The sequence below is a fragment of the Catharus ustulatus genome, chromosome 26 (assembly GCF_009819885.2).
Source record: "Catharus ustulatus isolate bCatUst1 chromosome 26, bCatUst1.pri.v2, whole genome shotgun sequence".
NCBI lineage: Eukaryota > Metazoa > Chordata > Aves > Passeriformes > Turdidae > Catharus > Catharus ustulatus.
The window spans coordinates 4,994,551-5,137,435 of NC_046246.1; the positions used below are offsets into that span (position 1 = coordinate 4,994,551).

Genomic DNA, 142,885 nt, shown 5'->3' on the forward strand with positions numbered 1-142,885 from the left:
AAGCCAACGTGTTTGAGCAGACAGGATTAATGCAGATTTTAAGGGCTATATTTAGAAGTAATTTAGCTATCATCAGTCAGAAGGGTGGGGAGAGATCTGATGGTTATTCATACTGATTGAATATTCTATTGATAGAGATACTTATTAACCCTAACCATGTCTTTCCAGCGTGTTTTCAGGTCTTGCACAAGGAAAAAAAATTGATTTTTTTTTCAGTTGGAGAGAGAGGCAGATTTCAAGTGTTGGCATGGGCTTGGAGGGAAGCAGCAGGATGGTTGGTGGGACCTTGAATGGGTTGGTGGTGGCAGTGGGACAGTGCTGGGTGAGGTGACAGCAGTGCTGGAGCAGGGAGGGGGTGCTGGTGGCTTTGGTGGCATCAGGTGTTCAGGGGGTTTAGAATTTGGGGAGGTGTTTGAACTTTTGGTGCTGATTGAACAGTGAATGGACAAGCTCAGAGCAAACCTTGTCTCCTTTTATTTTCCCCCAGAGATATGAGAGGGAGGGAAAAGAGTCTCTTAGGGAGAGATTCCTGCTTAAAATACAGCTGAGGAGCAATTCCAGGGATGTGGAGCCAGATCAGCTCCTGTGGAAACACAGAGCAGCTTCAGGGGAAACACTGGGCTCATGCTGGGCAAAAAAACCACAACAAAACCCCAGCCCAGGCACACCCAGAGCTCAGCTCCCACTCCTGCTCTTGCTCAGGGATTTGCTGCCTGGCACAGGCTCCAGGAGCCACCACAAGTGCCCTGCAGAGCTGCACCTTGGCTGTCCCTGGATAAACTGCAGGGAGTGCATTTCCTGCACAGCTGCACCTTGGCTGTCCCTGGATAAACTGCAGGGAGTGCATTTCCTGCACAGCTGCTCTGGGCTGCCAGGGAATTGCAGGATAATCCCATTCCATGGAATTCCATAGGCAGGGACACCTTGCACTGCTCCAGCCTGGCCTTGGACACTCCCAGGGATCCAGGGGCAGCCACAGCTCCTCTGGGAAATCCATTCCACCCCTTCCCATCCTCACAGGGAAGATTTTCTTCCCAAATTCCCCTCTCACCCTGCCACCCTTCAGCTAAGGCCCATTCCCCTCTCCCACCACTCCATGCCCTCATTCCAGCCTGGCACACAAACAGCTTCTCCTGCCTGCATTTACTGTGGGACAGCTGAACCCAAAACAGGGAGCCAGGAAAGAATCCCAAGTCCTAAGATAATTCTCTTCTGGCCAGAGAGTGCTACCTGTGCAACCACAGCTTCAGGGAGGCTCTGCTGTATTGGCAAAAGGAGAAATTACAATCACAACCCACAGGCTGGGGACGGCAGCCTGCAAAGATTTGGGGCTGCACTTCATGGGCATCAATTTTTGGGGTGGCACTTCATGGGCATCAATCAGTGGTCTGTCAGGAAATTCCAGTATAATCCCATTCCATGGGATTCCAGGGCAGGGAATGGAGCTGGAAGGGGCTGGAGAATTCCTGAGGGGAATGGGAAAGGGCTGGAGAATTCCTGAGGGGAATGGGAAGGGAATGGAGAATTCCTGAGGGGAATGGGAAAGGGCTGGAGAATTCCTGAGGGGAATGGGAAGTGCTGGAGAATTCCTGAGGGAGCTGAGGGGCCCAGCCTGGAGAAAAGGGGGATCAGGGGGAATTTCTGGCTCTGCACAATCCCTGCCAGGAGGGGACACCGGGGGGATTTGGGATCTGCTCCAGGAACAGGGACAGGACACAGGGAACGGCCTCAGCTGGGCCAGGGCAGTTTGGGGTTGGAGTTTTGGGGAAATTTCTGCATGGGGAGGGCGGTGAGGCCTTGGGCTGCCCAGGGAGGTCTGGATGCCCATCCCAAGGAATTCCTGGAGGTGGCACCGAGTGCCCTGGGCTGGGGACAGGCTGGGGATGGGGCCACAGCTGGGATTTGGGGACCTTTGGGGCTTTTCCAGGAGTCCAGTGAAGAAACAAGTGCTGGGCACTCCCTGCAATTCCCTCTCAGTCCCCAAAACCTCTCTGCCCTGCACTTCCCTGAGCAGAGATTTCATTTCAGATAGTGCAGCCACTGCTCTGCGCTTCCAGGAGCATTTATAAAATGGAATTACCAGAAATAATCACGGTGATTAACATACAGAGTTAGGGGGGGGAAAAAAAAAGGGAAGATTAATTACAAAGCTGTAATTCATCTGCAAATACGAACAGTGAGGAAAGTTGGAGTTCAGCAGAGCTGAGGTGCCCTCAGGGTGTGCATCCATGGAATTTGGATGTGCTCAGCTCCCTGGGGAGAAGGGAAACTGAGGCACTGAGATGGAAAATCACTGTTTGTTATCCAGAAAATCAGGTGGGAAATGGGATGTGAAAGCCCTGACTGTGCCCTCGCCTGACCAGGGGGACAAAATCCCTTTTCATTATGAATGTTTTCTGCATCAGAAGTTGTAGAAGTTGCCCAGGAAATCGGTGGCACTGCTGAGAAATGTCTCTGAGAGATCTGCTGAGCAGCTCTGGGTGCTTTTCTGGAGGGAGCAGGGGCTGCAGGTGATGGGAAGCTGCACAAATGTTCCTCCCAGGGCGGGGGTTTCAGCTTTTTTACCACCAGTGGAGGGAGGGCTCATTCCTACAACTATTGCCTTTTTTTTCCTGAAGATGCAAGCAGTTGATAATGGCAGTAATTAACACCGTAGAAACAAGGTCAAACCCAAGAACATTACCCACTAAAAGTCACTTTCCCGAAAGTCATGGCAAATTCATTGCCTTGGAGTAGCTTTAAAAAAAAACGAAAAAAAAAAAAAAAAAAGGAGGCAACTGATGATGAGCTGTTTGAATTATGTAAATGCTCAGGTATCCATGGGGTTTGACCTTTTTGCAGATGTAATTTAGCATTCAAGACACTGTCATCTTGCTGCCAAAGTCAAATTAGATGCTTGCTACTGCAATTGATAGCTGATAGCAGATCTCCTTGCAGAACAGGCAGTCCGGAGAGGCAGGGAAGGCAGGGATGTGTTTGCTGCAGGGCTGGGGAGCTGCATTCTGAAATACAAAGTGGTGAAAGGGCTCTGGATGCAGTTCAGGTGAGCAGTGTGCTCTTAGATAAATGTACACCTCGTTCCTGAGGTCAGGACACCCTACTGGCAGTGTCCCCAGGAGCTCTCCAGGATTGTTTTGGGGTTGCTGTCCCAGTGGGATGGCTCGTGGTGTGCTCCTGGACACAGGAGTGGTGGCTTGTACAAGATTTTGGTGCCCAGAGCTGCTGAGTTTCCACACGAGGATTAAAAGACTCCTAAGCAAAATGAGGGATTTTAGGGAATGATTTTGCCCATGAAGTGCAACCCCAGAGTTAGATACCATGAAATAAAACCCTAAAGATTGATACCCATGAAGTGAAACCCTAAGATTGATGCCCATGAAGTGAAACCCCAGAGATTGGTACCCATGAAATAAAACCCTAAAGGTTGATGCCCATGAAGTGCAAACCTAAAGATTGATGCCCATGAAGTGAAACCCCAGAGATTGGTACCCGTGAAATAAAACTCTGAAGATTGATACCCATGAAATGAAACCCTAAAGATTGATGCCCATGAAGTGCAAACCTAAAGATTGATACTCAAGAAGTACAACCCCGAAAACTGATGCCCATGAAGTACAACCCCAAAAATTGATACCCATGAAGTACAACCCCAGAGTTTGATATCCATGAAGTACAACCCCAAAGATTGATGCCCATGAAGTGCAACCCCAGAGTTTGATACCCATTAAATGAAACCCTAATGATTGATACCCATGAAATACAACCCCAAAGATTGATACCCATTAGGTACAACCCCAGAGTTTGGTACCCATGAAGTGAAACCCCAAAAATTGATACCCATGAAGTACAACCCCAAAAATTGATGCCCACGAAGTGCAGCCCCAAATCTTTGCAGGCTGCTGCTGTCCCCAGCCTGTGGGTTGTGATTGTAATTTCTCTTTTTGCCAATACAACAGAGCCTCCCTGAAGCTGTGGTTGCACAGGTAGCACTCCCTGGCCAGAAGAGAATTATTTTAGGACTTGTGATTCTTTCCTGGCTCCCTGTTTTGGGTTCAGCTGTCCCACAGTAAATGCAGGCAGGAGAAGCTGTTTGTGTGCCAGGCTGGAATGAGGGCATGGAGTGGTGGGAGAGGGGAATGGCCTTTAGCTGAAGGGTGGCAGGGTGAGAGAGGAATTTGGGAAGAAAATCTTCCCTGTGAGGATGGGGAAAAGGGGTGGAATGGATTTCCCAGAGGAGCTGTGGCTGCCCCATGGATCCCTGGGAGTGTCCAAGGCCAGGCTGGAGCAAGTGCAAGGTGTCCTGCCCATGGGAATGCATGGAATGGGAGTATCCTGCAATTCCCTGGCAGCCCAGTGGCAGCTGTGCAGGAAATGCATTCCTGCCTGTGACTTCGTTTTTGGTCCCTGGTGGTTGTTTTACCAGGATCTGAGAGTGCTGATATCCATCAGCCATCTCTCAGGAGCCCACATCAGCCAGCAGAGAAAGACCTGAGCCTTGACTATGTTCCACAAGAATCTTTATTTCATGCCAAGGGTGGTCAAGCAGGATTCTCTCAGAGACAAAGGGCAGACAGTCATATTTATAGGTTCAGGGGCATTCAAACTACAGCCAATAAAAGTTTATACAAAGAACAGCATCCAATCTAAGTCAAAAGTTCTAAAGGTGAACTGACCAATTACACAAACTAATTTCTAACCAATTATCTTCCAAAGTTAGAGAGTGACCAAATTCTTAAGAAATTTGGCTCAACCTTGGTATCTAGGATACCTTATCTATTACAGCAAGTTCCAGGGGCCAGGGGAAGATGGCTTTGGAGGGATTGTATCATCCACACCTGCAGTTTGTCCCAGGGACACGAGGGCCAGCCAAGGTGCAGCTGTGCAGGGCATTTGTGGTGGCTCCTGGAGCCTGTGCCAGGCAGCAAATCCCTGAGCAAGAGCAGGAGTGGGAGCTGAAGCTCTGGGTGTGCCTGAGCTGGGTTTTTGTTGCGGTTTTTTTGCCCAGCATGAGCCCAGTGTTTCCCCTGAAGCTGCTCTGTGTTTCCACAGGAGCTGATCTGGCTCCACATCCCTGGAATTGCTCCTCAGCTGCTGCCAGGGGTTAACTTGGGCTCTGCTGCAGGTTGTGACTGTTCCAGTGCTTCCCACCCTTGTCCCTTCAGCTTTTACTGCTGAAAACAGAATTTGGTGGGTGGGATTTACCCCACCAACTCCTTTTCCCTTTCTGAAGGGTTTTTTTGGGGAGAGGCCCCAGTTTTTCCCATTTGTGTGGCTCTGGGTGCCCTGGCTGCAGCTGTGCTGCTCCTGCTGTTTCATGGTTCACTTCCAATGCAAGGTTTGCATTTCATGCTTCATTATTTTTTTCCTCCTCCTCGTGTGGCCGTTTGTAAACTGAAGGTGAACTGCACGAAATGTTCCTGCCAGGCATGCAGAGAGCAGGGACACTGAGGAGAATCTGCAAATCTTTGCCCTCTTGGATGTGGGGGTGATGTTTTTATGTGGCTCCAGGATTTCTGGGTGGATGTTTTAATGGATTTTCTCCCAAGGAAAGGATTCTGCACAGCCCTGCTGTCCTGGCTCATGCTAACCCTGGTGTGGCTCTGCAGATATTTTATGGGAATATTTGATGGAATATTTTATGGAATTCTGGAATGGTTTGGGTGGAAAAGACCTTAAAACTCATCCAGTTTCCATGGGCAGGGACACTTCCACTATCCCAGGTTGTTCCAAGCCCCATCCAGCCTGGCCTTGGACATTTCCAGCCACAGCTTCTCTGGAAATCCATTCCAGCCCTCCCCACCTTCCCAGGGAAGAATTCTTTCCCAATATCCAATCTAAACTCACTCTTAGTTGGAAAATCTGCCTGCTTTTTATAGTAAATGTTTTCATTTTTATCTCAGTAACATTTGAGGCCCCACACGCCTTTCCAGCTGACTCTAAGCAGGATCCTACAATAATCATCAATATTTAACTAATAAAAAAGGGACTTTATGCTGGGGAAGTTTAAACCAACCAGGTTTTAATGTGTGAGCTGTTTTCACTTTTCACACGTTCTGATGAGTGTTTCCCATCCATTATGGATTTAAAGACTTGTGTTCCAGCCTCTCCCTCCCTCAGAGATTTATTGCAAAGTGAGCTGGATCTCAAACACTCCTTCAAGTTAAACTGAAGTGGTGCCTCCACTTTTAAAAAGGAAAATGTAGAGGGAGGGGATTCAGTTGTGTGCAGAGAAGAGTTTGCTGATTCAGTATTTTCCCCTTCATATTTTGGAGGCTGAAATCAAAAACCATTCACTGACATGGAGTAACAATAGAGGGGAAATATATAAATTCCAAAAGATATTTTATCCAAAATGCAAACCCATGGAGCCTGGACAAAGCCAGGAAGGTAAGAGGAAAAAAAAAGGATTATTGTTTTTTGAGAAAATGTTTGCATTTTTCTCTCAGTAGCAGCTGCTGAGGCCCAGTGCACCATTCCAGCTGACTCTTAAGCAGGATCCTACAATAATCATCAATATTTAACTGATAAAAAAGGGACTTTCATGACTTTTCATGTTAGTTCTTTCTGCAATGGATTCCTTGTTCGTGTCACTGATGTTATCTGGGGAATGGATGGTCCTTGTGAGCACACAGTAATGGATGGAAACAGGCTCCAAAAAGGAGATTATTGCATCCAGAACTCCATGTGTGGATGGGATTGAACTTGGCAAGGAAAACTGCCCAGAGCTGGGCAGTGGGAGCTGGAATAGTGCTCTGTGTGTGGGAAACTGGGAGGTGTTGAACAACTGGAACTGGGATCACAAGGTGTTTCCAGTGAAACATTTGATTTCCAGGCTGGAAATGCTGCAGGAGGAGCTGGGCTGGGTCAGGGTAACTCAGCTTTAAACCCACTTTTTGCACTGCCTCAGATCTGGGCAGTGGGAGCTGGGACAGTGCTGTCCCAAGGATTCCAGTTCTTGGGAGGTTTTCCAGTGAAACCAGTCCAGTTTCCAGGCTGGAAATGGTGACTGAAGAGCTGATGGAGCTCGGTTGGGTCAGGATAACTCAAATTTAAACCCACTTTATGCAGTGGTCCAGATCTGACCAGTGCTGCCAACACCAGCCTGGGCAGTGGGAGCTGGAATAGTGCTCTGTGTGTGGGAACTGGGAGGTGTTGAACAACTGGACTGGGATCCCAGTTCCCGGGTGTTTCCAGTGAAACCATTTGGTTTCCAGACTGGAAATGCTGCAGGAGGAGCTGGGCTGGGTCCAGGGTAACTCAGCTTTACCCCATTTTGTGCTCCAGAGTCTGAGCTCTCTGTTTGAGCATCCCAAGGATGAGCTCCCCAGGTGCTGAGCTAAAGCAGATTCCTTGGGCAGGATTGACTTGTCCTGACAAAAAGCCATTCCCAGCCAGCCAGGGCTGCCTTCTCCCCTGGAGCTGTGCCTGCAGAGCAGAGGCAGAATAATTTTTGCTCATTAAAACCAAGCATTTGATAGCAAAGCTGCCTCCCCACCCTCAGCTGGGCTGCCCAGCACAGACCAAAGCATTAACTGGAGGGAAACCCAACTGCACAGGAGCTTGTTCTCCCTGCCAGATCCACACAATTAAGGATGCTCCTATCTTGGCATCTGTGCTATTATCTCCTCGTGTTTCTGTGTTTGGTGTTATCTCCTCATGTTCCTGATGGTTGGAGCCTTATTTATGGATATAAAAATTCCGTTTATATTGAATTTTGCTGCTGTTTTCTGTCTGTGGGATCTGTGAGAAGGAGAATAAGGGAACAAAAAAGGTTTCATGAATATATGGGGAGGTGCAGAGTCCAAAATTGCCACCACATGAGTTGATTTACATTATAACACCCCCAGTTTTTCCCTGTTGTCCTCCTGGCTTTGTCCAGGAGTATCAGGCTCCAGGAGCTGTACTTTGGATAAAAGATCTCTTGCAATTGATATCTTTCCTCCCCCCTTTTTACAAGATGCTTCTTTCTGGGTGAATGGTTGGGCTTCAGCTTAGAAAATATGGAGGAGAAAATACCAAAGTCAATAAACTCTTCATTTGCACACAATTTAATCCTCAGTTGATAAGTGGCATCTTCAGAGAGCAACACAAGGAATGGCAGCAGCAGCAAGGAGTCATTTGAAAAAAAAAAAGCTCTCAGAAATGAGCTGCTGTTCACAGAGCTCAGTGCAGTGGTTAATAGTCATTCATGAAATCACACAATAAAACCCAAGTGCACTGTCAGCTCTGTCACAGTGACATTGAGCTGTACAGGTGATGTACAGCAGCTTCAGTTACACCCCGTGACTTCATATTTTAGCTAAAATTAGGCTTTGTTTTCTCCTTTTAAACAGGAGAGGAAATGCAGGCTGGAGAAGAGGAGAGAGGGGAGCAGGATTTCTTGAGCTGGAGAAATGGAATTAAAACTCTTTAACTGTTCTGTTGCTCCAGCAGAAGCTTCTAGCCCAGTTTTGTGGTGTTTTGGACTGGTCTAAGCCATGTCCCTGTCAGTTTTTTCAGTAAACTCCACCAAAGCTACCTCAAACCTGGAATTCAGATGAGTCCATCAAGTGTAGGAAAAGCTCAGAGGTGTGTAGTTTTGGTTTTTTTTATTTTTTGTGGGGTTATATAAGTGCCAGCCAGAGGCTGAATCCATTGTCATCCCTTGGCCCTGACCCCTGAAATGTTCATTTAATAAATGAATAAAATATAAAATATAAATTATAAAATACAAATTTTATAATCAGCCGCACGTGATTATAAGCCGCACATTACACACATTACAATACAGAGTGTGATCAAAGGTTTCTGTTCTGTCACCATCTGCTGAGGGTGGGGCAGTGATCCTGATCTCTGTGGGAGATATTCTGCTAATGGGCATCCATTGAAACCAGCTGGGGCAGTGTTCTTTATCTCATGGGATATCTCCTGTTCATGGCCATGGTTTATAAACCAGCTGGGGCAGTGTTCTTTATCCCATGGGATATGTCCTGTTCATGGCCATGGTTTATAAACCAGCTGGGGCAGTGTTCTTTATCTTTTCACAACCCATCCTTCCTCCAGCCAGTCATTTTCTGCTCATGACCATTGAGTCCCACTGTGGCACTGATAAAATTACTGCATCCCATTGGGAGTTGCTCCAGCCAGGGGGAAGAGCCCAACATTTCTTACCAAGATAAAAACAGAGGTTTTGGGACACTAAGGGAGCCCCTTTCTCCACTGGACTCCAGAGGGAAATGGGATTGCTCCACATCACCACTGGAGCTTGGGAGGAAACTGCACCTTGTACAGGAGCACTGCTCCAACTGAGCCACATCTGTCACTGCAGGAGGATGCAGCCACCATGGGATGGGACTGCTGCCAACACCCTGCCTGACTGACGGCTGTCAGCTTGGATTCTGACTCTGGCAGGGCTTGGGTTTGTTCTTTGTAGTGCTGTATTTCTATTTTAATTTCCCTAGAAAAGAACTGTTATTCCTATTCCCATATCTTTGCCTGAGAGCCCCTTGATTTCAAAATTATAATAATTTGGAGGGAGGGGGTTTACATTCACCATTTCAAAGAGAGGCTCCTGCCTTTCTCAGCAGACACCTGTCCTCCAAACTAAAACAGCAACTTTTCCTTCTTTGTCCATATATAAGCCACACCTGATTAGAAGCCGCACTTCGGGTTTGGACCAAGATTTTAGTCAAAATGGTGTGGCCTACAAGCATGAAATTCCTGTAAGTGCTGAGGATGCTGAGAGCAAAAAATGGCTCTGTCAGGCTGTGCTGGGCTCACTTGTCCCAGGTTTTGGGCAAACAGCACTGTCAGGAAGTTGGAACCATGGAAAAATCTTGGAAGGGATCCACACAGATCATCAAAACCCAGCTCCACAATTGAGCCAAAAATGAACTGATTGGTGTCAGTGCAGGAATCTGGATCCCAAACCCTCCTGCCTTCATGGGTGGATGACTTCTCCCACTTGGTGGTGTTCCTGGAATTCTCAGTCCACTGTGGTTTGTGAAGGCTATCACAGTTTGTTCTTGCCATAATGTGTTTATTTTCTCTTCCTTCCAGCAGATGTTAAGCAATTAGAGAACATGGCAGAGCAGCATATTTATACAAATGAAAGGAAGTGAGGAATAAATGCTGGGAATGTTGTGCTTCCTAATCAGATTAATTCAGGAGTGCACAAATGGGGAAGGAGAGCCCCAGCAGCACGTGGGCATTTGTCAGGTAACTGCAAGATAGCTCATTAACAGGGGGAAATAATTACAGGCACAGCCCAGGGCTCCAGTTCTGAGTCTACTGGAGAAGAATGAATGGATGCCAAGTTGTACAGAATGTTTAGAGTCAGGTGGGGAGAGGGGTGGAATGTTTCCAGATCTTTTAGGGAATTCTTAGCAGGTGGATCCTGTTTCTGAGCAGGATGTGGGATGAGCCCTTCAGCCTCCTGCTCAGGGAAAAAATTGGGAAAATGGCAGGAAATCCCTGAGCTGTGCCAGTGCCTGAAGATGTGCAGAGAGCTGCAATGGCCAGGATTGAAAGTGCTCCTTCCCTTCTTTTTTGGAATCCCTGTCAAATCTTTCAGAACCACAGGCAGCCAGCTTGGAGCAGTTTCTCATGGATGCAAGGAGCTGCTCTCAAAATCTCGTGTTATGAGCCAGGAGGTTGGAATTGGAGCTGGGAGTGAGCTTTTAACTAATGTTCATCTGCTTCAGCGTGAACAAATGAACTGGAGAAAATAAGAATTTGCTCTGATAGCACCAAATTCTGCGTGAAAATGGGGTTTGAATTAGAACTCCAGGAGCAGTGGTAGGTGGGCAAACCACTGAACTCTTAATCCCTGGCTGATTTGACTGTAAGAAAATACAGTCTTGTTTAAATTAAAAAAACAACAACAAAAAAACAAACAAAACAGCCATGACACCCAAACCAACCATACCAAGGCAGTGTTGGCTAATTAATTAGAATTTTGGTCAATGTTTTTGTGAGAGAATGTCTGGTTGAGGGAGTGCTGCATGAACAGGAGCTGTGGGGAAAATGCAAAAATAAGGCAGGGAGCTGGGTTAAGTCGGGTTTAAGGACCCCAGTGCAGGGACAGGATTTGCTGGCAGTGAACATTGGGAAGGGGATGCCTGGATCTCCTTTTGCTCAGCCATGCCTGCACCCAGGAATCACTGAATGTGCACGAAAGCATCCAGGGAGTCTTTGCCCAGGGCGGGCTCAGCTCCACCTCTGCCAGCTGTGTGCCAGCTGGCCCAGATGTTCCTGCAGCTGCCTTGGGCTGGGGAATGGCCTGGGTGACCTTTGGAGCTTCCTTCCCTCCCTGCATCCTGCCAGGAGAGCGCAGTGGGAAGGGTTGGGATGGGTTTGGATTTGGGATGGGTTGGGATTTGGGATGGATTGGAATTTGGGATGGATTGGAATTTGGGATGATTTGGGATTTGGGATGGACTGAGGATTTGGATGGACCTGAGATTTGGGATGGACTGGGATTTGGGATGGGTTGGATTTGGGATGGATTGGGGTTTGGGATGGGTTAGGATTTTGGGATGGGTTTGCATTTGGGATGGGTTGGGATTTGGGATGGATTAGGATTTGGGATGGATTGGAATTTGGGATGGATTGGGATGGGTTGGGATTTGGGATGGATTGGGATGGATTGGCATTTGGGATGGGTGGGGATTTGGTATGGACTGGGATTTGGGATGGGTGAGGATTTGGGATGGGTTTGGGATTTGGGATGGATTAGGATTTGGGATGGATTGGGATGGATTGGGATTTGGGATTGATTGGGATTTGGGATGGATTGGGATTTGGGATGGGTTGGGATTTGGGATGGACTGGGATTTGGGATGGACTGGGATTTGGGATGGATTAGAATTTGGGATGGATTTTGGCATTTGGGATGGACTGGGATTTGGGATGGACTGGGATTTGGGATGAACTGGGATTTGGGATGGACTGGGATTTGGGATGGATTAGGATTTGGGATGGATTTTGGGATTTGGGATGGACTGGGATTTGGGATGGATTTTGGGATTTGAGATGGATTTTGGGATTTGGGATGGATTGGAATTTGGGATGGATTGGGATTTGGGATGGATTTTGAAGAGCCTCCTGCTCTTCACCCCTCAGCTGGATGCTTCCCCACCCCATGAGATGCTGTGTTCCATAAAACATCCTGCCCAGCTCTGCTGCTGCAGCAACACCTGTGAAAAATGAGCAGGGGCAGGTTTCAGAAGAGGAGATAAAACTCCCAAACCTGAGCTGTGCAGTGAGTGTGCTGCTCCAGGTTGTGTCAGATGGATTTCCCTGCAAGGCAGCGCTGACACTGCCTCTGCAGCTGGATTGATAATTCCAGGCTCCATGGAAGCTGCTCCCTGCACGAGATCCTGTAGTACAAGGTTCTTCCCCTGCACGCTGCTCTGGGGAGGGCAATGTTGAAAGCTCAGCTGAGAGGCTGCAGGAGTTTAAGATGCAGGAACTGGCTCCTGGCTCATCAACACAAATGAGGCATCTCCAACGTGTGAGCCTGGCTGCTCAGAGCAGTTGGAAGTGTCAATCCTGAAGGGTCTGGGTTCACAATTTCGTGTTTGCTTGCTATGCCAGACACAGCACGTCCTGAATCACAGCACAGCAGCCCCTGGGAGCGTTCCTGGGTGTCTGCTCCCAGGGGAAAGGATTCCAGTTCAGCAGCACTGTTTGGGTGGTTTCTCCCAAAGGCTTCCCATGCAGATGATGTGACTCAGTGTGCAGGCAGCAGGAGCTGGGATGGGTGTTCGTGAATCACAGAAAGATGGAGAGGAAGGAGGGAGAATAATAAAAAATGGGAGAATGTTGGGTTTGGGTGGGACTGGGGCTGTAGGGAGGGATAATTTGTAAAATTGGGATGGTTTGAGTTGGAAGGGACACAAAGATCATCTAGTGCCAGCCCTGCCATGGGCAGGGACACTTCCCCTGCCCCAGGCTGCTCCAAGCCCTGCCCAACCTGGCCTTGAGCCCTTCCAGGGATGGGGCAGCCACAGCTGCTCTGGGCAGAGCCTCCCCACTCTGACAGGGAATTCCTTCCTCTGTCTCATCTAAACACTCTGTCTGATCAGAGCTGGTCCCCACAGTCCCAAACACATCTCCTGCTTCTCACATCTTGCTGGAGAGCAGCTTTTGGGCCACTTCCCTCCTCTCCTTTCCACCTCTCTGACTGTGCCCTGCTCCCTGGGCATCATCCTCCACCCTTGGGTACCACGGTGCTTCAGCATCCTCAGAGCTTTCCCCTCAAAACCACACCTCGTGTGTCTGCTGTTCTTCCTCAGCTTTTAAACTCAGGGACCCGTTTTCCTCATGGAACTCCTCTCTCTCCTCTCCTCTCCTCTCCTCTCCTCTCCTCTCCTCTCCTCTCCTCTCCTCTCCTCTCCTCTCCTCTCCTCTCCTCTCCTCTCCTCTCCTCTCCTCTCCTCTCCTCTCCTCTCCTCTCCTCTCCTCTCCTCTCCTCTCCTCTCCTCTCCTCTCCTCTCCTCTCTCCTCTCCTCTCCTCTCCTCTCCTCTCCTCTCCTCTCCTCTCCTCTCCTCTCCTCTCCTCTCCTCTCCTCTCCTCTCCTCTCCTCTCCTCTCCTCTCCTCTCCTCTCCTCTCCTCTCCTCTCCTCTCCTCTCCTCTCCTCTCCTCTCATAAACTTTTTATTCTGGAATAATTGTATTCTTTATCAGTGACAGAATCAATTTGAGTTTTTTTCCCCCTCCTTTAAGTGGCAATTTTACATGAGAGAAAACTTTTTAATTCTCTCCTGCAAGCTACATATAAAATACACAGATAGGCAAAATGCATTATTAAAGCTATCTGTTTTTCTTGGCATTCCTGTAATTTAATAAACTGTTTGAGTTCTACTTCTGCAGTTCATTACATCACCAGAATAAACCCCATCCTTTGATTAATAGCTGTTCAATCAATCCCCCTCCCCACATTTTCTCCAGTTTAATGGAAAAGTTTGGGCTGGGGAGCTGGACTAAACAACTTTGGGGAAACTGCAGTGGTGGCAACAGCAGCTGGGGGAGATTTGGAGAGGAAAGGGAGATAAAGGCTGTTAAATGCCTGGGGGGAAGGTGTGTTGGAGGGAGGGAGAAATTCAGCTCCCCTGAAATTCAGAAATTTAGGTGTTGACAAGGAGGTGGCCCCAAGGTGTCCCAGGAGAGGTTTTGGCTGGATTTTGGGGAAAATTCCTGCATGGAAAGAGTGGTCAGGTGTTGAAAGGGGCTGCCCAGGGAGGTGTTGGAGCCCCAGCCCTGGAAGTGTCCAGGAATTCCTAGAGGTGAACACCTGGAGGTGAACATCTGGATGTGAACACCTGGATGTGAGCACCTGGAGGTGACACTTAGAGCTCTGAGCTGGTGACAAGGTGGGGATCAGGCCCAGGCTGCACTCGATGGCCTTGGAGCTCTTTTGCAGCCTCAGTGATGCTGGGATTGTATTCCATGATTTGATGTTACTCCATGATTTGATGTTGCTCCATGATTTGATGTTGCTCCATGATTTGATGTTGGGATTCTATTCCATGATTTGATGTTACTCCATGATTTGATGCTGGGATTGTATTCCATTATTTGATGTTGCTCCATGATTTGATGCTGATGAAATTCCATGATTTGATGTTGCTCCATGATTTGATGCTGGGATTCCATTCCATGATTTGATGTTACTCCATGATTTGATGATGATGAAATTCCATGATTTGATGTTACTCCATGATTTGATGCTGGGATTGTATTCCATGATTTGAGGTTACTCCATGATTTGATGTTACTCCATGATTTGATGCTGGGATTCTGTTCCATGATTTGACGTTACTCCATGATTTGATGCTGGGATTCCATTCCAAGATTTGATGTTACTCCATGATTTGATGCTGGGATTCTGTTCCATGATTTGATGTTGCTCCATGATTTGATGCCGGGATTCTATTCCCTGATTTGATGTTACTCCATGATTGATGCTGGGATTCTGCTCTATGATTTGATGTTGCTCCATGATTTGATGCTGGATTCTGTTCATGATTTGATGTTACTCCATGATTTGATGCTGGGATTCCATTCCATGATTTGATGTTATTCCATGATTTGATGCTGGGATTCTGCTCTATGATTTGATGTTGCTCCATGATTTCATGCTGGGATTCCATTCCCTGATTTGATGTTACTCCATGATTTGATGATGATATGAAATTCCATGATTTGTTGAAGCATCTCCAGATCTGTCCCACCCTCAGCCCTGTGATCCTTTTCCTGGTGAAAGGAGCTGCTGGCAGCACAAAAACCAGGGAGAAATTGGGCAAAGTCTCAGCTCCAGTCCTGCCCAGCAAAATCCCAGAAACTTTGCTGCCATTCCAAATCCTTGTTTGCTCGTGTCCCACTCTTCCTCCTTGCACACATTGACCCTTGGCTCTGGAGTGCTCCAGAAAATAACCAGCTGTTCCCTTAAGTGGATTTGGTCAATCCCTCAAGCTGACAGATGATTTTTATTATGTACTATTACTTAATGAACTCTTTTGTGGCAAATGTAATTCAATACAGATCCTGATTCCCAGTTTGTCATCAGTCCTTTTACAAAGGAAGAAAAATGGGGAAGGACTTGATGATTCCTTTATCTTGTTATGCTAATTGGGTTAGGAATATTGGAGGAAAACAGGCAGTGCATTGAACAGGAGAAAAATCCAAGCTTCTACTCCACTTAAAGAAAATGGGAATTTACTGGGGCAGAACAGACCTGGCTTGAGCCAGAGGAAATTCTGATCCAAGTTTTGGATTGGAAAACCATAAGAAAATAATTGTTTTGCTCTGTAAAATTATTTTTCAAAGGAACCCTGCAGCAACCACAGTGGAAAGAATGCATCCTGCAAGAGAATCTTGGGGAAAATTCAGCAATGAGTTAGGAAAGAAATCAGGATTTGCCCAGGGAGCTTCATGTGACATCCAGTAGTGATGGAATGCACTGGAAGGGAGTTTGGGAATTGGTCAAGGTAGAGGAAAAGTTTTATGACTTTTGTGCCCTCCAGATCCTGGTTTGTGTCCCTGAGAATTTATTTTCCTGTGGTTTGTGCCCTTAAACTGGATGGATGAAGCCTTGGTGTTCTGGCTTCCCAGAATTCAGCTTTTTATTTGTAAAATGGGGGTGATTGCTCTTTCCTGTCTCTTGCAGAGGTTTGGGAGAAATGTGTTGGGAAAGGCTGGAGCTGCAGATTTCCAGGTATGAACTGGAACACTCCTGTAGGTCCCTGTGGGAGCACAGCCATGAGGTTGGTAATGGGAAAAAAGGAAAAAAAAAAATGAGAATCTTTATTGGTGTGTTTAATCTCATGCTGGAAACAGGGCAGGAATCCTGGGGAGAGAACCTGTGTAATCCTGTAAAACAAAGAAGGAATTCTGGAAAGAGAACCCCTGTAATCCTGGTGAAATAAGGCAGGAATTCTGTGTGGAAAAGCCCCTGGCCTTTTCCAATTTTGCCAGGTTTTGATTTGGGGGTGTTTCTGGGTTTAAGGCAGGAATTGTGGGTGGAGAATCTGTGTAATCCTGTAAAACAAAGAAGGAATTCTGGAAAGAAAACCTGTGTGATCCTGCTGAAATAAGGCTGGAATTCTGCCTGGAGAAGCCATGTAATCCTGGTGAAATAAAGCAGGAATTGTGTGTGGAGAAGCCCCTGGCCTTTTCCAATTTTGCCAAGTTCTGATTTGGGGGTGGTTTTGGGTTTAAGGCAGGAATTGTGGTGGAGAAGCTGTGTGATCCTGGTGAAATAAAGCAGGAATTGTGGGAATAGAATCCCTATAATCATGGTGAAACAAGGCAGGAATTGTGGGGAGAGAACCCCTGTAATCCTGCTGAATTAAAGCAGGAATTCTGGGAATATAACCCCTGTAATCCTGGTGAAATAAAGCAAGAATTGAGGATGGAGAACCCCTGTAATCCTGGTGAAACAAAGCAGGAATTCTGGGAATATAACCCATGTAATCCTGGTACAACAAGGCAGGAATTGTGAGTGGAGAACCCCTGCAATCCTGGTGAAATAAAACAGGAATTCTGAGAATAGAACCTCTGTAATCTTGCTGAAATAAAGCAGGAATTCTGGGAATATAACCCGTGTAATCCTGGTACAACAAGGCAGGAATTGTGGATGGAGAACCCCTGTAATCCTGGTGAAATAAGACAGGAATTCTGTGTGGAGAAGCCCCTGGCCTTTTCCAATTTTGACAAGTTCTGGTTTGGGGGTGTTTCTGGGTTTAAGGCAGGAATTGTGGGTAGAGAATCCGTGTAATCCTGTAAAACAAACAAGGAATTCTGGTAAGAGAAGCTGTGTAATCCTGCCAAAACAAGGCTGGAATTCTGCCTGGAGAACCCCTGTAATCCTGGTGAAATAAAGCAGGAATTCTGTGTGGAGAAGCCCCTGGCCTTTTCCAGTTTTGCCAAGTTCTGGTTTGGGGGTGTTTCTGGGTTTAAGGCAGGAATTGTGGGTGGAGAATCTGTGTAATCCTGTAAAACAAAGAAGGAATTCTGGAAAGAAAACCTGTGTGATCCTGCTGAAATAAGGCTGGAATTCTGCCTGGAGAAGCCATGTAATCCTGGTGAAATAAAGCAGGAATTGTGTGTGGAGAAGCCCCTGGCCTTTTCCAATTTTGCCAAGTTCTGATTTGGGGGTGGCTTTGGGTTTAAGGCAGGAATTGTGGTGGAGGATCTGTGTAATCCTGTAAAACAAAGAATGAATTCTGGGAAGAGAACCCCTGTAATCCTGCTGAAATAAAGCAAGAATTCTGGGAATACAACCCATATAATCCTGGTGAAATAAAGCAGGAATTGAGGATGGGGAACCCCTGTAATCCTGGTGAAATAAAGCAGGAATTGTGGGTGGGAAAACCATGTAATCCTGGTGAAACAAAGCAGGAATTCTGGGAATAGAATCCCTGTAATCATGGCGAAACAAGGCAGGAATTGTGGGGAGACAAACCCTGTAATCCTGGTGAAATAAAGCAGGAATTGAGGATGGAGAACCCCTGTAATCCTGGTGAAATAAAGCAGGAATTGTGGGTGGGAAAACCATGTAATCCTGGTGACATAAGGCAGGAATTCTGGGAATAGAATCCCTGTAATCCTGGTGCAACAAGGCAGGAATTGTGGTTATTAAATCCACACAGCCCTGCCTTGCTGTGCCAATGCTCCTGCCTGAGGCAGAGCTGTGGTTCCCATCCCTTGTGATGCTCCAGCCTCGTTCCTTTGGGGGCCTGCAGGGAGTTTGGCTCATCCCCAGCTCCCTGATTTCCAGCTGAGCATATCCCAGGGGTAGCTCCTGTGCAGGTCCCTAAGAAGTTAAATGTGGAAATCATGGAATGGTTTGGGTTGGAAAGGTCCTTAAAGCCCATCCAGTGCCATGAGCATCCCACTTTCACCATCCCACGTCACCAATCCCTGTCCAGCCTGGCCTGGGACACTTCCAGGGATGGGATGTGACAAGTGGAATCTTTATTGGTGTCCCCTCTCTCATCCTCCCACATTTGGGGTGCGCTGGGGCTCTGAGTTCGTTGGTGCTGGTGCGAGTTTGGGAGTGATGGATGGAATTTGGGATTTCTCCTTGGTGTTCCTTGCACAGCCCCTCACTTTGGCTGATGTCCCCCCCTGTCCCCTTCCCCACAAGGCCAGCAGAGTGGGGAATGTTGTGGAAACACTGGAGGTTCCCAATTGCTTCTCTCATTTATCTGAGTTGAAATTTTGGCTCACAGGAAAAAAAGGCCAGTGGGCACATCTTGCCAAGGCATGAATTCCTCCTTATAAATTGTCCTGGAGCACCTCAGCCATCTGGGTAACCCAAAATAGATGTTGATGCGGTGTGGAAAGAGGAGCAGTGAGGACTGAAGTAGTTCTGATGTGCAGAATGTCACCTGGAGGATCGCTGTGAGATTGTTTATCAAGCCCACAAGAATAAACAGACTCGGAATTTTATCCTGGTGCCAGCTCAGGCTGCACCACCACCTTGTTGTGTTTACAGAAATGGGATTAAAAGGGAAGGGAGAGCTGAATTTTGTAAACACAGCAGGAGAGAACCAATCTGGTGTTGGTGTGTCAGGGACTAAATCTAAAGCTCAGTGAATCAGAGTGGTTTGGGTTGGGTTGGGAGGGACATTAAAGCTCAGCTTATTGCCCCCCCTGCTTGGGCTGGGCTTATTGCTTAGCTCCCTCTCCCAGGCTGCTCCAAACCAGGAGGATGCTCCAGATTTCACTGAATTCTGACCCACACTGAAGCCTGCACCCCTGAAGAGGTGAAGCACGTTTCATGGAGGCTCTCACCTTTTGTAGGGCCTGTAACTCCTCACAGAACACCCAGAGCAGCTGGCTTCTCCAACTGTGCAGAGATCATTCCCATTTTGAGCTCCACTTAAGCCAAGCCTCAGTGTGGATTTTGGAGCAGGCTGACTCAGGTAAAACACTCAGATCTTTGCAGAGTTAATTCCCATTTTGAGCTGTTCAGTCGGAATAGCTTCTTAAGCCAAGCCTAAATGTGAATTTGGGAGCTGACTCAGTGGTGCTGGATGAAACACACACTCAGATATTTGCAGAGTGAATTCCCATTTTGAGTTGTACAGGTGCAATAGCCTCTTAAGCCAAGCCTAATGTGAATTTTGGAGCAGGCTGACTCAGTGGTGCTGGGTGAAACACACACTCAGATCTTTGTAGAGTAAATTCCAATTTTGAGTTGTACAGGTGGAACAGTTTCTTAAGCCAAGCCTAAATGTGAATTTGGGAGCTGACTCGGTGCTGGGTGAAACAGTCAGGTCTTTGCAGAGTGAATTCCCATTTTGACCCTACAGGTGCAATAGCCTCTTAAGCCAAGCCTAAATGTGAACTTTGGAGCTGACTCAGTGGTGCTGGATGAAACACACACTCAGATCTTTGTAGAATGAATTCCCATTTTGAGTTGCACAGGTGTAATATTCTCTTAAGCCAAGCCTAAATGTGAATTTGGGAGCTGACTCGGTGGTGCTGGGTGAAACAGTCAGGTCTTGGCAGAGTTAATTCCCATTTTGACCCTACAGGTGCAATATCCTGTTAAGCCAAGCCTAATGTGAATTTGGGAGTTGACTCAATGGTGCTGGGTGAAACAGTCAGATCTTTGTAGAATGAATTCCCGTTTTGAGTTGTACAGGTGGAACAGTTTCTTAAGTCAAGCCTAAATGTGAATTTGGGATCTGACTCAGTGGTGCTGGGTGAAACACTCGCTCAGATCTTTGCAGAGTTAAATTCTATTTTGAGCTGTTCAGGTGTAATATCCTCTTAAGCCAAGCCTAAATGTGAATTTAGAAGCAGGCTGACTCAGATGCTGGGTAAAACACTCAGATCTTTGCAGAGTAAATTCCCATTTTGACCCTACATGTGCAATATCCTCTTAAGGCAAGCTTAAATGTGAACTTTGGAGCTGACTCAGTGGTGCTGGGTGAAACACTCAGATCTCTGTCACTGCCCTGAGTCACTGGTGCTGAGGCTGGCCCAGAGCTTGGTGCTGATTTGTTGTGATGGGGCTCCCAGGCGCTGTAAAATCTCATTTAATGACCCTGGTCTCTCTGACCCAGCCCAGCAGAGCAGCCCCAGCTGCAGGGGAGGGAGCAGAGCTGCTCTGCAGGGCTCTTGTCCAGCTCAGAGCTTTGAAATTCCCAAGTGGAACACCCCAAGGGGATATAATTAAGCAGGATTCCATATTCAAACTTTATGGCTTGACTGTTAAAACTCAGGTTTAAAATTCTGGATTAACTCTGGGATATAATTAAACAGGATTCCACATCCAAACTTTATGGCTTGGTTTTGACTGTTAAAACTCAGGTTTAAAACTCTGGATTAACTCTGAGATATTATTTAGCAGGATTCCACATTCAAACTTTATGGCTGGACTGTTAAAACTCAGGTTTAAAACTCTGGATTAACTCTGAGCTATAATTAAGCAGGATTCCACATCCAAACTTTATGGCTTGACTGTTAAAACTCAGGTTTAAAATTCTGGATCAACTCTGGGATATGATTAAGCATGATTCCACATCCAAACTTTATGGCTTGACTATTAAAACTCAGGTTTAAAACTCTGGATTAACTCTTGAGCTATAATTAAGCAGGATTCCACATCCAAACTTTATGGCTTGACTGTTAAAACTCAGGTTTAAAACTCTGGATTAACTCTGAGCTATAATTAAGCAGGATTCCACATCCAAACTTTATGGCTGGACTGTTAAAACTCAGATTTTAAACTCTGGATTAACTCTGAGATATAATTAAGCAGGATTCCACATCCAAACTTTATGGCTTGACTATTAAATTCAGGTTTAAAATTCTGGATTAACTCTAAGATATAATTAAGCAGGATTCCACATCCAAACTTTATGGCTTGACTGTTAAAACTCAGGTTTAAAACTCTGGATTAACAGGAGTTGGAGGGAATGAGGTAGGAGTGAGTGGTGCACCACCCAGGCATTGAGTGTTTTGTGTTAATCTCCCTCTGAACACACAAATAAAGTCCCTATCTCTGAAATTCTCAGCCAGGAGAGCTTCTATCAACCATCTTTATTGCAGCAGCACTCAATTCTGAGCAGCTCGGGCATTTTTCATAAATAAAACATTTTTATTATTTGTCTCCATATTCCCATAAAAAAAAAAAAAAAAAAAAAAAAAAGGAAAAAAGGAAAAAAAAAAAGAAAAAAGCACCCTTCTTATTCTGTCATCCTTAAAAAATTGATTTCAGCTGGATTGTCACCCAGCTGTTTCTCACCCTATAAATCATGGGGGATTATTCGAGATGGAAATGTTCACTTTGGGGAAAACATGAAGTCCTTATAGGGCTCTGGGACTTTGATAAATAGCAGCTTTTCCTCACAATACCAGGACAGGAAACCTGAATTCCCTTCAAATTGTGCATGGCTCTCACTGGCAGAGCAGTTGAGATTTGTCCCTGTAGCTTCTCCAGGAATTGAACCCAGGAATTCAGTCAGGGGATTACATCAAACTTCCAAATTATTTCCTTCTCTTCCTCATAATGGAGCTCTTAGGAGCCTTTACCCATTTCTGGGTGGGTTTTTATTTTACATTTTATTTTCTGGGAAGGTGATCCAGAGGGAAGGATGAGCTTTTCCTCTCTATCCCAAAATAGCCATAACTCGTGGGACAGCAATCCTCAATTTGTGTTTTTTACAAATCACAACACAGCTCTCAGTGTTGTGCCCCAGGTCTGTGAGTTGTTCTGCCCTCTCCTCACAAAATTTGGGTGGGAAAGAGTGGAAAGTTTGAATGGTTGGGAAAACTGGAAGATGGAGGGAAGGAGGGAAGCTCAGCCTTGGCCACTGCTGTGAATAAATTTAAGTAGAAAATCTGAAGTGCTTGAATTAATGTTTTTTTTTAATGTTGAATTAATGTTTTTAATGGCAGGAGCTCCTGTAAAACAACACAAGGTTAAAGGTGTCAATAAAGATGCAATTTCTTCATGAATCTCTGGGGTATTTGCAGTTAGAAGTCTGGTTCAGGGAAGTTTCTCTGCCCCCAAAACTTGGGAATGAGCAGTGAAATCCCCTTGGAGGGCCCTGAAACCCTGACCTGGAATTTCCTGAGTCAAAGGAGGGTGTAGGAACAGAACCAAAGCTCAGAACTCTCTGCAGCAAAGGAGAATCACTTGGTTGTGTCTCACACCTCCAGAATGATGAATTCAGTGCAGAGACCTGCACAGGAGGTCTGGACACGCTGCAGAGGTTTTGTCCATCCTGAGATGCTCCAAGGAATGTGTCAGACACAGAATCCCAGACTGGGTTGGGTTGGGAGGGACCTAAAACCCATCCAGTGCCATCCTGGCAGGGACAAAACCCATCCAGTGCCATCCTGGCAGGGACATTTCACTGTCCCAGGGAACTCCAAACCTGCCCAGCCTGGCCTTGGGCACTGCCAGGGATCCAGGGGCAGCCAGAGCTGCTCTGGGAATTCCATCCAGCTGTGCACAGTTAATTCCCATTAATTCCCAGAGTTAATTCCCATTAATTCCCAGAGTTAATTTCCCATTCCTCCTCACCTTCACATCCAGGAATTCCTCCCCAATATCCCACCCAGATCTCCACTTATCCAGTCTGAAGCCATTCCCTGTGTCCTGTCCCTTGTGAATGGTCCCTCTCCATCATTCCCCTCAGGTCCTGGAAGGTCACAGGTCCCCCCCAGAGCTGCTGGACAATCCCAGCTCTCCATGTGTCTGCTCCATTTCAGCAGGATTGAAGTGGGACACAACAATTCCAGAGTGGAAAAGGCAATTCCAGCACTTCCCAGATCAGGACTGGGCATCCCCACAGAGCAAACATTGCAGTGATGCCTCTCCAAACCCCCCAGATTCCTCAGTGGGATTGAAGCTTTGTGTTCCTGTGATGGTCACCTGCTCCAAATCCCAATTCTTGTGCTTCCCTCCTCCAAGCACCCATTTAAATTCCAGTTTGCTCCTGCCATGTTCAATAATTTAATGTGTTATCAATTTACTCCTCATAGCTGGAGGGAATGACTGATGCTCTGTGCACACACTATGGGCACATCTATGGTTCATAAACAGCTAAAGTTAGGAAATTCTAAATTGTAAATGTATCTAATTATCTCTAATCATAGGCTCACTGTAATTAGTGGGATGCTGGTTCCCCTCTATTTTTAAAGAACAGAGATACTCTCTGTAATAAAAACCTCAACAGATTTGTGCCGTGGCTATGAAAATAGAACATTGTTCGACTATTTCTGAGCACAGAAACAACTTTCTGCCCCATTTTCTCAAAGGAATTCCTGTCTGGTGGTTTCACAGGCTGCAGCCTTCCCCTTCTGTTCCTCCATGGCTTCATCTGGAAAATTCTCTGTTTCCTCATCTGTGAAGTGATTTTTTGGAAGATGAAAATATCAGTTAACATTTCCACGTCCCAAGCAGGATGGCCCAGGTTTGCAGGATGGTTTTTTTTCTTTGACCACGTGTTAATGCTTGTTGATTGTGAGCTGGATTTGTGAATTTTACTTTTTCTATTTTGGGAGCACCCAGTAAATATTTTCCAATTAATGCCAAGAGCATCCTTCCCTCTCTCCCCATTATTTGTCCTGCGAAACATGATTTGGCATAATTTTTTCTGTGCTAAATTCAGCTTTTCTTTGTGAAGATCAGCTGTTTACAGTAGCTTCCCTATAACACTTTAATTTTCCATTTTGCTCCTTTGAATGCTGCTTTCGCTTCTTCCTGTAAATATTTTGATGTGTCTGTGGTTGTTTTCCTTTAAATGTTGTGGGGAAGGGAAGGCAGCAGCTGCTTTGGGTGCTTCAGAATCTGAAGTAGTCGGGTTTCATGGGACAAAGAAAATTGGTGGTGGTGGGGAAAAAAGCAGGAATGGTTTGTGTCCTTAGGGGGAGGATGTGCCTGTGCCTCAGGGTTTGTGTCAGTAGGTGACACCTGGAGGAAGGTGTGGGATTGGGGAATGGTTTGGGTGGGAAAGGATTTTAAATCAGCTCATCCCATCCCATGGCAGGGACACCTTTCCCTGTCCCAGGCTGCTCCAAACCCTGTCCAGCCTGGCCTTGGGCACCTCATAGGATGGGTTCCCTGTGCCAGGGCCTCGCAATTCCTTCCCAAAAAATTCCCAAAATTCCTTCCCCAAATCCCACCTAAACCTCTCTGTGGCAGTGGAAATCCATTCCCTGTGTCCTGTCACTCCAAGCCCTTGTGAATTGTCTCTCTCCATGTATTTATTGGCTCCTTCAGGTCCTGGAAGTCACAATTAGATCACCCTGGAACGTTCTTTTCTCCAGGAGCATTCCAACCCTGCCAGCCCTTCCTCAGGGCAGAGCTGCTCCATCCCTGGGATCCCTTTAGTGTCCCCCAGGGATGCTGGGCTGGGTGCAGGGACACCTTTCTCTGTCCCAGGCTGCTCCAAGCCCTGTCCAGCCTGGCTTTGGACACTCCAGCCTGGCTTTGGACACTCCAGCCTGGCTTTGGACACTTCCAAGGATGGGTTCTCTGTGCCAGGGCCTCCCCACCCTCCCAGGGAACAATTCCTTCCCCAAATCCCACCTAAACCTCTCTGTGGCAGTGGAATTCCATTCCCTGTGTTCTGTCACTCCAATCCCTTCTGAATTGTCTCTCTCCATGTATTTATTGGCTCCTTCAGGTCCTGGAAGTCACAATAAAGTCACCCAGGAGCGTTCCAACCCTGCCAGCCTTTCCTCATGGCACAGCTGCTCCATCCCTGGTGTCCCCCAGGGATGCTGGGCTGTCACCCTACCATGGCAGGGACACCTTTCCCTGCCCCAGGCTGCTCCAGCCTGTCCTGGGACACTTTTAGGGATCCAGAAACAGCCACACATCCCTGCACCAGGACGAGGATTTCCTCCCAAACCCCACCTGGCATTTGGGGACGCTCCTCGTTGGGAGTAATCCGAATTTGGGCAGAGTTTTGGCTCGGGGGACATGAGCAGCAGGATGAGAGCTGCAGGGGATGTGTGACAGCCGGGTGGCAGTGCAGAGCAGGAGCTGTCCCGGTGGGATCAGGGATTCTGTGTTTTGGGGAGAGGTGATTGCGCAAGGTGAGACGCGCAGGGAGCGCTCGGTGACATCGGGGCTGGATGTGTCGCATCCCTCCCTGGGGATGTGCTGGCACCACTTTGGGGGTGGCAAGGATGGCTCACCACCATTATCCATCCCCTCAATAAACGCTGCTTTTTTATTAATTATTTTGGAGACGGTTCAACCCTAAACCTCCGAATTTTTGGGGTTTTTTTGTTCTGATTTTTTTTTTTTTTTTTACAACGCAAAAGAAACCCCTGGATTTGAAACAGGGAATAAAGTGGGATATACAATAAATATATAATAAAGGCTCCTCGATGCTTTTTTGATGCATGCAGCGCTTTTTTTGGCTCTGCCCCTGCCCTGCAGCAGCCCCATGGCATCTTCAGCCGGGTGCAATATTGGGCTGGGGGACATCCCCGGCTGGGGAGGGGACACCTCAGCTGTGCTGTCCCCTGCCGCCCGTGCACAATCGGGGCTGTTTGAATTGATGCTGCAGCTTAAACAGACATAAAGCAACTCTTTCATGTGCCAGCCCCGGTTGCCTTGGCTCTTGGCAGCGGCTCCCGGTGTGGGCAGGGCGAGGATTGAAATGCAGAGGGCACGGAGGGAGAGGGAGAGAGAAGGAGGATTGATCCCAGGGCTGGGGGGACAGATCTGCGAGCCCTCCATATGTAATTTGGTGGGTTTTTTTTTTTTTTTAGCTGTCAAATAAGCTCATTCAAGGTAGCCGGAACGCGGCCGAAGAAGGGGGTTTGTGCAGCAAAGAAATTGCAGTAAATGCAAAAAAAGGGCGAGCAGGGGGATGGGGGTGGCCAGGACAGCCCCCGAGGTGGCCACAGGGTTTGGGGACCTGGGGGTGATGGGGATAAATTGGGAAAAAAGGGGATTACAGGGCTGGGGAGGGGGTGTGGGGCTAGAAAACCCCCCTGGTCCATGGGGCTATGGGAGAGGGGCAGCTCCGAGCAGGGCGAGGATGCTCCAGCGTTCCACAGCGCCTTTTCCTTCGTTATTTATTTATTTCCTTAAGCTCTGGTGTCATGTTCGAGTTGTTTTCCTTGTCCCTGGATCTGAGCATCATTAGCAAGATAATGAAGTTCCCGAATGTGGCGTTAAGTGGCTGCATTCCCATCCCTCCCTCCCTCCCTTTTCCCCATCTTGCCTGCAGCTCCGGGAGATGTTAAAACAAAAAAAAAAAACGAGGGGAGGTGCTGCTGGGGATGGGGGTTCAGGGGAGGGGGTTCAGCCTTTCCTGGAGCTGTCCCACCTGCATCCCAGCCGGGTCTGCACAGGGATGGAGGGAGGGATGTCGTGATCCACAAAATCTGCCTCATCACCAGAATTGTGTCAACAGCATCAGGTTGTTTGTGGGGGGCTGGATGTGTGTGTGTGAGAGAGAGAGGAAAACCTGGAGTATCCAAAATAAACGCGCTGCTGGAGTCTGGGGGTGCTGGTGGGAGGCTGGTGCTGGGTTTGGGGGTTTAGCACAGCATCCCCCCCAAATCCACAACACCCGCCAGCAAAGCTCCGGCAACGATTAATCAAGCAGCTTAATAAAAAATAACTAAAAAAATAAATTTAAAAAATTAAAAAAAATAATAAAATAAAAAATAATGAAATAAAAAATAATAAAATAAAAAAGTATAAATCCCCGAGGGCTGCGTGGTGCTGGCGGTGCCGAGGAGCTGGCTCTGAGACAGCCACCGGGAGGGACGCGCCAGCCCTCCCCTGCTCGCCTCCCTTCTCCTCTTCCTCTCCTCGCCTTCCCTCCTCTCCTCTCCCCGAGCTGCTGCCACACTTGGTTCATTCCAGCTGCAGAAGCTCACAGCCTTTCCATGCGGTGGGGTTTTTTTATTTTTTCCCTCCTCCTGGGCTGAAAAAAAAAATTAAAGGGGGGAAAAAAAAAAATTTAAGGAAAAAAAAAAATAAATCACAAGCCTGACCCGCTCCCCCCCCCTCCCTCCACCTCCCCCCTCCTCCTTCCTTTCTCCTCTCCATCCAGCCGAGCTGAGGACTATCCCAATCGCCGAGAGGAAGGAAAAAAAAGGGGAAAAACCCACCAGCGGCAAGCAGCAGAGCCCCAGCACTCCCCATCGCTGCTGCTGCCCTTTGACATGCACGCTGCCTTGGGATGGGAGCAGCCGGGATGCAGCTGCAGCTTCGGGAGGCACTGCTGGAAATTGGGGCTCGTGGCTCTGATGAGGGCGGAGGGCAGCGCCTGGAGCCGGGCGCTGCTGCTGGCGCTGGGGCTGCTGGCTGGATCGGCCGTGGGTGAGTGCCGGGGACACCGGGGGACACCGGGGGACACCGGGGAGCGGGGGCTGGGGGACAGGAGGGGAGCGGGGAGGGGAGAGGGGCTGCAGCCCCCCGGGGGAACGGGGTGTGGGGCTGGGGGTGGCACTGGGGTGATGGCACTGGGGTGATGGCAGTGGGATGTGTGTCACTGGAGTGGTGGCATTGGGATGATGGCAGTGGGGTGATGACACAGGTGCTGGCACTGGGATGGTGGCACTGGGGTGATGGCACAGGTGATGGCACTGGGATGGTGGCACTGGGGTAATGGCACTGGGGTGCCGACACAGGTGATGGCACAGGTGATGGCACTGAGCTGTGTGCCACTGGGGTGATGGCACTGGGGTGCTGGCACTGAGGTGGTGGCACTGAGCGACAGTACTGGGGTGATGGCACTGGGCTGTGTGGCACTGGGGTGCTGGCACTGAGGTGGTGGCACTGAGTGACAGTACTGGGGTGATGGCACTGGGGTGACGATGAGCTGTGTGGTACTGGGGTGCTGGCACTGAGCTGTGTGGCACTGGGGTGGTGGCACTGAGGTGCTGGTGAACTGTGTGGCACTGGGGTGCTGGCACTGAGTGATGGCACTGGGGTGATGGCACTGAGGTGATGGCACTGGGCTGTGTGTCACTGGAGTGGTAGCACTGGGGTGGTGGCACAGGGGTGATGGCACTGGGGTGATGATGAGCTGTGTGGCACTGGGGTGCTGGCACTGAGTGACAGTACTGGGGTGATGGCACTGGGGTGATGGCAGTGGGGTGACAATGAGCTGTGTGGCTCTGGGGTGACAGCACTGAGGTGGTGGCATTGGGGTGGCACTGGGGTGATGGCACTGGTGTCATGGCAGTGAGCTGTGTGTCACTGTGCTCTGTGGTACTGGGGTGCTGGCACTGTGCTGTGTGTCACTGAGGTGCTGGCACTGTGCTGTGTGTCACTGGGGTGCTGGCACTGAGCTGCTGGCACTGGGGTGCTGGCACTGTGCTGTGTGTCACTGGGGTGCTGGCACTGTGCTGTGTGTCACTGGGGTGCTGGCACTGTGCTGTGTGTCACTGGGGTGCTGTCACTGGGCTGCTGGCACTGGGGTGCTGTCCTGGGCACGGCACTGAGGGTGTTTGATTCAGACTTTGGAGCTGCATCCTTCGGGAGCAGCAGTTTTTGGAGCGCTGGGCTGTGATTTAGGGTGGCTCTCTATGATCTCATTCCCCTTCCCCGTGGGTCAGGTTTGGGCACAGGCTGGTGATGTGCAGGATGACTGTGAAAAATGCCAGCACTGCTTCCCACTCTGTCTTTCCTGGCATCTTGATTCAGGATTTCAGTGCCCTGCTGCTTGCCCACAGCTGATAAAACACATTTCTGGATGCCTTGCATGAAGATGGAAGCACTTTCCTCCTCTCCCTCCTGCCTTCCCAGTTGAATATCTCTTATATATGAGCTGGTTGGCCTCAGCATGCTGATTTTTATGAAACATGCATGTTTGGGCTTGAAAGCAGAAGCAGACTTGAATTTGGGGGCAGTTTGCTTGTGTCTCCTGCCTCATTTCCGCAGCTGCCCTTGCAGCCAAAGCAGATCCAGGGACTGAAGTTTATTTCTGGTGTAAACAGCAAATATTTAGGGACTGTCCTTCTGTGTGTGTAGGAGGGGGAAGAGTGGGAGAGCCGAGTGCTTGGCACTGGCTGCTCTCCACACTGTGCAGTGCCCCGATTTCCAAGAGTTTCCAAGTGCTGTTGTCTTGTCTGCTGTATCCTAGGCTGGAGGAATGTGTGTTTGGGTGTTGATGTGTATGAAAGCTCCTCGGGTTTGGGCTGGGGGGGTGGGTTTTGAGGAAAAAAACTTTATCTGGAATGGAAGACTGGTTTTATTATGTAAGGCAGGTTTCTTTTTCAGGGGCTGGGGATGAGGATTAACTGCTGCTCCTGAGTGCTCTTGCAGTGGAGCTGAACAGTTCTGCTGACTGTGAGGAAAGGCTGGAAACCCACCCAAACAACGTACAGGTCCCTAACAAAGGCTGAATGTTTATTTGGGTGGCTATTTTTCATCTCTTCAGCGTGAGCATTCAGCCTGTGCACAGAGGAAAACCATTCCAGCAGCTTCTGCTGAGCTTTCCTCGTGGCAGCAGACTGATGGAGAGATACCCAAATCTCACATTTACTCTACCAGGGGCTTACAGCTTTTTCTCTTCTTCTGAGCTGTCTGTGCCTTATTCATACTGGATCTTCCAGGCTTCACTCTGTACCTCACTGAGCATTTAATCCTTTCTTCTCAGGCCCCTGGTCCCTGCTGTCTGCATTTTGAGCTCTCTGTTCTGGATCCTTCAGCCAGAGGTTGATGCTCCGGGTTTTGCTTCGTGAGCACAAGACCTGAGAAAGCTTTTTAGACCTCAGATGTTTTTTATCTGCATCAGAGCCAGAGGCATTGATCAATAAGTCCTCTCTTTAGATTCTGAAAGCCCAGCAGCGATGTTTTTGTGGGAGCAGGGTGTCAGTGCCTGGTGCTGGATCTGCAGGGATGCTCACACAGGGAGGGGAGGCACCCAAAGGGTGAAATCCCAGGAAATCAGCTCAGTGCTGAATCCTGAACCCCTTGTGGAACAAAGTTCAGAGAGCTCCGAGCTCTCCCGTTCTGGGGCTGTGCAGGGAGCAGTAGCCAGCAGCTCCCATGGTGTGGCAGCAGAGCCGTGCGTGTGCAGCACCCAGCGAGGAGCTGGACGGAAAAAAGGGGAGAAACCCTGCTCCCATCTCCTCAGCTGGGCCCTGCCCGCAGCCCTGCAGCCCAGGAATGGCTCTGAAAGCAGCACAGGTGCCCTGAGGTGCTGCCCTGTCCCTGGAGCTTCCCTTGGGGAAAGGATGGAGGTGGTGGGAACTTCATGGTGGGTATGGAAGGAGCAGGGAAATAAATGATTTGGGAGGTTCCCCCTGTCAGGCTGAAGGCTGCAGTGATGGTTTCACAGGGATAAAGTGGGCAGAGGGCACTGGCTGTGCCTGAGCCCTGCCTGGCCTCCAGAGTGTGATGATTCTGGAATTCTGTGTGTTGATTGTCAGTCAGGTGGGCACAGCAGTGCTGCTCACTCCTTCCTGGGCCATCAGCTCTGCAAGGGGCATGTGCAGGCCCCGTGTGTGTGGATAAACACAGATAAAATACATTTTAATGGCCTGTTCTAAAAGGGTCTTGACACCATTATTTACACATTGTGCTTTATTAGTCAGCACCTCGCTTGGTGCTGGGTTAAGGGAGGATGCACCAGCCTGAAACATCAGCTCACTAATTTTAAACCCCTGTAATTCTGTTTTTTCTCGATGGAAAACAGTTTTTTCTTCTGGAAAGTGGAGGAGCAGGAAGCTGTTTATGAATTTAAATGTATGGATTTAAGGAACAGAGGGCAGAGGAGGTTGCATTGCAGAGATCTCCACCTGCACTGAGGGACCACAAGGGGTTAAAGAACATTCCCAGTTGTCCAAGTTTTTAATTAGGTGTGGACCAGTGCTAGAAAGGTGAGAAGGTTCAGGAGAGGAGCAGTCAGTAAATCTGGTGCTTCTGGGTCCAGCCTGAATGAAAAACTCGAGCTGGAGACTGAGGCACCCTGAGAACACAGAATGGGATGGAGGAAAAACAAAGCAGATTTGAACAGCAGATTTACAGCCCTGTGCAAGGTGGGGTCAGACCCTCTGTGTGCTCCTCATTTCAGCATCCTGTGGAAATGCTGCCCTTCAGTTCCTGTGCAGATGGTTTGGGTGCATCCTGAGCCATCCTTGCTTGTGGAGGCTGATGCTGGGTCCTGCTGGGGGCAAACAGAGCTCAGAGAGCATCCCAGGTGGGTTTGGGGAATTCTCTCAGAAACTCCAGCAGCGACAGTGGGATTGCACTGCTGGTGCTCAGACAGAGTCAGAGCTGGTGAGGAAGGAGCAGCCTGTGAGATTCCAGGAGCACAGAGGGGTCTCATGAGCCTGCCCAGCTCCCATTAATCAGCACCCAGGCCTAACGAGCTTTCCTGGCTCCAGACGAGCTCAGGGACAGGGCTGCACCACCACAGTGCTGGAAATCATCCCTTTATTCTGTTCTCTTGTCTTCAGTCCCCACTTGGAGTTGCTGGTGAGGAGCACCCACATGCAGCAGGTTTCCCCATGGAAGTGTGTGCAGAATGAGGGAGGGAGAAGATCTCTGGCTGAGCTGTGGCTGCAGGCTCTGGGATGTTTGATTCAGGGAATCACAGAACCATGCTGACTGGAAAAGACCTTTAAGGTCACAGAATCCATCAGCAGCCCAGCACTGCCTGCCCATTCCTTGTACTGACCCCATCGTTTGGGGCAGACACTTCCTGTGCTGGGAGTTGTTCCCTGCCTGTAACTCTGAATTTTTTTATTTGTTGTGGCTGTTGAAGAACATCTGAGCCCCAGCTTTCCTCCCCACTGAGCTGTGCCCATCCCTGGGATTCCTTCAGGGAAATGCAGGATCCTGTGAGCTGTGCCCATCCCTGGGATCCCTTCAGGGCAGTGCTGGATCCTGTGAGCTGTGCCCATCCCTGGAATTCCTTCAGAGAAATGCAGGATCCTGTGAGCTGTGCCCATCCCTGGGATTCCTTCAGAGAAATGCAGGATCCTGTGAGCTGTGCCCATCCCTGGGATTCCTTCAGGGCAATGCAGGGAGCAGAGCTGGGTGTTTGCTCCTCTGCCCTGCCAGCCCCTGCCAGGAGCTCCTGTCAGACACCAGGATGGCTCTGGGCAGTGGGATCCAGGCAGGATCCAGGGATCCAGGCAGGATGGGATCCCATGGATGGATCCCATGGATGGATTTGTGTCCAGGTGTGTCTGGGTTGATCAGGTGGAGATTAGCAGGATGGGATCCCCATGGATGGATCCCATGGATGGATTTGTGTCCAGGTGTGCCTGAGCTGTTGTTGATCAGGTGGGGAGTGGGATCCAGGCAGGATGGGATCCCATGGATGGGTTTGTGTCCAGGTGTGCCTGAGCTGTTGTTGATCAGGTGGGGACTGGGATCCAGGCAGGATGGGATCCCCATGGATGGATTTGTGTCCCAGGTGTGCCTGAGCTGATCAGGTAGGGAATGGCAGGATGGGATCCCATGGATGGATTTGTGTCCAGATTTGACTGAGCTGTTGTTGATCAGCTGAGGAGTGGGATCCAGGCAGTCCCATGGATGGATTTGTGTCCCAAGTGTACCTGAGCTGTTGTTGATCAGGTGGGGAGTGGGATCCAGGCAGAATGGGATCCTATGGATGGATTTGTGTCCAGTGTGCCTGAGTTGATCAGGTGGGGAGTGCCAGGATGGGATCCCATGGATGGATTTGTGTCCCAGGTGTGCCTGAATTGATCAGGTGGGGAGTGGGATACAGGCAGGATCCAGGGATCCAGGCAGGATGGGATCCCCATGGATGGATCCCATGGATGGATTTGTGCCCCAGGTGTGCCTGAGCTGATCAGGTAGGGAATGGCAGGATGGGATCCCCATGGATGGATCCCATGGATGGATTTGTGTCCAGGTGTCTCTGGGTTGACCAGGTGTTGATGCCAGTGCTGTAGGGGAAGTGTCCCTGTGCAGAACTGAGATCCTGCACCCAGGGAACGGTTCCTGCTCTCACTGCAGGGATCTCCAGCCCTGGAATTGCTGCGTGGTGCTCGCTGCCCTTCTCCGGTTTCCGAGAGCCCAGCTGGGTGGGAAGTGCCAAATTTCACAGCTGTGCTTCTGTTCCTGCTGCTGCCCCCCAGCCCCTGCCAGAATTTGGCCTGGATCTTGACCAGAGGAAATTGTTATGATAATGTTGAGGGTTAGCTGGGGGCAAGGTCAGGCAGCCTTAACTGGTTTTGAGCCCATAGCATTGCAAGAAAAGTCTTTTTAACTCTGTTTTTATCAGGAGTATCCTGAGACACAGGGCTGGAGTAATTTTTCACAGGCTTTAGTGAAATTATAACAAAGCTCTGTTTAGCTGAGTGGATTTTAAATAATACTTCTTTACTCTCCTCCATGTTTCTAGGCATTGGGAGGTTCAGAAACACCATGAATAGGCCTAAATTTAAATTAGGTTTTTTTTTTTTTCCCAACAGAAAATAGAGCAAATTCAAATAGAAGGGGAGAGATAAGACTTTAAGAGCTACAAAAAAAGGGAAATGATGAAGTAGTAAAGATTCTGTGCTGCTGGAATTGTTGAGAGCAGCATTGAGCTGTCTGTCTGACATCCTCAGCAGCCAGAAATGTCAGAGGTTGGTGGAATCCCAGTGATTGGCTCTGGTATCCAGTGAGGAATGAAGGGAAGGGAAAGGGAATCAGGCTTGAAGGGGACTTCAGGCTTTTAGGGAACCATCCCATTGATGGCCCAGCTCAGTGTTTCAGCTCTCACTGCTGGTTGAGATGTTTCCCTGCAGTGAGTTTGAGAGAGCTCCAGCCTTGTCCTGCAAGGCTCTGATCCCACCCAGTGTCTCTGCAGCCCCTGAGAGCAGAGAGACAAATCCCCAACAAATCTCCAGAGGTTTCATCCATCCCAGAGCACTCCATGCAATAATTCTGCACCGTGGAGTGACCTGCACGAGGTCTGGGGCAGCTCAGCCTCGACCACAGCATCGCTTCTGCTGCTCTGCTCTCAGTTCTGCACCGAGGAACACGAGGCTGAGGTGATTTCAGTGCAACCCCAAGGTTATTTCCTGCTCTGAGAAGGCACCCCCGTGGTTTTCTGTGGAATTGGGGTGTGGAAATGAGCCCAGTGACAGCAGCAAACACAGTTGTGTGTTCACACGGCAGTTATAAAATAAAATAAAATGCAGTTATGAAAAATGATGTTCTGTGCTTGCCATGAACAGGATGCAGTGCAGGAATCTGCAAAATCTCCGTGCTCTGCAGTGGCAGCCAGGGCTGGTGGTGGTTAATGTGTAATTGGGACAATCCCATTGATTAAAGGAATCAAATTAACTCTGTTTCAGTGTCTTGGCTCCATGGACACAGCCAGAATGGAGACTGCAGGGAGCTTGGATGAAATGATTTTACACCTCCCTTGCATGAAAGTAAAAGAGAGTTTTTTGGGTAGCTTTCCCTCTCTTTTTAATGGGATTTCACAGTGGGTTGTGTGGAGTTTGTTCTTTCTTCCCAGTGTCAGGTGCATTCCCTGATTCAGCTCTTTGCAGTAATTTCCTGGCTTTTCAAGGCACAAGGCATCACCTGTAGGAATAAATTCTTGTCTTGAGTGCCCAGCTGGGTTTGGTGGATGGAAAGAGAACTGGGGGCTGTGTCAGAGTCCTGCTGGGGCTGGTGGTTCCCAAGGGGCAGAAAAATCGTGAAGTGAGGAGATGTGATGCTGTGATTTCACTGGAAGAGAATCTTGTAACCTCAGGGCTGGAGCAGCTGTGGCTGCCAAGGAGGTGTGGGATAAGGGAGTACAGGAATTTCACCATTATAAACCGCACCATTCTGACTAAAATTTTGGTCCAAACCCGAAGTGCGGCTTATAATCAGGTGTGGCTGATATATGGACAAGGAATGAAAAGTTGCTGTTTTAGTTTGGAGGACAGGTGTCTGCTGAGAAAGGCAGGAGCCTCTCTTGGAAATGGAGAATGTAAACCCCCTCCCTCCAAATTATTATAATTTTGAAATCAAGGAGCTCTCAGGCAAAGATATGGGAATTAGGAATAACAGTTCATTACTAGGGAAATTAAAATAGAAATACAGCACTACAAAGAACAAACCCAAGCCCTGCCAGAGTCAGAATCCAAGCTGACAGCCGTCAGTCAGGCAGGGTGTTGGCAGCAGTCCCATCCCATGGTGGCTGCATCCTCCTGCAGTGACAGATGTGGCTCAGCTGGAGCAGTGCTCCTGCACAAGGTGCAGTTTCCTCCCAAGCTCCAGTGGTGATGTGGAGCAATCCCGTTTCCCTCTGGAGTCCAGTGGAGAAAGGGCTCCCTTAGTGTCCCAAAACCTCTGTTTTTATCTTGGTAAGAAATGTTGGGCTCTTCCCCCTGGCTGGAGCAACTCCCAATGGGATGCAGTAATTTTATCAGTGCCACAGTGGGACTCAATGGCCATGAGCAGAAAATGACTCCTGGAGGAAGGATGGGCTGTGAAAAGATAAAGAACACTGCCCCAGCTGGTTTATAAACCATGGCCATGAACAGGAGATATCCCATGGGATAAAGAACACTGCCCCAGCTGGTTTCAATGGATGCCCATTAGCAGAATATCTCCCACAGAGATCAGGATCACTGCCCCACCCTCAACAGATGGTGACAGAACAGACACCTTTGATCACATCCTGTGTTGTAACCCCAGACAATTGACGACACCCAGATGTGTGGATTATAATAATGAAATTACTGTAATTAAAAAAATCAAATCCTGCCCCATTTCTGACTGCAAAAATCTGCTGGGAAATGAATCCCTGGGCTGTATTTGGGGGGGTGAAGGTTTGCAGCAGTGGGATGGTGCAGCAGCAGCATTCCTCCTGGAATCACCTGGAATTGACCCTTGTGTGAAGAGGGAACATTCTAAACCATCAGCAAGGATTGTGTGGAATTTTGGAGTGCTGGGATGAGGTGGAAATCACAGCCCAGCTTTCTTCCCCTGGTGCTGGAATTCTGCTTGTCAAGCAAGGATTGCCTTAGGGGAACACAGGAAAAAGGACACCAGTGTCACCAGAGCCAGCCTGGTTTGTCTGGGCACCACCTGGGCAGGACTGGAGCTGCAGCCAAGTCCTCAAAAAAAAAAAAAAATTCTCAACCCTTGCTGTCATTTCAGTTTCTTCCTTTTTTAAAATCCTGGGTGTCTTTGGAAGGCAGCTCCTCTTTCTGACCTGCAGGAGATCTCTCCTGTTGGTGAATGTTTTCCCTCCTGGTAAAATTCTGCATTTCCCCTCGTGTTTCATTGCTGGGCAGAGCACTGGGTGGCCCAGGGAAGGTGGCAGGAGGAGGAAGGCCTGGCCAAGGTCACCCAGCAGGGATGTCACAGGATGTCACTCCTGCGTCATCCCACGCCCAGCACCAGCACAGCAATGTGATGCTGCAGCTCCTGAGGTGCTTTTTGAGAAGCCTCCCTGCTGCAGATGAGCTTGGAGCTGTGTCTGTGCAAAGGCATTTCACAGTGGTTACCCTGGAACAGAACAATTCCTGCATCCATTCATCAAAATGTCTGCAAGTCCCATTTCCAGACTGGTACAACAACGGTGAATCCCAAATAGAGGTGTCTTTGTCCAGACCACTTTAAAACAAAAGGAAGGGAAGATTTGTTCTCTGACCTCTGGAATGGGAAGTTTGTTGTGTCCTGGTGAGATGGCTTTATTTGGGTTTCACCCACATTTCTCTCAGAGCAGATTTTTACCTGTTCCTGTCGCTTCAGCACGCTCCCAGCCCGATAATCCCAGCGCCATGGGAAGGTGCAGGAAGGGCTGGAATGGCCAAAAAGATGAGTTAATCACAGGCAGAGAATTAACCACGACTGGGGATTTGCTGCTTCAGTGCTCTGCTGTTATTTGCACACTCCCCTGACTTGCAGGAGTTGTTTGAGCCCAGTCCCTGCTGCCTCCCTTGGCTCTGGGGAATCCACCAGGGTGTGAGCCTCGCTCACTGCTTCCCTTCCCCATCCCCAAAACAGGCACAAACAGAACTGGAAAAACGATTTGCAGGGATAAATAGAATTTGCAAAATGATTTCCAGATGTATTCTGCAGAGAGAGGTCTCGGGGTGTCTGTGAGGAGCTTTCAGCAGGTACAAATTGCACCAGGTTGATTACCTGCACAACTCTGATGTGCTCCTGCTTCTCTCCCTTGATTGCGTGGAGTGAATTCAACCATTTCATGTCCAATTTGGGATTAATTGTGAATGACATTTTGAGGTGAAAGTTGTCTGTCTGCTACTGAACTTGGAGCAGCGTTGTCAAAAAAAGTCAGGAGTGAAAAGCAAGCGCAGTTTGTGCTGCAGGAAGGATTTGCACAGCTCCTGTAATTCGTACAGAATTGCCTTTACAGTTTTTATACGTTTAGATCCATGTTTTATGCAAAGACTGCAGCTTCCAAAAGCAAAGTGTGCTCACCAGAGATGGGAGGGTGGGAGGTGTGCACTGAGAATTTGCCAGAAGCATCAGGGAATTGGATCCTGGTCTTTGGAAAAGCAAGATATTGGCAGAGAGGATGGCCTGGACCTGCTGATTTTTAACCTGCCACACACTCTGCCTTTGAAGCAGTTCCTTAAATTATGGGAGCTCCAGCTCCTTGTCTGTGGAGGGGGAAAAATAGTGCTGCACTAATAGTATGATCTAATTAATTATGAAGATGAATGCCTGCAGGATGGCAGAGATCAAATGGAGAACTTGTTTCCTTGTTACAGTTCCTGTTATTTATCAGCAGTTTATCAATATTTTGTTTAGTTAATGTAGTGAAAGCAGAGTTTGAAACAAGGATTTTTTTTTTTTTTTTGGTGGCGTTTATGTCGTTACTTTTGGAGCTGGATGGCCTGAGGAGGAGATTATTCCTTGAAAAAAACAGGAGGAGTGGGATTTTAGGCACAGAAATTTGCTGAGGAGTTTGTGATGGGGTGCAGTCCTTCCTCTTCTTGTTTAAATCCATGAATCCCAGCAAGTTTCTCCCTTTTTCTCACTGCTCAGGAGTTCTGCACCTTTCAAGGGCTGGGGGGAGCTGCTAAAGTCAGGGGTGCAGAAAATTGCAGCTCATTCCTCCTGTGACAAAGGCACAATTCAATGTTCCTCTCCTCTTTATCCACCAAATAATAACACCCAGAAAAACACATTTCCTCCTGGAAAGGGGAGGAAAACATCCCATCCTGCAGAAGGATAATGGAGTTGGTGCTTTTCCAAAGGTGATGCCATTTTTAAAGATGCTCCTTGCATCCCACAGCATATTGTTTATATCCCTCTATTGTTGTTTTGTCTCCATTAGGGAAAGGTTAGGCAGGATCCTGGACACTGGGCAGCTGTCAGCAGCATTCCCAAGGGACTCTCATTAAAGTTAAGCACCACTTGGGCTGTTAATATTAAAATAAATCCACCTGCTGGAATAATGAAGGGTTGGAAGGATGGGGAGTTTGTCCCTCATTGTGTGGGGACTTTATTCTCAGTGATGCTTTAGGATTTTAGCTTTGTATTTCTCATCTATTTGTAACTCTGCAGTTCTTTAGTGTGTAACTCTAAACTCCATATCCAGTGTGAGCTGCTGCTCTCCCATTTTGGGCAGACACAACAATTCCTCTCCAGGCTGGGAATCAAGGACACCTCACTGCCTCAGGCCCCCAGAGATGGAAACAAAAGTGAGTTGGGGGAGCAAACTTGGGGTAAATGACTTCATTACCTGGAGCTGTAATTGGAACATTAACCCTCAATGTGCAAATGGACCAAAATTATAAAAATGTGAAAACCTGTGACCCATTTTCCATTTTGGGTGCAGCCCCTGGGGGTTTGTCTGCCCTAAATGTCTCTGAAGGCCCTACAGTAAATGTACCCATTTTTTATTCCTTTAATTTAGTCTGGCTCTGTTTTTGGGTAGCCCCAAAAGGCATCACCAGTGCTGCTCCTTTCCTGCCAAGGTTGGGTTTAGCACAAGCTCTGAAGGAGCAGCAGAACAATCTGCCCTCTCTGAGGGCTCCTCTCTGCAAATTCTGCAGCTCTTTAAAGTGCCAAACCAGCTGGATTGGAATTTCTCTACTTTGGTGAGGGATTTAATAAAAATCTGTTGGAAAGAAAGAACTGCTGTGCTGAGGGAACAAGGGATGGAATTGTCCCCATGCTGTAGCAGAGCAGATAAAACCCAGAGTGGATTTTGGGTGAAGTTCTTTGGTCACAAAGGGAAAAATGAACAAGGTGTGGGATGGTCCCCATGCTGTAGCAAAGCAAATAAAGCCCAGAATGGATTTTGGGTGAAGTTCTTTGGTCACAAAGGGAAAAATGAACAAGGTGTGGGATGGTCCCCATGCTGTAGCAGAGCAGATAAAGCCCAGTTCGGTTTGGGTGAAGTTCTTTGGTCACAAAAGGAGAAATCCTCCCCTGGGAGGGTGCAGGGGCTGGGATGGAATTCCTGGATCCCTGAAGTGTCCCAGGCCAGGCTGGACAGAGTTTGGAGCAGCCTGGAGCAGTGCAGGGTGTGGAATTAATTGGGATTAATTGGGATTAATTGGGATTTAAGGTTTCTTTCAACCCCAACCATTGCAGGATCCCATTTTTAGCTTTGCCCTGGTCTCTCACTGACCCAGGGCCCTTCTCCCTTGGCACAGGGCTGGTTCTGACCCTAAAGGAGAAAAACCAACCCTGCAAGGTCCTTGCTGTTGTTAAACACCTGCACTTCTTCCTACTGAATTAACTCATTTTATTAAAAAGAGCAAGTTCATTGTGCTGGATTTACAACACCACTTTGGGGAGGCTCTGTCACTTGTTCCTCCTGGGAGCACTTCCCAATCTTCAATTAGAGAACAAGTGATGACCTTTTTTTGCCCAGGAGTCCAACACTGAGGGCTCTTACAGGGAGTTTTTTGCCTTTTCTTCCGTGCAATGCAGTTAACAAATGAGACTTTTGACAAAAAAATCCCCAATTTGAGCGTACAAGTCGATCCAATTCACCCCCTGTTAGCTCCTTGATTGAGAGCTATGTAGATTGAAGAGGAAAGGTATTGATCTGCTTTGGGGATTGAAAACTCAGATGAAGTGGAATATGTCTGTGGGTGAAAATGAGGTTTTAAATGGATGGAGGAGGCGAGGGGAAAATAAAACATGATGTGATGTTCATGGGAGGGAGTTCTTGGTTTCTCTGGACAGAGGTGGAGAGGTCACAGGAAGCAGAAATTGTACAAGTCGTGGAAAAAACAGTGCCTGGCACAAATTGGGTGAAAACAGAACAAAAAAAAATTTGGTTTTAGGCTACCAGAGCATCCATGAGTGACCAGATTCTGTTTGGACATTCCTGTTGGACAGAGCTCACAGCTCTCAGTGCCCACAGCCGATTTTTAACATCCCTCCCAAACCATTCCACCATCCCCTGAAAGAATAATCCAAGTTTTGCCATTGTGAACGCAGAGCTCACGTCTAAATGGGCTGAAAAATTCAGTGTAATTGAAATGTTTCACTCTTTCTGCAGATAATCTGCTAGGAGCCTTTTGTAGCTATTATTCTCTGGGGCATGTGACAGCCTTGTTTTTTTGGCTCATTGGGTGAAGTGAATTATTAACTTTTATTTATTAACTTTCCTCTGTACTGTCAACTCCAGGTGACTTTCACTGATTGCTCAAGGTGACAAGGAGGCATTAGGTAATAAATATCAAGTGCTGCAATACTTAAAGGAAGTGAATATGAAAGTGCTGTTAACGGAATCAAGTAAAAATTGGATTTATATCCTAACAAAAATTCCCAGGAGAAATTGCTTTCTGTTGGGCTCTTTTTGTAATTCAAATCCAATCACACAAGTGTGAGCTGTTGTAATACAATTGCCTGGCACAGGGGTTTGTTGGAGGATCTCAGAGCACTTGTAAACACAGAACATTTCACTCTGCACAGCGTGGGGAGAGGAGGATGGTGGTGCAAAAGTGAAGAGCTTTTTATAAGTGGAGTCTCTGCTTGTTCTGAGTGGTATTTTTAATTTATTTCGGATCTGGAGGTGGGGGAGGCAGTGCATGAAGTGGTTTCTTCTGGTTTGGCTGCTGCAGAGCTGCTCTGGCTCCCTGTGCTGAGCTCAAAAGGATCTGTGAGGATCCAAAGTGTGACTTCTGGGCTTTTAGGGAGTAAAAAACCACATGAAAATACAACCTGGTTAATGAATTGATGTGTAAAATCCAAGTTAGAATCCAAAACAGAATGGAGAAGGGGGAGAGAAACCCCTGGGAAGTCCCTCAGATTTATTTGGGAAGGATCTCTCTCTTCAAACCATCAGTTCTCCATCAGGGAAAGGCTGGAATTGTTGATACTGTGAGAATTCCAGGGGCTCAGGGCTTGTAAATTCTCAGGGAAATGCGATTTGGAGCCCAAGGTCTCCCTTGAGGGAATGTTGAATTTTCCAGCTGGACACAGAGCTCCAGTGGTCACAGAATTCAAACTGGGTTTGAGTTCTTGGTGACAAGGGGAGACCAATAATGAAAAAAATTCATCAGGAATTCTTTAATTTTGCCTCCTCTGTGACTTGGGATGGATTTCACCTCGATCCTTAGTTCACCTTCTTCAATTTTTTATTTTCTTTTTTTGAGATAATCCTAACACCCGAGATGAAAATGCCTTTGAGCCCCCTGGATAAACCATTTAAATGCAAATATTATTTTACTGCAAAATAATTGAAATACAAATTGAAAAAAAAATGTTTTGGCGATAATAATTAGCACCTTGTAAATGAGACTGAGTAAAAATGCTGCCCAGGAGTGGTAAAAAAGTTTTTCATCAAATTGCCTTCTGTTTTCTGAGTTTAATTCCAATTGGGGGTTGAGATGATCTGTGTCATTTTTACAGATATCTGCAGTGGAGGTGAGAAAAAAAATGAAATTTTTTCTGTGTTCACCTTAAAGAGAAAATGAGAGTCAAATTTTCAGAAGGTTTTGAATGAGCCTGAACATTTCCATTGAGGCTTGGACTCCCAGGGCAAGATTTTCAAGGATATCTGGATCCCAAAATAAATGGAGATTATAAACCCATAGGGATTATAAGGGAAATGTGGCTGCACAGCTCAGCTGGGTTAGGAAGGCTCCAGATCATCTCCTGCTCTTCTTGGGTTATAAAATATTTGTGAACTTGGGGTCTGAAGTTCCTTTGGAGAGGAATTGAGAATTTGGGTTTGGTTTGTGATGTTTGTCACAGACTGGGGTGACACTGAGGAGTCCCAGGGGCAAATCTGGCAGCTCCTTTTAGGACCATGAATCCATGGAAGTTTCCTGACTTTTTTCAGCACCTGTCCAAGCTGCTCTGAGCTCTGTGGGATGCAAACCCAAAGGATGGTGAAGATTTATGCAGAGAGGGTTGGCTTGGGCAAGATTTCAAGGATATTTGGATCCCAAAGTAAATGGAGATTATAAACCCTGGGGGTTATAAGGGAAATGTGGCTGCACAGCTCAGCTGGGTTAGGAAGGATCCAGAGCATCTCCCTGCTCTTCTTGGGTTGTAAAATATTTGTCAACCTGGGGTCTGAAGTTCCTTTGGAAAGGAATTGAGAATTTGGGTTTGGTTTGTGATGTTTGTCACAGACTGGGGTGACACTGAGGAGCCCCAAGGGCAAATCTGGCAGCTCCTTGAATCCTCCAGCAATTCCCAGCATAACCCATGGCACCATTTCCTTCCCAGTCCTTCCCAGCAGCTGGAATTTCTGCCTCTCCACACATCAGGACAGCAATCTGTGCAGTGTCCTGTCCTGGGGTGTCACACTCCTCCCTGGGATGGGTTCTGCTGTTACCTGGAGCTGGATGTTTCCTGGGTTTTTCCAGCACCTGTCCAAGCTGCTCTGAGCTCTGTGGGATGCAAACCCAAAGGATGGTGAAGCTTTCTGCAGAGTGGGTTGGCTTGGGCAAGATTTTCAAGGATATCTGGATCCCAAAGTAAATGGAGACTGTAAACCCAGGGGGGTTATAAGGGAAATGTGGCTGCACACCTCAGGTGGGTTAGGAAGGATCCAGAGCATCTCCCTGCACTTCTTGGGCTATAAAATTGTGAAACTGGGGTCTGAAGTTTCTTTGGAAAGGAATTGAGAATTTGGGTTTGGTTTGTGATGTTTGTCACAGCCTGGGGTGACACTGAGGAGCCCCAGGAGGAAACCTGGCAGCTCCTTTTAGGACCATGAATCCATGGAAGTTTCCTGGGATTTTCCAGCACCTGTCCAAGCTGCTCTGAGCTCTGTGGGGTGCAAACCCACAGGATGGTGAAGCTTTTTCCAAAGAGGTTTGGCTTGGAGGAGAGCAGGGAATGTGCCAGGGGAGGTGGCAGGTGGCAGAATGAGCGTCCACCCCAGTGTCCAGTTTTTGATTTTTACACTCCAGGACAGATGTGGAACAGCTGGGCAGAGTCCAGAACCCCAGCAGGGTTCAGAAGCATCACTGAGGAGGGAAGCTCTGAACAGATTGGGCTCATTTATTCCATAATTGTGCTTCCCAACATTTTTGGGTGTGGAGGTTCCAGCATTCCTGTGTTAGGTGATTTTCTTTCTCTGTAGGTGCTCCTGGCATTTGGAGAGAGCTGAAAAAGCCTCGTGTCTGTTCTGCTTCCCTTTCCTGCCTTTCACAGATTCCCAGAGGCTTTATGAGCTGCAGGTGGAAAATCCCCTGGCTGGGCAGAGTGAACCTTTGTCTGCAGGGAGGAGGAAATGCCATGGTCTGAGGGAATAACAGCATGGATCTGACATGGGAGAAGGGCAGAGCTGGATGCTTTAATCCAGGTTTTTCCTAATCTGAAATACAAAAATTGACACATGGGGAATGTCCTGGGATGGCAGAGCAGTGTGGTGGTACCTGAGGACTGGGCAATGACACCTGGAATTTCCAAATCTCCAAATTTCCCTTTTCCTGTGCAGGTATTTGTGGTTTTCAGCTCAGTTGGAGATTTTGTGGATTCCCAGACTCGGGTAGGAAATCTTCATCATTATCCAGGACAACATTTTGCATTGGGAAAGGAAGGGAGAGCACCCCTGGGGATGAATTTTGCATCTTTGCTTCCTCTTCCTGCTTGGGAAGGTCTGAAAATGGAATTGCTGGGCTGGAGCAGCACTTGGGGACAGCAGCCTGGGCAGCACTAAAAGGGACAAAAGTGGTGGCAGGAAAATGAGTCCACAAACACCAGAGGTTTGTGTCCAAAAAGGAGACAGAGGAGTCCCTTTTGCTTTGTTCCAATAAAGGGAGAGGCCATGGGGCATTCCCTGGGCTCTCTCAGATTTTTGGAGGACTCAACCTCCTTTTTATCCCAATTTCCCTCTCTCTTCCCCATTGCTGAGGTACTTGAGAGGCTCAGACTTCCCAAACACTGATACCTGAGATTCCCCTCAATGTCCAACCCTCCCTTTTCATTTTTAATTCTTACAGAATTCATGGATATTTCAAGCTCCAATTTAATTTCTCAGCAAACCTGTTTGTAAAGGCAAATATTTTATTCCAGTCATCAATCAGTGGAATCCATCCCATTGTTTCTTTTCTCTCTCAGTGCTGGTCTGATCTCCCAGAGCTTTATAAAGACAAATCCAGCATTGCTCTCAGCAGGAACTGAGGGTTTCCTGGGCTGTGTGTGCCCAGGGCATCCTGCTGTTTGGGGATTTGTTCAAACCTGGATGTCCCCACTTGAGCTGAGCTGGGGCTTTGGGTTCTGCTGGGCTTGGCAGTGCTGAATTCAGCTCCAATTCACTTTCCCTGCCCTTGCATCACTCCCAGTGCGCAGAGGGAAGCAGGCTGAGCTGGAAATGATCCCCTTGATGATGCTCTTGGATCCACGGGCTCCTGATGAAGTTGTAGTTAATGGAATGACTCTGCATTATTTATGAGCCAGCAGGATGTGATGGGAGGCTGGAGGTGAATGCTGAGGGCAGCAGGGCTGCATTGATCAGGCTGGAGGTGCTTTCCCTGTTTGCTCTCTGGAACTGGGTGAGGCAGAGTCAGAGCCTGGGAGTTGTGATAATTGATAAAAGATTCGTGTTAACCATAAAAGTATTGAGGTTTGTATAAACCAGAATACAAAGGTCTGAAGTGAAGCATGAACAGCTGATAGAGGGAAAATGTGATTAAATCATTCTGTTTTCAATCCCCCTGTTATGAATATGATGTCTGTATCTACTACCAGTTTGTCAAATCAGACTTTCCAATAGATTTTGCAAAATCTGACTTCCTGCCTTTGTTTTATCAATGCTGCCAATCTACAAAGAGCAGAACTTCCCAATTTTTGCAGGTTTTATTTATCCAGACCTGATGGTATCTGTGGGACTGACTCCCAGACACTTTACATGGATGATTATTTCGGCCACCACTGCTTGCCTGGCAACATTATGACAGCAAAAAACCAAAAATTATCGATTATAACAAGGGACTATGCTATAAAAAGAAACTGCAAACCAAGATTTGATGGAGCATGGAGTGGGCAGTGACCTCTCACATTCCCCAGCGCTGCTTTGCTCTGTCTGTATAAAATAAAGCAATCTAAATTTTGCTAAAAATTGAGACTTTTGTTTCTCATTTGTAGCAGAGTGAACTGCTCCCTGTTTGTGGTCAGCTGTAGTGACTGGTTAAACACCATGGAAGGAGGGATTTTAGTGCCTGATAAATGATTCACAGCACTGAGCAATGAGCAAAGAGCAAACAGTGAGAAGGAATTGGTTTGTGAGCTCTCCAAACTCTGAGCAGATGCTGGGAGGAGAACAAACATGAGAAAACTTTCTCAGTTGTGTTTCTGTTAATCCTGGCTCTGAAAAAAACAAACAAAACTAACAACAAACCACTAATAATTGGCTTTTTACCACTTAGTAGTGGTCTGTTATTAGTTTTGTTTGTTTTGTTTCAGAGCAGGATTAACAGAAACATGATTGAGAAAGTTTTCTCCTGTTTGGTTGTTTATTATTTCTTATTAGAAAATACAGAAAGTACAACAGCACTTCCAGCTCCTTGCTAGAAGTAGAGAAAAATGGCAATTTCAAGGTTTTTTAAAGCTAAATAGTTTAATAGAGAATTAGCACTTCTATTATTTATACTTTTAACCCAATAACTAGATTCCCATGACCCTTAGAGTGACACTAACTAGAGACTACTACCTGAAATCCATGAAGAAGAAAAATGAACAAAGAAAAAGACACCACCCAAATTCCTTTATTTTGTCTCATACTTGCTACTATAGAAACCTCAAATTCAAAACTTTCTCAGTTGTGTTTCTGTTAATCCTGGCTCTGAAAAAAACAAACAAAACTAATAACAAACCACTAATAATTGGTTTTTTACCACTTAGTAGTGGTTTGTTATTAGTTTTGTTTTTTTTTCAGAGCAGGATTAACAGAAACATGATTGAGAAAGTTTTCTCCTGTTTAGTTGTTTATTATTTCTTATTAGAAAATATGACAGCACTTCCAGCTTCTTGTTAGAAGTAGAGAAAAATGGCCACTACTGCAATAATTTCAAGGTTTTTTAAAGCTAAATAGATTAATAGAGAATTAGCACTTCTATTATTTATACTTTTAACCCAATAAGTAGATTCCCATGACCCTTAGAGTGACACTAACTAAAGACTACTACCTGAAACCCATGAAGAAGAAAAATGAACAAAGAAAAAGACACCACCCAAATTCCTTTATTTTGTCTCATACTTGCTACTATAGAAACCTCAAATTCAAAACTTTCTCAGTTGTGTTTCTGTTAATCCTGGCTCTGAAAAAAACAAACAAAACTAATAACAAACCACTCATAATTGGCTTTTTACCACTTAGTAGTGGTTTGTTATTAGTTTTGTTTGGTTTTTCTTCAGAGCAGGATTAACAGAAATAAGATTGAGAAAGTTTTCTCCTGTTTGGTTGTTTATTATTTCTTATTAGAAAATATGACAGCACTTCCAGCTTCTTGTTAGAAGTAGAGAAAAATGGCCACTAGTGCAACAATTTCAAGGTTTTTTAAAAAGCTAAATAGATTAATAGAGAATTAGCACTTCTATTATTAATACTTTTAACCCAATAAATAGATTCTCATGACCCTTAGAGTGACATTAACTAGAGACTACTACCTGAAATCCTTGAATAAGAAAAATGAACAAAGAAAAAGACACCACCCAAATTCTTTTATTTTGTCTCATGCTTGCTACTATAGAAACCTCAAATTCAAAACTTTCTCAGTTGTGTTTCTGTTAATCCTGGCTCTGAAAAAAACAAACAAAACTAATAACAAACCACTAATAATTGGCTTTTTACCGCTTATTAGTGGTTTGTTATTAGTTTTGTTTGTTTTTTTTCAGAGCCAGGATTAACAGAAATATGATTGAGAAAGTTTTCTCCTGTTTGGGTGGTTATTATTTCTTATTAGAAAATACAGAAAGTACATGAGCACTTCCAGCTCCTTGCTAGGAGTAGAGAAAAATGGCAATTTCAAGGTTTTTTAAAGCTAAATAGTTTAATAGAGAATTAGCACTTCTATTATTAATACTTTTAACCCAATAAATAGATTCCCATGACCCTTGGAGTGACACTAACTAAAGACTACTACCTGAAACCCATGAAGAAGAAAAATGAACAAAGAAAAAGACACCACCCAAATTCCTTTATTTTGTCTCATACTTGCTACTGTAGAAACCTCAAATTCAAAACTTTCTCAGTTGTGTTTCTGTTAATCCTGGCTCTGAAAAAAACAAACTAAAACTAATAACAAACCACTAATAATTGGCTTTTTACCGCTTAATAGTGGTTTGTTATTAGTTTTGTTTGGTTTTTTTCAGAGCAGGATTAGCAGAAACATGATTGAGGAAGTTTTCTCCTGTTTGGGTGGTTATTATTTCTTATTAGAAAATATGACAGCACTTCCAGCTCCATGCTAGAAGTAGAGAAAAATGGCCACTACTGCAATAATTTCAAGGTTTTTTAAAGCTAAATAGTTTAATAGAGAATTAGCACTTCTATTATTTATACTTTTAACCCAATAACTAGATTCCCATGACCCTTAGAGTGACACTAACTAAAGACTACTACCTGAAACTCATGAAGAAGAAAAATGAACAAAGAAAAAGACACCACCCAAATTCCTTTATTTTGTCTCATACTTGCTACTGTAGAAACCTCAGATTCAAAACTTTCTCAGTTGTGTTTCTGTTAATCCTGGCTCTGAAAAAAATAAACAAAACTAATAACAAACCACTAATAATTGGCTTTTTACCACTTAGTAGTGGTTTGTTATTAGTTTTGTTTGGGTTTTTTCAGAGCAGGATTAACAGAAACACAACTGAGAAAGTTCTCTCGTGTTTGGTTGTTTATTATTTCTTATTAGAAAATACAGAAAGTACATCAGCACTTCCAGCTTCCTGTTAGAAGTAGAGAAAAATGGCCACTACTGCAACAATTTCAAGGTTTTTTAAAGCTAAATAGATTAATAGAGAATTAGCACTTCTATTATTTATACTTTTAACCCAATAAATAGATTCTCATGACCCTTAGAGTGACACTAACTAGAGACTACTACCTGAAACCCATGAAGAAGAAAAATGAACAAAGAAAAAGACACCACCCAAATTCCTTTATTTTGTCTCATACTTACTACTATAGAAACCTCAAATTCAAAACTTTCTCAGTTGTGTTTCTGTTAATCCTGGCTCTGAAAAAAACAAACAAAACTAATAACAAAACACTCATAATTGGCTTTTTACCACTTATTAGTGGTTTGTTATTAGTTTTATTTGTTTTTTTTCAGAGCAGGATTAACAGAAATAAGATTGAGAAAGTTTTCTCCTGTTTGGTTGTTTATTATTTCTTATTAGAAAATATGACAGCACTTCCAGCTTCTTGTTAGAAGTAGAGAAAAATGGCCACTACTGCAATAATTTCAAGGTTTTTTAAAGCTAAATAGTTTAATAGAGAATTAACACTTCTATTATTTATACTTTTAACCCAATAAATAGATTCTCATGACCCTTAGTGTGACATTAACTAGAGACTACTACCTGAAACCCATGAAGAAGAAAAATGAACAAAGAAAAAGACACCACCCAAATTCCTTTATTTTGTCTCATACTTACTACTGTAGAAACCTCAAATCCAAAACTTACCACTCTGTGAAAATACACACTTCTAATTTACTACACACTTGTGATTTCTCAATTATTCATGTTCCAAAGCTTCCTCCAGGGCTGCAGGTCCAGGGAGCACAGAAAGCTCCAAAACTCCACATTTCTGGGATCCAACAAAAAACCTGGAGGTGCTGCTGGACAAGCAGGGTTTGCCCCTGCTGTTTCAGTGCTTGGATGTGGATTTGAGTTTTCCTGGGGAAAGGTTTTTATGTGCCTGTGTCTGTTGGAATGGGCTGTAGAACAGCATGGAGTAAGAGTTTCAGTGAGGAGCAGTGACTACAACAGCAAATGGCAAAACCCCAAAGTGCTGCATTAGGGAGGAGGCAGCCCTGGATCCTCCAGAAATGATGCTGCTGAGAGCAAGGCAGTGTGCATGATTTGATATTTGTTCCCACTGAATTGTGCAGTGACCATGCATCAGCGTTTGCTAAATTAGATTTTGTTTCTGCCGAGGAACAAAGTGCGGCGACTTGTATTTCAGGAAGCACTTCAGAGATAAATTCAGTCATTGCTTCCTTGGGTAATAACATGGTGTAAACCACCAGCTACAGTTCTGCCTTGCTTTACACCACCCTGCATCTGGCCTGGAATTGGAGTTTAAGGAATTGCAAGTAGGTGGAAGATGATTTTTTCCTGCTCATTTCCTCTGCACTTGTCGCGTCAGACGCCGCCGGTGTTTGTTATTGTTGTTTGCCTCCTGACAACTTGGGGGAGGTTTGTGGTGACACACTTGGGATGTTCGAATTTATCTCAGTCTGGAGCTGCTGCAATTCCCCATCAGGCAGGGGCTGGGAGGGAGCAGCTCATTCCTGGCCTGAAGTGCTGCTTATCTCAAGGGAATAACAAAATCCTGTTGCTGTGAATGTTCTTGAACGGATTTTTCTCGGGTTTTTCATGCACATAACCTGCTGGGTTTGGTCACTGTGCAGTGACTGTCACCTCTGGGACACTGAGGACATTGGGAATGAGAGCAATGTTGGATTTGTGTTTACAGAGCTCTGGGTTTGCTGGTAAATAAAACCAGCACTGAGAGAGAAAAGAAACAATGGGATGGACTCCACTGATTGATGAATGGAAAAAATATATTTGCCTTTACAAACAAACTGTGGGTTTGCTGAGAAATGAAACTGGAGATTGAAATATGAAAGAAGCAATGGGGAAAATCCATGAATTCTGTAAGAATTAAAAATGAAAAGGAGGGTTGGACATGAGAGGGAAATCTCAGGTATCAGTGTTTGGGAAGTCTGAGCCTCTCAAGTACCTCAGAATGGGGAAAGAGAGAGGGAAATTGGGATAAAAAGGAGGCTGAGTCCTCCAAAAATCTGAGACCCCATGGCCTCTGCCTTTATTGGAATAAAGTAAAAGGGACTCCTCTGTCTCCTTTTTGGACACAAACCTCTGGTGTTTGTGGATTCATTTTCCTGCCACCACTTTTGTCCCTTTTAGTGCTGCCCAGGCTGCTGTCCCCAAGTGCTGCTCCAGCCCAGAAATTCCATTTTCAGACCTTCCCAAGCAGAAAGAGGAACAGAAGATGCAAAATTCATTCCCAGGGGTGCTCTCCCTTCCTTTCCCAATGCAAAATGTTGTCCTGGATAATGATGAAGATTTCCTACCCAAGTCTGGGATTCCACAAAAGCTCCAACTGGGCTGAAAACCACAAATACCTGCACAGGAAAAGGGAAATTTGGAAATTCCAATTTACAGGGCCCCTGTAAATCTGCAGTGACTGGCACCAGAATGCTCCTGCCTGGTGTGTCGAGATCATTTTGGATTTACAGTGGAACCAATCCTCAGTCTCCACTCCCAGAGCTTGTCCTGTCACAAGAGCTCTGCTTTGGAGCACTGAGATGTTTTTCCTGCTCCTGCCACCCTTCCTTTCTCTTCATGGCAGCCCCACAGCAGAGCCTGGGGGATTTGGAACTCTGCTCTGCTGATATTTATTTCTCACTGCAGTGTCTGCTCACGTTAAGTTCTGTGCTGTGTGTGTTACAGAGCGCTGTGGGCAGCCTGTGGTTCAGGGCTGCAGCTCTGGGAGAGCACTGCAGTAATTTCACCATTATAAGCTGCACCATTTTGACCAAAATTTTGGTCCAAATCCAAAGTGAGGCTTATAATCAGGTGTGGCTGATATATGGACAAAGAAGGAAAAGTTGCTGTTTTAGTTTGGAGGACAGGTGTGTGATGAGAAAGGGAGGAGCTTCTCTTTGAAATGGAGAATGTAAACCCCCTCCCTCCAAATTATTATCATTTTGAAATCAAGGGGCTCTCAGGCAAAGATATGGGAATAGGAATAACAGTTCTTTACTAGGGAAATTAAAATAGAAATACAGCACTACAAAGAACAAACCCAAGCCCTGCCAGAGTCAGAATCCAAGCTGACAGCCGTCAGTCAGGCAGGGTGTTGGCAGCAGTCCCATCCCATGGTGGCTGCATCCTCCTGCAGTGACAGATGTGGCTCAGCTGGAGCAGTGCTCCTGTACAAGGTGCAGTTTCCCTCCGGAGCTCCAGTGGTGATGTGGAGCAATCCCGTTTCCCTCTGGAGTCCAGTGGAGAAAGGGGCTCCCTTAGTGTCCCAAAACCTCTGTTTTTATCTTGGTAAGAAATGTTGGGCTCTTCCCCCTGGCTGGAGCAACTCCCAATGGGATGCAGTAATTTTATCAGTCCCACAGTGGGACTCAATGGCCATGAGCAGAAAATGACTGGCTGGAGGAAGGATGGGTTGTGAAAAGATAAAGAACACTGCCCCAGCTGGTTTATAAACCATGGCCATGAACAGGAGATATCCCATGAGATAAAGAACACTGCCCCAGCTGGTTTATAAACCATGGCCATGAACAGGAGATATCCCACGAGATAAAGAACACTGCCCCAGCTGGTTTATAAACCATGGCCATGAACAGGAGATATCCCATGAGATAAAGAACACTGCCCCAGCTGGTTTATAAACCATGGCCATGAACAGGAGATATCCCGTGAGATAAAGAACACTGCCCCAGCTGGTTTCAATGGATGCCCATTAGCAGAATATCTCCCACAGAGATCAGGATCACTGCCCCACCCTCAGCAGATGGTGACAGAACAGACACCTTTGATCACACCCTGTATTGGAACCCAAGACAGTTGCCAACACCCAGATGTGCGTCTTATAATCGTGAAGTTACTGTAAATATTCCATCATTTCCCTCAGCTCAGGGTGAAGGCAATTCCTCTGGGGATTGTTCAAACAGTGCCTGCTGCACACAGGAACTACTGGAAGTGGAGACTTGGCTCAGTTGGTTAAACCAAAGTGTGAAAAAATGGAAAATTTGAGTGACCATCAGCGGATTGTCATCGGTGGTGCCCAGATAAAGATGTTTTCCCAAAGTGCCTTAGAGGATTCCATGATTTTGGAGGTCTTTTCCAGCCTAAATGTGATTCCTGGGTTGTGGTTTTTCCTTGCCCTTGGGTTGGGATCCCTTTGCAGGAAGGATCTGAGCAGAGCCAGCTGTGGGGACTCGTCCTTGTCTGGGAATTCCTGCAGTGAAACAGCTCTGATTCATCTCAGGGATTCTCCCAATAAACCAGAACTGAGAGGAGCAGGACATGCTGGCAGAGCCCAGCTGGGCTCAGCTCTGCTCTCCCTGTCACAAATGGCCTCAAACCCATCCTGTTGTTATAAATGAGAAACAAAAGTCTCAATTTTTAGCAAAATTTAGATTGCTTAATTTTATATAGACAGAGCAAAGCAGCGCTGGGAAATGTGAGAGGTCACTGCCCACTCCAACCTTGGTTTGCAGCTTCTTCTTACAGTGTGGTCCCTCATTATAATCAATAATTTTTGGTTTTTTGCTGTCATAATGTTACCAGGCAAGCAGTGGTGGCCGAAATAATCATCCATGTAAAGTGTCTGGGAGTCAGTCCCACAGATACCATCAGGTCTGGATAAATAAAACCTGCAAAAATTGGGAAGTTCTGCTCTTTGTAGATTGGCAGCATTGATAAAAGAAAGGCAGGAAGTCAGATTTTGCAAAATCTATTGGAAAGTCTGATTTGACAAACTGGTAGTAGATACAAATTATTTAGAAAACATCATATTCATAACAGGGGGAATGAAAACAGAATGATTTAATCACATTTTCCCTCTATCAGCTGTTCATGCTTCACTTCAGACCTTTGTATTCTGGTTTATACAACCCAATACTTTTATGGTTAACAGGAATTTTTTATCAATTATCACACTGTGCTGAGCCCAGGGGGTCACACAAATCTTTTATCAATTATCACACTGTGATGAGCCCAGGGGGTCACACCCTCCAGAGTGAGCCTGTGGCTGGGAGAGGAGGAGCTGGAATAGCCACAGGACACCTCAGCTGAGGTTAAAATCAAAGCAGAGCTGCTGCTGGGGCAGCATTCTCATCTCAGTGAGGAGCTGGAGGTGCCTCCTGTCAGACTTTGGATTTGGGAGAATGTGCCAGAAGTTTTGGGAGAGTTGTCCTCTGTCAACCCCAAATCCAGCTGGAACTTCCAGTGCTGCCCTTTCATATCTTTCTACTTATTTGTGCTCCTGGGCCAGAGGGATAAAGGGAATTGTTTCTGCAATCTTCACAGGAGAAATTTTGAATTTCAGATAAGGTTTTGTCAGTCAAGGATGAGCTGAACTAGCTCAGACCTGGAAGCAAACGATAGAACACATAAATTCCCTCAGCTTCCCGGATTTCTTTCCGTGCCTGATGACTTTTTCCAGCAATGTCCAATATAAATGAAGTTCCCTGCTATTACAGCTATTACAGAATATATTACTGCCCAGTTTGGCAGCTTTTGCAAAGCTGTTCTTTGTTTGCAATAAGCAATTTTCTTTTATCTGTGCCCAGAGCACCTCTGGGTCAACATCGTGAACATGCAAATATTCCAGCAGATTGATTGGACACATCCTAAAACTCTGCCTGATTTTTTCTATTATTTATTGGTTCTTTCAGATAGATTTATGTCCATTTGTGGCACAGGCACTGGTTGTGGAAGGATGGGCTGAGTTTGTCGATTTTGGAGCTTCTGTGTGACCTTGGAAGGGTTTGGAACGTGATGTCTCCGACCTTGAATTTAATTCTGAGCAGCCTTTTACACCATCAGGAAATGGAGAGATGGAGCCTCTCTAATTTCCCACTTACCTTAAATTGTTCTGATGAAATGATGATTAAAATAAAAATGAGCAGGAGGGACAGTTCAGTCCCCCCCACTGCCCATCGAGCATCGCTGAGCTGGAGAAAGGATTTGAGAATTGATGGAACTGGAGAACACAGCTCGTGGATTTTGGGTTGTTAAACCAAACTGGGCTTCATTTTACTCCTCTGGGATCACTGGAATATTCCCAGCCCTGTGCAGCTTTCTGGCACTGATCAAATGGCTTTTCCTGCCCAAAATAAATGCAGCCCAAGTAGAGGGAGGTGGATTAATCTCTTATGTAGTGACAAAAAGCCCTGAGCCAGGCAGCTGCCAGGTGCTACAGAAATGCAAAATACTCCAGTCAAGGAATCCTGTGCCTGCCTCACTTTAATCCCTGGTGGATTGTGGGGCTGTCCTGCCTCTCATTGATCCAATAAACGTGCTACAGAAAGATTCCCCGGGTAGTAAATAGGATGGGCCGTTTTAGATTCATCAAACTGCGAACTCAGTCTTGCAGGGAGAAGTTCCACGGAGCGTTTTTTGCACCCAAAGTAGGTCAATCTAATTATAATTGGCTTTAATGAGCACCACTCTGCCGTTCTGTACCTGTAGCTGCTTGGCACTCAGAAGTGCAAATGGCTTTGCTGCCTTTGAAAGAAAAAAAAAAAAAGAAAAAAAAGCAAGGAGAAATCAAAGAAGTAATTTCTACTCTTAATACATTTTGACTTGAAAGCTTCTGTTGTCCCCATCAGCAGGGTAAACAATCCAGCATGGGTGGAAAAAGCTGGAGCAGAGGCTCAGAGGATAAAGGTGAAACTCAGCTCTGACCCTTCCAGCTGCCTGGAATTTCTGTGGAGGAATTCTTCCACTGAAGCAGGGAGGCTTGGAGCAGTTTTGGGGGAATTCTTTGTGCCTCCAAAGACATGCAGGCATAGAGTGAAGGGAGAGGAAAACACTGAAGGGAGTTTGTCATTTAGGCTGTTCCCAAAACACATCCATGTACCTGTGTCTCCAGAGAGAAGAAAATCTCATATATCCTGTGAGTGAGCATGGTGGGGTTTTATCTTTGGGATGGGTTTTTTATCTTTTTTATCTTTTTTCCCTGGGTTTGGGGCAGGGTTTGGGTGTTCCTGCTGGTACAGGAGGGGTTTGTTCTCAGAGGATGCAGCTCCTCAGAGATCCTGTGGGAGATGTGCTGTGTGTGGGGGCAGAATGAGGAGCTCAAGCCTTTCAGGGGAACCAGTGATTTACCAAAATCTGAGTGTTGGTCTAATACTGATACTCAACTGTGACGGACAAAAGACTCTCTAACAATTTAAAGTTAGAAAGTGTGTGTTTATTCCTCTCTAATAATTTAAAGTTAGAAAGTGTGTGTTTATTCCTCTCTAACAATTTAAAGTTACAAAATGAATGTTTATTCAGCACTGGGCAGCAGTGTGAGGTAACCCCCTAACACACACTGCAAAATCACAGGTGGGCACAGGGTCTGTTTATTGACAAAGGTTCAAATAAATCAATATTCATAATAACAGCAACTCCCATCCCTGCTTCCCATGGTAATTAGCTGGAATGGCAATTAAGCAGCGTGGTTGGCTTCTTGAATTAAGTCTGGGGTCGTTTTTGTGGGGAGGGGTCTTAAAAGGAGGAAGTAAGGTGAGTCTTCCTCACCCTGACCTTTTCTATCAATGACAATACAAATGGCTTTGGGGCAACTCCCGTTTTGCAAAGAATGAGTTTCTGGTTACAATTGTTTGTGTTCTTTGGACCTACCTACCAGTTTCATCCTTTCCCATTGCAAGCACAGCTGAGCAAACATAAATTGACAGGAAATAAATTATTGAAGTTGCAGGTAACTATCTCCAAGCCCAGTTTCTTCTAACTTCTAACTAAAATCTTAATTTCTTTAAGATGAGTGTTTCACCAGCAGCAGGGTCTGGCAGTGATTCCTTCCCTGTGTCCCCCTTGGGCTGTGATCCTGCTCCTGGTGCTGCCTTTTGTTCCAGTGAAGCCTTCCCAGAATCATCCCATGGGCAGGGTTGGAAGGCACCTCCCAGGACAGTTTGTTTGGTCAAGCCTGGCACTGTGTGCTGCTCTTCTTGGAGTCAGGCCTGGTTTAATCCTGACCTTGGCCCAGGTTTAATCCTGACCTTGGCCCAGGTTTGTTCCTGACCTTGGCCTAGGTTTGTTCCTGACCTTGGGCCAGGTTTAATCCTGACCTTGGGCCAGGTTTATTCCTGACCCTGGGCCATTTCAGGCACCTTGGCCAGCGAGGCAGGGATGTGGCACTGCTGCACACCCAGCCCTTCTGCCTGTGCCCAGGTGGAGGGGAGGGGAAAGGAGAGAATCAGCTCTGCACTGTCCCTGGAATGGAGGGAGAAGGAGACAGCTCTGGCATTGTCCCTGTGCTGTTCTGGAACCAGCAGGGCCTGGCTCCTGGAACAGGTGAAATCCCAAATGCACCTGGCACAGGTGAAATCCCAAATGTACCCTGGCACAGGTGAAATCCCAAATGAACCCTGGCATGGGTGAAATCCCAAATGCTCCCTGGAACAGGTGAAATCCCAAATGCACCTGGCATGGGTGAAATTCCAAATGAACCCTGGCATGGGTGAAATCCCAAATGCACCTGGCATGGGTGAAATCCTAAATGAACCCTGGAACAGGTGAAATCCCAAATTCTCCTGGCATGGGTGAAATCCCAAATGCACCCTGGCATGGATGAAATCCCAAATGCTCCTGGCATGGATGAAATCCCAAGTGAACCCTGGCACAGGTGAAATCCCAAATGCTCCTGGCAAGGTGAAATTCCAAATGCATCTGGCACAGGTGAAATTTCAAATGAACCCTGGCACAGGTGAAATCCTAAATGAACGCTGGCATGGTTGAAATCCTAAATGAACCCTGGCATTGGTGAAATCCCAAATGAACCCTGGCACAGGTGAAATCCCAAATGCACCTGACACAGGTGAAATCCCAAATGCACCTGGCACAGGTGAAATCCCAAATGCCTGGAGTGTGGTGGGAGAATGCTGGGTTTTGTGGTGGGCTGGGGAAGGGTGGCTGAGGAAGGAGCTGTCCCCAGGGCCAGCTGTGAATCCAGCTGTGCTCTCAGCTGCTGGGAGCAGAGCCCAGGATGTGTCTCAGGGTTTGGGCTCCACATCCCTGCAGGGAGGAGGGCAAAGCTTCATCCTCAGGTTTGACTTTTCTGTTTCCTGGGACAAAGAAACCTGGTGGGAAGAGCCCTGTGTGCTGTGCTGGGATGGTGAGGAGCTCAATGTTCACCTGACACCCTCTGACTCTGTGCTTTTGTCTTTTCTCTTGCCAGCCCAGAACTGCAGCCACACATTGCAGGGCCCAAACGGGACAATACAGAGCCCAGGCTTTCCCTATGGATACCCCAATTATGCAAACTGCACGTGGACAATCACTGCTGAGGAGCAGAACAGGATACAGCTTGTTTTCCAGTCCTTTGCACTAGAGGAAGATTTTGATGTTTTATCCATCTACGATGGGCTGCCTGAGCAGGGGAATCTGAGAACGAGGTACAGTGTTCATTACAGTGATGTTTATAAACATCTTCCCCTTCCTGCCACTGGGATTAAATCTGGCCTTGGATGTTCATGCTGCAATAAACTGGGAGTGTTTCTCCATGAGCAGTTCTTACAGTTGTTTTGATTTCTTATCTCTGATAAGGCTTGAAATGTTTTTCTGAACGCCTGACAGTAATGATTTATCAGGGCTCATCCTAGAGGAGTTAATTAGGGGATGGAGCAGGAGGGAAGCAGAGTTAATGTGCAGAGAGCTTCCCTCAGTCCAGACCAGGCTCTCAGAGTGGGAGGATGGGCTGTGGGCTTCAGTGATAGCCCTGCCAAAGGATTTGTGGCTTTTCCCCCAAAATTTGGGCTATTCCCTAACTCACAGCCCATCTGATTTACCAAAATATGAGTATTGGTCTAACACCCATACTCAGCTGTGATGGACAAAAGATTCTGTAACAATTTAAAATTAGAAAGTGTGTGTTTATTCCTCTCTAACAATTTAAAGTCAGAAAGTGTGTGTTCATTCCTCTCTAACAATTTAAAGTTACACAGTGAATGTTTATTCAGCACTGGGCAGCAGTGTGGGGTAACCCCCTAACACACACTGCAAAATCACAGGTGGGCACAGGGTCTGTTTATTGACAAAAGGTTCAAACAAATAAATATTCATAATAACAGCAACTCCCATTCCTCACTTCCTATGGTAATTATCTTGAAGCTGTTAAGTTGAGCTATTAAGCAGCGTGGTTTCTTCTCGAATTAAGTCTGGGGTCGTTTTTGTGGGGAGGGGTCTCAAAAGGAGGAAGTAAGGTGAGTCTTCCTCACCCTGACCTTTTCTATCAATGACAATACAAATGGCTTTTGGGGCAACTCCAGTTTTGCAGAGAATGAGTTTCTGGTTGCAATTGTTTGTGTTCTTTGGACCTACCTACCAGTTTCATCCTTTCCCATTGCAAGCACAGCTGAGCAAACATAAATTGACAGGAATCAATTATTGAAGTTTCAGGTAACTATCTCAAGCCCAGTTTCTTTTAACTTTTAACTAAAATCCTAATTTCTTTAAGATGAGTGTTTCAGTTCCAGCAGCCAGACAGGGCTGCATTCCCTCACATCTGTTGGGGTAGGAAGTTCAATAATCTGGTTTAGTAGGAAAACTCCCCATGGTTTCTCAGACGAGGCTTTCAGTGCTGAAGTTTTGTGGGAGGCGCTTGTGAGGCAGCAGATGCTCTGGGAGGTGGAGCAGTCGTGATCTCAGCCCAGATGAGGGGCCTGGGACACGACTGGGGGTGCTGGTGGCAGCTCCAGCCTGACAGGGAAGCGTTCAGGATCTCAGGGAGCAGTGGCAGCATCCAGGCTCTGCATCCCCAGCAGGAATGCTGCAGCCCTGGAAATGGATTTTCCTTCCCACTCAATTTCAGGACAAATCTGTGGCTTTTCTTTTTTGGTCCCTGGTGGTATTTACCAGGAGCTGAGAGTGCTGATATCCATCAGCCATCTCTCAGGAGCTCACATCAGCCAGCAGAGAAAGACCGGAGCCTTGCTTGTGTTCCACAAGAATCTTTATTTCATGCCAAGGGTGTCAAGCAGGATTCTCTCAGAACAAAGGGCAGACAGTCACATTTATAGGTTCAGGGAGGATTCAAACTACAACCAATAAAAGTTTATACAAAGAACAGCATCCAATCTAAGTGAGAAGTTCTAAAGGTGAACTCACCAATTACACAAACTAATTTCTAACCAATTATCTTCCAAAGTGTTAGAGAGTGACCAAATTCTTAAGGAATTTGGCTCAACCTTGGTATCTAGGACACCTTATCTATGATAGCAAGTTCCAGGGGAAGATGGCTTTGGAGGAATTGTATCATCCACACAAACCCATTGACCTCAGTGTCTTGTCTAACCCGAGTGGAGCATCTGAGCTGCACCCTGGTGGAAATCAGCTCTTTATGTAGATTATTTCAGTTATGCAAATAAATATCTCATTTGGCAACTGTGCTTGAGAATCACTTTAATTATGGGACCTCAGCATTGAATCAGGAGGTTCAGTGCTTTGCTTTGGGGATAATGGAAAGGTGGAAAATTGGGGGGTAAAATCCAGCTCAGGAAACTTGGTGTGGTGAGAAGTTAATGCTGCTCTGAGATACTCACAAGAATGTTCTGGTTGTAAATAAAAATAGCAGAAAGGGACCTCCCAAGTGTGAGGTGGGGATCTGCTCTGGGGGAAGGTGAGGAGGCAGAGAAGAATTTCCCAGGTGAAGTTCAGGTGCAGCTTTTGGGCAGGTGATGTGAGCTGGGGGATGGAACCAGCAGGGAATGTTCCTGCTGAGGGGCTCAGGAAATGGAGGGGATTTAGGGCAGGGAAGTGGAATAAAGGGGGGAAATAATGAGGGGGATTTCTGGAAGTCTGAAAGCATTTAGAGACGGCTTAGCAAGGTAAAAGGTGAATTCCTGCTGGTGAATATCAGCATTCTGCCCTTGGACATTTGCTTTCTGCCTTTAGATATTTCTGGATTAGCGACTTCTAAAGCTGGAGCTGGCTCCTTTGGGCTCTTTGATGCCTCTCCTCTTTGTTCCCCCATTTCAGTGTTTGGGCAGTGCTCTGATGCACAGGGTGGGATGGTTGGGGTGTCCCCTGGTCCTTGTGGGTCCTGTCCACCCCAGGAGATCCCAGCTATTATTTTTGGCACCTCAATCTCACCCTATTAAACTCTCAACTGTTGCCTAACACTGATTACTTTTTTTTCCTCCCTCTTTCCCCCTTTTTTCTCTGCCTCATGACCATCAATTTTGCTTTTTTTTTCTGCCTGCTTTCCAAATGTTCCCAATTCATCACTGAGGCACAGCCCTGAAGATGGATGGCCACATGCCACTCATCAAAGCTCACCCCAAACGAGCTGTGAGCAAGGGGAGAAGAAGGGACAGCTGAATTTCTTTGCTTCTTCCCCTCTCCTATTTGTATTTTTGAGCCTCCCCGATGCATTTCAGGTCCTTCCCAACCCAGACCATCCCAGGATTTCCTGGGAAGGGGTTAATGGTTGTGTGTGCTGGCAAACACCCTCTTGTCTTGCAATTTAATGTGGTGTGAAGGTTCCCTAATAGAATAAGAGCAGCCCTAATCCAATGAGGCATTTGCTAATAAACAGCTTTACTGGATATTAGGGAATTTGCCTTGCGTGTTTGTGATGAGGATGTGAATATTAAATGGTTTCAGTGCCTTAATTTAGACATCCAGGGCTGTTGTCATCTCTCAGTGCCATGACTTTGCTTTGTTTGCTGAAATCAGAGCTCCTTTCCAAGGCTTTACTGTTTCAGCTTCTCTCCAGTCATCGGGTGTTCAGAATCCTGGAAGGGGCTGGGTTGGAAGGGAACTTCAATTCCCTGGGAGAGGATGGAATGAGACCTCCCACTGTCCCAGTTTGCTCCAGCCTGGCCTTGGACACTTCAGGGATGGGGCAGCCACAGCTCTCTGCCCTCCCAGGGAAGGATTTTTTCCATCTATATAACCTAAAATTCCCTTTTTTCAGTCAGAACCCATTCCTCCTTGTCCACCAGAATTTTCCCAGCTCCTGGCTTCCAGCAGGAACCACTTTGGGGGAATTTCTGTGAAACCTGAGAGCTGTGGTGGCTGCAGAGTTTTCCTTGATGAGGGGACATCAGGATTTGGTTCCTGTCCAGGATTTCTTGAGCTCACTTCACCAGACCAGCCTCTCCCAAATGCTCTTCCCTCAAGTTCCCAGCCTGTGGGATCAGGGTGTGGTTATTCCAGAACATTCTTTCCCCAGTTCCCTTTGTTCCTTGTGGTTGTGTCACTGTCCCAATCAGATTTCCTTCCCTCTGTGCTGGGCTCAGGAGCTCAGAGCTGACTGCAGTGGGAATTCTTGGGGTTGTTTATGGCTCTGAGGTTGCTGTGGGGTTTGGGACACTCTGCTCCTCTTTGTGTCACTCTTGTCCTGTGCTGTGCCCGGAGTGGGGAATGACAGAACCCCCAGCTCTTTCATCTGCAGGACCCTTTTTGGGAACCTTGAATCACTCGTGAATTCCCTGATTTGAAGCGTTGGGCTTGGACTCAGATCCAGGGAAAACACATTCACAGTCTCCCTGTGAGCTGTACTCCCTAATTCTGTTTTCCCAGGTGAATTTACACTCCAAAAGGAAGTGGTCAGCTTAGAAAATCAGATTTTTTAATTGTTTTTCCTTCCAGAGAATTAAAACTAAGTTGGGAAGCCCAGGGGAGAGAACATGGGATGTTTCCACCAGCTGAGACTCCTCACTCTGTGTGCTGAGCAATGCTGGGATTTCTACAACCCTTGGGCTTCCCTTGCTGCCTGCTGTGGGCAGGGAATTGTGTCATCCTCTGGTCTGTTCCCTGTTCAAACAAAATGCTTCAGTGATGCTGAGTGTGTTTGTTTGAGGCTGTGCTTCCAGAGCAGAACTCCCAGAGCCTTGGCACTGCAAACCTGCTCAGGTGTTTGTTGGCAGGAAAATGAATCCACAAACACCAAAAAGGAGACAGAGGAATCCCTTTTGCTTTATTCCAATAAAGGCAGAGGCCATGGGGTCTCAGATTTTTGGAGGTTCAGCCTCCTTTTAATCCAAATTTCCCTCTCTCTGTCCCCATTGCTGAGGTACTTGAGAGGCTCAGGCTTCCCAAACACTGATACCTGAGATTCCCCTCTCATGTACAACCCTCCTTTTCATTTTTAATTCTTACAGAATTCATGGTTTTTCCCCATTGCTTCTTTCATATTTCAAGCTCCAGTTTAATTTCTCAGCAAACCTACAGTTTGTTTGTAAAGGCAAATATCTTTTCCCATTCATCAATCAGTGGAATCCATCCCTTTGTTTCTTTTCTGTCTCAGTGCTGGTTTGATCTCCCAGATCTTTGTAAAGACAAATCCAACATTGCTCTCAGCAGGAGGAGAAATTCTGGGGAGGATTTCCCAGAAATTGCCATTCCTGCAGGTGTGGGGAGCTGTTTGCTGTGGGGTTCTGTGCAGGGCAGGGCAATGCTCCCACCCCACATCTCAGCATCTCCTCCAGCTCCCCATCCTTCTCTGGAATGAGAAGAACTGCAATAAATCCGTGTGAGCAATTCCAATCCACATCCTGGGCCGTGTTTAATGCACTGAGGGTTGAAGTGTTTTGTCTGAACTCAGAAATGATCCCTGTGATAAGAGCAGAGTTATCTCTGAGCTGACCTAATTACAGCTGCACCAGGAATTACCTGCACCTTGCCTGCTTCTCTTGATAACCTTTTAATTACTCTTTGAAAAAGCAGCCTGGGTGACTTGTACTTAATTACCAATCAAGAGCACAAAGCTTTTGATCTTAAAAACAGCAAAAGAGGGGAAGGGATGAAGGGAGCTGAGGAGGAGAGAGCTCCCCCAGTTTATCTGTGACTTGCAGAGATGCAAATTTGGGGTGAAACAACATCCTGGGGTTCAGCCCTGGCAAAGAAATTCCTCAAAAACCAGCTTTTGTCAGCAGAGCTCATTGGGAGTTGTGTTGAGTCACCTCTGGTCCGGTGACATATTCCTTTGTCACTGCCTCATGTCTCCAAGGTGACTACAGTTCTTTTTGCTAAGCAGAAGGATAAATAAAGCACAGGGCCAGCTAAATCCTTTGTCACCTTTAGTAAACATCTGAGCCTCACCTCCCTCTCCCCCTCAGCAGAGCCTTTTGTCACTTCCCATTAACTCCATGGGAAAAGAAACACAACAAAACCTCACTTAAATTTATGTTCTCTGCTTTGTAGGATAAAAATCCACTTTATTTGTTTCTCCTCTCTGGGAAGAGCCGTGTTTGAGCTGCTCCAGCAGCCCCAGGACCCTTCAGCAGTGTCCCTGCTTTGTTCTGAAGAAATGCTGAGTGTTTAAACTCGGGGTAATTGATGAAACTGGAGCTGAAAGTCTGGGAGAGGTAATGGAGTTAATGCAGCTGCAGCAGGGCTCTGCAATTCCAATTCACTTTTTCCATATTTATTAGCAGAGGGTGCATCAGGAGGAGTGATAAAAGCAGCTGATTCAATCAGAGTGGGAGCTTTTTTCCCTGGCACTGTGTGGAGTGTTGTAGGCTCAGGAGGAGGCTTGGCACAGATATTTTGGCAGCTTTTTCAGGGATGGGGATGGAGCAGTTCTGTCCTGGTTTAGGGGTTGAAGGAGCTGCTCCCACCTCTGCTCCCCCAGTGTGAGCTCTCTCAAGGTGTTGCTGTTGCTCAAATAATATTTTCTCCCCCAAATTGTTTCTGTTTTCCCTCAAACTGCTGATTAATCACGTTTTTAGGGACAATCTCCCAGCAAATCCTGGCCAGCCCCATCCCTGGAAGGTCCAAGGGCAGTGTGGGGTGGTGGAAGGTGTCCCTGGTTTAAGATTGAAGGTCCTGGGATTTTATGAGTCTTGCTTTGAAGTGGATTAAGTGTAGAAGGATTTCCTGTAACTGGGCAGCATCTACTGGATTTTAATTAAGGCTCAGCCCTGGAACAGCTTTTGATGGATCTGAGCCCTGGCTGCTGTGGGGAGGGAGGCAGGGGATTTTTGGGGTGAGTTTAAGCAGTGCATGGAAATTCTGGGGAGGATCGTGGTGTCCTTCATTTCCACATGGATGGAATTGTTTAAAGCCTGCTGTGCCTCTGGAGCTGTGCAGGACCTGGCTGGGGTGTCCAAATCTCACCCTGAGCCCCTCCTGCTGATTTACCAAAATCTGAGTGTTGGTTGGACACTGAGACTCAGCTGTGAGGGACAAAAAACTCTGTAATAATTTAAAGTTCAAAAGTGTGTGTTTATTCCTCTCTAACAATTTAAAGTTACACAGTGAATGTTTATTCAGCGCTGGGCAGCAGTGTGAGGTAACCCCCTAACACACACTGCAAATCACAGGTGGGCACAGGGTCTGTTTATTCAGAAAAGGTTCAAACAAATAAATATTCATAATAACAGCAACTCCCATCCCTGCTCCCCATGGTAATTAGCTGGAATGGCAATTAAGCAGCGTGGTTGCTTCTTGAATTAAGTCTGGGGTCGTTTTTGTGGGGAGGAGTCTCAAAAGGAGGAAGTAAGGTGAGTCTTCCTCACCCTGACCTTTTCTATCAATGACAATACAAATGGCTTTGGGGCAACTCCAGTTTTGCAAAGAATGAGTTTCTGGTTACAATTGTTTGTGTTCTTTGGACCAAACTACCAGTTTCATCCTTTCCCATTGCCAGCACAGCTGAGCAAACATAAATTGACAGGAATCAATTATTTAAGTTTCAGGTAACTATCCCAAGCCCAGTTTCTTCTAACTTTTAACTAAAATCCTAATTTCTTTAAGATGAGTGTTTCTTGCTGGGGTTCAGGAGCTGCTGGGGCTCTGCTGTGACCCCTCCAAATGCACAGATCTCCCCCTGAGCCTCTCCTGCTGGGGTTCAGCTACCCTGGGTGGGTCCCAGCTCCTTCCCAGGTTGGGTTTTTCCTCCATTTGAGCACAGCCCCTGCAGGCAAGGGGAGATGCTGAGCACTGCAAACCCTGGATTTACCCTGCAGGGAAACAAATCCAACCTCAGGGGCCTCTCAGGGCTCTCTCCTCCTTATCACAGATGGCTCATGATAAACCCAGAAATGTTCTCTGGAGTTCTAAATCAAGTTTAGCATCTTTTTATCATCTTTTTCATCTGGTTCAAGTGCCACAGCCAGTCACTCATTTCAGATTCAGCTGCCTTCATTCCTGAGCAGGAATGACAATTCCAGCCCCAGTGGGGAATTTTTGGGGTCACAGGGAGTGAGATGAGGTTTTTCTGAGCAGTGGAAGGAGGGAAATTGAACCAACCCATGGCCCTGGCTTGGTGCTTCTCACTTTTAGATTGTCTGGGAGGGAGCAGGGCTGGGTGAGGAGGGTGAGGGAGTTTTGCTTGTTGGCTCTTGGTTGTTCTGTGATGAGGAGGAGGCTCCTGGTGCTTGTAGGAACCTGTCCCAAAAATCTCTTGACTTAATACAGAACCAAACTTTTAAAAATAATCAGTGAGCAGGATGGTGGCACTGGTGCCTGGATGGGGTGGGCAGTGGGGGAAAGGCAGAACCCTGGGGTGTGCTGGAATCCCTTCTAGGAGCAGGGATCAATCCTGCCCAGAGCCCTGGGGTGTGCTGGGATCCCTCCCAGGAGCAGGGATCAATCCTGCCCAGAGCCCTGGGGTGTGCTGGAATCCCTCCCAGGAGCAGGGATCAACCCTGCCCAGAGCCCTGGGGTGTGCTGGGATCCCTCCCAGGAGCAGGGATCAATCCTGCCCAGAGCCCTGGGGTGTGCTGGAATCCCTCCCAGGAGCAGGGATCAATCCTGCCCAGAGCCCTGGGGTGTGCTGGAATCCCTCCCAGGAGCAGGGATCAATCCTGCCAGGAACCCTGGGGTGTGCTGGAATCCCTCCCAGGAGCAGGGATCAATCCTGCCCAGAGCCCTGGGGTGTGCTGGAATCCCTCCCAGGAGCAGGGATCAATCCTGCCCAGAGCCCTGGGGTGTGCTGGGATCCCTCCCAGGAGCAGGGATCAATCCTGCCCAGAGCCCTGGAACTGCTCTGCTCCCTGGGCAAACCCCTGAGCACCTTTCCCAGCTGTAAAATACCAAAATCACTGAGAGCTGCTGGCCTGAGAACTTCTCCATGCTGCCTTTCCTCCATTCCAGGCTCTGTCTGAGCTTTGTGCAGCTCTCCAGGCTGTGTCACAGGTTTGTGCAGCTCTCCAGACTCTGTCCCAGGTTTGTGCAGCTCTCCAGGCTGTGTCACAGGTTTGTGCAGCTCTCCAGGCTGTGTCACAGGTTTGTGCAGCTCTCCAAGTTATGTCACAGGTTTGTGCAGCTCTCCAGGCTCTGTCTGATGTTTGTGCAGCTCTCCAGGCTGTAGGATTTGTGGTTCCTGCCCTGCTGCAGCTCTGGCTGTTCCCAACATTTCTACTGTGGCAACACTTTCTCCTGTGTTCAGCAATAAACAAACCTTGTGTGGTTTCCAGGGGGTTCCAAGAATTTATTTTCCCCATTTACTCCATTTCACACCCTTGGTGACTTTTCCCCCTTCTTCTTCCTTTTATTTTTTTTTTGTTTTTTTTTTTTGAAGAAAGGCAGAAATAACCCAAATCTGCCAAGTTCTGCATTGAAGCTGCTGAGCCGTGCTTGGGTTGGATCCAAACTTGTCTTTGTTTACTCAGGATGTCAGCTCAGATTTGCCAGGGGGTAACTGAGATTTGATGAACTTTTCCTGTGAATCTTTCCCTTCCTCTTGCTTTGAGGGGCCAGAGTTGGATTTTATGGAATTGTGGAAGGGTTTGGGTGGAAGGGAAGGGTAAGGACAGAGGGGACAAAACCCCACTGCAATCCCTGCAAATCTTGGAAAAACCAGCCTGGAAGGGATGTGAGAAAAAATAATAAATCACATCCAACTCCATGGTCTTCCCACTCCATTGCATTGCATGGAAAATCAAATTTATTGAAATTTGATGCTCAGTACCTGTCCCCAGTCTGAGCCATGAAGGCCTCATATATCTGAGCTGGCTCTGGGCTCTATAAATAACACTTTTCTAGTGGGAATTGACCCAAACCCTGCTTTAAACAAGTGGAGAAATCCATCCAGGCTGGGATTTATGAGCTCTGTCACTGTCCCCCGAGCCTGTGTTGGTTAATGAAGCTTTGTCAGTGTCAGAGGTAAGCAAAGGGCTCCTGGACCTTGATGGATTGTGCTTGGCTTGGGCAAGGGAGGGAAGTGCAGCTGATTGCTGAGACTGAGAGCTGTGCTAGATAAAATTCCTGGCGAAATTGGAGGTGTTTGTGGCACTGGGAGAGGTTAAGGAACAGAAAAAATTCGTTTTTTTTTTTTGTACCTTGCTTGTTACTGTCGTGGTAAAGGAAATAAAAAGTGGTGAGTGTCAGAACCAATGGGTTGTATTAGTTTGGAATCAATCCTCCAGCAGCTGGGATGAGATAAAATGGCCCATGTGGGGTTGGCTGGTGAAATGTGAGAAGATTGAAGGAGCTGCTGGTGCTTGGAGCACTCCTGTGCAGGTGTTTGCTCTGTGCCCAACTCCCAGACAGGAGCAGTTGGGCTCTGAGCACAAATCCTTCCACCAGCTTGGGCAAATCCAGCTGGGAACTGTTCTTGTGTCACTGCAGGAGCCTTTTGAGCTGGTTGAGAGTTGATTTTTTTTGGTCCAGAGCATCATTTCAGCCTTGCAGGGCTCCAAATGAAAGGACAACTGTCTCAGTGACACCAGCGAGCTGTGCCTGGCGGACAGAGCTGCCTTTTAAGTGTCTGCAGCGTTTGGGAGCTGGGAGTGCTCTCAGATCATGCTCTGCTTGTTTTATTGATGATTAATGAGAGCCTTCGTGTTCGTGTGCTCTGGAAAAAAAGCTGACATCTCCCTGTAATTGCGTTTTTCTCTGATAAATACGGGGGGAATCAAACAGGGGAGAAATTCCTGCCCCAGCCAAGCCTGAGGAAATGGCAGGAGGGAGAGAGCTGGCTCCTCAGGTGGGGCTTTGATCCACAGCCACTGCAAACTGAGAGCTCTGAGCGAACAGCAGGGATGGCATGGCAGAGAGGATGAGGCAGCAGCACCTGGGGTACAGCCAGAGGGATCAGCAGGGCTGGGAGGAGGAGGAGGAGGATGGAGATGATGGAGGGATGGAGGAGGATGGAGGAGGAGGAGGAGGATGAAGGGAGAGGATGGAGGAGGATGGAGGATGAGGAGGAGGATGGAGGATTGGAGGAAGAGGATGGATGGAGAATGGAGGAGGATGGAGATGGAGGATGAAGGATTGGAGGTTGGAGGATGAAGGAGGAGGATGCAGGAGGAGGATGGAGGACTGGAGGATTGGAGGTTGGAGGAGGATGGAGCAGGAGGATGGAGGATGGAAGGACGAGGATGGAAGGAGGAGGATGGAGGAGGAGGATGAAGATAGAGGATGGAGGAGGAGGATGGAATATGGAGGATGGAGAGTGGAGAATGGAGGGAGGAGGATTGGAGAATGGAGGATGCAGGAGGAGGATTGGAGGAGGATGGAGGATTGGAGGATGGAGGGGCTGCACAGCACAGGGGAGGCACTGCAAAGCCAGGGCACCTCAGGAGCTGGGCACAAACACAGCCCTGCTGCAAAGCCCTAAATCTTCCCTTGGGATCTGGCCCAGGGTTTGGAGGAGATCTGAACCCCCTCAGAATGAGAGAAGATTTCTAAAATGAAGGCACTGCTAGAATGAAAAGATATTTCTTTCCCCATTATCAGCTGTGTCTGTACTCAAAATAATTCTGCCTCCTGTGCTGAGATCTGAGATGGGATGGATCCCTGGGGGGAAATTCCCTCTCCTGCATTTGTTTGTGGTGTCCATCCCATGGGGCAGCCCTGGGGAGGACATCTGTGAGTGACCCCAGCTCCTGGCTCTTCCCAGCTTCCCCTGAGAGTTTAATCCCAAGCCTGCATCCATCTGCATTCCTGGAGGTGTTCCCCCTGAAATTCTGCCTCCTGTGCAGGTGGAATTCCCTGGGATCAGCCCCTGCCCGTGGCTCTGGGGCCATTGCTGGGCCCTGGAGCAGAGCCTGGGGCTGCTCTGAGCCTGCACGGACACGGGACAGACAGACAGACAGGGACAGACAGACAGGGACAGACAGACAGACAGGGACAGGCAGGGACAGACAGAGAGACAGGGACAGAGAGACAGGGACAGAGAGACAGGGACAGACAGACAGGGACAGACAGACAGGGACACACAGGGACAGGTAGACAAGGGACAGGTAGACAAGGGACAGACAGAGACAGACAGGGACACATAGGGACAGACAGGGATGGACAGACAGACAGGGACAGACAGACAGACAGGGACAGACAGGGACAGACACACAGGGACAGACAGACAGGGACAGACAGACAGACATGGACAGATAGACAGGGACAGAAAGGGGCACACAGGAGCCAAACACAGGGACAAACAGATAGGGACAGACAGACAAGGACACACAGGGACACCCAGGGACAGACAGACAGACAGGGACACACACGGGCACACAGGGACAGACAGGAGCACCCAGGGCTGATTCCCCTCTCTCTCCCCAGCTCCCTCAGCCTTTCCAGGCGATTCCTCAGCCCCAGGAGCTCCTGTCCCCGCTCTGCTGAGGATCCAGGGCTGGACACAACCCCCAGACCCTGCACAGGGCAGGACCCCCTCCCTCCCACCTGCCTTGAAAGGATCATTATCCCAGGGTGGTGCAGGGGTGCCAGGCTGCTGTCATTTACCCTGCACACTGCAAGGAGAGTGGCTCATTTGATGGGAAATTTTCCCTAATAGGTGCCTTTAAATGACAGGCAGGAAAAGCTCACCGAGCTGTGGGGTGGTGTAATTTAATGCTGGGTTAAATGATACAATCCAGTGCATTTTCATTAGGTGTTCTGAGACACTTCTCCAGCATTTATGCTTTAAAGGCTGCTGGATTGCCAGCTGCAATAACTGTTTTGATTGCAGCCTGAGCTGATGGTGGGCATCCTACCAGAAAAATAATGGGCTGGGCTTTAATTGTGGCACCTGCACTCCCAAAGGGGCTCCTGCGTCACGGCAGGACTGGGCTGCTCCAGGGGATGGGATCATGGGCAACAGATGGAAAAACAGGGGGGAAACGGGGCTGGGGGGTGCTGGCTGGGTGTTGGGGTTTGGGGGAAATAGAAATGTTCATTGTGGATTGAAGCTGCTGAGGAGGGTGGTCAGGGGGGTTTGGTTTGGGGTCAGCTCCTTTCAGGGGTGCTCAGGGAACTTTTCCATCAGTGGGGATGATGGAGGGGCTGGGGAGTGTCCAGGGAAGGGCAGGGAGATGGGAAAAGGGGCTCAGCCTGGAGAAAAGGAGGCTCAGGAGGGAAATTCTGGCTCTGCACAATCCCTGACAGGAGGGGACAGCCAGGGGGGATTTGGGATCTGCTGCAGGAACAGGGACAGGAGGAAAGGGAACAGTCTCAGGCTGGACAGGGGAGGTTTAGATTGGATATTAGGGAAAAATTCTCCATGGAAAGGTGGTCAGGCATTGGTAGGAGCTGCCCAGGGAGGTTTGGAGTGACCATCCCTGGAGGTGGTGGCACTTGGGGACAAAGTGGGGATTGGGCACAGGTTGGACTCGATGATCCTGGAGAGCTTTTCCAACCTCCCTGATTCTGGACTCTGGGATTCTGTCCCATCCAGGCTGAGCCTTGTGGGGATTCTCACCTGTGGAAGGTGCTTTCACTGCCATCAGCTCTCCCAAAACAGATTTTGGGAGCCAGACCAGGAAGATTTGCAGAGCGCGAGGGATGCAAACAGAGCAGAGGATTTCTGTGTTGATTTGTTTGGATATATTGATTTTTTTGCAAGGGCATGCTTATCAAGTGGCATTTCTGGCGCTGGTTTCGTTTGGTTCCTCACGGCAGGAGCAAAATTAAGCCAATGAAAAACACATTGCAAATCTCAGACAATCAGCACTGGCTCCAAGCACGTTAAGGGGATAATCACTCAATAATCCATTTGGCCAGAGGTACAGAAGGAATGGAATATGATTATTCCTGCTGTTATTACTGCCCTCACCTCCATAAAAACAAGGAATGGAGTTTGCTGCTTTTCTGCCTTGCTAGTTTTGTTTTTTTGTGATGGCTGCCCTAAGGATCAGCGATGTCAGAATTGCTGTTTGGTGGGGAATGATTCCATGCTCTGCCAGTGCCGTGCTTTCAGTTTCTCTGGGATGCAGATTTAGGGAGGAAAACAGGAGAACAGTTACCAAGCAGGGATTCCTGCCAATCCTGCCTGTCCTGGGGCTTTCAGACAGCAGAGCTGAGGTTTTGAACATGGACATGGTAAATGATTGTTCCTTCAAGGGGATGCTGCCTGGCTCTCACTTGGACAAGACAAGGACATCAGAGAAGAAAAAAAATCCAGTTGTGTGCATTGGCTGGAGGCCTCAGAGGAGAAGTGGCTTTTATTGGGATTTCAGTGAAAAGCAGGAGCAGTTCCAGCTCCTTCCTAGTGCAGGATTTCCCTGCAGGAGCAGCCACGGAGGGCTGCACAGAGATTTTCCTGATGGAAGCAGCATTTCCTGCCTCCTCCTGGCTGAGTTTGGTTTTTTGGTGATGTGCTGAGGGCTGGGGGGGTTTGGGGGTGCAGGGGAGCAGAGTTTGGAGCCTTTGCTGGCTCTGGGGACACATGGGGGAACCTCTGAGGATCAGAGCTGGTTGGGTTTATCAGTTTCTAGATGTGAAAAATTTCCTGGTAAATTTTAAAAGGTTTAATAAAAGACAATAAGAGACAAAAAAATAAAGCAATATATATGGCCAAGTGCTTGACATTCAGCCAGGAGCACACCCTAGCTCAGAAAGCACTTTATTAAATGCATCAACATGTTGCATGTTCATAGACCTTCATGCATTATTCAAAATCATCCCCTCACCCTGTAAATCAACTTTTTTTGTAGCACCATCCTGTTGCCTACTCTCTAATCAATAATTCCTTCCCTGGAGTTTTGGTTGCTTTCTTCTAAATAGGATAATCCAAGAATGTGAAGAATTTCTTGATTATCTTTTTGCCATTCTCTGAGTTAGTTACATGAACAAAAGTTTTTTACATCACCATGTTGTAATCCTAGAAAAATATATTTATATTGTAATATAATATAATATATTATATATATATTATAATATATTTATTTATCACACTACTATTTCTAAGTTTTGTTGATAGCAGAACTAAAAGAAATTATATCCATAGAGCAGAGTTCCCCAACATTATGCATATAGCATTCATTTTAATATTTGCAAAAAGCCAATAGTAGAACATGTACTTAAAACATAGAGGTTCCCCAGGAAATTGTCTCTCCAGGCAGTGTGGAAAACCTGAGAACAAACTCAGTGACAATTTCATGCCCTCATGCACAAGCACTTCTCTTTTAAAGCCCTGTTAGGAGAAAATACCAGTTGTGTAGGAATAAATGCTGCAGGGCAGTGTTGTTTCAGGTCACACTTAATTCCTCTGGCTCCTCAGGGACAGCAGCTCTTCCTTACAGGTAAAGGACATGTTCATGTTGCCCTGAATTAAAAGCAACATCTGCAGTGTGGGATCCTGGAAGCACAGGGACTGTGAGCAGAATCCACGATGCACAGAGCTCAGTTCAGGGGAGCAGATCCGCTCTGGGTGATGAGAAGCCCAGGGTGCATCAACAAATTCCTGGGTGATGGGGTGGGGTGATCAGCAAAAAAGCAAAACCAGTGAGAGACACCAAGTCAGAAATACAATTTAATAGGGAAAAAAAGAGGAAAAATAAAATCTATGCAATAGTACAAAGGAAAACCAGAGTCAGAACACAAGCTGACACCCTGCTGGTGCAGTCCAGGTGAAGTGCTCTTGTTGGAGTTCTGATCCTGTAGAAAGTTCTGGTAGCTCTTGTTCTCTGGGATCCAGTGGGAAAGGCTGCTCTGATGTTCCAAATCTCAGTTTTTATCCGGGTAGGAAATGTTTGGCTCCTCCCCCTGGCTGGAGCGGCTCCCCATGGGATGATGGAATTTTATCAGCCATGCACTGGGACTCAGTGGCCATGAACAGGAGAGATCTCCTGGAGGGAGGATGGGCTGTGCAAAGATAAAGAACACTGCCCCAGCTGGTTTAACAGCTGCCCATTAACAGGAGATATCCCACAGAGATCAGGATCACTGCCCCAGCTGGTTTATAAAATCTGACCCATGAACAGGAGAGATCCCCTTTGGAAATAAAGACCATTGTCCCAGCTGGGTTAACAGCTGCTGATAGAACACAAACTTTTGGGCACATCTTTATATTGTAACCTGGGACACAGGGGAAGATAAATCAGCAGGTTCTGCTTTTATTAAATCTGGCCCAGGCATTTCCTGGATTTTTTTTTTTTGAGTGCATGAATGTTTCAACAGGCCACTCTAATTAAATTGCCAAATTAATTAATAAAAACAATAATGCTTTTGCTCAGCACAGTAAAAACTGAATCCTTCTGGATCCTGGAACCTTTGAGTGGTAATAAACTGGAGCAATTGTCCTTCCAGCTTGTCCAGACAAGGGATTTAATGCCGAGGGCTGGTCAGTGCTGCTGTGCTGACATTAAAACTTAAATCATGGGCTGGCAACTCTGTGAGCTCTGCCAATAACTGGAAATTTTGCTTCAATAAAGTTCTCAGGCAGAGCCTGTCATCTCTCATCAGTCAGAGCTCAAATGTGTGTGAAATAATATTTAGGTTTGCTCAATGAGAGGCAGAGAGAGAAGAGAAATTCCCTCGCTGTGATGATTTTAGGGAGGAGTTGCTTGGGCTGGGTGCTCAGAGGAATTTAAATGGTGCCCCCCAAATCTGGTTTTATTCTGTTGGTGCCTTTTCACTCCATGTGAAGAGAGGAAATAACCCTGAATGAAATAATATTTACAGGTATTTCTTAAAGGGTCAGAGAGCTTTGTGTCCTCTGCCCCTCTGGCTGCTCTATGTGGGATAAACCTCAGAGTGTGTTGTAAGGAGCTTTAAATTCTCTTTTTTTCCTGCTTATCTCCTGCTGCTCTTGCCCTTGTGATCCCTTGAGCGCTCTTGATCCCAAATGATAGCAAATTCCTTCAGAGGTTTGTAAAATCTGGGTTTGGGGCAGCTCAGGGATTGCTCCTGGGCTCCTGGCCTCACCACAGGGATTGCTTTGAACTGGGAATCTGTCCAGGAATCCCCTTGGCCAAGTGAAAGGAGAAGGTTTGGGAATTGTAAAATGGTAATTTTGGGGAATGAGCTGGTGTGAGGATGGCTCTGTGTTTGGGATTCATTAATAAACAGGATTTTATCATAAATCAGTTGTCCTTTAGCTGTGAGTCCTTAAGGGACACGAGGGCTGCGAGCTCCTGGATTTGTCCCATTTTATTTTGCTCTCTTCACTCTGATTTGTGTCCACATCCTGAGAATTCCTGCAGAATTCCTCCTCCTAGACCCTCTCATGCAGCAATTTCATGGCTGTGGGATTGGATTTTTACCTCAGGGAAGAGCTGGGACCCACCCCAGCCTAAAACCTAAATAAACCTAAATAAACTTAAATAAACATAAATAAATAAACATAAATCCTTAGCCTTGTCCTGGACTGGGTGAGGCTGAGGAGGATTCCTAAAATCTTGTGTCAGACTGCACAGCACACACTCTGAAACCTTTAATTAATTGCCAACATCCATTTTTTCCCCCTGATTTTGTGTTTCAGTGCAGTTTGTAGAGTGTCAGATTTTTACCCTGAGGTTCTCAAAACATTTTAAACATCGCTGGGCTCCCTCAGCACCCCAAAATCTCTGTCTGGGTGGGTTTGTGGGGTGTTGGTGACCAAGGTGTGGAGCAGGGAGGGGTTTGGGACAGCACCAGTGGAGAGCCACAGCAGCAGAGAAAACCTGTGAAAAACTGAAAAAACTGTGAAAAAACTGCGAAAAACTCCAGGAGCAGTTGCTGTGCTCACCAGAAGGTGGGAAAAGCCCTGGATTTGTTAATCCTGCAGCTCTGAGCCCCTCCAGGAGCTGATGGGATCTGCCCCATCCTGGTTTTGTGCTGGCTCTGCTGCTGGCTGGAACTTGGGGCTTTTTCCTGTTGAGTGTGACCCCACTGTGGCTTTTTCCTGGTTGAATATGACCTTGTTGTGGGTTTTTCCTCATTAAGTGTGACCCCACTGTGAGTTTTTCCTGGTGGCTGTGACCCCACTGTGAGTTTTTTAATGATAAGTGTGACTTGATTTGGGATTTTTCCTGGTGAGTGTGACCTCACTGTGGTTTTTAAATGATGAGTGTGACCTGGTTTGGGGTTTTTCCTGGTTGAATGTGACCTTGTTGTGGGTTTTTCTTGTTGAGTGTAACCTCACTGTGGATTTTAAATTATGAGTGTGACCTGGTTTGGGGTTTTTCCTGGTTGAGTGTGACCTTGGGGATTTTTCCTCATGAAGTGTGACCCCACTGTGAGTTTTTCCTGGTGACTGTGACCCCACTGTGAGTTTTTTAATGATAAGTGTGACTTGATGTGGGATTTTTCCTGGTGAGTGTGGCCTCACTGTGGTTTTTAAATTATGAATGTGACCTTGTTTGGGGTTTTTCCTGGTGATTGTGACCTCCCTATGTTTTTTTTCCTGGTGACTGTGACCCCACTGTGGTTTTTCCTCATGAACTGTGACCTCCCTGTGGGTTTTTCCTGGTGAGTGTGACCTCACTGTGTTTTTTAAATAATGAGTGTGACCTGGTTTGGGGTTTTTCCTGGTTGAGTGTGATCTTTTGGATTTTTCCTCATGAAGTGTGACCTCCCTGTGTTTTTTTCCTGGTGAGTGTGGCCTCACTGTGGGTTTTTAATGATGAGTGTGACCTGGTTTGAGTTTTTTCCTGGTGAGTGTGACCTCACTGTGGATTTTTAAATGAAGAGTGTGACCTATTCTGGGGCTTTTCCTGTTTGAATGTGACCTGGTTTGGGTTTTTCCTTGTGAACTGTGACCCCACTGTGAGTTTTTAAGAGCAGTGGTGAGTGTGACCTTGTGGGTTTTTCCTCATGAAGTGTGACCTCACTGTGTTTTCTAAATGATGAGTGTGACCTGGTTTGGGTTTTTTCCTGGTGATTATAACCTCTGTGTGTTTTTTTCCTGCTGACTGTCAACTCCCTGTGTTTTTTATTGTGAGTGTGACCCCACTGTGGATTTTAAATGATGAGTGTGACCTGGTTTGGGGTTTTTCTTGGTGAGTGTGACCTTGTGGGTTTTTCCTCATGAAGTGTGACCTCACTGTAGTTTTTCTGTTGAGTGTGACCACACTGTGGTTTTTAAATGATGAGTGTGACCTGGTTTTAGGTTCTTCCAGTTGAATGTGACTTTGTGGGTTTTTTCCTGGTGACTTTGACCCTACTGTGGATTTTTCCTCGTGAAGTGTGACCTCACTGTGTTTTTTAAATTATGAGTGTGCCTGGTTTGGATTTTTCCTGGTGAGTGTGACCTTGTGGGTTTATAATGATGAGTGTGACCCCACTGTGGGTTTTTAATGATGAGTGTGACCTGGTTTGGGGTTTTTCCTGCTGACTGTCACCTCCCTGTGTTTTTTCCTGCTGACTGTGACCCCACTGTATTTTTTCCTGCAGACTCTGACCCTACTGTGTTTTTTTTCAGGCTGACAGGGTTCCAGCTGCCTGCCCCCATCGTCAGCACCGGCCTGGTGCTGTCCCTGTGGCTGGTCAGTGACTACGCCGTGAGCGCCCAGGGCTTCCAGGCCAGCTACGAGGGTGAGTCCAGAGGGGCTGGAATTGCTCTGAGCTCAGCCTGGGAGCTGGGAAACCCAACTGCACAGTCTGTGCCACGTGAAAAACATGTTTTATTCTTTTGGTAAAATTTAAAAAGTTTCATAAAAAGATAATAGGTGATATACATAAAGTAAAGGGTTAAAATTGAAAAATATGTTTTATTGTTTTGGTAAAATTTTAAAGATTTATTAAAAAGATAATAGGAGATGTACGTAAAGTAAAGGGTTAAAACTGAAAAATATGTTTTACTGCTTTGGTAAAATTTAAAAGGTTTAATAAAAGATAATAGATATACATAAGGTAAAGGGTTAAAACTGTGAAAAACGTGTTACTGTTTTGGTAAAATTTAAAAGGTTTAATAAAAAGATAATAGGAGATATACATAAGGTAAAGAGTTAAAATGGAAAAATGTGTTTTATTGTTTTGGTAAAATTTAAAAGGTTTCATAAGAAGATAATAGGAGATATATGAAAAATACATTTTATTGCTTTGGTAAAATTTAAAAGGTTTAATAAAAAGATAATAGGAGACACACAGAAAGTAAAAGGTTAAAACTGTGAAAAACGTGTTATTGTTTTGGTAAAATTTAAAAGGTTTCATAAAAAGAGAATAGGAGATATACATAAAGTAAAGGGTTAAAACTGAAAAACATGTTTTATTCTTTTGGTAAAATTTAAAAGGTTTTAATAGAAAGATAATAGGAGATATACATATAGGAAAGGGTTAAAACTGAAAAACACGTATTGTTTTGGTAAAATTTAAAAGGTTTAATAAAAAGGCAATAGCAGACACACAGAAAGTAAAAGGTTAAAACTGAAAAACATGTTATTGTTTTGGTAAAATTTAAAAGGTTTCATAAAAAGAGGAGACACATAAAGTAAAGGGTTAAAAATGAGAGAAACACATTTTATTGTTGTGGTAAAATTTAAAAGGTTTAATAAAAAGGTAATAGGAGATATAAAAAGTAAAGGGTTAAAACCGTGAAAAACACGTTTTATTCTTTTGATAAAATTTGAAAGGTTTATTAAAAAGATAATAGGAGATATGTAAAGTAAAGGGTTAAAACTGAAAAACGTGTTGTTGTTTTGGTAAAATTTAAAACATTTAATAAAAAGGTAATAGGAGATATAAAAAGTAAAGGGTTAAAACTGAAAAATACATTTTATTGTTTTGGTAAAATTTAAAAGGTTTTAATAAAAAGATAATAGGAGATATATGAAAAATACATTTTATTGCTTTGGTAAAATTTAAAAAGTTTAATAAAAAGATAATAGGAGATATACATAAAGGGTTAAAACTGTGAAAAACACATTTTCTTGTTTTGTTAAGTTTAAAAGGTTTTAATAAAAAGATAATAGGAGACACACAAAGTAAAGGGTTAAAACTGTGAAAAACGTATTATTGTTTTGGTAAAATGTAAAAGATTTTAATAAAAAGATAATAGGAGATATACATAAGGTAAAGAGTTAAAACAGAAAAATGTGTTTTATTGTTTTGGTAAAATTTAAAAGGTTTCATAAGAAGATAATAGGAGATATATGAAAAATACATTTTATTGCTTTGGTAAAATTTAAAAGGTTTTAATAAAAAGATAATAGGAGACACAGAAAGTAAAGGGTTAAAACTGTAAAACACATATTGTTGTTTTGGTAAAATTTAAAAGGCTTATTAAAAAGATAATAGGAGAGATACATATAGTAGAGGTTAAAACTGTGAAAAACACGTTGTTTTGGTAAAATTTAAAAGGTTTAATAACAAGATAATAGGAAATATACTTAAAGGTTAAAACTGTGAAAAACACATGTTGTTAATGTTTTGGTAAAATTTAAAAAGTTTCATAAAAAGAGAATAGGAGACACACAGAAAGTAAAGGGTTAAAAATGTGAGAAACATTTTATTGTTTTGGTAAAATTTAAAAAGTTTAATAAAAAGAGAATAGGAGATATAAAAAGTAAAGGGTTAAAACTGAAAAATACATTTTATTGTTTTGGTAAAATTTAAAAGGTTTAATAAAAAGATAATAGGAGATATATGTAAAGGTTAAACCTGTGAAAAACACATGTTGTTGTTTTGGTATAATTTAAAAGGTTTATTAAAAAGATAATAGGAGATATGTAAAGTAAAGTGTTAAAACTGAAAAACATGTTTTATTGTTTTGGTAAAGTTTAAAAGGTTTATTAAAAAGATAATAGGAGAGATACATAAGGTAAAGGAAAGGCAAATCCATTTCCAAAACTGCTTTTTCCCCCCAAATTTCCCCAATTTTCTCCAGATTCAGCCGTTTGAGCCCCTGTGCTGGAACATCTCAGTCCCTGTGAGCCCACGTCACTCCCAAACCTGGCACTGAGCACATGCAGCTGCTTTTGCACTTTCTTGACATTTCCAGCTCATTTTTTGGCATTTACACACAGCTCCTTGTACACTTTGTAATGGTTTTTTATTACCTTGATGCCGCAGGAAATCTTGTACAAAGGCTCATGCCAGGGCTGCCCTTTAGTCCCACACATCTGAAATGATCTGGGCTTTATTTGACTGGTGATTAGGAGGCTTTCAAGGCTGCAACTGAGGGGGAAAATAAATGTATTTAAAACTTAACCTGAGCCAGAGTGACACTGCCATAAATCAGAGCTTTATTTTGAGGTTGGGAAGGGTTTGCTTGCTGAAAGCCTTTGCCCCAAAGCAAATTATTTGTATTTTGGGTGTTAACTAAAGGGGAAAGAGGTGATAAATTCGATTTGGATGTACACATTCCTGGCTGCTGCTGGAATGCTGCTTCAGTTCCTTGGGAATCTGTGATTCCTGTCGTGATAATTTTCATTTAAAGGAAGAACAATGCAGCAGAGTCCCGCAGTAAATGGCTCTGGTAAAATCTGCCATCAAAAAAAAGAAACACAGTTTTAAAATTGGGAACAAAAGCTCTCAGGAAGTTTGGTTTGTTTAAGGGGACAGGAGGAAAGAAGGGCTGGAGGGTTCAGAGTGGCACAAAAACATTTCCAGTGGTGTCTGTCCAGGGTGTTCACTGGGAATTCCTGGGATGTTTGTTGGGTATTCCCAAGGTGCTCACTGGGAATTCCCAAAGTATTCACTGGGAATTCCTGGGGTGTTCATTGGGAATTCCTTGATGTTCACTGGGAATTCCCAAAGAGTTTACTGGGAATTCATGGGGCGTTCAACTGGGAATTCCCAAAGTGTTCACTGGGAATTCCAGGGATATTTATTGGGAATTCCCAAAGTGTTCTCTGGGAATATCCAAAGTGTTCATTGGGAATTCCTGGGGGGATCACTGGGCATTCCTGGGATGTTTGTTGGGTATTCCCAAAGTGTTCCACTGGGAATTCCCAAAGTGTTCACTGGGCATTCATGGGATGTTTGTTGGGCATTCCCAAAGTGTTCATTGGGCATTCCCAAAGTGTTCCACTGGGAAGTCCCAAATTGTTCACTGGGAATTCCCAAATTGTTCACTGGGAATTTCTGGGGTGTTCACTGGGCATTCCCAAATTGTTCACTGGGCATTCCTGGGGTGTTCACTCTGAATTCCCAAAGTGTTCACTGGGCATTCCCAAAGTGCTCACTGGGCATTCCCAGGTGTTTTTTGGGCATTCCCAAGGTGTTCCCATCTGGGGAGAGGAGGGAAGCTCAGATCAGCACAAATCCCTGGATTTAGTGGCTGCTGTGGAAAAAGAACCGAGGGCAGCTGTGGCAGGAGCACTGGGGGTGAAAAACTGCCAGCTTTTTCTTGGGGAATTGGGAGAACAGGGAGGATTTCATTTCCATTTCAATAAAATGCTTTGATCTCAGGGTAATTTTTTTACTTACGAGCTTCTAGGAAACCCCAGCAGTTCAGGGAGCTCCATTTCAGCACGTCTCATTTAGAAAATATTTAAATTAAGTGCTTTCATGCTTCTAGCATCCCTAAATTTGTTTTCTTTCCCTGTTTACTGTCCCTTGAATTCAGCATGATTTCCTAATTAGCCCTGTTCACCCTCAGGCTGGGGCATTTTTCCTTCTTTTCTCACTAAAGGATTCTTCTCCCAGCCCCAGCCCAGCTGTGGAGTCCTGAATTTTCCTTTCAGCTGCAGAATTTCGGAGCCAGTTATAAATAATCCCAGTTAAATTTGACTGGGATGTGAATTTTGACAGCCTCATCTGGTGAAAAATCTTCCTCAAAATGTAGAAATGCCCATTTTTGGCTTGCCCTGAAGGATGTGCAAAGGGAATTAATTCCTCTCTTTGCTGCCTCACACCTGAGGAATTCACTCAGAGCTGACTTAAAATAAATCAAGTCTGGGACAAAGAGAGGAAAAGTGATACAAATTCCACAGAAATAATAAATAAAGCAGGGGATGCAGAACAGGTGGTTTATTTGTTCACTAATGAAGGGATAAAAGGAGATTAAATTACTAAAGTAAATTCAATTATTGTGAAATCTCCACGTCTGGATGCTGTGTTGGAGCAGAGGGTGACAAATCAAAAGGGATTTAAGGAAAAACACAATCACAAAAGTGTTTGGGTTGGAACAGATTTCCCAAATCCAACCTCAGAGCAATCCCCACCTTGTCAAGCAGAGCATGAAAATTGTATTTTTATTTATATCCTTCTCAGGACACAATTTAGAAATCCATCTGTAGAAGGGGAATATAAATATATATATATATAAAAGGGATATGTGCATATATTTATATATTTATCTAAAAATACAGAAGAAAATTTATTATAAAGGGATAAAAATGGATAAATACAAATATTTAAAATTAATAAATAATATTTTTAATAGAAATAGATATAAAATACACATATATTTAAGTAAAATATAAAAGAAGAGGGCTCTGTAAAAATAGAGGATGCAGTAATGGTGGATGGTGCTTTTTTAGGAATAATCTACTTTGGAATTTAGAATTTTAATTTTAGGGCAGGGTTTTTTTGGTGGTCTGGATTTTCCTCCCCCAAAAGTGAAATTCAGTGGGAATTTCTGAAGGGATCCAGGACCCTTTTTTAAAAGGATATAAACCATATATATGTATATTAAAAATATATATAAACATAAAATATATTAATATTTAATTAAAATAAGAGGGATGCAATAACCTGGATTTTTGGTTTTTTTAATGAATCTTTCTGTTTGTAACTTAGAATTTTAATTTTAGTGCAGGGTTTATTTTGGATTTTTTTCCAAAATATTTGGAAAAATATTCCAAAAAAATTTTAGTCTGGAATTTTTTCCCCCCAAAACCAGAATTCAGTGGGAATTGCTGGAGGGATCCAGGCCCTGAGGAATTCCAGGGACTGAAACTTTCCCTTCCCTTGGATGCAGCTGCACCAAATTCTCTCTGCAAACACTGGGGCTGATTGAAAAGAACAATTAGGGCTGCAGGAACACTGCTCATTTGCAGGAATTAGAGGCTTTGAAACCCCAGGGAAGCAGCCCCAGGAGCTGGAGCTGTTTGGAGAGAAATGCTGGGCTCGTTCTTCACAGGCTCTTTGCAGAGTTGTGCAAACAGATGCAGAAAATACAATTAAATTTGAATTTAATTCTCCCCATCCCTCTCAGAACATTCCTGGATTTGTGGGATGCTGCTGCACTTTTCCTTTTTTTCCCAGCTGGAGTTTGGCTTTGCAGCTCCTGATGGATCAGTTTGGGTTTTGGTGGTTTTGGAGAGTCAATAATGGAGATTTTTCTCCAAAAGCTGCCCCAATGAGCTTCTGGGTTTGACAGACTGACACTGTGCTTGGGGGAGGAAAACCCAAACCAAACAGAGCCAAACCAAACCAAAAATCACAAACCTAAAGAAACTAAAATCCCACAGACCCAAATAAACTAAAATCCCACAGACCCAAATAAACAAAAAACCACAAAACCAAACAAATTAAAAACCAGCAAAAGAAACTAAAACCCCACAAAACCGACCAGCCAAAAAAAAATCCACAGAAACAAAACAAACAAATAACCCACAAACCAAGCAAATTAAAATCCACAAACTCAAATAAACTAAAAAGACAAAACAAACCTAATTCTCACAAAGTCAAATAAACTAAAAAGACACAAACCCAAGCAAACAAAAAAGACACAAAACCAAATAAACTGAAAACCACAAACTCAAATAAACTGAAGAACCACAAAACAAACACAAAAGACACAAAACCAAATAAACTGAAACCCACAAACCAAACAAAAAAGACACAAACTCAAATAAATAAAAACCACAAACCAAACAAACCGAAAAGACACAAACCCAAATAAAAACCCACAAGCCAAACAAACTAAAAGGACAGCAACCAAATTAAAATCCAGAAAACCCAAACAAACAAAAACCAAAACATTCTGCTGTGGATATTGAGGGCGTGTTCCCAAATTTGTTAATGAGTTCCAAATATAAATTATTTATTCATTTATTTTTTATTTTTTAACGAGCTTTCAAATTTGTGTTTATTTATTTATTTTAATTTATTAAACCTGTATTAATGAGTGTTCCAAATATTAACGAGGTGCTAAATGCTGAGAAATGCTGATGTGGGCTCCCCGTTTGGAGTCCTGGAAATGTTTGGGTTGGAAGAGATCCCAAAACTCATTGTCCTGGTTTGGAGGACAGGTGTCTGCTAAGAAAGGCAGGAGCCTCTCTTTGAAACGGAGAATGTAAACCCCCTCCCTCCAAATTATTATCATTTTGAAATCAAGGGGCTCTCAGGCAAAGATATGGGAATAGGAATAACAGTTCTTTACTAGGGAAATTAAAATAGAAATACAGCACTACAAAGAACAAACCCAAGCCCTGCCAGAGTCAGAATCCAAGCTGACAGCCGTCAGTCAGGCAGGGTGTTGGCAGCAGTCCCATCCCATGGTGGCTGCATCCTCCTGCAGTGACAGATGTGGCTCAGTTGGAGCAGTGCTCCTGGACAAGGTGCAGTTTCCTCCCAAGCTCCAGGGATGATGTGGAAGGGTCTGGTTTTCCTCTGGGATCCAGTGGGAAAGGCTGCTCTGATGTTCCAAATCTCAGTTTTTATCTGGGTAGGAAATGTTTGGCCCCTCCCCCTGGCTGGAGCATCTCCCCATGGGATGATGGAATTTTATCAGCCATGCCCTGGGACTCAGTGGCCATGAACAGGAGAGATCTCCAGGAGGGAGGATGGGCTGTGCAAAGATAAAGAACACTGCCCCAGCTGGTTTATAAACCATGGCCATTAACAGGAGATATCCCATGAGATAAAGAACACTGCCCCAGCTGGTTTATAAACCATGGCCATGAACAGGAGATATCCCATGAGATAAAGAACACTGCCCCAGCTGGTTTCAATGGATGCCCATTAGCAGAATATCTCCCACAGAGATCAGGATCACTGCCCCACCCTCAGCAGATGGTGACAGAACAGACACCTTTGATCTCACCCTGTATTGGAACCCAAGACTCTCATCAAATCCCAACTCCCTTTCATGGTCCCAGCCTGGATCCTTGGACACTTCCAAGCAGCCACAGCTTCTCTGGGAATTCCATCCCAGCTCCTCCTCACCCTCCCAGGCAGGAATTTCACCCCAATTTCCCACCAGAACCTTCCCTCCTCCAGCTCAGACAATTTTATCAGCTGACAGAATTTTTATTGCTTGCAAATTCCTCCTGAGTTTCAGGGGCTGTTTCAGGGCTGGGGCAGTGTCAGGTCTGAGCTCCTGTGGGGTTTGGGAAGTGGGGAAATAATTCCTGAATATACCCTTTGGATCTCCCTGTCCTTATTCCTGAGCAGAGAGCTGTGCTGAACTAAGAAAATAAAGTTTGTGGTGATAAAACAGAGAAAAACAGCATGGCAGGCCATAAAATCCTGGATTTTGGGATGTGCCAGCACAGGGCCTTTAATTTGCTTTATTTTTTTTTTTTCTGTATTCCATGGAAAACCAGGAGAGAGGGCAGGGCTGTCAATACTATTGAGTGACAGGGTTGTTTTACACAGGGCAGTGGCTGCAGGAGGAGATGGATAATTGGATTTCAAGCATAGCCCTGCATTGATTCTGCCCCCAATTAAGGGTTTTCCACCTCGTGGAAAAAGTTTGGCTGGCAACAGGTTTTGGTTTTTCATGGGGAGTTCACAGCCTGCAGCTCCTGGTCCGTTTGCATGTGGCATGGATTGGAAATGAGGGGTTTGGCAAAAATGTTCCCTGTCAGGGATGTGGGATGGGAAATAGCTCCTGGTTGGTCAAAATCCCTCATTTTTATCCCAAAACTTCCAGTGCTTTGGTCTGTGCCAGCACTGGGAGACTGGTGTTGGCCTGGCAGTGAATAAATTCCTTGATCTGGGTCAAAAAGACCCAAAATTGCCTCTGTAATGGTTTAGTTTAGGTTTGTCAATTTTAATATATTTAATTTCTGCTGGGAGTTAGGATTAGCAGCAAAAACAAGGCGGTCTTAAAAAGGTACAAAGAAAAACTTTATTAAATCAACAACACAGAGAAAATAAGAAGTTTAGGATAAGATTTTCAGACTACTCTCTCCTCCCCTCCGTTTTTACACTTCTTTAACAACAACAGAGAGAGACACTTCAGTCTTTTACTTAAATAATTGTTTCAGTTTTATTTCAGAGAGAGGAGTTTTTTCTTGTTCTTCCTAAGAGAAAAATAAATTTGTTTTGTGTTTTCACTGTTACAAATAGCAGCCACATGGGAAATCTGTAAAATCAGCTTTTAATTGGTTTTATCAATTCACAGAGGAAATTCTCATGGAAAAAACAACTTCTGAGTTCAGCTCAGCCTCCTCCAGCATTCAGACAGGAGCTGCTGTTTTCTGGACAACTCCCAGAGCACAGAAATCCACCTGAGAGATCCAAAGCTGCCTTTTAAATCCTGTTTTGTTGTTTATCTGGAACAAAAAAAGGACAGAGCGGAGCTGGAATTGTTCTCCTGGTCACAAGCACATCCCAGCCTATGCCATCCCCGCCTTGGAAGGGGAGGCAGTGACAAATTGGCGTGGCAGGGGTGGCACAGTCGTTTTTGCCAGCTTGGCAGGAGCTGTGTGAGTGCTGCTCCATCGTGTCCAATAAATTTTGGGATGTAAAAGCCAGCAGAGGAGCCAGGTGTGTGCCCTGAGCTCTGCAGCAGCTGCTCAGGTACTCAGACAGCAAAAAATCTTGATTAGAGGGTGAAGAAATAAATGGGAATTTAGCTGTGCTGGCTGCTGGATTTCCCTGGGAGTTTCATTCTTGCTCATGAAGCGACAGAAAGGGGCAGAAATGAGGGATGGGGCTGGTCACTGAGCTGGGCTCTGCATCCAGGAGCTTCCCATGGGTTCCCCAGGTTAAATATCCATGGGGTTGGTGCAGCTGAGTGAGGGCAGACACCTGAAAGCTCCATTTCAGCCCCACTTCCATGGATTTTCCTGCCTGTGCCTCTCCTGTGGGGTGGGGTGAGCCTGGTGCAAACCTGGAGATTCCAGAGGATCTTCCTGGTGTCACCACTTCATCCCAGAGCATTCCCAGGGTGGAGCACGTGGGTTTTGGGGAAGATCCAGTGGATTTTGGGGAGGATCCAGTGGATTTTGGGGGGAACCCAGTGGATTTTGGGGGGAACCCAGTGGATTTTGGAGAGGATCCAGTGACTTTTGGGGAGGATCCAGTGGATTTTGGGGGAGGATCCAGTGGATTCTGGTGAGGACCCAGTGGATTTTGGGGAGGATCCTGTGGATTTTTGGGGGGAACCCAGTGGATTTTAGGGGGATCCAGTGAGGGGGGATATCCAGTGGCTTTTGAGGGGATCCAGTGGATCCTGGGGAGTACTCAGTGGATTTTGGGAGGAACTCAGTGGATTTTGGAGGGAACCCAGTGGATTTTAGGGGGATCCCGTGGGGCAGATATCCAGTGGCTTTTGAGGAGATCCAGTGGCTCCTGGGGAGTATCCAGTGGATTCTGGGGAGGACCCAGTGGATTTTGGGGAGTGTCCAGTGGATTTTTGGGGAGGATCCAGTGGATTCCTGTGGAGGATCCAGTGGATTGGGTGGGGGGTGTCCAGTAGATTTTGGGGGGATCCAGTGGATTTCCCGAGCTGCAGGATGGGCCATGGGGTGGCTGAGCTCGTGGTGCTGGTCCTGGAGTGCTCAGTGGGATTTCTGGAGCTGGACCATCCTGCAGTCCCTGCCCTGGGATCCTGTCCTGCCCACTGGGGTTTGGTGTTTGTGGATGTGCTGCTCCCGTTCCTCCTGCTGCCCCTGAGCCTGTCCATTGTTCCAGCAAAGGCAGAGGGAAAATTCCCACTAAAATCTGTGTGGTTTTGGGATTTCCTTCCTGGTTTTCCCCTCCCAGTCCAGCCCAGCAGAGCCTCCTTCCAGAGATCCCAGATTCCCCCAACTCCCCGGAGAAGGAAGAGTCAAACCTTCCTGTTATTTTTTTTTTTCTCCTCTTTTTAGCCACACAAAAGATTTTTATTACTTCAATGAGCTCCCAGCCAGTCTGCCTTAATATCCCACTAATTGATTTTAAGGCTTGGAAGCAGCAGAGCTAATTAGCATTTGCTGACTCAGCCCCAAGCCCCCTCCCCTCCCCACTGAGGATGGAGCAGATATTGACCCACGTTTGCTGCAGCCCTAAATGAAGGCAATGAGGGAATATTAAATGTCTGCTGTTGGTGTGTGATTTGCATATGCAAATGAGCCCAATCAGCGCTGGAGAGAGGCCTCTATTAAAGGATTGGAGCAAAGCTCAAGTGACACTTGCTGGGCTCCAACATTGCTGGGATGGAGGCGCCACTGAAGGGTGAGGGAGGAGAGGGGAAAAATCAGAGCAGGAAGCACTGAGGGGTCTGTGGAGCTTGAATTTGGCCCATTTTGGTGCTTTAATTTGCCCTATTTTGGTTCTTCAATTTGCCCCACTTTGGTGGCGTTGTCCTTATCATGGCTTGAATGATAAAACGTCCCAGGTTGGGAGGGAACGACAAAAATCGTCCAAGTGCAGCTCCTGGACACCCCTAAAATCCCACCTTGTGCTTGAGAGCATTTTCCAAACCCTTCTTGCACAACTCTTGCCCAGGCTGGGGGTTCTGGGTGTGGCTGGGCAGGGAGGGGAGTTGGACAATCCTCCTTGGCTCAGGGTTGATCCCTCTGTGCCTGCATCCATTTTTTTCCTGCTGATGTCCCATCTTTGCCTGTGTCCATGGTTTCAACCTGCCAGGAGAGGAAACAGCAAATTTTAGGATTGGAAATGGGAGCTGGCTGCAGTGGGGGCTGCCCCTTGGAAGGGACAATCTCCAGAGGGATGGGACAATGACCCAGGGCAGAGATTGGGATCCAGGGGGTCACTGAGCACAGCAAATGGGAAACAAGAGCTCAGCATTCAGATTTTTAAAGCCCAAAATTCAGATTTCCAAGGCCCACAGTTCAGATTTCCAAAGCCCAGAATTCAGATTTTCAAAGCCCAGAATTTAGATTTCCAAAGTCCAGAATTCAGATTTCCAAAGCCCAGAATTCAGATTTCCAAGGCTCTCGATCCAGATTACCAAAGCCCAGAATTCAGATTTTCTAATCCCACAATTCATTTTTTCAAAGGCCACAATCGACATTTCCAATGCTAACTCAGATTTTTCAATGCCCTCAATTCAGATTTCCAAATCTGAATTTGAATATCCAGATTGCCAAAACCCACAGTTCAGATTTTCCAAGCCCACAGTTCAGATTTTCCAAGCCCACAGTTCAGATTTCCAAAGCTCCATCAGGATTTCAGTTGATTTGGAAGATGAAGTGACCCAAACCCTCCTGGGATTAGAAGACAAATGAGGGAATTCTAACCATGAACAGGACCTCTGCAATCTTTGAGAAATAATAATAGTAATAGTAATAGTAATAGTAATAGTAATAATAATAATAATAAATAATTTTTTTTTTTTGCTGGTGATGCTGATAAAAATTGTTGTAAAATATCAGGAAACAACTCCAAATAAATTGAAAAACTTAACCAAACATGCCATAATTATTCAGTTATTCCATCTTCCAATCATTTCAGTGACAAAATGGAAAACTCACCAAAATCAGGAAAATTTCATGTTCCCAATTTTGTACAGAAAACTGCAACAGGTCCCAGTTTGTTCCTGCAAATTGGTTTTTCCACATTCCCCTTTGTGCTGGGAGTGTTTAATCCCTGATGATCGCCTCCTAATTCTTCATTTTTTTACTGCAAGAACTTTAATCACTGAAGAGTGCTTAATTAGCTGATTTGGAGGGCTGATAGGAGCAATGCCCACTCAAAAGGGATAAAATTGATTCCTGAAAGGGAATTTGGAGTATCCTGAACCTTCCAACAGCAAATCAGCTGCCATCAGCTCTCAGGAAAAAGGAGGACTTTTGGAAATATTTTTATTTTCTGGGCAGTGAACGTCGTTGTTCATCATTATTCCAGCTCCAGCTGGTCAAGAGGGATGGTTTCAGTTTGATTTGCCCATTTAATGTCCTGTATAAACTTCATTATGAGAGAAATAATTGAGTTTGGGAGAGTTGAGTGCATGACCCTTCATTTATGCAAGAGATGGGGACTCAAATGTGTTATTGAAGGCTTTAATTTCCTCCAAGTGGAAATTTTTATTGGCTCAGCCATAAAATTCCTCTTGTTGGGGTTTTGATTGGGCTTCCAAAAATTGTGAGGAGTGGAATTCCACCCTGATGGTTTCCCAAGGCAGGATTTTGGGGACGTTTAATAGGGATTAAGTGAAGGTGATTGGTGTCTTGTGGGTTTTCCATGAACAATTCCCAACAATTCCCAACAAAACCCCTCAGCTGTGGAAAGGGAATTTTGGTTTTTCCAGCTCAGATTGTGCTGCCAGCCTGAGGTGTGACAGGCAAGGTAAGAACCTTTGTCTGCCATGGAAAAAAAGAGGAAAACAAAGGAAAAAAACCCCAAATATCCCCCAAGCAACCAACAGAAAAAAAGAGAAAAGATTTTGCTGAGGATTTGAGCTTTTTCTCACTTGTCCAACAGCTCCATCCATCCCTGGACACACAAACTCACCTGGCTTTGTGTTCCTGGGTAAAAATGAAGGAAAAAAAGTGAATCCACTTGCACAGGAGCCCTGGAATATTCCCCAGTCCCACCCTGTGGTTAGAAACAGTCTGATAGGTGCTTTAAAAATATATTTAGCAAATATATTAATATATTTATTCTCTTTACTTACAATAAATTAGTGTATAAACTGCATATATCAACATACTGAGTATACATTAATTTATTAAATAAATATAGCAATCAAATGAACGTATTAGCTATGGATATGAATTGTTAAATATGTATAGTATTATATATTAATATACATATTAATATAGATCAATACATATTAATATGTATTACTATAGATATTATATTTTATATTTTATTCTTCATGTTACTATGCATATTTATATAGATATTACTATACATATCCTTCATATTACTATACATATTTATATATACATATATGTAATATCTATTTATATGAATAGATGATATGTAAAAATAAAAAAATATAAATATATATTTATATAAAATATATATGTTAATACATGTAAATCCAGGTGTTTCTCCTCTGCTGGATCCCACTTCCCCATCCAGGTAATTCTGATCCCAACAAATCCTGTGAAATGCCAGGAGTTCATTTCAGCCCGAGGGGAAAAACATGAGATCATTCTATTCCAAATAGATCTTGAAGCCAAAAAAAAGGATAGAAATGCACATTTGTGCCTGGGAATCGTGGCCTCCATCGCTGGGAATGAGCAGAGGAGAATGGAGGGAGGGGAAGTTGGCAGCCCTGGTGTTATTCCATAAACAGGCGCCGTGGCAGGGCTGGATATTTTCAGCTTTGCACAAAAGCTGAGAGGAAAGAAAGAGGGTGGGTAAAAAAAGGATGGGAAATGAGTTCCAAGTAACCCATTGTAATGGTTTGGAAAGCAAAAATCCAGTGAGAGACTCCAAGTCAGAAATACAATTTAACAGGAAAAAAAGGGAAAAATAAAATACATGCAATAGTACAAAAGAAAAAACACTGCCAGAGTCAGAACACAACCTGACCCTGCTGGTCAGGGTGGTGGGAGCAGTCCAGGTGAAGTGTGATCCTGTGGAAAGTTCTGGTAGCTCCTGTCCTCTGGGATCCAGTGGGAAAGGCTGCTCTGATGTTCCAAATCTTAGTTTTTATCTGGGTAGGAAATGTTTGGCTCCTCCCCCTGGCTGGAGCATCTCCCCAAGGGATGATGGAATTTTATCAGCCATGCCCTGGGACTCAGTGGCCATGGACAGGAGAGATCTCCTGGAGGGAGGATGGGCTGTGCAAAGATAAAGAACACTGCCCCAGCTGGTTTAACAGCTGCCCATGAACAGGAGATATCCCACAGAGATCAGGATCACTGCCCCAGCTGGTTTATAAAATCTGACCCATGAACAGGAGAGATCCCCTTTGGGAATAAAGACCATTGTCCCAGCTGGGTTAACAGCTGGTGATGGAACACAAACTTTTGGGCACATCTTTACATTCTAACCTGGGACACCCATTCAGAGCTCAAAACTGATTCCAAGCAGTTTTCCCTTTTTATTTCTCCCTGATGGTTTTTAGGAAGAATTTATCCTTCGATTGTTGGATCCCAGAAATCTGGGATTTTTGATCTTTCTGTGCTTTCTGGCACTGACCCCCTGCAGAACACTGCTGAGGCCTTGGAGAAGGCTCCAAATTTGATTAAAATCTCAGGTGTGTAGTTAAAAAAGAAGTGTGTGATTTCACATAGTAAAAAAATTTAAATATAGTAATAAATATAATAAACATAAAATAAAATTAAAAAAATTAAATAGTATCTCCTTTCAGTATTCTTCCTTCTTCACATTTAAAAAAAAAATTTCTAATTGAACAATTAATACTCTACTGCAAATCACAAAAATTGAATTAATAAATCAAAAATAGAAATAATATAAATATTAATTCTCTATTAAACTATTTAATAAACCTTGTAAATAACTAAATTCATCTCCATTTTACTCACTTTTAACTAGCAGCTAAAAGTGTAATGAACATCCAAACCCAAACATACACACAAAAAAAATCTCCTTTGTGTTTTTAATCCTAACTCTAAATAAAAAAAAACAAATAAAAAAATCAAACAACTCCCTAATTAAATAATACAAATACCACCATTCCATTAAATTATTTATTTATTACTATGGAGCATCTGAAATTTAGCTGGAATCTTTGCGTGTGGTTTGATTTCCTTGTTTGAGGAACACAGGAATTCTGTGATTGTTTTGCCCTGACCTTGTGGAGGAAGCAAATTTGCAGGAATATTTCTTTCCTTTCATTTTCCTCCCCATTTTTATTCATTCTGGTGTTTTTTTCCATGACTGGGTGTCCCATGTCCATTTATCCCTTGGATTTGGGAACATCTCCTGGTTCCCAACCTCTCCATCCCTTTTCAGAGCTGCTTGTGCTGCTGGAATTTTTTATTATTTTTTTTCCCAGTGCTGTGTCATTGAATTCTGTGACTTTTCCCCTCCTGCAGATTTAATCCCTTTAGTGCTGCTTTGTAGGGCTTGGCTGGAGCTCAGGAATGTCTGAGATGGGAACTGGAACCATCCTGGATTCACCAGGACCTGGAGTTTGGAGTTCTCCTTTCAAAGCAAAAATTACATAAACCCTGCTCAGTGTGAGGGAAACAAACAGGATTTGAAGCCCAGGAGTGTCCAAAATCTTAATGGAGCTGACAGAGAGGTGATTCCAAAATTATCCAGAGAAATGGGAGCAGTTTGTTCTGCTAGCTGTGTCAGAAATTGTTGGATTTTTGTTTTTTCAGAGTGTTCCGGACAGAGACCCAGGTCCCAGACTGTCCTGGAATTCAAATCCCAGACATTTTGTTATATATTTATAAATATTTAGAGATTTAATGCTAAAAAGTAAATCAGAGGAATTTTTTTTTCCCACTTAAAACACCTTGGAATAATGAATATTGTTTTTATCCCACTCCTCAATGCCACCTGTCATCCTATAAAATCAAACTAAGAGCACAGAATGGGAGGAAAAATATATCTATTCCCTAAATAACCCCATTAATTGTGTTTTGGTGAGAATTCCCAATCAAATCCTGGTGTTTTTATCCCAAACCATCTCCCAGCATCTTCTCCTGTTGTTCCAATAATGGGATTTTATGTCCTCAGGAGCAGAGGGGAAAAAAAAAACAAAAAAAAAAACTTCCTGGAAGTCAAATTCCTTGTTCCATGTTTGTAATTCCGCATGAGTGGGCCAAGGCAGCTGAAATTTGGATATTTTACAGAAAAATCCATGTTCTGCTGCAAGGGCAATGGAGCAGAGCACAACAAAGCCCTGGAGCAATTTGTGTGAGCAGCAATCGGAGCCCTGAAATTCCCCCTGGAAATGGCAGGGCCAGGCTCCAGCCTTGGAACAGGAGTGGCTGCCATCAGAGGAGGGAAATTCTGATTTTTTTGTGGAGAAATCAGATGGGAACAGAAAGTTTTGGGAGCTTGGAGAAGTGTCAGGTTGGTTGTGTAGCCCCTGACTCCCTGATTTTCATGGAATTCTGGGCTCTGCAACCCCTGAAATCCCAATTTCTGTGGAATTCTGGGTTTTACAGTCCCTGAAATCCCAATTTCTGTGGAATTCTGGGCTCTGCAGCCCCTGAATTCCCTATTTTTATTAAATTCTGGTCTGTGCAGCTCCTGATACTGTAATTTTTATGGAATTCTGGGCTGTGCTACCCCTGAAATCCCTATGTTTTACCTGATTCCAGTCAAATCTGACTTCACTCAAACCTTATTTCAATAAAACCTGACTTCAGTCAAACGTGTTTTCAGCAAAACCTGACTTTAGTCAAACCTGATTCCAGTAAAACCCGATTTCAATAAAAACTGGTTTCAATAAAACCTGATTTCAGCAAAACCTGGTTGCTGTAAAACCTGATTCCAGTAAAACCTGATTCCTGTAAAACCTGGTTTCTACAAAACCTGATTTCAGTAAAACCCAGTTCCTGTGAACCTTGATTTCTATAAGATCTAATTTCAGTAAACCCCGACTTCAACACCCTCTGAGGGAGGAACCTTTCACTAAATCCAGCCTAAACACCCTGTCCCAGGAGCAGAGATCAGAGCTGTCCCAGGCTCTTCTCTGCCTTCCTCTCGTTTCCCCTCTGGTGCAGAGCTCCACAGAACTGAGATTTTACTCTTTTGTCCTGGTTTGGAGGACAGGTGTCTGCTGAGAAAGGCAGGAGCTTCTCTTTGAAATGGAGAATGTAAACCCCCTCCCTCCAAATTATTATAATTTTGAAATCAAGAGGCTCTCAGGCAAAGATATGGGAATAGGAATAACAGTTCTTTACTAGGGAAATTAAAATAGAAATACAGCACTACAAAGAACAAACCCAAGCCCTGCCAGAGTCAGAATCCAAGCTGACAGCCGTCAGTCAGGCAGGGTGTTGGCAGCAGTCCCATCCCATGGTGGCTGCATCCTCCTGCAGTGACAGATGTGGCTCAGTTGGAGCAGTGCTCCTGTACAAGGTGCAGTTTCCTCCCAAGCTCCAGTGGTGATGTGGAGGAATCCCGTTTCCCTCTGGAGTCCAGTGGAGAAAGGGCTCCCTTAGTGTCCCAAAACCTCTGTTTTTATCTTGGTAAGAAATGTTGGGCTCTTCCCCCTGGCTGGAGCAACTCCCAATGGGATGCAGTAATTTTATCAGTGCCACAGTGGGACTCAGTGGCCATGAGCAGAAAATGACTGGCTGGAGGAAGGATGGGCTGTGAAAAGATAAAGAACACTGCCCCAGCTGGTTTATAAACCATGGCCATGAACAGGAGATATCCCATGAGATAAAGAACACTGCCCCAGCTGGTTTATAAACCATGGCCATGAACAGGAGATATCCCATGAGATAAAGAACACTGCCCCAGCTGGTTTATAAACCATGGCCATGAACAGGAGATATCCCATGAGATAAAGAACACTGCCCCAGCTGGTTTATAAACCATGGCCATGAACAGGAGATATCCCATGAGATAAAGAACACTGCCCCAGCTGGTTTCAATGGATGCCCATTAGCAGAATATCTCCCACAGAGATCAGGATCACTGCCCAACCCTCAACAGATGGTGACAGAACAGACACCTTTGATCACATCCTGTATTGGAACCCAAGACATCTTTCCACATTAAATCCCACATCACAGAGGGGCTGTGGAAATCCTTCCTTCCAGTGTGAACCTTTGAAGGGTTTAAACTTCCCCCAGTTCTGCCTTGGGAGCTCTGGAGGGATCAGAGTGCTTTGATCATGATTTGGTGGATTTTTAATATCAAATATTCAAGCTGAAGCTGAGAATTGTCCTGCTCTGGGGTGGGCAGGTGCAGGGCACTTGGTGGAATAAACAGATTTTGTTCCTTCTCCTTCCCCTCAGCAGCTGGAACATCTGCACAGAGGGTGCAGGGCTGTGGGGTGCCTGTGGCTGCTCCTCTTGCTCTCCCAAAATTTAAGTGAGGTTTGAATCTTTGTCCTTAGAGAGGGCAGGTTTGTGTTGCTCACAAATGGAGTATTTAAAGTAGCAGCTAAAATCGGGAGTGCATTTGGAGAAACTGAATAGAAGTGGCAATGGGAATTATTTTGAGCTGTTTCTGTTGGATTCTCAGTGAAATTTGCCTTTTTTTTTTTTTCTGCATGTTGGAACTGAACGTGGTATTTTTGTTTTTACATTTACGCCCCTTGGAGATGTTTTTCCTCAGATCCAAGTCAAGCTTCCAGCTCAGTGATGGCAAATTTAAGAAATTTAAGCAGTGGTTTTGCCCCAAAGTGGAAGAAGATTCTGGCCAGTTGTGAGACCTTGAGGTGTTTGGGTTTTTGGGTTCAGTCCAGCCCTTCCTCCTCCCACTTGCTCCATGTCCTTTAAAGCAGATCCAAGTCCTGTTTCCATGACAATGTTTGTACAGTAGATGCTCTGCAGTATGGATATATAGATTTTTTCATTTGTAACACCTCCCTGCGTGAATTCCTGGTGTATTTAAGGTCTCCTTGAGCTGCTTGGAACATCTGTTCCAAATTAGTGTTTTGGGATAAGACACCCAGCTTTTGAGTGAAGCTTTATTGATAAAAATTATCTTTGATTCCCCATTAAATAGGCTGAGATTATCAAAGAAAAGACAGGGCAGGCCTGAGCCCCAGAGCCTGTTACTATTTTAAATAACAACAGTTGGGATGCCTGGACACAGCTCTGAAGGAATATTCTGAGATTTCCAGGATTGGGAAGCACTTGAATCCCAAAGGCAGGAAAAGGGAGCCAGGTTGGTTGAGTGAGATCAAGCCCAAAATGATATTTTGATGTTTGAAATGAATTTTGAAGCTCTGCCTTTGCAATTCTGTAAGAAGTGTGCTGCACAGCACTTAGTTGGATGCACATTTTTAAATTTCTTCAACCAGATAGCAGGTTGGGTAACTTTTAGTGGTCATCTGTCCACCTGAGCCACATAAATCAGAATAAAGCTCCTGAAATCAGCAGAAATTCTTGTCCCTGTGTAGATTCAGGCGCTGGGGAGATTCCACGAGCAGCTAAAAGAGGTGAACCCTTCCCAAACGCTGCTTGTGCTGAGCCCTGGGCGTGTTTTTGTGACATAATTGGATCACTTGAGCTGTGTTTGCAGTGAAGGGGATAAAATTACCATCTGGAGGTTTGGGGTTTTATTTTTTTCATCACTTATGACCACAAATTAATAATGAGTCTGTAGAGCTGGAGGTAGGAGGTGACCAAAATTGCTGTGGCAGCTCTGTGGGTTTTTGGTTTTGCTTGCTGGGTGTTGGTGTGAGGTTTTTGCTATAAACTTGTGTCATATTTTGATATCAGTGGTGTAATATTTCATTTTTTCCCCCTCTTCCCAAGGGCACTTCCCACAAGCTGTGTGCTGTCTCACTCACTGCTTCACATCCTGCTCTGGCAGGTTGATGTCCTGGGAGTATTTCTACAAAAATATTGAGCATTTGGTGGTTTTGGGTAGCCAGGCTTCCCAAAGAAGGAGCAGAGAATGATAAACTGTGAGAGGGGCTAAAGGAGAAGGGATAAATTCCGAAGGCAGCTGGAAAATGAAAACAAACAAGTTTATCCCTGATTATTTGTGGGTGTGAGGCAGAGCTTGTGGAGCCTGGGAAGTGGAAGCTGTGAATTGCAGGGATTATCTGGCCCCAGCGCTGAAAAAGTGTTTTATTAATGATTTAACCTTGGTGGAGCTGAGCTGAGTCGGTGTCCTCACCTGGGAGAGGGAAAATGAGGAAAAGGAGAGGGAAAAATTGAGGGGAAAGAGGGGGAAAACTGAGGGGAAAGAGGGGGAAAAGTGAAGGATGGGAGAGAGAAAACTGAGGGGTGGGAGGGGGAAAAGGAGAGGGAAAAATTGAGGGGTCAGAGGGGGGAAAGTGAAGGGTGGGAAAGGGAAAACTGAGAAAATGAGGAGAAGGAGAGGGAAAACTGAGGGGTGGGAGAGAGAAAATGAGAGGTGGGAGGGGAAAAATTGAGGGGTGGGAGGGGGAAAATTGAGGGGAAAGAGAAAGAAAACTGAGGGGTGGGAGAGAGAAAATGAGGGGTGAGAGGGGGAAAAATTGAGGAGAGGGAGGGAGAAAATTGAGGGGAGAGAGAGAAAAAACTGAGGGATGGGAGGGGGAAAATGAGGGAAAACTGAGGGGTCAGAGAGGGAAACTGAGGGGAGGGAGAGGAAAAACTGAGGAGAGGGAGAGGGAAAACTGAAGGGTGAGAGGGAAAAACTGAGGGGAGGGAGAGAGAAAAACTGAGTGAAAACTGAGGGGTGGGAGAGGAGAACTGAGGGGTGAGAGGGAAAAATTGAGGGATCAGAGAGGGAAAAACTGAGGGGAGAGAGAGAAAATGAGGGGTGGGAGGGGAAAAACAGGGATGGGAGAGGAAAACTGAGGGGTCAGAGGGGAAAACTGAGGGGAAGGAGGGGGAAGAACTGAGGGATGGGAGGGGGAAAAACTGAGGGAAAACGGAGGGGTTAAAGATGGAAAACTGAGGGGTCAGAGAGGGAAAACTGAGTGGAGGGAGAGGGAAAATTAGGGGAGGGAGAGGAAGAATTCAGGGATGGGAGAGGGAAAACTGAGGAGTCAGGGAAAAGTGAGGGGAGGGAGAGGGAAACAGAGGGATGGAAGAGAGAAAATGAAGGGTGAGAGGGGGAAAACAGGGATGGGAGAGGAAAACTGAGGGGTCAGAGAGGGAAAAACTGAGGGGAGAGAGGAAAAACTAAGGGATGGGAGGGGGAAAAACTGAGGGAAAACTGAGGGGAGGGAGGGGGAAAATGAGGGGAGGGAGGGGGAACAACTGAGGGGTGGGAGAGGAAAAAGTGAGGGGTGGTAGAAGGAAAATGAGGGGTGAGAGGGGAAAATTGAAGGGTCAGGAAAAAACTGAGGGGAGGGAGGGGGAAAGCTGAGGAGTGGTAAAAAGGTGGTAAAAGGGAGGGAAAGGTAAAAACAGAGCTGTGTGTGGTGCTGTGGGGACACCCAGGTGTCCCCTGGATGTGTCCCCAACTCTGGACATTGCCAGTATATTTTAAATATGCTTTATAATATATTAACTTGTTGCATTTTTACAGGTTTTTTTGTATAGTAAAAATTTTTGGGAACTATTTAGTATGGTTGCTTTTTGGGTTTGCTTTTTTAGAGTATGTGTGTTTTTAAGCTTGTGGTTTTAATTTTTTTATTATTATTTTTTAATTTGGGTGGTGGTTTTGGTTTTTTGTAGTTGGTGAGTGTTGAAAATTGTGTCAGTTGTAGGGTTTTTATTACACATTTATAGGTTGTTATTTTAACTAGGCAGGTAGTTTAAACATACTATTTTAAAAACTTATGTTTAACTTTTGCTATTAGAAGAAAAGAAAAAAAACTTATATTTATACAGCAAAGCTATTTTAACACTATACATACAGCATTTATTCTAATAATTGCAAAAAGCCAACAATATATCACGCACTTCTAACACCCCCAGAACAAAGAGGAGCAGAGCAGACCAACAGTGGCACCCAGTGTTTGTGTGGGATCAGCTCAGAGCTCTTCCCTGCACAGCTCTGCTGGGTCCTGGCAGCTCAGCAAAGCTCCAGCTCTGCTCTTGTTGTGCTGCCTGGAACAGAGACTGGGCAGAGTTAAAGGAATGTGAAAAATTTTGGTAAATTTTAAAAGGTTTAATAAAAATAGGAGATACACATAAAGGGTTAAAACTGTGAAAAACACATTTTATTGTTTTGGTAAAATTTAAAAGGTTTAATAAAAAGATAATAGGAGAGATATGTAAAGAGTTAAAAGTGAAAAACACGTTGTATTGTTTCAGTAAAATTTAAAAGGTTTAATAAAAAAGATGATAGGAGAGATACATAAAGTAAAGGGTTAAAACTGAAAGCCACATTTTATTGTTTTGGTAAAATTTAAAAGGTTTAATAAAAAGATAATAGGAGACAAACATAAAGTAAAGGGTTAAAAAGGCCGGGTTGTTTTGGAAACACTTTTTAAAATACACTTTACAATACATTATCTTGTTGCATATTTATAGTTCTTTATGTATAGTTAAAAATTTTTGGGAACTGTTTAGCATGGTTACTTTTTGGGTTTGCTTTCTTAGAGCATGCATGTTTTTTGACTTGTGGTTTTTATTTTTTTTTTTTTTAATTAATTTTAATTTGGGTGGTGGTCCTGGCCTTTTGTAGCTGGTGAGTGCTGATAATTGTTGTGTCAGCTGCAGGGTTTTTATTACACGTTTACCGGTTGTTATTTTAATTAGGTGGGTAGTTTAAGCACATTATTTTAAAAAAACTTAGGTCTAACTTTGCTATTAGAAGAAAAAAAACTTATACAGAAAAATTATTTTAACGTTTTACATATATAGCATTTATTTCAATAGTTGCAAAAAGCCAACAATGCCATGCACTTGTAACAAGGAATAAAGTGGGGATTTATTAAAAGGCTTCAAAGGATTCAGCTTGGGCAGTGCAAGAGCCTGGTCAGGGCTGCACCCCAGATGGGCTCTGAGTCACGAATTTTCACACTTTTATAATTTCTGCTCCCATATTGGGGTTAACTGTGCAATTCAGCTCCAGGTTCTGCAGCCCCATCCTCCCAGATTCTCTCCTCAATTCGCTGCTGTTTGCACTGAAATCCTTGGTGATGGACTAAGGGTCATTGGTTCTGGGGCTGGAAAAGGATTTTTGTCTGACTAAACTATGAGGAGAACTTGCTAACACTTTATATGAACTTCAGAGTCATGTACAGAAACTGGAAAATAGAGCTAAAACTGAAATATCAGTGTGGTGATGGTGCTGCTGCTGCTCTGGGCTGGGCTCTGGTGCTGCACTTTGTGCTCCCCACTGAGAAAAAATGAGAAAAAAGAGAAAGTGTTTTTGTTTTACAAACTGTGGGCCTGATGGTGGAAAAGTTCAGGTATGGAGAGGTGAAAGAAGCAATGGGAATAATCACAAATTCTGTAGGAATTTCACTGATTGGCGCAGAATGTTACTCACTCAAACTGTGCTAAATCCCTGGATTTTGAGGAAAAAAAAGAACACAAGGAAATGAAAAAGGGGGTTTGTATTAGGAGATTTGGGAAATCTGTGTCTCTCAAGTATCTCAGCCAGAGAGAGGGAAATGCAGCTGAGAAATTGGGATAAAAAGGAGGCAGTGTCCTCTAAAAACTGGAGAGACCCCATGGGCAATGCCCCATGGCCTCTCCCTTTATTCCAATAAAGTTACAGGATCTCTCTGGCTCCTTTCTGGACACCTCTGGTGTTTGTGGATTCATTTTCCTGGCACCATGGAATGGTTAAACCCAGCTCAGGGAGGGAGAGAGGGAATGTGGAACCCCCTCCTCCCTGGGGAAAGGTTTTGAGAGTCACTCTGCAGCTGCTAAATGCCAGTTCAGTGGAGCCTTTAAACACACACCTAAAGCCATTCCTGCTCTGCAAAACACTCCAGCACCTCCTTCCAGTTAAGCTGAGCTCAAGTGTTGTGGCATTGAAGCTGGAGCTGTTCAGGGGGATAAACCCAGCCCTGAGGAGGGTCCTGGGGCAGCCCAGGGTGGGGAGGTGGCTGAGATCTGTCAGGGTGGGGCTGTTGGGCACAGGGCTCCTGTAGCCACGTTTCTGTATTTCCCACAAGTGCTCAGACACCAGGGGATGGTCTTGTGAGATGCCAGCTAGTGTTCCTGTCAGTGTGAAAATACACAATTATAAACAAGAGTATTGAATCCAAAGTAAAGCATGGACATGAGACGCAGGAAAATAAAATTATTTCATTCTATTTGTTTAAATCACTTTGTTGTAAAATTGTTAATTTTTTTGTTTTATTATTTCTTTTCACTATAATCATGAATTGTATCCACTTTTGTGTGTAAAGCAGGCTTGTCACTGCTGTTACCTGCTTGCTAGGAGTGTAAAACATCTTCAAGCCTTGTCCAGACCTGGTGGGGGCTTGTAGCCACTGCTGCACAGTCTCAAACTGCCAGACAGGAGGGTTAGGTTGGAGAATGGGGAGAAATTCCTCCTTGTGAGGGCTGGGATGGAATCCCCAGAGGAGTTGTGGCTGCCCCTGGATCCCTGGAAGGGTCCAAGGCCAGCTTGGAACAGCCTGGGAGAGTGGGAGGTCAGGATCCTGGGGTTTGTGTCTCCATTCCATGATTGTGGGGGTTGTGTCTATTCTGGGATTTGTGTCTCCATTCCATGACCATGGAATTTGTGTCTCCATTGCATGATTGTGGGGATTTGTGTCTCCATTCCATGACTGTGGGAGTTGTGTCTCCATTCCACAATCCTGGGATTTGTGTCCCCATTCCATGATTGTGGGATTTGTGTCTCCATTCCATGCTCCTGGAGTTTGTGTCTCTATTCCACAATCCTGGGATTTGTGTCTCCATTCCATGACCATGGAATTTGTGTCCCCATTCCATGATTGTGGGGATTTGTGTCTCCATTCCATGCTCCTGGGATTTGTGTCTCCATTCCATGATTGTGGGATTTGTGTCTCCATTCCACAATCCTGGGGTTTGTGTCTCCATTCCATGATGATGGGATTTGTGTCTATCCTGGGATTTGTGTCTCCATTCCATGTTTGTGGTATTTGTGTCTCCATTCCATGCTCCAGGGATTTGTGTCTCCATTCCATGATTGTGGGATTTGTGTCTCCATTCCATGATCATGGATTTGTGTCTCCATTCCATGATCATGGATTTGTGTCTCCATTCCATGCTCCTGGGATTTGTGTCTCCATTCCATGATCATGGATTTGTGTCTCCATTCCATGCTCCCCACATCCTGCACACACCTGGGATCTTTTCCTCCTGAATTTCCCCAGATCTCACTGCTCTCACGCCTCACATCTTTTGCAATTTCTGCAGAACTGATTTCATCATTATTCTGATTATTTAATCAAATCCAAGCTCATCCTCTCCCAGCCCCTGGGATATTCTGGAAAGTTGCACCAAAGTTGCTCAGAAGTTGCTGGGGCATGTTCCAGAAAGGGAAATTGAAAACTGACTTTCCAAAAAAGAAAAAAAAATATAAAATCAAACCAAAAAGCCCCAGAAGTACCCCCACAAACAAGATGGATGATGAACCATTTTGGTTGCTATTATCCAAAAGTAACTTTCTGGCTGGTTTTTAGTGAGCAGAGAAATATTGGAGGAGGAAAAAAGTAGTTTCCATTTAGTTTTATCTCTGGCTGTACTGGAAACAAATCATGACACGAAAAAAAAAAAGGGATAAAATGAAATGAAAACGATCCCATTTATTTCCTTTGCTGTAGCACACTCTGGATAGTTCTTGTGAAGATTAAAACTCTTCTGAACTAAAGCAGATTGTGCTAAAACACTGCTAAAAGATCTCAGGCACTCCTGGAGTATCCCTGGGGTGCTTGGGCCAGAAGTTATGGATGCAGAGTGAGAGGAAATGGCTCTGTGTGGATCTCTGCTCCACCTCCGTGGCTGTCCACTTAATTTTTGAGTTGTGATGGGAATCTTAGGGATATTCTCCTTAAAAAATCTGGTTTTCCCTTGAATTTCTAGGATCAGTGCAGGCTGGCTCCCTGTCCTGTCTCTCCTGTTGATTCCCATGGATATCTTGATTTCCAACCCCCCCAAAAATCCAGGAAAGGCAGGAAAATGCAAAAAAAAATTTAAAAATCAGAGTGGGGATTAATTTGGAGCCGTGTGTGCAGCGCTGCCTGAGCCAAGTGCTTGAGGTCAATGGTTTTGTTATTTTTGTGTGCTCCGTGGGATTTATGAATTATTGCTGCTCTGGCAGGGCCTGCCTCGCCCTCCTTCCTCTTTTTATTAGGGATGGAAATTAGTGGGGAATGCAGAGATGTGATGTACAGCCTCATATCATCCAAGTTGTGCTACTTGATAAGATTTCAAGGTTAGAACAATGATAGCGTGGAAATCTGCGTCGTAAAGCAGCCCGGGTAATTCAAGCCATAAAAAAGCTGCTTTTAGAGATGTAAATGGGGTAATAGAGCAGAGCTGCACACTCTAAACCTCAGCTTGCTTCATATTCCTGCAACACCAACAGAGAAAATGGAGCTGGAGATTAATTGGAATAGGAAACAGGGAAGGTTTCTCCTCAGGGGGTGAGGATGGATTTGGGTTTTGTTTGGAATAGGTCAAGGAGCTGATGGTGAGCAAGGAGAGGAGCATCGCTTTATTTTTAATATTTTTTTTTCCTTTTCTTTCCCTGCTGACAATGAGAGCTTTGGGGGCTTGGGAGAGGCTGATGTAATTAGGCTGAATGTGTTGTGATGGTGGGACTCTCGCCAAGGATGCGTTGAGTCACATCTAATGACTTAAAAACTCCTAATTAATTTCGAATGAACTGGAACAAGGAGGCTCAGCTTGACGAGCACCAGGTTGTGAAAGCTCCTGACGTTGAAAACTCGCAGTGGAGCCATCCTGGGATGAGGAGAGTTGGGAGCAGGTTAAAAGGAGCAGAAAGAAATGGATGCAGGAGCTAAAGGAGGGTGGGAGGAAGATTCTGGGGTAGAGCAGCAATTCCAGGAGCTCTGCAGCAGCTCACAGTTCAAAGGAGCAGGGAGAAAGGGAGGTAAAAAATGAAAATCAGTGGGTGAGATGAGGCTGGTGGTGCAGGTCAGCAGTTCTGGGAGCTGTGCAGCAGCTCCTGGGAATGGGTGATGGAAATGACTCAAATCTCAGGTTTCCATTCCAGTTTCAGTTCATTTTAGGTGGCACCCTGTGGGATCTGGGAGTCAGAGCTGCTCTGGTACTCAGCAGAGGATAAAAAGGATAAAAGTGTGGGTGAAGGAGGATCCTGGTGCTCCCAGGGTGAAATCTCAGGATCACGGAGGGGTTTGGGTTGGAAGGAACCTTGAAGCTCTTTGTGTTCCACCTGCAGCCAGGATGGAGGGTGAGCCACAAATCCCAGGAATCCCTGAGCATCCAGAGGATGGGACTGAAGGGACCCAAACTTGAAGAGAAAAGTTTCAAAGCAGAGATGGCATTTATTTAAAAGTCACTTATTGAAAAGCAGAGCTGTGGAGCAGGAGGGCTGGGCAGGGGCTGCTTTGTGCCCACCTGAATGGCTGAGTGCTTTGAGGGCTGATTGAAATCTGTGGGTGTGGGAGAGCTCCAGGTCCTGGTGGCTTTATCAGGTTTATCCCTGACTGTTTTCTGTGGGAATATCTATGGTGATGGGCAGGATGGTCAGGACAAACGGAGAGATCTCTATAGGCAGGGTTTTTAGTTTGCAGTTTATTGTAAAGGGCAATAAACTGGGTAAAAAGGGCAGAAGGAGAGTGGTAGGGCTCTGAGTAAGAGGACAAAATAAGAGTTAAGAGTTGAGAGATTAAGAGAGTTAAGAAAAAAAATAAAGAGCTAAGAGAAAAAATAAAGAGCTAAAAGAAGGAATAAAGAGCTAAAAGAAAGAATAAAGAGCTAAGAGAGAGAATAAAAAGCTAAAAGAGCAAGTTTCCCGTCACAATATAATAAATTGTCTTCTATGTTAAATATTCTAGTTTCCACTAACTAATCTAATACAAGATACAAATTGTCTAACATTTGCATACAACCTATAGAAATCGCTATATTACCATGTTTTACTGCTTTCTTATCTCTAAACCTTGTATTGGTCCTTTCCTGTTATGCCTGGAGAGGGTCTCTGTTGGTTCTTTAGTATTTGTAGCCTCTGGCATTATCTAAACAAAAAAAAGGCCTTCAAGCACCCACATTGCTGCTCTCAGCCCCACAGTCAAAAACTGCTGTCATTTCTATCTCATTATGGTTTCCCTATTCTCAAAATCCTTTGCTGGACAATCACATTTATAAGATTTTCCTAATTCACCTCCCCAGCAGTTTTCCATGTCCTGGCACACGATGATTTTTGCTGAGAGGTGCCACCTGTGCATCAGGTCGCTGTCACCTCGTGTGACACCGTGGCTGTGCTGGCCTTGGACACCCCAGACCTGAGCCCTGGGACAGTGACATTGGAGGTGCCCCTGCACCAGGATGATCCCATTGCCTTTCCTCTGCCGTAAAATCACATCAGGCTTGGCAGCTCTTCAGATGCAGACAAATGAACTCAACTGCTCTGAATTCATCATGGGAAGGAACAGACTCGGCTACAAAATGAGTAACAGGACCTTCCCTTCATGGCCACAGAGCTGCTCCGTGGCTGTGCTCATTTCCATACAATCATTGGGAAATATTCCCTTGATTGCTGGGAGCAAAGCTTCCATGGGGAGAGGGGGGAAACAAAAAATCCCTGCTCCTAATCTGCAGTGCAGTTGGTAAATGGGGAAGGCAGAGCTTTAATGACATCATTCTGGGTGATATCTGAGGTAAATAATCCAGTTCTGTTAATCCCTGCAGCAGTCAGGGCTCTGCTGGTGGAGGCAGCCAAGGGTGAGATATAATATAGTAAAAATGTATGTATAATAAAAAATATAATAAATATACATAATAAAAATACAATATAATATAATATAATATAATATAATATAATATAATATAATATAATATAATATAATATAATATAATATAATATAATATAATAACATTACAATACTATTATATTATTATATTTTATATTATTATATATTTATTATTTATTATTATATTACTAATTATGTTATAACATATAACATAACATGCTGTTATCTCTGCTCAGGGCTGTTGGAGCAGAATCCCAAATCCCTGGAAGCAGAGGCTGCAGCAGCTCAGGGAGTTGCTCAGCAGGGATCCCAAGGCCTGGGGACAGTCAGGGGTTCCAAGGACACCCCCAGACCCTTGGACCCCTCCTGATCTGCTGGGGGATTCTCAGGGAGGACAGAGCTGGGAAGGTTCTGGAGCTCCAGAGGAGGAAAAGAGGCTCAGGGAGAGCCTTGGCCCACTCCACACTCCCTGCCAGGAGGTGCCAGACTCTGCTCCAGGTGACAAGGAAAGGAAATGGCCTCGAGGGCAGTTCCAGTTTGATATTAGGAAAAGTTTCTTGCTGGAAGTTTTGGCCAGCACTGGAAGATTTTTGGGAGTGGAGTCACTGAGAAAAGTGTGGGTGAGGAGTTGAGGACATGGCTCAGTGGGGGTTGGAATTGGGGGCCTTGGGGACCTTTTGCAGCCCAGAGCAGGCTGGAATTCTCTGAAGTTCCAGAGTCCTTGGACCCTGCTCCTCCCCTCTCAGAAGGATTTCAGCAGGTCTGACCATGTGGATCCAGACTGGTTTGGGTGGGAAGGGCCCTAAAGCTGATCCCAAAATCCCATCCCAAAATCCCATCCCAAAATCCCATCCCATCCCATCCCAAAATCCCATCCCATCCCATCCCAAAATCCCATCCCATCCCATCCCAAAATCCCATCCCATCCCATCCCATCCCAAAATCCCATCCCATCCCAAAATCCCATCCCAAAATCCCAAAATCCCAAAATCCCAAAATCCCATCCCAAAATCCCAAAATCCCATCCCAAAATCCCATCCCATCCAGGGGCCCCTCCACCATCCCAGGCTGCTCCAAGCCCTTCCCAACCCAATCAGAGATTCCCTGGGCACAGGTTCTGCCCCTTGAGTGAACCCTCACCTGGGCAGCTCTGGCTGTAACCCCAACCCCTCTGGAATCATTTCTTTCTCTCCATGAGCAGGAATTTGAAAATCTCCTTCTCTCCTGCACTTGGGTGGTTTAAAAACCCCAATCCCCAGGGCAGTGTGGGGTTAATGCTGCTGCCCCCAAAGCTGCTGTGCCTCCCTTCCTGGAACACGATCTGAAATGTGCAGGCAGCCCACTGAAGCAGAATTTTAATCTGAAATCTGTTTTTCAAGTCTGATTTTAAGATCCCATGCAGGTCAGGGTTGTCTGATTCTTCACAGTTCATTAAGTAGAGAGCAGCTCGTGGTAGAGATTGACTTTTAAAAATGATGGATTTTTATTTATAGCCAAGTTCTACTCATTAATTTTAAAGGATGGAAGCATAAAAGCAGGAATGGGTTCATTTAAAAAAAAAAAAAGTGACATTGGTAATTTAATTAAATTGGGGGTTTGAGTATCATTACAGAAAATGAAACCTTAGTTCTGGGCTGCTTTTCCACCCGTTTGGATTTGACAGCAGCCCCTGCTCCCAGAACCTGCCTGGGCAGGAACAGTTCCAGCTGGAACTTCCCAGCCCCAGGGGCTCTGGGGGAGGATGTAAATTGTGAGTTTGGGGAGAATAAATGGTGCCAGGAGCTGGGATCTGCCCCTGCTGCTGTGCAGGGAGGGGCTGGGGGTGGCTGGAGCCTTGGGCTGGGCTTGGGGACACTCAGGGGTGATCAGAGATTAGAGGAATGGCTGGAAACCCCAAAACTGGGCTTGGGGACACTCAGGGGTGACCAGAGATTAGAGGAATGGCAGAAAACCCCAAAACTGGGCTTGGGGACAGTCAGGTGTGAGCAGAGCTCATGGGCACAGCAGAAAACCCCAAAACTGGGCTTGGGGACAGTCAGGAGTGACCAGAGCTCACAGGGACAGCAAAAACCCTCCCGGAAACCCCAAAACTGGGCTTGGGATCACTCAGGGGTGAGCAGACCTCATGAGCACAGCAGAAAACCCCCAAACTGGGCTTGGGGACACTGAGGTATGATCAGAGGGACAGCAGAAAAACCCCAAAACTGGGCTTGGGGACAGTCAGGTGTGATCAGGGATCAGAGGGATGGCTGGAAAACCCCAAAACTGGGCTTGGGGACACTCAGGGGTGACCAGAAATCAGAGGGACAACTAAAACCCTCCTGGAAACCCCAAAAACTGGGCTTGGGATCACTCAGGTGTGACCAGAGCTCATGACACAGCAGAAAACCCCAAAACTGGGCTTGGGGACACTCAGGTGTGATCAGAGGGACAGCTGAAAACCCCAAAACTGGGCTTGGGGACACTCAGGGGTGACTAGAGCTCACAGGGACAGCAAAAACCCTCCTGGAAACCCCAAAACTGGGCTTGGGGACAGTCAGGTGTGATCAGGGATCAGAGAAATGGCTGGAAAACCCCAAAACTGGGCTTGGGGACACTCAGGTGTGACCAGAGCTCATGGGCACAGCAGAAAACCCCAAAACTGGGCTTGGGGACACTTAGGGGTGACCAGAGCTCAGCAGAAAACCCCAAAACCTGATTTGAAGCAGCTCAGGACTGCATCTGGACATGCCACAAAAATAAATCCAACTGATGTTTAATTTCAGAATTTCCAGGACTGGGTTGACCACAAACCCAGGTGGTCTCTCTGGGAGCAGGGAGCTGGGATTTGGGATTAATTTGGGATTAACCCTTCGTTCCCCTCCTGTCAGGGATACAGAGGAACCCCCCATTCCAAAGCCCAGGGCAGGATTTGCATCAGCACTGAGGATTTATGTCCCATTTCCCCAGCTCCAGCTCTGGCTGGGTTTTATCCCTCTCCATGTGTGCCAGGGCATCATTTCCCTTTTCATCTCCCCCTTTCCCTTGGCAGGGCTGCAGAGCAGAGCTCCCTCTGCTCGTGGAAATTCATCCCTGACAAACTCATTTTCCATCACAGAGTGTGAGCAGGGCCCTCCCCTGCTCTCCCAGCCCTAATGAAGAGGAACCATCGCAGGAGATGCTGCACAAGGGGCTGATTTCAGTTTGATGAAGTCATTTTTAGGCCTGGTTGTCTTTGCTTGGGTTTCTCATCAGCCTCTAAAAGGGCGATTGGAGCCGATCTCTTTTGGAGTGGCTCGTGGAAACCTGGGGGGTTTATTTAAATTCCCTGCAAGTGCTGTGCAGAGGCACTGCCTGAGGATTTATTGGCATTTCAGCTGCAGCTTTCCCATCTTAGATTGGAGTATCCAACATTTCCCCTGGTTTTGTTGGGCTCTGTTGTGCCTTTAGTGGAGCTGGGTCCAGCTGTGTTTGATATAAGTGTGTGAAATCTGGATTAAACACTGGGAATTATAAATCCTGGTGAACTGAAATGTTGGGTTTTTTTTGCCAGGTAATCTGTTTTGGGTGGATTTAAGGTGTAAAACAACCCTGCTGAAAAAAATGTGATCTCTGGATTTAATCAGCTCAAGCTATGTAAGTTAGTGAAATCAAGTTATATAAAAATGGGTGGAGGAGAGTTCAGTAATGAGAAGAAATTCCTCCCTGTGAGGGCTGGGATGGATTTCCCAGAGAAGCTGTGGCTGCTCCTGGATCCCTGGAAGTGTCCAAGGCCAAGTTGGAGCAGCCTGGGATTGTGGAATTTGTCCCTGCCCATGGAATGGGGTGACAGGAGAAGATCCTTAAATTCCTTCCCAACCCAAACCATTCCATGATTATCCAGAAGATCAAGCACCAGCCACAGCTGATCCTAAATTTCCTTCCTGTGGTTTAGAAATTGCTCAGACTGGTCAGGAAGGAGAGGATCTTGTTGACTCAGCAGCTTGGGAAGGGATTTTTATTTTCTTTATGTGGGTATTTGGTAGAAATAATATTTAAACATTGAATCTGAGGGGTCTGATGAGTTCTGGTACAACACCAGGCAAGTTTGGAGGTTGCTCACATTGATTATTCCATTTTCAGTGATGATTATTCTATTTTAACTGAGAATAGATTCTACTTTAACCAAGGATTTATTCTATTTTAGCCGAGGATTTATTCTAACTGAGGATTTCCCTCCATCCTGTACCATTTCCCTGTCCCTGTGTGGAAAAGGAGGTTCACTTTCCTTGTAAAATTTAAAAAGTTTAATAAAAACCAGTAAGAGACAAACTATAAAGCAAAGGTTATAATGGCCTGGTGCTTGGCGTTCACCAAGAGCACCCCTGCTGGTTTGGAGACACCCCTTAAATCCATCAACCCACTGCATGTTCATAGACCCATCACACATTTTCAAATTTTTCTACAAACTCAAGCTATTTTCCATATTCCAGGAGCTGTTGTACATGGCCACTCCTTGAGTCTGCCTTTTTAGATCACATGTGTTTCTTGGCTGTGTTTTTAATTTATTTTTCTTATCAGTCTTAATTTGGGCTGTGGTCTTCAATTTCTACAGATGGTCGGTGCTGGTAGCTGGTGTGTAATTGTTTGGAAGCAAAACCAGTGAGAGACTCCAAGTCAGAAATATAATTTAATAATTAAAAAATGTAAAATAAAATACATGCAATAAAATACATGTATTTTTTCTATAAAGAAAACCAGTGCCAGAGTGAGAACACAATCTGACCCCACTGGTCAGGGTGGTGGGAGCAGTCCAGATGAAGTGCTCCTCTTGGAGTTGTGATCTTGTAGAAAGGTCTGGAAGCTCCTGTCCTTTGGGATCCAGTGGAAAAGGCTGCTCTGATGTTCCAAATCTCAGTTTTTATCTGGGTAGGAAAGGTTTGGCTCCTCCCCCTGGCTGGAGCATCTCCCCATGGGATGATGGAATTTTATCAGCCATGCCCTGGGACTCAGTGGCCATGAACAGGAGAGATCTCCTGGAGGGAGGATGGGCTGTGCAAAGATAAAGAACACTGCCCCAGCTGGTTTAACAGCTCCCATTAACAGGAGATATCCCACAGAGATCAGGATCACTGCCCCAGCTGGTTTATAAAATCTGACCCATGAACAGGAGAGATCCCCTGTGGGAATAAAGACCATTGTCCCAGCTGGTGATAGAACACAAACTTTTGGGCACATCTTTACATTCTAACCTGGGACTGGGTGTCTTCACTGGGTGTTACCCAACCAAGCAGGCATTTCACTTATTACAAAGACCTTTTATGTTACTCCTAAAGAAAACTGTACCTTAAAAACCATTTAAACCCCCCACATCCAGCATCCACTCTGATATTTGCAAAAAGCCAATACCATAATACGTATTTCTAACGCCTTAATATGTATTTCTGCATTTCTGACACCTTAATATGTATTTCTGACACTTTAGTATGTATTTAAACATTTTAATTCCTGTTTATGACCAGCCCTGCTTGCCTTGCAGCCCTGCCCAGCCACACGTGCGGGAACCCGGGGCGGCTGCAGAACGGGGTGCAGCAAGGAACCACCTTCAACATCGGGGACAGGGTCAGGTACAGCTGCAACCCCGGCTTCTTCCTGGAGGGCCACGCCCTGCTCACCTGCCAGGCCAGCTCGGGCCATGGAGCCTCCTGGGATTTCCCTCTCCCCGTCTGCCGAGGTAAGGAGATCCCCCAAGATCCCTCTTGAAAGGGGGGATGGTTTTAAATTGAAATAAAGTAGGTGCAGATTAAATATTAGGAGGAAATTTCTCCCTCTGAGGGTGGTGAGGGGCTGGGATGGGTTTTCCAGAGAAGGTGTGGCTGCACCTGGATCCTGGAAGTGTCCAAAGCCAGGTTGGAGCAGTCTGGGATCATGGAAGGTGTCACTGGCCATGGGATGGGAAATGAGATGATCCTTAAGCTCCTTCCCAACCCACACCAATCATAATTCCATCATTATCCAAAAAATCGAGCACCTACAGGTTATCCAGCTGCAACACTGGAAATGGGACTGGATTTTCTGCTTTCTTTCCAGTGCCAGATTCCCTCTCCTGTGGCACATGCCAGGGTGATGGTGGTGCTGTGCAGGGCTGGGATGTTCCCTGCCCTGGCAATGCTGTAGGGGAACTAAAAGCTGCCCTTGGATTGAAAACAATTCCCAACTCCCTGCCAGTTTAGGGGCAGGGAAACTTCAAATTCCTTTAGCAGTCCAGAGAGTGCCTTGCTAATTGTGCTCCCAGGAGAGTCTGTAAATACACAAATCTCTGTGTTGTTCTACCAAAAACATTTGCTGCTACTCTTCAAGTCTCTTCCCTCGATTCCTTGTGTACTTCAGCAGAGCAGCTCCTATTGATTCTTTTTATTGACTCTGCCTGTGCAATCAATCAGCCCCTCGAAGCTGGGCCGTGGAGCTGCAGCTGAAAGTGAGCAAATATTGTTTGCTTGGGATGTTTTTAATGTTCCCTTGGATCGCTTACAAGGCACAGAGATGTTTTGTGCCTCTCACTGGGGTTTTTTTTGGGCACTTCCCGGCTGGTTTGGGGCCAGGAATGTTTGGGGAGTGTGAGGAGAGGCTCAGGGTGACTTGAGAGAGGGCTGCTTGTCCCTGGTGGCTTTTATGATCAATTATGATGTTTTTCTCTGCTTAGCTGTCAAATTAGGACGGTCTTTGTCACTTTTGTAATACATTTCTTTTGTTTTTGAGTTTCACTGGAGGTGAAAATACTCTCAGAACCAAGGGATGAAGGATCATTGATTCCCTGCACAGACACCCCAAAATCCCACCCTGAGAGCAGTGTCCAAACTCTCCTGGAGCTTTGGGGATGTTCCCATTCCCTGGGGAGCCTGGGCAGCCCCCAGCACCCTCTGGGGGAAGAACCTTGCCCTAAATCCATCCCAATACTCCATCAGGAGAGCTGCAGCCCTCTGAGCTGTGCCCTCACTGCCCCTCCTGCCCCTTCTCCATCCATGGCCCTTCCCTGGACATTCTAAAGGATGAAATTCCCTGGAATTGGGAATGGGCAAAGCAGCACCTCGTTAGGAGAAAAGGGAATTCCCTGCCTGGATGGAGCAGTCCCCCTGCTCTGACAGCATTTCCCAGAGTCTTCTCCTTGCCCAGCTTCCTTCAGCATTTGTGGAGGAAACCCCAGGGAGGGAGGGATTAATCCTGACCCCAGCTGGTGCTGGAGCTGAGGGTTGGCAGCATTTCCCCTTCTGAGATCCCCTTTCCAGCTGGAGGAAAAGCCCAGTTTTGCATTTCCACCTGAGCTGCCAAACTCGTGTTTGATTTCAGCGCTGCCCTTCCAGCCTGGATCCAGCACTGGGGCTGGTGGCACCTGAGCTGCTCCAGGAAGGAGGAAAATCCAGGGAATGGCTCCAAGGGCAGCACAAAATGTGCTTTTCAGCTGCTCTGGTGGAGCTGTGCCTGCAGCTTCCTGCAGGCAGCCACTTTTTTCTGATGGATTTGGTCCTGGTCCTTCAAGACTTTGCTGTGGAAGTTGCACTTGAAGCGTTTTTTTGGAAGGCAGGAAGGAGAAGTATTCTCCTGGAACGTTTAAATCTTGCTCCAGGAAAGCAGCAAGCAGCAAAGCCAGGTTGCAGAGGGTGGGTTTGCACTTCCAGCAGCATCACTGGGCTCCCAGGAGTGTCCCAGTTGTGCTTGGCTGATAAACTGAGGACACAGATTTCTCTTGGACAAAAGGATTTGCATCCTATCAAACAGGTTTTCCCTTTCTTCTGCAGGGAAAAAGATTCTAAAACTCTTGCCTGAAGGAAAACAAATATATTTAATAAATTTAGCTTTCCCTGAGAGCAACAAGATCTTTGTGGCCTGTGTAGATTGTAACAAATTTTGTTAAAATTGCTTTATCGGTCATGGACATTGGGAAGTTTATTAAATGTATTTCTAGGTGTTATTTCATTTCCTAATGGAAGTTGGGGATGGGAGCTTCATAAATTGGGAAGAAAAGTGTTCTCAAGGTGAGCAGGTTAGAACTGGGGAGCTTCTTGGGAACAGACCTGTCCAAGGTCACGTTAAAGGACAATGTTTGGGGACTCTGCCCTTCCCTCTCCTCTCCCCTTCTCTGCAGGACAACAGAGAGGTGTTGGAGGATCCTACACCTGATCCAGGGTTTCTTTCTCCTTTTTCTTTCCTGCTTTTCCCTTGCTTTGTGACGTTTTGTCTCTGTACTGGCGGCTCTGCCTCTGCTCTGGTTTTGATGCGTTGAGAAAATCAAAGAGAAATTTTTTGAAAGAATCAAAGAGAAATTCGTGGTGGGACAGAGGAGGAACCCAGGGCAGGTTTTGCTGGGACAGGAGGGGGTTGGAATGCTGGGCTCACCTTCACCATTCCTCCTCCCTGGGAATTGGCTGCACTCCCTTTACCCAAGCCAGGATAATTCTCTGGAATCCCAAACAAGAATTACAAAATTCTCTTGTAAAGGACACGGCAAACCCAGTGGGAAGGGAAAGCAGCAGGGAATGGCAGGAGGATCAGGAGTGGCTCTGTGAGATGTGTGGGCAGGTTTTATAGAACAGCTGCAAACAGCTGGCTCAGAATTGATCCTCTCAGCAATTCAGGCTCCGTGTGCTGGGCTTGTCCCTGCTGGCCTGGCAGGGGCTGGAAATGCTGGGATCTCCCCAGGGATCCCACCTTGGCTGTGTGGAGGAGAACAGCACCTGGGGCAGGAGTTTTGCTGTGGAATTTGGGAATTTCCCTCCAGAACTGGGAGTCCTGAGTGGCTCTGAAGCCTGGGCTAAACTGGGGTTTATCCCATCCCTAGAAAAATCCCATCCTCGTGTCAGAAATCCCTGGAACGGTCTCCATGTGTGTTTTACACCTTTCCTGCCCAATTCTTTTGCTCTCAGGAGTGAAATGAGGCCACGTTCTGAGCCTGAACAGGGCTTAGGCTGAGCCCCACAAGTCCAGCTGTGTTTTTATCCTGGCAGTTGGAATGCTGGAGGCAGAATCCCCAGCAGGCTCAGGATGCTGCTCCTGTTCTGCCCTCACCTGTGCCAGTGAACCTCCAGCAAAGCAAAGCAAAGCAAAGCCTTGGGAGCACGGAAAACAATCCCAAAACATCCCAATCTGTTGGGAAAACACTTCCATGCACACAGGGAGAAGCCTTTGACCAGAATTTTTGCTGAATTGAAGCAGAACTGGGTTTATGCTTCTGGTGGGAGGCAGAGTAAAAACTCAGCAAAGCCAGAGGAAAAGTTGGGAACATTTGTGGAACTCCATTTTGGGCATATCAAATCTGCATAATCCCATTAAAAGTGCTCTGTCTTGCTGTAACTCCAGCAGCTGCTGAGGCTGTGCTGTGCCCAGAATAATTGGAGAAGATTTTGGATGATTGTAGGATGTGTTGAAGCAATAACAGCTCCTACAAACCGAGGGAGTGTGTGTTTAGAGGTGGATGGGAAGGGAATATATTCCCCATTAAATACCTTTGGCAGTGAAAAAAAATTGTCAAGGAATTAAATTAAGAACTCCCTTCTTAATAATAAATATAATGATAATAAAAAAGCCAAACCACCGTGCCTTTGGCTGGATCCTCAGCTCCTGTGAGTTTGCATAAAAACAGAGTAGTCCTTTATTGAAGAATTGTAATTTGTCATTGAATGAAAATTCTTCAGCCTGTTCTCCATCCTCTCCTGTTCCTTCCAGTCCAAGGGGGTGGACTGGAATTTTCCATGGATCTTTGCAGGTTCCACTGTATATCCTGTGCAGGATGCATCCAAGTTTGAAGGATTTCTTTGGGCCTGAATGAGGAACAAGTGGGGAGATGGTGTCTGACAGGGAAGGGGCTCCTCAGGAGAGCTGGGAGCAGCTCTGGCGCTGGGGCTGTTTAAAATCAATCCCAGAGCTTGGTGGGAAATGAGCCAGCAATTTCCAGGAATGAGCCCCTGGCTGATCCTGATGGATTTTGCATCCCTCCACATCTTCATGCTTAGGAGTGGGCAGTGAACCCTCCCTGAGCAAACCAGGGGGGTTTGGCTGTGACTTTGGGCTGGATTTTTGGGCAGTTCTGGTGTAATGGTTTAGAAAGCAAAATCCAGTGAGAGACTCCAAGTAAGAAATACAATTTAATAGAAAAAAAAAAGATAAAAATAAAATACATGCAATAGTACAAACGAAAAACCATTGCCAGAGTGAGAACACAAGCTGACACCCTGCTAGTCATGGTGGTGGGAGCACTCCAGGTGAAGTGTGATCCTGTAGAAAGTTCTGGTAGCTGTCCTCTGGGATCCAGTGGGAAAGGCTGCTCTGATGTTCCAAATCTCAGTTTTTGTCTGGGTAGGAAATGTTTGGCTCCTCCCCTGGCTGGAGCATCTCCCCATGGGATGATGGAATTTTATCAGCCATGCCCTGGGACTCAGTGGCCATGGACAGGAGAGATCTCCTGGAGGGAGGATGGGCTGTGGAAAGATAAAGAGCACTGCCCCAGCTGGTTTAACAGCTGCCCATGAACAGGAGATATCCCACAGAGATCAGGATCACTGCCCCAGCTGGTTTATAAAATCTGAGCCATGAACAGGAGAGATCCCCTTTGGGAATAAAGACCATTGTCCCAGCTGGGTTAACAGCTGCCCATTAACAGGAGATGTCTCCCATGGAGATCAGGATCACTGCCCCAGCTGGTTTAACAGCTGCTGATAGAACACAAACCTCTGGGCACATCTTTGCATTCTAACCTGGGCCATTGGGGCTCACCCCTCCTGTTTTGCTGCAGCTGACGACGCCTGTGGAGGGACCCTGCGGGGCCAGAGCGGGATCATCTCCAGCCCTCACTTCCCCCTGGAGTATGGCAACAATGCAGACTGCACCTGGACCATCCTGGCCGAGCCTGGGGACACCATTGCTCTGGTTTTCATGGATTTCCAGCTGGAGGATGGATACGATGTCCTGGAAGTCGCTGGCACGGAGGGATCCTCGCTCTGGTAGGTTCCTGCTGGTGTTCATTCCTTGTAGGACACTTGGGGTCGTGGTCAAACTTCACAGGGTGGTCAGAGTGAGAAGTTTGTGCCTGAAGGAGAGGAAATTCCCAATTATTCCCAGTGGCTTCCTTCTGAAATTTGGGATTTGCTTGGCAGACTGCAGTGAGCATTGTTGTCTGCAAGGAGAGTCCGTGGTGTGGCTGGGAAGAAGAAAAAAGAATTTAAAAAACCCAAATAAAATCTCCCAACCTCTGAGAACCCCTCAAAGCCTGCCACACTCAAGCCTTGGTTTTGCTAAATGTTCTGATTATTGCTGAACCTGTTGTTGTTGATGAACTTCTGGAAATGTTTCACCACTTGTCCCTGGGACAGGAGACAGAATTCCAAATGCTCTCAGAAATACTGCTGTGATGTGGGATAAAAGCCAATATTTCCAATATTTCCAATATTTCCAATATTCAGGGGCTACCCCAGTGCCCTGAAGGCAGGAGAGATCAGGAGCTGCAGAGGGAATTTGATGTGTTCCTCCTGTTGGCTTTATGGCAAAGGACTCTGTGATCAAACTGCACTCAGCAAATGGTTAAAAGTCCTGGCTGGCAGCAAGTGGAAGGTCCTGGAAGTTGGATTTAAACCCAGCTTCCCTCTGGAAGGGAAGAATGAAGCATGTGAAATGAGCAGGTGTTGCCTGGGATTATCAGCAGCGAGTTAAATTGTGATTATTTGCGAGGATCCTCTTGCAAATCCCATTTATTGGAGTGATTTATCCTGGCTGGCAATTCTGAGGGAGCAGCACTGGAGTGCTCAGGGTGTATTGATGGGAGGAAAGTTGCCATTTACCATGTACCAATTGTTTACTGTTCCCAGGCCCCCTTGGAAAATTAGATGTTGCTGTTTGATGAAAAAAAGCCCAGGTTGGTTTTATTAGAATGCATTAATATTTTAGGGCACTGTTGGTTTGTAGGCACTCAGCTGTGCTGGCTGGGAAGATGGATGGAGCTGGTTAAGAAACATTATTCAGCCTGGAGGTGTTGCCAGAGCAGAGCTGTGTCTTGTCATGTCAAAAATAAAACAAAGCCTGGCAGAGGGAACCTGCTGGGGAAAAAAAATTAAATAAAATTAAATTAATAAACTCCTCGTAAATACAGCAGGGAAAAAACTTTAAAAGTGCCAGTTGTGGGGAGTGTGAGCCTGGCTTTGAGCTAAGCCTTAAAACTGAGATTAAAGGCTGGTTTAAGTTTTATAGGTGTCACTCTGGGGCTTGTTGGAGGGAGAAATGATGGATTTGCATCCCTGACTCTGCTCCCAGTACCTTCCCCTGGATGAGCTCAGCCCTTTTTGGGATCCCCAGCAGCAGGAATTCCCCCCTGGCAGAAGCTGCTTCTGCTTTTGGAGGTGCATCCCTGAATTTCACATCCCTGAATTTCACATCCCTGAATTTCACATCCCTGATTCCCACATCCCCACGAGCCAGCCACCACCCCCAGCCCATTCCAGGGGATCTCATTTCGCATTCCTGGAGGAAACTTTGCAGTCCCACGAATGGAATTGCAAAGAAGCCTTGTTTGGAATTTCATCTCTCCGAGCTGGCCCGGTAATTAAATTCAGATGAGTCAGTTCTCAATAATTTTTGCCCGTAGGGGGAAAAAAACCTGGCAGTCCTATCTGGTCTTTAACCATGCTGATGTGATTCAGCAGGAAAAGGGAGCTCAAACCCCCTTTTCCCCCTTCTGCCTATGAAAAAAAACCGGGTTTTAATTACTGGTAATAGAGCAGAGAGACTTGCAGCCAATTCTCTTAAAGCCTCTTGCAGCTGAATACTTCAAATATTTCATTTTCCGAGCATTCTGAGTCGTTTTAGTCATGGCCAAGGCTGGGCACAAATAAACAAAATCCAATTTCATCAGGAGGATAATTCCAGCGTGTTTCCAAGCTGTGGAATGGCACCTAATGATGGTATTTATGAGCCCATTAACTCAGCACTTCAAGTGACCTTGACTTGACCTGCTCTTAGAAAAACCTGCATTATCATTCACCCTCATGGCTTTAAAAATGATTTTTTTTGTTCGGTTTTATTTTTTTTTTTATGAGCCAGCTTGCTTTAAGTGCCTCACATTGATCCAGAGAATCCTGAGCTGGGTTTCCTTTGCTCCCCAACCTGTTGGATGTGAATCCTGCAGGAAGGATTCCAAGGGAAAGGAAGGGCTGTGCCAGGCAGAGCAGCACAGCTCTGCTCAGCAGCACGAGCAGTTTGAGGCAGATTAATGAAATCACACATTTACAGCACAGATTGCAGGTGGGGAATGAAATCCTGCTGAGCAGGGAGCAGGAGAGGTGGGGAAATTAATCCACAAACACCAGAGCTTTGTGTCCAAAAAGGAGACAGAGGAGTCCTTTAATTTATTCCAATAAAGGGAGAGGCCACGGGGCATCCCTTGGGCTCTCTCAGATTTTTGGAGTCCACCCAAATCCAATCTGGGATTTTGGGATTCTCTGGCATTCCCAGATTTTTCTTCTCTCCCAGACTTGGGGTTCTCTTCCTTTCATTTCATCCCTGAGACATCTGGCAGGATTGGTGCAATTCCTCCCTCTAAATCCATGGAAAAGAGGAAAATCCCCCAGAGCAGCTCAAGTCCTTCCAGGACCTGATGGTGTCAAATCCTTCCAGGACCTGACACAGGTCCTTTGTGCTGGATCTGGGAATTTCTGGTTGTCCCTGGTTTGTGGCACCTGCTCAGAGCCTCCCACCCCAAACCCTGCCAGACTGAGCCCCCAAAATGTGTCTGTGAGCTTCAGATGTTTCTGAAAGAAAATTTAGGTGGGAAATTGACTTTGGCTGCTTTAATTTTCATTTCCCTGTTGTGTTTTGTGTGGGTGGCAGGCACTGGGATTTTGGTTGGGATTTGTGCTGCTGTTGCTGCTTCATCCTGGTGTCGTGGGCTCCAGATCACAGAACGCTCCCAGCCTTTTTTTGGATTTATTTTAGGAAAGTTGCATCAGCTGTCACATTGCCCCAGCGCCTCCCACTCCTTGAGCCTTCCCTTGTCATTCCCCCTGGGAATTGGTTTCTGCTCCTTGGTTTTCTGTTGATAATCCCATGCAGTGGGAGAAGCAGGGCTGCAAGCAAGGAATGGCCAAAGCAGGGAGTTTATTCCTGTCTGAGTTCAGTTCCTCCCCCTCAGTGCCCCGTTTTTGTTTTTCCTCTCCAGCCTGGGGCTGCATTTTCCTCCCTTGCACAAAATCTTTTCTTCTCCTCTGTTTTTTTTCACTTCAGTTGTGCAGAATTCCTTTTGCCTTCGTCCCGTGGTTCCCTGGAGGAGGAACCTGTCCCAACAGGTGAATTATGGCACAGCTGTGCCAGATGTGAAGGCAGCACAGGCACCTCACTGTGCTCCAGATGTTGGGCAGGGGGTGAAAACAAAAGTGCCCATGCACCAGGTGAGCCTGGGAGAACCAAGACCCTCGGAATTCCAGGTTCTTCTGGTTGAATTTATGTTTTTTTCCTGGAGCTGAGCCCACACTGGGGCCATCAGCCCTTCCTGGAGGAGCATTTCTGATGGTGTCTCTTGTTTCCCTGTTCCTGAGACCCTCTGGAGCCATCAGCCCTTTCCAGAGCAGCATTCCTGAACATTTTCTTTCATTTTCCTGTTCCTGATACTCCTTGGAACCATTATCCCTTTCTGGAGCAGCATTTTTGAGGTTCTCTCTTATTTCCTGAGACCCTCTGGAGCCATCAACCTTTTCTAGAGGAGCATTCCTGAAATTCCCTCATTTTCCTGTTCCTGAGACCCTCTGGATCCATCAGCCCTTTCTGGAACAGCATTTCTGAAATTCTCTCTTGTTTCCTGAGACCCTGTGGAGCCATCAACCTTTTCTAGAGGAGCATTCCTGAAATTCTCTCAGTTTTCTGTTCCTGAGCTCCCTTGGAGCCATCAGCCCTTCCTGGAACAGCATTTTTTTAATTCTCTTGTTTCCTGAGACCCTCTGGAGCCATCAACCCTTTCCAGAGCACCATTCCTGAAAATTTTCTTTCATTTTCCTGTTCCTGAGACCCCTTGGAGCCATCACCACTTTTTGGAACAACATTTCTGAAATTCTCTCTTGTTTCCTGAGACCCTCTGGAGCCATCAATCTTTTCTAGAGGAGCATTCCTGAAATTCTCTCATTTTTCTGTTCCTGAGACCCCTTGGAGCCATCACCCCTTTCTGGAACTGTATTTTTGAGGTTCTCTCTTGTTTCCTGATACCCCTTGGAGCCATCAGCCCTTTCTAGAGGAGCATTCCTGAAATTCTCTCATTTCCATGTTTCTGAGACCCTCAGGATCCATCAGCCTTTTCCAGAGCACCATTCTGAAAATTCTCTTTCATTTTCCTGTTCCTGAGACCCTCTGGATCCATCAGCCCTTTCTGGAACAGCATTTCTGAAATTCTCTCTTGTTTCTTGAGACCCTCTGGAGCCATCAACCTTTTCTAGAGGAGCATTCCTGAAATTCCCTCATTTTCCTGAGACCCCTTGGAACCATCACTCCTTCCTGGAACAGCATTTTTTAAATTCTCTCTTGTTTCCTGAGACCTTCAGGAGCCATCACCCCTTTCCAGAGGAGCATCCCTGAAATTCCCTCATTTTCCTGTTCCTGAGACCCTCTGGATCCATCAGCCCTTTCCAGAGCACCACTCCTGAAAATTTTCTTTCATTTTCCTGTTCCTGAGACCCCTTGGAGCCATCACCACTTTTTGGAACAGCATTTCTGAAATTCTGTCTTGTTTCTTGAGACCCTCTGGAGCCATCAACCTTTTCTAGAGGAGCATTCCTGAAATTCTCTCATTTCCATGTTTCTGAGACCCTCTGGATCCATCAGCCCTTCCTGGAGCAGCATTCCTGAAATTTTCTTTCATTTTCCTGTTCCTGAGACCCCTTGGAGCCATCACCACTTTCTGGAACAGCATTTCTGAAATTCTCTCTTGTTTCCTGAGATCCCTTGGAGCTATCAGCCCTTTCTAGAGCAGCATTCCTGAAATTCTCTAATTTTTCTATTCCTGAGATCCCTTGGAGCCATCACCCCATCCTGGAACAGCATTTTTAAAATTCTCTCTTGTTTCCTGAGACCTTCTGGAGCCATCAACCCTGTCCAGAGGAGCATCCCTGAAATTCCCTCATTTTCCTGTTCCTGAAACCCTCTGGATCCATCAGCCCTTTCTGGAACAGCATTTCTGAAATTCTCTCTTCTTTCTTGAGACCCTCTGGAGCCATCAACCTTTTCTAGAGGAGCATTCCTGAAATTCTCTCATTTCCATGTTTCTGAGACCCTCTCGATCCATCAGTCCTTTCCAGAGCACCACTCCTGAAAATTTTCTTTCATTTTCCTGTTCCTGAGACCCCTTGGAGCCATCACCACTTTTTGGAACAGCATTTCTGAAATTCTCTCTTGTTTTCTGAGACCTGTGGAGCCATCAACCTTTTCTAGAGGAGCATTCCTGAAATTCTCTCATTTTTCTGTTCCTGAGACCCTCTGGATCCATCACCCCTTTCTGGAGCAGCATTCCTGAAATTTTCTTTCATTTCCATGTTCCCAAGACCCTCTGGAGCCATTATCCCTTTCTGGAAATATATTTTTGAGGTTCTCTCTTGTTTCCTGATACCCCTTGGAGCCATCAACCCTTTCTAGAGGAGCATTCCTGAAATTCTCTCATATCCATATTTCTGAGACCCTCTGGATCCATCACCCCTTTCTGGAGCAGCATTCCTGAAATTTTCTTTGATTTCCCTGTTCCTGAGATCCCTCACCCCTTTCTGCAGCAGCATTTTTGAAGTTCCCTCTTGTTTCCTGATACCCCTTGGATCCACCAGCCCTTCCTGGAGCATCATTCCTGAAATTCCCTCCTTTCCCCATCCCCATTTCCCTGCTCCTGCAGAGTTTGGGGGCAGATTTTTGAAGGAGCCATCAGCATTTCAGCAGCTCCTCTGGATTTCAGTGCATGCTGACCCTTCCCTCCCCAGCACCTCAGCCTGTCTCTGAAGTGCTTCCCAAAAGTCATTAAAGCCCTGGGATGCTCCAGGATTCCCTCTGGATGGGGGCTCTGGCCAGCCCCTGTCTCTCCCCTCCCTGTGCTCTCAGAGCTGCAGGTTCTGGAGGTCGCAGCTTCACAGGGAGCTGATGATGGGTGGTGAAAATCTCCTCCTAATGAACCAACCCCTTTTCTTTACATCAAAGCAGCTTCTGATCCCTCGGAGCTTTCAGCTCCCAGTTTTCATCTCGCCTGTGAAGTTCTGCCTCCAGAGCCAGGATTTTGTGGTTGGGGATGAGTTTCTTGCACTGTCCCTTTCTGGTGTGAAAAACACATTTTATTGTTTTGGTAAAATTTCAAAGGTTTAATAAAAAGACAATAGGATGCAAACATCAAGGGTTAAAATGACTTTGGGAATGCTTTTTAAAATACATTTCACAATACATTAACTTGTTGCATATTCCTAGTTCTTTATACATAGCTAAACTTTTGTTGGGAACTGTTTAGCATGATCACTCTTTGGATCTGCCTTTTTAGAGCATGCGTGGTTTTTTGGTTTGTGGTTTTAATTTTATTTTATTTGGGTGGTGGTCCTGGCCTTTTGCAGCTGGTGATAATTGTTGTGTCAGCTGCAGGGTTTTTATTACACATTTATGTGTTGTTATTTTAACTAAGGGGGTAGTTTAAGCATACTATCTCTAAAAAACTTATGTCTAACTTTTGCTATTAGAAGAAAAAAAAGAAAAAAACCCTATATTCATACAGAAAAGCTATTTTAACATCATACATATATAATTTATCCCAATATTTGCAAAAAGCCAGCAATATATCATGCACTTCTACCACTGGGATAACCCTGCAGGATCCTGCAGACTTCTCCTGGCATCCCAGGGTGGGAGGGAGCTGAGGATGGTCCCTCTGTCCCCCCTGTGCCTCCCCAGCAGCTGCTGTTCCTCGCAGGGATTCTGAAAAGCAGATTGCCTCAGATTCTCATCTCACACTTGCCACTCTCTGGCAGAATTTCCCCGGGCTGTAATTGCTTTCATTTGCGAGTTGACAAGAATTGTCCTGCCCTGGGCGGGCACGAGGCTGGAGCTGGGAAGGTTTTTGTGTGTCTTGAAAGAACTCCTGTCATCACCACTTTAAAACCCAGGAAAAATGGGAAAGTTTCCTTTCCCTGTGCAATGATTGGAGCTTCCTTATTGCAGGAACTCCTGGATGCTTTATCTGTAATTTTCACATATTTTTCTTCCATAGGGCTGGGAAATCTGGATGAAGTGGCTTTTGAAATCTCTGTTTAAATGTTGCTTACATCTTCTTTGGAATCTGCAAAACTGACTTCCTTATTTCACTCCATCATCTTTCATTTATGGGCTTTTAATTGGAAACAAATCCCACAAAGGCTTCGAAGCCCTAAAACTTTGCTCTAGTGGGAAGGTGGGAAATGGTCTTCTGACAAAATCCTCTTTTCTGTTGGAAGGTGAATTCCCTGCAGAGAACATTCTGGAGAGGTTGGAACCAGAGCAGTTCCAATTCCTGGGAGCCGTGGTGGGGAACTCCCAACCTTTGGAATTCCTTAGGAAATGCTGAACGTGGATTTCCCCTGTGAAAAGCAGGAATTTGTGGGTCAGGGAGCTGCTTCTCCCTGCTGGATCCTGGCAGGCAGAGCTGATGGTTTCCTCAGGGAATTCCAATCCCTGAACATCCTCAGTGCTGTTGGGAAGTTCAAGGATTGGGAATTCTTTGGGCAGAGAGGTTTGTGCTCCCAGAGCTGCTGGCGCTGCAGAAATAACTGGGAATGCTGAAGGGAGGGTGAGGTGGGGTGTGGAGCAGTTCCATGTTTGGGAATATTCCTGAATCCACTTCTCCCTGCTCCATCCCTTCTCCTGGGAAGGATCTGATTCCCAAATCTCCCCATGACCTCTCCCCTTCATTTCCATCCGATCCAACAGGATCTGATCCCATTCCCACTCTCCCCCCAGTCTGACTTCTCCATGCTTTACCACAATGAATTCCATTTGCTGTCAGTGGAAAGCTTTTCATGAATATTCAGACTGGGGAGGAGATGCTTTTAGGCTGAAAACGACCCTGATAATGGTAGAATTGCCCTTTTTACCCCAATTTGTCCCTTCTTTGTTGTTTGGTCACCTCAGAGGCAAAGATTCCGTGGAAAGGTCGCTGCTGTGTGCTCCTGAATCCCAAGGGATGAAGGGCAGGGAAGCCTGTGGGAGTGGAGAGGAAAAAAAAAATCCCTGAAGGTCATTAATTCTTAATTTCTTTCTGTGTTTGTCCTGCAAACACACGTTGGAAGAGCAAAAAATAAAAGAGAGGTTTTTGCAAGAAGCCTCAATAGCTGTAATCTTTTTTATAAAAAGATGTTTTTTTGAGACTGAGGCTGAGTCTGACACGCCTGGCTGGAAGCTGAGAAAAATATTGGAACCTCCTTCAGGATGTGACCGAAAATATAGACTGCAAAGCAGTGAATAATACCCAGATTTGGCAGGGAAGGGAGGCTTTAAGTAAGTGCAGATGATGTTTCGGGTTGTAAAACGTGGGATATTTGGGATTCTCTTTCAGGCACTGTCACAGCAGAGCTCTGATTTCTCCCACTAAAGCGAGGATTTGTTCAAACCTTGGTGGGGAGGATCAGTGCCTGCACTGAGGTGTTCCAGGAGCTGTCTGTGCCTCCCCAGCACGTTCTCTCGTGTTCACACTGTTATAGGTAATAAATGAATCGAGCCAAATTAAAATAGTAAAACAACAATTTTTATTTTTGCGACCGAAAATACGGAACTGGGAAGCCACAACCAAAAAGACAACACCAAGCTGGGTGAACACACACACTGATCTGAGCTTTATCATATCAGATCCCCCTGTGCTCACAAATGCCATCCTGGACAGCCCATTTTTATACAGTTTTTCTGACCTGGGGCAAAAGTCCCTTTGTTTCTGCCATGGATTCCCATATTAATGCAGTTTCCTTTCTTCACCCTGGATTGGACAAAAACAGCGATGAATTTTGATGTGTGCAGATTTTGGTTTACTGGAACTGGGTATTGAAATGTAATTTTTCCCAGGGATGAGATTCTGGTTTAGGGAACCTGTATTGAAATGTAGTTTTTTCTCGAGGACTCTGGCTATCCTGATGGACATATCGTGCACTTATCACTGGGTGTTTGCTGGACTGTCTTTGTAAGGAGCCACCTCTGCTGGAACCAGGTCTATGAGCATGTGTCCTGGTTTGGAGGAGAGGTGTCTGCTGAGAAAGGCAGGAGCCTCTCTTTGAAATGGAGAATGGAAACCCCCTCCCTCCAAATTATTACAATTTTGAAATCAAGGGGTTCTCAGGCAAAGATATGGGAATAGGAATAACAGTTCTTTACTAGGGAAATTAAAATAGAAATACAGCACTACAAAGAACAAACCCAAGCCCTGACACAGTCAGAGTACAGCCTGACACCTGTCAGTCAGGCAGGGTGTTGGCAGCAGTCCCATTCCATGGTGGCTGCATCCTCCTGCAGTGACAGATGTGGCTCAGCTGGAGCAGTGCTCCTGTACAAGGTGCAGTTTCCTCCCAAGCTCCAGTGGTGATGTGGAGCAATCCCGTTTCCCTCTAGAGTCCAGTGGAGAAAGGGCTCCCTTAGTGTCCCAAAACCTCTGTTTTTATCTTGGTAAGAAATGTTTGGCTCTTCCCCCTGGCTGGAGCAACTCCCAATGGGATGCAGTAATTTTATCAGTCCCACAGTGGGACTCAATGGCCATGAGCAGAAAATGACTGGCTGGAGGAAGGATGGGTTGTGAAAAGATAAAGAACAATGCCCCAGCTGGTTTATAAACCATGGCCATGAACAGGAGATATCCCATGAGATAAAGAACACTGCCCCAGCTGGTTTATAAACCATGGCCATGAACAGGAGATATCCCATGAGATAAAGAACACTGCCCCAGCTGGTTTATAAACCATGGCCATGAACAGGAGATATCCCATGAGATAAAGAACACTGCCCCAGCTGGTTTCAATGGATGCCCATTAGCAGAATATCTCCCACAGAGATCAGGATCACTGCCCCACCCTCAGCAGATGGTGACAGAACAGACACCTTTGATCACACCCTGGATTGGAACCCCAGACATTATGTTAATCAGGGCTTTGTCCACTGTTGTGGCACTGGAATTCTGTGAAGCAATCCTCCTTTCCTGGCTGTGGCTAACAAGTTTCTTTATTTCTTTATTTATATGACCATTTTATATCACACAAATCCTAAGTTAACACGAATTACTACATAACATATATCACAGCACCACTCCTGTCACTGCTGAGCCTGTGCTGGGAGCTCTGCCTTGCTCAGGGATCCAGGAGCTGTTCTGGTGTCAGGATGTGTCTGCTGGAGCTGATAACACCGTGTTCTACACCTGCCTTATCTCAGCTTCAAAGGGAGCAGCAGACACCTGGCTGCTTTCAAAGCCCTCTCCCTGCTGGGTTTCTCCAGGCCCCACTCAGGGATGGTTTTCTGCTATGTACAAGTTGTTTCAAGGGTGGAATCACTTTGTTTTCAGATGTCAGCTTGCCTCACAAAATCTGGTTTAAATGCTCTTTGCCTGCTGGCTTTTCCCTGGCTGGGTTTGCTGCAGCAAATCTGTCCCTGGGCTGGATTTCCATCACTCCCTGGAGCTGGGAATCACCACTGATGGCTCCATTCCGTGCTGAATTCATCTCTCTTCCATTAAAATGAGTTTTTGGGGGATGTCTGGGCCTCAGGGGAGGAAAATGTCAGAGTTTCAAAGGATAGGGAAACACCAACATGCATTGGTGCAGCTCCTCTTGAGAGGGCAGAGGAAACAAAGTGTGGCCACAGCATGGAAAAGCTCTTGCAGTTGGGAGTTGGAATTGTGTTTTCAGAGGTGGCATTTGTTAATCTTGATGTGTTTTCAGAGCTGTTGTATCTGTTAGTCCTGGTGTGTGTTCACAGCACTCTGCTGTGTTTGTTCATTTTGACATCTCCATTGATGTCTGGGATCTTTGACACCTCTGGAGTACAACCCCATATCTATCTATTTCTAATTTAGCCAAATTTCTTCATTCTCCAGCTCTAGTCCAGGCCTGGGGACATCTTGTCCTCGAGTCCAACCCTGCAGTTCTGTGGCAAAAATTGACCCTTGTTCCTGTTGTTTGCTTTGCTGCTGCTGCTGTAAAAGGCAGAGATGCCCTGGCAGGGATCAGGGGGTGAGGAGGGAAGTGCAGAATCTGTTTTCTTCTGGATCCATGGGATGTTCTGGGAGCTGCTGCATTCCTGAAGGGAGGGGGAGTTGCCTTAGCAGCAGTTTGGGATTGGTCACCACAGCCTCACCTGAGGGGTGAAACCCCAACTGAGCATCCTCAGCATTGGGGAGGATTTTCCTGAAGGAATGTCAGGAAAATGAACCCACAAACACCAGAGGTTTGTGTCCAAAAAGGAGACAGAGGAGTCCCTTTTGCTTTATTCCAATAAAGGCAGAGGCCATGGGGCATCCCCTGGGCTCTCTCAGGTTTTTGGAGGACTCAGCCTCCTTTTTATCCCAATTTCCCTCTCTCTTTCCCCATTGCTGAGGTACTTGAGAGGCTCAGACTTCCCAAACACTGATACCTGAGATTCCTCTCTCATGTCCAACCCTCCCTTTTCATTTTTAATTATTACAGAATTCATGGTTTTTCCTCATTGTTTCTTTCACATTTCAATATCCAATTTAATTTCTCAGCAAAACTACAGTTTGTTTGTAAAGGCAAATATCTTTTTCCATTCATCAATCAGTGGAATCCATCCCATTGTTTCTTTTCTCTCTCAGTGCTGGTCTGATCTACCAGCAGACCCAGAGCTCTGTAAAAACAAATCCAACATTGCTCTCAGGAATTAATCCAAACCCTGTGTCTGGGAATGGGCTGGCAGGCAGGAGCAGGAGGGATTTCTGTGATAAACATGAATCCTGGAGGGGTTTGGGTTGGAAGGGACCTTAAATCCCATCCCAATCCCATCCCAAAATCCCATCCCATCCCAAAATCCCATCCCATCCCATCCAGGTTGCTCCAAGCCCTGTCCAGCCTGGCCTGGGACACTTCCAGGGATTCAGGGGCAGCCACAGCTGCTCTGGAAAATCCTATAAAGTGTTACAAAACCTAAAAACTCCATCAGCCCTGTCTACACTTTTAAAACAGCCCCATTGCTTTGATAATTCCCAGGTGGAGCACAGGGGGAATACCCATCTCTTCCTGCTCTCCTTTTTCCCTTTGTCTTTCTCCAGCTCTTTCTAAATTAATTTTATAATCATCCTTTAAATGATGGAGCAGCTGAAATTAGCTCTTTTAGCCAGAATTACCTGCATTAAAGATCTCCCTTAAAAAAAGAAAGGCATAAAGGTAATTAATAGCTTCAATTATTGTAATGTGGCTTAGCTTGTGCTTTTCTCTTCGAAAAACCTGGTTTTGATAAGTCAGCTGTTCTTTAAAGGGGAAAAAAAATAACAGAAGTGCTCCAGGGTGGAAGCTGGCACGAAGGAATTTGGAAATCAGGTTGTTCCCTGTGTAATGTCAGAGAATAAATTACCCCCATTGATCCTGGAGCAGTGCCCTGTGCTCCAAACAGCCCTGTGGGAAGGGGAGTGTTCAGAGAGGATTCAGGTTTTTTTGCCCACTCACAGATGCTTTGTGTGAGTTTGAAAACCAAAGGATATTTGTTCAAAGCCACGCTGGAATTTCTGGGGCCTGGAAGTGAATCAAAGGCAAGGAGAAACGAAAGGGAAATCTTGAAAGAGGTTTCAGAGCAGAATTGCACAGATGTGATGGGTGAGGGGGAGGTTGGAGGTGGCAGAGCTGATTTGGGAGAGGGGGGCAGGATTGGGGTGCTGGGACAGGGGATGGGGCAGGAGCTGCCCCCAGATCCCCCAGCCCTGCAGCCCCAGGCTGGGATGGAGCTGAGGGGATTGGGGATAATCAGGGGTCACTGCTGGTCCTGTGGATTTCCTGCTGCTGCTCCTGGGCAGCTGCTGTGCCCAGGTGTGTGCTGTGCCCAGGTGGGTGCTGTGCCCAGGTGTGTGCTGTGCCCAGGTGTGTCCTGTGCCCAGGTGTGTGCTGTGCCCAGGTGTGTTCTGTGCCCAGGTGTGTGCTATACCCAGGTGGGTGCTCCGCCCAGGTGTGTCTTGTGCCCAAGTGTATCCTATGCCCAGGTGGGTGCTGTGTCCTGTGCCCAGGTGGGTGCTGGGCAGGTGGGTGCTATACCCAGGTGTCTTCTGTGCCCAGGTGTGTCTTGTGCCCAAGTGTAACCCGTGCCCAGGTTGGTGCTGTGCCCTATGCCCAGGTGGGAGCTGTGCCCAGGTGTGTTCTTTGCCCAGGTGGATCCTGTATCTGGGTGGGTGCTGTGCCCAGGTGGGAGCTGTGCCCAGGTGCACCCTGTGCCCAGGTGGGTGCTGTGCCCAGGTGGATCCTGTATCTGGGTGGATGCTGTGCCCAGGTGTCTCCATGCCCAGGTGTGTTCTGTGCCCGGTTGAGAGCTGTGTTCTGTGCCCAGGTGTGCCCTGTGCCCAGGTGGGAGCTGTGTCCTCTGTCCAGGTGTGTGCTGTGCCCAGATGTGTGCTCTGTCCTGTGCCCAGGTGGGTGCTGGGCAGGTGTGTTCTGTGCCCAGCTGTGCCCTGTGCCCAGGTGTTCCCTGTGCCCAGATGTGCCCTGTGCCCACCTATGTCCCGTGCCCAGGTGTGTGCTGTGCCCTGTGCCCAGGTAGATGCTGTGTCCTGTACCCAGCTGTGCCCTGTGCCCAGGTGGGAGCTGTGTCCTCTGTCCAGGTATGTGCTGTGCCCAGGTGTGTGCTCTGTCCTGTGCCCAGGTAGATGCTGTGTCCTGTGCCCAGGTGTTCCCTGTGCCCAACTGTGCCCTGTGCCCAGCTGTGTCCTGTGCCCAGCTGTGTCCCATGCCCAGCTGTGTGCCCACACCTGCTGCTGGTGCTGCCAGTTCTGCTGTCCCAGTGCAAACTGGAACGTTCCCAGTGAAACCTCCCTGGGAATTTGCATTTCCCTGCTGTGAGCAGTGCCTGGCTCCCTGCTCCAGCCCTGGGAATGTTCCCTGAGCCCAGGGCTGAGCTGTGCTGGCCAAGGGGCTCCTGCTCCAAGGAATCCCCCAGGGCTGGGCAGCTCTCTCCCACTTGTTTGATGTGCACAGGCTGAGGCAAGCTCAGGAAAAATCTGCTGCTCTTCTGAAACTCTGATATGTCACCCTCTGATTTGTGCTGAAGAACAAAAAAAGCTCCTGAGTCTGATGGCTGCACTTGATCATCTTAAAAGTCTTCCCCAGCCTTAACAATTCCAGGATGTGTGTTGCCACATTCCCTCAAAAACCCATTTAAAAGCAGAAATGTTGGAGCAGGAGGGGCTGTGCTCAATATCTGCCCCCCCAGAAGCTCAAAAGCAGAACAAAACCAGTGATTGGCATTTAGAACATTCTGTCATTGATTATTTTTTTCTCTCAGGCTTTTAAGGAGCTATAGATTTTTAGCCTGAAATTAATATATCGGGATTTTTGTGGGCAGAATAAAACCCTCATTAAATTTTGCAATGTATCAAACAGCTTGCAATTAAAATTCATTTTGAAGCGAGTTAGCAGAAGTTTTGTTAATGTTTAACATCTTTATGGGTGTCATTCTTTGTAAATTTGGACTAATTGAGTCCAAAGGGACAAACTCACGGATTCTGCATTTGCTGTGCATGCCAGGCCTTGCTTTGCTTTTGGCATTTTCCCTTTCCTTTATGCAAGTTCTGATTTTCAGCAAGTTGCCAGGAAAGTAACTTATTTTGTTTTTTCTGCCAAGAATCCATCTTCCTAAATCTCAGAAACGTTGCAGCAAATCTCTGGGAAAGACAAGCAAGGCTCCACTGATTCCAAGGTGTTTCCTGGTGGGAAGTTCAGGAGATTCCAAATTGGATTTTTTTTAGGTTTTCCTTCTAAAAATGTTGTTCAGAACAAGCTGCTCTGGGCATGGAAAAGCCTTGGCTGGGCTCCTGGTTGTATCCTGAAGCTTGGAGGTTTCCTTGACTGGCACACAAACCAGCCTGAAACATTTGGAATTGTGAATTTTCATGTTTCTTACTCCCCTTGGATATTTTCCCTGCCATCCCAAAGCAGTTTTTAGGGAGCAGTGAAAGCAGTGGGAAATATTTCAGGGTGTGTGGAATCCTGACCTGGCAGAGCTTTGAAATTCCCCTGGACTTGCAGGTGAGGAGGAATCAGAGTTTGAGGAGTTGGAGCTTTGAAGACTCTTCCCAGCAAAGCTGGATTGAACCCAAATTTAATCCAACCCAGGGAAAAAAAAAAATCAGGAGCAGGCTCTGCCAGGGCTGCACTCCTCAAACACCATCAGCAGCAGAACAGGCTCTTAATGGCACTTTATTGATTGAAAAGGGAGGGAGTTGAGTTCATCTAAACTCTGGATAATTCTGGGAATTTCTTGGCAGATTGGGCTGCTCTGAGGCTTCACCTTTGATTTAAAGGCAGCAGCACAAATAAAATTAGCACTGCACAGGGCTGCTCTCGCCTGCAGGCTCTTGTCAGGTGCTCTGGCTTGAGTTGAGGAGGGAGATCCTGCAAAAAAGATCCTCCTAGAACGTGTGGAACTGCCCAGAATTCCAGGCTGGCTGCAGCCCAGGGTGCTGCTGGCTGTCCTGCCTGCCTCAGGACCTCAGGGCTCCCTGGAATCTCTCCTCCTCTGGGGCAGGATGTGGTGTTTCCCTCTGAACTGAACTGGATTTTTCCCCTTTTTCCCCTTTTTTCCAGGGTGGGAATGTGCCCCTGGGGTCCCTCAGCTGCTCCCAGAGGTTTGTGCTGTGTGCAGGGCTCATTAATGAAGGCACAGAGCATCACTGGTCCCATGTTGTGAAGGTGGATTATTTTTTTTCTTCCCCCAGCAGAAAGTGAACTCGGTGTCTGCTGCCTTTCCCAGAATTCTGCTTCATTTCCGACTGGAGAACATTTCAGCATTTTTTATCTGATCAGACCCATGGAAATAGGGAATGATAGGCGAGTGAGCAGTGACACAGCTCACATCAGCTGAGAGGAGAAGGTGCAGATTGATCTCTGAGGAGCTGGGAGAGCAAGAGAAGCTCAGGGCAGCAAAGGGCAGCCAGAAAGCAGCTTTAAAAAGCAGGAAATAATAAAGCAGAACGCACTGGCAGCACTCAAGAGTTCCTGCAGTTGCAGAGACTTCGTGTTGTGTAAGGTCATCAACAGAGGCTTCTTAAAAAGGACATTTTGCCCTTGTGCAGTGCTTGTTCTGCTGCCTTGGCAGCTCGGATCTGTGCTCTTGGATGCTGAGAGCTCTTCATCCTCCCAGGAGAGCCACAGAGCACCGAGGGATGGAGCAGCCCTGGCCCTGCTCAGCTCAGCTTGTGATGCTCAGCTTGTGATGCCCGGCTCAGGCTGTGATGCCCAGGCTGGGCTGTGATGCTCAGCTTGTGATGCCCAGCTCAGCTTGTGATGCTCAGCTTGTGATGCTCAGCTCAGGTTCTGATGCTCAGGTTGTGATTCCCAGCTCAGGACTGTGATGCTCAGTTTGTGATGCTCAGATTGTGATTCCCAGCTCAGTTTGTGGTGCCCAGCTCAGGGCTGTGATGCCCAATTTGGGTTGTGATGCTCAGTTCCAGTTGTGATTCCCAGCTCAGGCTGTGATTCCCAGCTCAGGTTGTGATTCCCAGCTCAGGTTGTGATTCCCAGCTCAGGGCTCTGATGCTCAGTTCAGGTTGTGATGCTCAGTTCCAGTTGTGATTCCCAGCTCAGGGCTGTGATTTCCAGCTCAGGTTGTGATGCTCAGTTCAGGTTGTGATGCCCAGTTTGGGCTGTGATGCTCAGTTCAGGATTGTGATTCCCAGCTCAGGTTGTGATTCCCAGCTCAGGGCTGTGATGCTCAGGTTGTGATGCTCAGCTCAGGTTGTGATTCCCAGTTCAGGTTCTGATGCCCAGTTTGGGCTGTGATGCTCAGTTTGGGTTGTTATGTTCAGTTCAGAGCTGTGATGCTCAGCTCAGTTTGTGATGCCCAGCTCAGGTTGTGATGCCCAGCTCAGGCTGTGATTCCCAGCTCAGGTTGTGATTCCCAGTTCAGGTTCTGATGCCCAGTTTGGGCTGTGATTCCCAGTTCAGGGCTGTGATGCTCAGATTGTGATGCCCAGCTCAGGTTGTGATTCCCAGTTTGGGCTGTGATGCTCAGGTTGGGCTGTGATGCTCAGCTCAGGTTATGATTCCCAGCTCAGGGCTGTGATGCTCAGGGCTGTGATGCTCAGTTTGGGCTGTGATGCTCAGTTCCAGTTGTGATTCCCAGCTCAGGGCTGTGATGCTCAGTTTGGGCTGTGATGCCCAGTTTGGGCTGTGATGCTCAGGGCTGTGATGCTCAGTTTGTGATTCCCAGCTCAGGTTGTGATGCTCAGGTTGTGATTCCCAGCTCAGGGCTGTGATGCTCAGTTTGGGTTGTTATGTTCAGCTCAGGGCTGTGATGCTCAAGGCTGTGATGCTCAGGTTGGGCTGTGATGCTCAGTTCAGGTTGTGATTCCCAGCTCAGGGCTGTGATGCTCAGGGCTGTGATGCTCAGTTTGGGTTGTTATGCCCAGCTCAGAGCTGTGATGCTCAGGTTGTGATTCCCAGCTCAGGTTGTGATGCCCAGCTCAGGTTGTGATGCTCAGTTTGTGATTCCCAGCTCAGGTTGTGATGCCCAGCTCAGGTTGTGATTCCCAGCTCAGGTTGTGATTCCCAGCTCAGGGCTGTGATTCCCAGCTCAGGGCTGTGATGCTCAGGTTGTGATTCCCAGCTCAGTTTGTGATTCCCAGCTCAGGGCTGTGATTCCCAGCTCAGGTTGTGATTCCCAGCTCAGGTTGTGATTCCCAGCTCAGGGCTGTGATGCTCAGGGCTGTGATGCTCAGTTTGGGTTGTTATGCCCAGTTCAGAGCTGTGATGCTCAGCCCTGCTGGGCCCTGCCTGAGCTGTGTCCCCTGGTGCAGCAGCTCTGGAGGGCAGAGGAAGCTCTGCTGGGTTTGGTGTGTCTGGGAGGCAGGGCTGCCTCTCACCCAGCACTGGGGTTAAAGCAGGCAGCTGTCAGGAAATGAATCCACAAACACCAGAGGTGTCCAGAAAGGAGGCAGAGGGATCCTGTAACTTTATTGGAATAAAGGGAGAGGCCATGGGCATTTCTCACAAGGGTCTCTCCAATTTTTAGAGGACACTGCCTCCTTTTTATCCCAATTTCCCAGCTGCATTTCCCTCTCTCTTTCCCCTTTGGCTGAGATACTTGAGAGGTCCAGACTTTGTGAAATCTGAAAGTCAAGCCCCACTTTAAATATGTAACACCCTCCTTTTTTTTTTTCTTTTCCTTGTGTCAGTCAGTGGAATTCCTGTGGAATTTTGGTTCTTCCCATTGTTTCTTCCATCTCTCTGTATCTAACTTTATTTATGATCAGTTTGTTTGTGGAGACAAATCCCTCATTCCTGTCACTGGGGTGTCTGTGCAGGGCCAGCAGCTGGGCTTTGATGGTCCCTGTGTGTCCCTTCCAGGGTATTCCATGATTCCACAGAAGAGGAATCACATCTTCACCCTCCTGGTGCAGCCAATAACGTGGGTCATCCAAATCAATTCCTCACCAGTTTCAGGATGGCAGCTTTGCCATCCCCATCTCAGCCCCATCCAACTTCAGCAGCAGCCACTGGGACTGAGCAGCTCATGGGAAGGGGATAGAAAATGAACTTTGTCAAATCAAGCAATTTCTTAAACATAATTAATCCCACTTTACCTGGTGGTTGGGTTCTCCTTTAGAGGTAATCTGATGACAGTTTTATTTCTCATGTTGAAAATAAATGATTTTTTTTTTTTTTTAACCCTAGAATGGTTTGGGTTGGAAAGGATCTTAAAGATCATTTAATTCCAACCTTAACCATAATGTGGATATTTTTAATCTGGAGTATTTTACAGAGTCTGGGGTGTTTGACACCTTCTGGGGTGTTTGACACATTCTGGGGTGTTGGACACCCTCCCCATGAGAGCTGCAGCTCCCATCCCTGCCTGGGGGAGCTGGAATGTTGTGGCTTTAAGTGGAATGAGGAAGTTCAGGAGCAAACCCGTGTTTTATCAATGTAAATTATGAATTCTGGGAAAGCCAAAACTGGGTCTGTCAAGCTGCTGCTCCATTTGCACTTCTGATAACTCAGTTGCTGGGGTTTTTTTTTTTTCCTTTTTTTTTTTTTTTTTGGAAACTAAAAGAAACAGATGGGTTTGGGGTTGGGTGGGGGTGATGGGCTTTGCAAGACCCGTTCCATTCTCTCCCCACAAACCAGGACTGGGGATTCCCTGATTCCCTGGGCTGGGAGCATCATCTGTGCCACCCCTGGCAATGGGGGAGAGCCTGGAAAAATCACCAATTGCCTTGGGAGCATCCCCCGGAGCTGGTTCCTGCGGTGATTTGTGATGTAAATCAGAGCTAACAAGGGGGGCAGGGTGTGCTGCCTCTCCCCGAGCTCTGCAGATGGGGATGAGCTCGGAGATGCTCGGTTTGTGTTTTCCTGCCTGCAAAGAGCAGAGCTGTTGTTCCCCTCTCCGCGGTCCTGGTGCCTCTCAGCATCTTGTGGCTTTTTGGTCCCATTAAAATCAAGCTGTGAACAAAAGCAGGTTATTGATTCTTGAGAGCAGGAGGATCCTTTGGCAGGCAGTTAATGAGCAGAGAACTCTTCCAGGCTCTGATTTTTCCAAGGGTGTTGAAGTTGTAACATCTCAGTTAACGCCTGACAAGGAGCCTGCAGAGCCTCCCAGTCATCCAGAATTCATCTGTTCCTAAGTGGGGGTTTAGGGCAGGCTTGTGCCAGGCTTGGTTGGTCCCAAAAACCTTTTTGGGGCCATGGATGAGAAGAGAGAAGAGGGTCCCCCTCTATCGTTTTGTTGTTTAAAAGTTGAAGGAAGGATATTAGGTTTATTTTGATTTAAATCATGATTTTTTTTTTTACTATTTGTAGTTAGATTGTTTTAAGGTTTGTATTTTTATATATTTTATATTTTATTTTATTTTAATTTTATTTTAATTTTATTTTAATTATTGAGGTAGAAGGAATGAGATTATGAATGGTTTCGAAAATTAAGCAATGAAGGATTTTGAATGTTATTATTACAAGGAAAAGAATAATAAAGAATGACAAAATGGTTACAACACCCCTCCAATGGGCACTTCTTGCTGTTGGGATTCACTGGGGTCTCTCATCACTGAGACAGCTCAAACCCAAAGCAGCCTCGACAGAGAATAGCAAGGCTTGGTTTTGGGGTTTGTTTTGATTTGCCAAGCTCTGGGATACCCCTGGTGTATCTGAACATACAAGGCCATGTGTGGGAGCAGAGAAATTTCTGAAATAAATCCGCTCTTCACGAGTCCTCCAGTCTTCCCTGGTTGTTTAAGTGCATCTCATGCACACAAAAATGAAAATTGCTGGGATGAGGAGAGTGGAGCTGGCTGAGGGAGGGGGCCTGAAGTGCCATTGTTCCCTCAGAACAAGAGGGGATCTCTGCAGAGCTGCAGCTCTCAGAGGCACCACGAGTGCAGCAGCCACATCTTGGGGTTTTGTGCTCAATAATTGGATTTTTTAGTTGGATGTGGGGGAGTGCAGGGAATTCTGGGTTGTGTACCCAAACTTTGAAGTGCCACAATGATCTGACAATGGTGGCAGATGTGTGTTTGGGCCCCTGGTCAGGCACAGGGAAGTGGATTTTGGGAGAGCTTTGGATAAAGATCTGTCACTCCTGGCTTTTCCCTTCTGCTCTGGAACTCGTCCCCTTTGAACCCCACATGGAGAGGGCAGGAACAGCAAATCCAGGGACAGCAAATCCCAGGGACAGCTCTCAGGTGAATCCATGGAGCTGGCCTGAAGGGAAGGTTGTCCAGGCAATTTCTAAGGTGTTTTTCAATCATTTTTCCCCTAGCAGTGACAACCCAGGCAGCATTATGATAAAAATGTCATTCCTGGGTCTGTAACAATGCCATTAACGTTCGTTCTGAGCACATAAAAAAGGTGCCGAGGCTCTCAACGAGCCAAAATTGTGCCAATACTGAGAGAAACCATTTTCTGCAGTTGTTTTATTGCAGGTTTTAACTACAGAGTGGAAAGCAGGGGAAGGAACCCACCCCAGGCCCTTGAGATACATTCCCCCCATAATATCCATATTTATCACTTACCCCCCTCCTCCATCAGCTGCCTGCAGCTCTTCCAGGATCATTGTTTCCTCTCTGCTGCTGGAAGGCATCTCCCAAACTGTTATTTCTCCTTGTTAATGCTTTGCTCTCACAGTTATTTCCATCTCTAGTCCCCACACCATTAGTGGGAAACACATCCAGGTGGATAACGACCAATTTCCAGTGTGCTGTTTCCCATCCCTTCCTGTTTTCCTGTCACCAGAAGATTTCCTGCTGCAGATAACTGGAATTTTATGGTGTGCTCAGAGCTGGCAGAGTTTTCTCTCAGCCTCTCAGGTGGCGTTTCAGGTGGGAATGGCCAGACTGGGATTTTATTGGGATATGCTTGTAAAAAGGGAATATTTGCAGGCAGAGCTGCAGGAACTGGGAGCCATTCCTCAGGACCAGTCCTGTTTGATGGGTTCAATTGAGTGGAACCCATGTTCCCACTTGCCTGATTTTTGCCTGAGTGCCACTTGTTTATGGAGCTCGCAGGCTGAGGGATGGGGGAACGCAAAGATTCCGTGGGAAGCGTAATTGGCTGGGTGATATCTGGGGCCTTTCTGACCACTTCATATTTGTAACGTGCCAAAAATAGCTGCTCCTTCTGCTGGAGCCTCGGCTGCTGCAGCTGGGAATAGATTTTAATTGATGGATCCTGTCAGGCTCCCAGCGGCCGTGCGGGCAGGAGAACCATTAAAGTGAGATTTCTTGTCCCTGCTCACTTAAACACTCTGCTACCAGCTCATGGCAGCCTTGCAGTTTCTCCTTAATATCCCCAGCCTTTGTACCCATATCCTGGGGCCATATCCCAGGATTTTAGGGTTCCCAGCAGGGAGAGCTGGGAGAGCTCCTGGCATTGTGTCCTGGTGTTACAGGTGTCCAAAGAGCTGACGAAATCCTGGAGTTACAGGTGACAAAATCCTGGAGTTACAGGTGACAAAATCCTGGTGTTACAGGTGTGCAAAGATCTGAAAAAATCTTGTGTGTGGAATAAAGGACAGGAACACCTCAGAAGTTGTGTGTGTGGAATAAGGGACAGGAACACCTCTGGAGTTGTGGGGAATAAGGGACAGGAACATCTCTGGAGTTGTGGGGAATAAGGGACAGGAACATCTCAGGAGTTGTGGGGAATAAGGGACAGGAGCACCTCAGGAGTTGTGTGTGTGGAATAAGGGACAGGAACACCTCAGAAGTTGTGTGGAATAAGGGACAGGAACACCTCAGGATTTGTTTGCTGGAGACTTTTGGAGCTTGGGGAAAACGTGGCATTGAATTGAGGCTCTGGGATGTGACCTCGCATGGGAAGGGGCTGTGACAATCCCTAAAGGAACCTGGACAAAGGCTGGGGTTGAGAGGAGAAAGCTCTCAGAGGCTCCTCCAGCGGGGTCAGGGAGCTCTGTGGGTTTGGGCTCTGAGTTTGTGCACCTTGCCAAGGCCTTTTCCTGGGAAGAGCCGTGTTCCTGTGCTCCCTGCACCCTCCTGTTCCCCATCTGGGCCTCCTCCCCAGCTCCGGGACCTGCTGTTGGAGGACCAAAATTCCTCCTTTGCAGAAGGAGCCTATTTTAATTCCTGGCTTGGAGAAGTCATCGCTGTTTTCCTGTGGATGTGCAGGAACATCCATCCCCACCACCCAGGACAGCACCAGCTCCCCTAAACCCAAACTCCTGCCCTGCCCAAGGACACCACAGCGGGTCGGGGTTTGCTGCAATAACAACTTGGAGCTTTATTGGGACTTCCCAAGGAACTGCAATCTTGGGTAGGAGCTGCCGTCTCAGGTAAAAGCTGCCAGCACAGGTAGGAACTGCAACCACAGGCAGGAATTGCAACCACAGGCAGGAACTGCAGTCACAGGTAGGACAGGAGGAAATCCCGCAGGTTCGCTGCCTTGGTGGTGAAGGAGATCATGAGGTTCTTCATGGCTCTGCTCCGGCTGGACATCCTCGGGCGCCCGCTCCTGCTCCTGCTCCTGCTCCTCGTCCTGCGGATCCTCCTGCCCTTCCTGAACTCGGCCTCCTCCTTGTACATCTCCTTGTCCGCTTCGGGCAGCCTCTGCCACATCCTGCCCAGCCTCTTGGCCGTCTGCACCACGGTCAGGTGCGGGTATTTCCTCTGGAGCCGCCGGCGGTGCCTCTCCATGAAGAGGAAGAAGGGAGGCAGCGCACGCCTGGACCTGAAGCGAACGCTCTTCCCCAAGGGCCTTCCCCTCCTGGCCCGGAGCCTGGGCCGTACCCCCAGGCGCCTCCTGAGCATGCCACGGGGCGGCCTCTGGATGGTGATTCGGAACAGCATGGTGGTGCTGGCCCCGCGCCTCGAGCGCACCGGCCGCGCCATGGCCGCCGCTGCTGCCGCTCCCCGTCTGCGTGCGGGGAGCGCTGCGCAGGAGCGCGAGGCTGTGCTGCCCTCAGCACCGGCTGCCGGAGCGCACTGAGGCAGCGCCGGGCCGCGCCGGGCCAGGCCACGGCGCCAGCGTCACCGCCACACTGTGACATCAGCCTGTGGGGGCCAATCAGGACAGGCCGGCCCCGCTCCCTGCAGCGCTATTGGCTGGAGAGGTGTGTGATGTCATAGTCAGCGTGGTGGAACGGGTGTGGGTTGGCGTGGGAGCGCTGCCGTGGATGTGGATGGAACGTTGGCGTGGGCGGCGGTGATGGCGCCAGGCCCTGGGGACACGGGGTTCCCAAAGCTGAGCAGGCCGGGCCAGGCCTGGTCCTGGGACTGTGTGGGCTGGAGGGACGTGCTGGTGGTGGAGCAGGTTGAGAACGAGTTGGGAGCATTCCATGGATGGAATTTTGGGATGTGCCATTTTGGCATCACTGTGCAGTGGGGACACGAGATTCCCAAAGATGAGTAGGCCAGGCCAGGCCTGGTCCTGGGACTGTGTGGGCTGGAGGGACGTGCTGATGTCATCACCATGGTGATGGAGCTGGTCTTGGATGAGTTGGGAGCGTTCCATGGATGGAATTTTGGGATGTGCTGTGGTGGCATCACTGTGCACTGGGGACACGAGGTTCCCAAAGCTGAGCAGGCCAGGCCTGGTCTGGTCCTGTCACTGTGTGGGCTGGAGGGGTGTGCTGGTGGTGGAACAGGTTGAGAATGAGTTGGGAGCGTTCCATAGATGAAATTTTGGGATGTGCCATTTTGGGATGAGTTGGGATTCCATGGATGAAATATTGGGATGTGCCATTTTGGCATCACTTTGCAATGGGGACATGAGGCTCCCAAAGTCCAGCAGGATGGGCCAGGCCTGGTCCTGTCACTGTTTGGGCTGGAGGGATGTGCTGATGTCAACACCATGGTGATGGAGATGGTCTGGGATGAGCTGGGAGCCTTCCATGGGTGGTATTTTGGGATGTGACATTTTGGGATGAGTTGGGAGCATTCCATAGATGGAATTTTGGGATGTGCCGTGGTGGCATCACTGTGCAGTGGAGACAGGAGCAGGAGGGACCATGCCTGGTCCCTGTAACTCTGTGTGCTGGAGGGATGTGCTGGTGGTGGAACAGGTCGAGGATGAGTTGGGATTCCATGGATGAAATTTTGGGATGTGCTGTGGTGGCATCACTGTGCACTGGGGACAGGAGGTTCCCAAAGCTGAGCAGTCCGGGCCAGGCCTGGTCCTGTGACTGTGTGGCTGGAGGGATGTGCTGATGTCAACACTATGGTGATGGAGGTGGTCTGGGATGACCTGGGAGTGTTCCATGGGTGGAATTTTGGGATGTGCCATTTTCGGATGAGTTGGGATCCTTCTATGGATGGAATTTTGGGATATGCCATGGTGGCATCACTGTGCAGTGGGGACACGGGGCTCCCAAAGCCCAGCAGGATGGGCCAGGCCTGGTCCTGTCACTGTGTGGGGTGGAGGGATGTGCTGATGTCAACGCCACGGTGACTGAGCTGGTCTTGGATGAGTTGGGATTCCATGGATGAAATATTGGGATGTGCCATTTTGGCATCACTTTGCAATGGGGACATGAGGCTCCCAAAGTCCAGCAGGATGGGCCAGGCCTGGTCCTGGGACTGTGTAGGCTGGAGGGATGTGCTGATGTCAACACCATGGTGATGGAGATGGTCTGGGATGAGCTGGGAGCCTTCCATGGGTGGTATTTTGGGATGTGCCATTTTGGAATGAGTTGGGATCCTTCTATGGATGGAATTTTGGGATATGCCATGGTGGCATCACTGTGCACTGGGCACAGGAGGTTCCCAAAGCCCAGCAGGCCGGGCCAGGCCTGGTCCTGTCACTGTGTGGGCTGAAGGATGTGCTGATGTCATCACCATGGTGATGGAGCTGGTCTTGGATGAGTTGGGATTTCATGGATGAAATTTTGGGATGTGCTGTGGTGGCATCACTGTGCAGTGGGGACACGAGGTTCCCAAAGCTGAGCAGGCCGGGCCAGGCCTGGTCCTGGGACTGTGTGGGCTGAAGGATGT

At 46.3% G+C, this 142,885-nt stretch overlaps 2 protein-coding genes across 2 annotated transcripts in view; both read left to right on the forward strand.

Moving 5' to 3' along the window:
• The first annotated feature begins 27,271 nt into the window (after positions 1-27,271).
• On the forward strand, positions 27,272-117,252 carry LOC117007699 (CUB and sushi domain-containing protein 2-like). The gene is made up of 6 exons (XM_033081022.2): positions 27,272-27,372; positions 27,535-27,803; positions 57,970-58,186; positions 77,302-77,414; positions 111,794-111,988; positions 117,041-117,252. The coding sequence occupies exons 1-6, from the start codon at positions 27,368-27,370 to the stop codon at positions 117,250-117,252; spliced, it is 1,011 nt and encodes a 336-aa protein (XP_032936913.1). The 5' UTR covers positions 27,272-27,367.
• Positions 117,253-140,783: 23,531 nt separating this feature from the next.
• LOC117007700 (CUB and sushi domain-containing protein 1-like) overlaps positions 140,784-142,885 on the forward strand; it is a 124,948-nt gene continuing 122,846 nt past the window's right edge. The window contains 1 exon segment of the mRNA XM_033081023.1: positions 140,784-140,814. Coding sequence (XP_032936914.1) covers positions 140,784-140,814 — 31 coding nt within the window.

Excerpts from the sequence above, each read along its gene's own strand:
- LOC117007699 (XM_033081022.2), top strand. Across the intron at positions 77,415-111,793 it reads CTTCCAGGCCAGCTACGAGG|CCCTGCCCAGCCACACGTGC; the intron begins GTGAGTCCAGAG and ends CTTGCCTTGCAG. Across the intron at positions 111,989-117,040 it reads CCCTCTCCCCGTCTGCCGAG|CTGACGACGCCTGTGGAGGG; the intron begins GTAAGGAGATCC and ends GTTTTGCTGCAG.